The sequence below is a fragment of the Festucalex cinctus genome, chromosome 9, assembly GCF_051991245.1.
Source record: "Festucalex cinctus isolate MCC-2025b chromosome 9, RoL_Fcin_1.0, whole genome shotgun sequence".
NCBI lineage: Eukaryota > Metazoa > Chordata > Actinopteri > Syngnathiformes > Syngnathidae > Festucalex > Festucalex cinctus.
This window is the reverse complement of record NC_135419.1, coordinates 6,556,734-6,678,629: the sequence shown is the minus strand read 5'-3', so window position 1 is coordinate 6,678,629 and position 121,896 is coordinate 6,556,734. Positions and strand designations below refer to the sequence as shown.

At 39.7% G+C, this 121,896-nt stretch overlaps 12 protein-coding genes across 27 annotated transcripts; 9 read left to right on the top strand and 3 right to left on the bottom strand.

Annotated features, from left to right (window-relative positions):
* The first annotated feature begins 2,318 nt into the window (after positions 1-2,318).
* p2rx3a (purinergic receptor P2X, ligand-gated ion channel, 3a) lies at positions 2,319-8,274 on the top strand. The gene is made up of 13 exons (XM_077532842.1): positions 2,319-2,362; positions 3,100-3,258; positions 4,396-4,531; positions 4,620-4,691; positions 5,098-5,167; positions 5,741-5,837; positions 5,916-5,993; positions 6,054-6,195; positions 6,280-6,416; positions 6,486-6,579; positions 7,605-7,670; positions 7,750-7,827; positions 7,891-8,274. Exons 1-13 carry the CDS (start codon positions 2,319-2,321, stop codon positions 8,035-8,037), a joined length of 1,320 nt encoding a protein of 439 aa, XP_077388968.1. The 3' UTR covers positions 8,038-8,274.
* A 2,318-nt stretch (positions 8,275-10,592) lies between these two features.
* Positions 10,593-15,878, bottom strand: LOC144025584 (uncharacterized). Its single transcript, XM_077531796.1, has 6 exons — positions 14,617-15,878; positions 14,429-14,553; positions 12,960-13,377; positions 11,790-11,907; positions 11,510-11,673; positions 10,593-11,248 (listed from the first exon to the last, which is right to left on the bottom strand). The coding sequence occupies exons 1-6, from the start codon at positions 15,382-15,384 to the stop codon at positions 11,000-11,002; spliced, it is 1,842 nt and encodes a 613-aa protein (XP_077387922.1). The 5' UTR covers positions 15,385-15,878; the 3' UTR covers positions 10,593-10,999.
* Positions 15,879-16,174: 296 nt separating this feature from the next.
* rad9a (RAD9 checkpoint clamp component A) lies at positions 16,175-19,747 on the top strand. Its single transcript, XM_077531797.1, has 12 exons — positions 16,175-16,767; positions 16,861-16,931; positions 17,033-17,106; positions 17,192-17,240; positions 17,403-17,517; positions 17,649-17,748; positions 17,905-18,011; positions 18,109-18,215; positions 18,298-18,362; positions 18,446-18,535; positions 18,893-19,121; positions 19,387-19,747. The coding sequence occupies exons 1-12, from the start codon at positions 16,734-16,736 to the stop codon at positions 19,501-19,503; spliced, it is 1,158 nt and encodes a 385-aa protein (XP_077387923.1). The 5' UTR covers positions 16,175-16,733; the 3' UTR covers positions 19,504-19,747.
* On the bottom strand, positions 19,739-26,092 carry tbc1d10c (TBC1 domain family, member 10C). 2 transcript variants are annotated; one of them, XM_077531794.1, is made up of 10 exons: positions 25,627-26,092; positions 25,320-25,451; positions 23,944-24,043; positions 23,755-23,862; positions 22,874-22,980; positions 22,676-22,790; positions 22,535-22,600; positions 22,186-22,375; positions 21,673-21,830; positions 19,739-21,261 (listed from the first exon to the last, which is right to left on the bottom strand). In XM_077531794.1, exons 1-10 carry the CDS (start codon positions 25,650-25,652, stop codon positions 19,819-19,821), a joined length of 2,445 nt encoding a protein of 814 aa, XP_077387920.1. In that variant the 5' UTR covers positions 25,653-26,092; the 3' UTR covers positions 19,739-19,818. The 2 variants fall into 2 exon arrangements, with proteins under 2 accessions (XP_077387920.1, XP_077387921.1); XM_077531795.1 differs by having other exon boundaries at positions 25,320-25,502; positions 25,627-26,091.
* ndufs8b (NADH:ubiquinone oxidoreductase core subunit S8b) lies at positions 26,001-29,219 on the top strand. Of its 2 annotated transcripts, none has more exons than XM_077531799.1 (7): positions 26,001-26,088; positions 26,712-26,760; positions 26,841-26,900; positions 26,983-27,072; positions 28,166-28,338; positions 28,419-28,547; positions 28,818-29,219. In XM_077531799.1, exons 2-7 carry the CDS (start codon positions 26,712-26,714, stop codon positions 28,947-28,949), a joined length of 633 nt encoding a protein of 210 aa, XP_077387925.1. In that variant the 5' UTR covers positions 26,001-26,088; the 3' UTR covers positions 28,950-29,219. The 2 variants fall into 2 exon arrangements, with proteins under 2 accessions (XP_077387925.1, XP_077387924.1); XM_077531798.1 differs by lacking the exon at positions 26,001-26,088 and adding an exon at positions 26,097-26,425.
* Positions 29,220-30,341: 1,122 nt separating this feature from the next.
* On the top strand, positions 30,342-34,127 carry ran (RAN, member RAS oncogene family). 2 transcript variants are annotated; one of them, XM_077532522.1, is made up of 7 exons: positions 30,342-30,463; positions 31,242-31,288; positions 31,388-31,472; positions 32,804-32,929; positions 33,021-33,208; positions 33,289-33,459; positions 33,535-34,127. In XM_077532522.1, the coding sequence occupies exons 2-7, from the start codon at positions 31,253-31,255 to the stop codon at positions 33,583-33,585; spliced, it is 657 nt and encodes a 218-aa protein (XP_077388648.1). In that variant the 5' UTR covers positions 30,342-30,463; positions 31,242-31,252; the 3' UTR covers positions 33,586-34,127. The 2 variants fall into 2 exon arrangements, with proteins under 2 accessions (XP_077388648.1, XP_077388647.1); XM_077532521.1 differs by lacking the exon at positions 30,342-30,463 and adding an exon at positions 30,539-30,602.
* A 517-nt stretch (positions 34,128-34,644) lies between these two features.
* Positions 34,645-49,254, top strand: stx3b (syntaxin 3b). Of its 8 annotated transcripts, none has more exons than XM_077532546.1 (11): positions 34,645-35,058; positions 40,287-40,361; positions 40,446-40,545; positions 41,374-41,448; positions 41,638-41,708; positions 41,795-41,903; positions 42,004-42,077; positions 43,229-43,363; positions 44,726-44,836; positions 45,045-45,155; positions 48,571-49,254. In XM_077532546.1, exons 1-11 carry the CDS (start codon positions 35,029-35,031, stop codon positions 48,646-48,648), a joined length of 969 nt encoding a protein of 322 aa, XP_077388672.1. In that variant the 5' UTR covers positions 34,645-35,028; the 3' UTR covers positions 48,649-49,254. The 8 variants fall into 8 exon arrangements, 7 of the variants coding, with proteins under 7 accessions (XP_077388672.1, XP_077388671.1, XP_077388670.1 ...); XM_077532545.1 differs by lacking the exon at positions 44,726-44,836 and having other exon boundaries at positions 34,646-35,058; positions 48,571-48,651; positions 48,737-49,254; XM_077532541.1 differs by lacking the exons at positions 45,045-45,155; positions 48,571-49,254 and adding exons at positions 46,801-46,920; positions 47,171-47,971 and having other exon boundaries at positions 34,649-35,058.
* Positions 49,255-49,587: 333 nt separating this feature from the next.
* kdm2ab (lysine (K)-specific demethylase 2Ab) lies at positions 49,588-61,291 on the top strand. The gene is made up of 23 exons (XM_077532533.1): positions 49,588-50,215; positions 50,622-50,662; positions 51,758-51,896; positions 52,725-52,803; positions 52,891-52,937; positions 53,071-53,249; positions 53,357-53,463; positions 53,579-53,672; positions 55,000-55,153; positions 55,225-55,340; positions 55,477-55,603; positions 55,690-55,964; positions 56,081-56,158; positions 56,318-56,578; positions 56,699-56,827; positions 56,929-57,015; positions 57,097-57,333; positions 57,450-57,479; positions 57,558-58,522; positions 58,646-58,809; positions 59,239-59,385; positions 59,842-60,057; positions 60,139-61,291. The coding sequence occupies exons 2-23, from the start codon at positions 50,627-50,629 to the stop codon at positions 60,318-60,320; spliced, it is 3,849 nt and encodes a 1,282-aa protein (XP_077388659.1). The 5' UTR covers positions 49,588-50,215; positions 50,622-50,626; the 3' UTR covers positions 60,321-61,291.
* A 162-nt stretch (positions 61,292-61,453) lies between these two features.
* Positions 61,454-71,816, top strand: ankrd13d (ankyrin repeat domain 13 family, member D). Of its 2 annotated transcripts, XM_077532535.1 has the most exons (17): positions 61,454-61,515; positions 62,263-62,298; positions 62,376-62,514; positions 62,591-62,715; positions 63,163-63,208; positions 63,988-64,131; positions 64,209-64,398; positions 64,601-64,667; positions 65,901-65,982; positions 66,109-66,170; positions 67,626-67,756; positions 67,844-68,001; positions 68,102-68,215; positions 69,080-69,252; positions 70,709-70,788; positions 71,023-71,259; positions 71,370-71,816. In XM_077532535.1, exons 2-17 carry the CDS (start codon positions 62,284-62,286, stop codon positions 71,431-71,433), a joined length of 1,827 nt encoding a protein of 608 aa, XP_077388661.1. In that variant the 5' UTR covers positions 61,454-61,515; positions 62,263-62,283; the 3' UTR covers positions 71,434-71,816. The 2 variants fall into 2 exon arrangements, with proteins under 2 accessions (XP_077388661.1, XP_077388660.1); XM_077532534.1 differs by having other exon boundaries at positions 61,458-62,298.
* LOC144026048 (signal-transducing adaptor protein 1-like) lies at positions 71,634-75,276 on the bottom strand. 3 transcript variants are annotated; one of them, XM_077532536.1, is made up of 10 exons: positions 75,012-75,276; positions 74,857-74,928; positions 74,580-74,696; positions 74,444-74,500; positions 73,380-73,573; positions 73,174-73,305; positions 72,984-73,053; positions 72,762-72,864; positions 72,285-72,420; positions 71,634-72,203 (listed from the first exon to the last, which is right to left on the bottom strand). In XM_077532536.1, the coding sequence occupies exons 1-10, from the start codon at positions 75,111-75,113 to the stop codon at positions 72,092-72,094; spliced, it is 1,095 nt and encodes a 364-aa protein (XP_077388662.1). In that variant the 5' UTR covers positions 75,114-75,276; the 3' UTR covers positions 71,634-72,091. The 3 variants fall into 3 exon arrangements, with proteins under 3 accessions (XP_077388662.1, XP_077388664.1, XP_077388663.1); XM_077532538.1 differs by having other exon boundaries at positions 71,634-72,198; positions 75,012-75,274; XM_077532537.1 differs by lacking the exon at positions 71,634-72,203 and having other exon boundaries at positions 72,251-72,420.
* A 1,677-nt stretch (positions 75,277-76,953) lies between these two features.
* LOC144025998 (E3 ubiquitin-protein ligase RNF38-like) lies at positions 76,954-88,635 on the top strand. 3 transcript variants are annotated; one of them, XM_077532449.1, is made up of 13 exons: positions 76,954-77,295; positions 77,713-78,108; positions 82,580-82,629; positions 82,764-82,945; positions 83,870-84,299; positions 84,655-84,795; positions 84,906-85,097; positions 85,911-86,072; positions 86,153-86,256; positions 86,371-86,452; positions 86,535-86,656; positions 87,264-87,363; positions 87,775-88,635. In XM_077532449.1, the coding sequence occupies exons 2-13, from the start codon at positions 77,817-77,819 to the stop codon at positions 87,835-87,837; spliced, it is 1,920 nt and encodes a 639-aa protein (XP_077388575.1). In that variant the 5' UTR covers positions 76,954-77,295; positions 77,713-77,816; the 3' UTR covers positions 87,838-88,635. The 3 variants fall into 3 exon arrangements, with proteins under 3 accessions (XP_077388575.1, XP_077388574.1, XP_077388576.1); XM_077532448.1 differs by having other exon boundaries at positions 82,577-82,629; XM_077532450.1 differs by lacking the exons at positions 76,954-77,295; positions 77,713-78,108 and adding an exon at positions 78,877-80,901.
* A 7,017-nt stretch (positions 88,636-95,652) lies between these two features.
* On the top strand, positions 95,653-114,981 carry chrnb5b (cholinergic receptor, nicotinic, beta 5b). Its single transcript, XM_077532455.1, has 6 exons — positions 95,653-96,333; positions 107,979-108,124; positions 108,729-108,773; positions 109,076-109,185; positions 112,748-113,735; positions 114,129-114,981. The coding sequence occupies exons 1-6, from the start codon at positions 96,279-96,281 to the stop codon at positions 114,282-114,284; spliced, it is 1,500 nt and encodes a 499-aa protein (XP_077388581.1). The 5' UTR covers positions 95,653-96,278; the 3' UTR covers positions 114,285-114,981.
* The last annotated feature ends 6,915 nt before the right edge of the window (positions 114,982-121,896 follow it).

Here is a 121,896-nt window from a genome sequence, read left to right as displayed (position 1 = left end):
TAAAACTTCCATTTTTGCACTGATCCAATTTCTTGTGCAACCCTAAAATACAAAAATAATAGTGCTGTCAATTTTCAGTATTTTTGTCAAATCAAGATTTAAAAAAAAATCAACCCCGCCCCCACCTCGATTTGTGGCTTTTCCAATATTCCTTGACCTGTAATTGCTGTTTTCAGCCACTTCAATATTTGAGTTTTTGCACCTTATGCAGTGGGAAAAAATTAACCACCTCAAGTTCAATTCTTCTCCATTTTTGAGTCGCAGTAAAAATAGATGTCCGTGTGTGAAATGTTACTTCACTGGCCCAAAAATTTGAACATTTTTTAGTTTTTATTTTCTATTTTTCTGAGGTAGATACACATTTTTCTCATATCACATCTTTTTTTTCCATAGCATAACTTTATTTTTGTAATATACGTTTTTTTCTGTCTACAGTATGACTAGGGGTGTTAAAAAAAAAAAATCGATTCGGCGATATATCGCGATACTACATCGCGCGATTCTCTAATCGATTCAATAATCGGCAGAATCGATTTTTTATTTTTTATTTTTTTTTATTTTTATTTTTTTTTTTTTTTTTTTTTTAGGATTCACACCTTGAGCATGGAAGAATGTTATATGAACGGCACATTAAGCCTTAATATTTTTATTTTAATGGCTGTTCAAACATGAAACAGATTACAACCTCTATAAGACTGAAATTTCAGATAAATAAATAATACATTTTCATATAAATCTTACACTCTACAAGCTTACTGATTAGTATTTTCTAAATATGAATGAAAAAAAATCGCAACAATCGACTTATAAATTCGTATCGGGATTAATCGGTATCGAATCGTGACCATTCGTATCGGGATTAATCGGTATCGAATCGAATCGTGACCTGTGAATCGTGATACGAATCGAATTGTCAGGTACTAGGCAATTCACACCCCTAAGTATGACTATGTTCATATTATAGCTATAGTCTCATAATGACATTATTGTAGCATTAACATGTTTTTATTGTCATATTGCTATTTAGTCATCTAAAATTACAAGTTCAAATTTGTAATTCAGGCCCTAATTCGATCTCACTTGTATTGTCCCGACTGCATCAAGACTTGAGCCATTTTATTATGTTGTTTCACTGATGTCCATTCAGTCTTTCCATCACGTGATCGTGTACGCATGAAGATGGTTCTATGATGGATCTGAAGTTAAACGAGGACAAGTGCTCGCCTCATTACTAACGAAAACATATTTCACCGTCATTTGCATAAAAACAAATGGCGTCTTATTTGCATCAATGTAATCGGTTTCACCGGGTCTATAACAGGAAGTCTAATCTCGACCGCACCTTCTATATGCTTGAACGTGTGTTTGGTCATGGATTGCATTACAATGAAATGACCACAAACATAATGGATGCACTTAAGAAATGACACACTCCAAATGAACACACACACACACACACATATACACGCAGTACACTGTCATTGCGTCACTACATTATCTCAAACATTAATGCTGCCGAAGTGGTCGTATCATATGTCGCTATTATTGTCAATAATGCTACACTTTGTAATGCATTACAATGCATTTAGAATGAAGCCTTGTGAGGACCGGCACACTTGGAATCCAATTAATTTTATTTGTACTTGCGCATTACTGTACTCTTCTTGAAGTGCTACAAGTGATGTTTAATGATGACATTTTGAGCGTTTGGTTTTCACCGCAGTGATCCATCCGAAATTTGTATTTCATTCGGTTCAGGTTGCAACTCACGCATAGCTCACTGTTCATGTTTTTGGTTAGGTGACTTTTTTTATTTTATTTTTTTGTTTTTTTTGTTTTTGTTTTGTTTTGTTTTGCTTGGAGACATTTCTGGCGACAGCCATTTTGAATTCTCTTTCAAATTTGGTCTCATTTTTATCCTTTTTTAGCGTTCACATTTTGAAGAATTCCTCTTAGAGATTTTATCCGATTATCTGAAGATGTTGAAGATGAAAATTAAAAGGCAAGCTTTTTCTTTCATCAAACTCGCTCAACTCATCGCTACATCCATCCCTATTAGGAAGTCCGCCATTTTGAATTTTCTTTTCAAGTCAAGTCAAGTCATTTTTCTAAAGGTCACACTGTGGGTGTTTCATCTGAAGATGATCAACAGGAAAAACAAAAGCAAGAAACTTGCCCAGGCAAAAATAAACAAATAATTGAATGAATGAATGAATAAATAAATAAATGAATAAATAAATAACATATGGGGTCTCTTGTGCCATTTTCGGGGGGGAATCCAATTCCAAAGTGCCAGTACCCGACAGTGACCTGCTGCAATGGCCCCTCAAGCACAGTTGCTTGAAATTATCATAGATGGAGAGTAAATGAATATGAATACTGAACAAAAATATAGAGACTTTTGTTTTTTGTCTCCCATTTTTCATAAGCTAAACTCAGAGATCTAAGATCATTTCTATGAACACTAAAGGCCCGTTCCTCTCAAATATTGTTTAAAATTCTATTAAATTTTGTCTTGGTGAGTACTCCTCCTTTTTCAATAAAATCTAGTTATGTGATAATCCACATGGATAATTTTGAAATGCTGTTCAGACAGTATGATGATGATGGCACAGGTGCACCCTAGGCTGCCCACAATAAACACTATATGGTCAGTTTTTATTTGATTTGGGTTTACATTCTGAAATTGTAATTTTATCGTGTTAAATTATTTATTATTCATCCATCAATTTTCTATACTGCTTACATAGGTTGTTTTTTTTAATTATTATTTTTTCTTTTTTTTTTTATAGTTCATTCCAAGTTATTTATTGTTTATTTATGTATATGTAGCGATTAAAAAACCCATTGAAGAATGTCTGTGTGCAAATGCACACGCTGTCACTGGAGGTTTGTGGTGAATGGAAAATGAGAATGAGGACAAAGAGGGAGGGACACTTTCTACTCCTCATTTGCACAGAGGAAGGGGAGGTCCAGTGATGGAGTGGCAGCAGAAGAAGGACAACCATCATCCGCATCTTCAATAAATCTCAGCTGAGCCCGGGTCACGTCCCATTGTAGCAAGCCATCTTCTTCATCTATTCCACCGAAATCTTCCAGTGAGAAGCGAGTGTTGGTTTCCAGCCTGTCCACCATGGTGTGGGGCTGGGTCACAGACTTCTTCACCTACGAGACCACCAAATCGGTGGTGGTCAAGAGCTGGTCGGTGGGCATCATCAACAGGATCGTGCAAGTCCTCATCATCGCTTATTTCGTTGGGTGAGTAATTGCGTTTGTGGTGACTGAAAATATAGCATTTCATGTTTAAAATTTCAATAGCGAGAAGTGCAAACGATTCATGCTATCAATTTTAATTATGATAAAGTTGCTTTTAGTATTGACAAAAAGTGATGGAATGGGCATTGAAAATATATGTTCAGATTTATTGTCATTTGGATGGCATTGGACTTTTAATGATGTTTAAAAAAAATAGGAACACATGAAGGAGATTTATTAATTTCACAATATGCAGTGCACTACAGAATACTTAATTTTTTAGCATGCACATTGTTATTGTCATTGTTATTATTATTATTATTATTATTATTATTATTATTATTATTGAGACTATGTTAAAAATGACTTGAGCAATTGTGCCAACATTATCATAATGAAAAATATTTCTAAATACTTTTTTGACAGTGTAAATCAAAGCAAGTTATATCCTATTTACCAGTAGTTACATTTAAAAAGCATAGGGGGGGGAAATCTCATATTTTAATTTGATTCATTTTTGAATGACCTTTTTCATTGACATTTTGCTATTATTATTATTATTATTATTATTATTGTTGAGACATTGAGATATTGTATATTAAAAATGGTGAACAGTTGTGCTACTAGGCCAACATTATCATAATGAAAGAAATTTCTAAATACTTTTTTGACAGTATAAATCAATGCAAGTTATATCCTATTTAGTCACATTTAAAAGCAAAACATATATATAAAAAAATATATAATATAAAAATATTTTAATTTGATTCATTTTCAAATGACTTTTTTCATTGACATTTTGATCTGTGTATAATTGACAGCCAAAAAAGAAAGACACTGATATGCGTTTTAAAAAAAATACTAATCTAAAAATATTGAAAAAAATAAATAAAATGAATAGGTGAATCCGCAGGTGCTGAATCACGAGTATGTCCAGTATATGCCCTGTGATTGGCTAGCGACCAGTCCAGGCTGTACGCAGCCTCCCACCCAATGTCAGTTGGGATCAGGTCCATGCAGCTCACCTGCAACCCTAATGAGGAGTTTGGATAGATGGCTTGATGACGTTAACAAGATTGTGACATAAGCGTGCTACTTCCATTTCTTGTATTTAAGCATTGATTGAAACTTTCTGTGCAGCTGGGTGTTCATCCACGAAAAAGCCTACCAGGTGTCCGACACTGGCATAGAGTCATCCGTCATGACTAAAGTGAAAGGCTTCGGCTACCATCAAAACCGGCTGATGGATGTGGCCGACTACGTCTTCCCCCAACAGGTGCAAATGGCAAAATGGAAAAAGCAAAATGTTTGATACAGCTTCAAATTTTTGCAGGTGTGCCAATATGTTTGTTTGTATGTTGCAGGGTGCAGCTGTGTTCTGCATCATGACTAAACTCATCATCACTGAGAATCAGTTCCAAGGAAAATGTAGAGAGGTGAGGCAACATTTTGTTTGCACCCTGTCACGTATTGAATTTTATTTTATTTTATTTTATTTTATTTTATTTTATTTTATTTTATTTTATTTTTATTTTATTTTATTTTATTTTATTTTATTTTATTTTTATTTTATTTTATTTTATTTTATTTTATTTTATTTTATTTTATTTTATTTTATTTTATTTTATTTAAATTGATTTCTCAATTAATAAAGTAATCTGGAGTTCACTTAATTTGCACGTCTACAAGCATGTATATCTTTCAAAAAAAAAAAAGTACGTTTTTTTTTTGTCACACTATTTTTGTTGAATAAATGTACTTGGTTTAACTTCTATAAAAGTGGGTGGCTGTGTAAAATGATTTAAAGTAACTGTAACACAAATGTGTCTTTGCATGTTTCAGCATGGGAAGCGGTATAGCTGCGACACAGACGACAACTGTGAGCGGCATCTTGGTTCCATCCTTACAAACGGTAAAAGAACCTTTCTTCTAGTGGGAGTACTGACAACCGTGGAACCTCCAAAGTCAAGCGCAATCGATTCTGTAATGCTGGTTGGCTTCAAAGTTGTTCTAATTTAAAAAACAAAACAAAAAAACCTATGAAAATATGGGATTTAAAAGGAATTAGTCTGTTCCAGGCTCTAATTCTTGTCGCCATAAAACCTTTTTCTTTATTATTTTTAAAGGGGATGTTTAAACAGCTAGCAATATTTGAATGTAGCAGTCAACCCCCCCACCGCCCCCACGCTAACTGGTCAGCGCAAGGCTGCGGGGGTTTGCTCGCTATGCGTGTGTCAGAGAATACATGGCAAATGTCGCACTTTCTGTCTCTGACTGGTGCTTTTTGCTTGTGCCAGTGGTTTCTTAAAAGTCTTCTTAGCGGTCCAAGATGGCACCAGAGAGAGATTATTTATTTTCCATAGGATACTGTCATGTCGGACTGATACAAATATGAAGTGATTTTTTGCAAAATTGCAAACTCCCCCGTTAAGATCAAGAATTAAGACTAAAACAAAAGCAGTTCTCACACCCTCTGATGCACCAGGGAAGATTACTGGTGTTTGTCTTCACGGCGACAACAAGTCCAAAGGTCAGTGTGAGGTGGCGGGCTGGTGTCCGGTCGAGAACGACAGCATCGAGATGTGAGACACGTCGCTCAAATCGTCGAACATGATGTTCCACGCCGTCCTCATCTCACTTCTGTCTGCGTGCTCCCGCAGTGAGCCGATGGTGGACGTGGAAAACTTCACAATCTTCATCAAGAACAGCATCCGCTTCCCTCTTTTCAACATCACCAGGTAGGTCGCGCATGTTATGGATTTGTCGCATCATAACCGATTGGAATATTTGTCCCCCAGAGGAAATTTTCCATCCAACATGACATCTGATGACATAAAGAGGTGTAAATACAACCCTGACACCAACCCCTTCTGCCCAATCTTTGCTGTGGGCGACATACTGAAGTACACTGGACAGAATGTGGCCAGCCTGGCTAAACAGGTCTTCTTCAGATTCTCCACTTCATGATTCCAGTTAATGCACTTACAGATCCTCAATATTTATCACCAACCTCTTTTTTTCCAGGGTGGCGAAGTCGGAATAAACATCGAATGGAAGTGTAATCTAGACCTGGACATTGAGTATTGTGTACCCAAGTACTCATTCACCCGACTCGATGCGCCTTTCGCCAAGAACGCCGTCTCCAAAGGGTTCAACTTCAGGTTGTTTGCCAACTTGCTCGTTCTCTCGCGTCACGCTCACCGCCTCATCTTGTCTTTCTCTTTACGTAGGTTTGCCAAATATTTTAAGATGCAGAATGGTACTGAATATCGGACACTGCACAAAGCTTTTGCCATCCGCTTTGATGTCATGGTGACCGGCAAAGTGAGTTTGAAGGGTGGCCTTTCTTGTTTTACGCACATTTGATCTACATTGCTGAAGTAGGACTGTATGCAAATATATTTGCATTTAAAAACGTTTAAAGTAGATATAAACACAAGGGAAATGCATTATTTGTATTTACAGTATGTGTTTTAATTATTTTACTGTTTATTTTAGTTTATTAAAGGGATTCTTGACTAATTGAGCCATTTTCAACAGTAAGAAGATCATATTTTGTCGATAACTTCGTTATTTTTCATGAACAATTAATACCTTTAAAAACTAGCTTTGCCACTTGTCAATGGCTCAATTGGCTGACCAAACCCAGAAAGCAGGTGATCCATGATTGGTAATTACCTATTTCCTCAGCACAGGTGATGTCATCTTCAGTCGACAGCAAATGGAAAAATTTGATTGTAAAGGTATTAATTGTACATGAAAAATAATGGAGTTATCAAATTAATTCTGGACAAAATATTAACTTCTTACTGCTGAAAATGACTCAATGCGTCAAATGTCCCGTTAAGAAAATGAAAGCTTAAATTATATTGTTTGAATAAATATTATACAGTAGTGCCTTGTGATAGGATTGACCCCACTTATGAGTTTTTCAACATATGAGCTGTAGTTTGGATTTTTTTTTTCTTTTGTACTGAGCAGCTCACGTGTGATTGGTTGTTACCTGTCCTGAGCAACTGTGATGTTATTTTCAGTTGACAGGAAGTGGCAAAATGGCCGCCCTCTGTGATGGATGATAATGGGTGGATTTTGCTGCTTAACTCATATTCCACAAATGCAGTATTAATCAGAATGCCATATTTAGACTAATGGGGCAATAAAACATTATTTTTAAGATTTATTTATTTTTTATTTTTTTAAATGCCATTTCTAGTTGAAGTTAACTGTTGAACTAAACCTAAAACAAAGAGAATTATACTTTATTATTATTATTATTATTATCGTTGTTTTGTAGAAGATTATTTGTGCACTATTCAGAATCCCTTGAATTCATTACTTTCTTATTTTAGGCGGGAAAGTTCAACACAATCCCAACATTAATCAACCTGGTCGCTGCCTTCACTTCCATTGGACTTGTAAGATTCCAAATCATGAACATTAATATTTTCCATACAACTTTGCCACCATCTTCATTTCATTTTCTGTTTATGGCAGGGTACGGTTCTTTGTGACCTCATCCTACTGAACTTCCTAAAAGGAGCAGACCAATACAAAGCCAAGAAATTTGAAGAGGTAAAATTGACTTTGACTTCACAATGTGCTGTGACCAACTACCGTTTTCGCTTGCATCTTTAGGTGTCAGAAGCTCAGATAGAGGCTCAGATGGAAGCCGAAGCCTCCCTTGCTGCGAGCCCCAGCAGCCAGATGTCCATCAAAGAAGGCATGAAGAGATCCTGCGACTCTGGAGCTCATTCTCTGGCCACTGCTGACCAGTCTGTGTGACACGGAGTTGACCTCTCGATGTTCTCGCCAGTCATTAAGCCTTTTCGTGACTGTGAATACTGCAGTTTTTGGTTCAACGAGCTTAAGGCATTGTATAAAGATGGACTGCACTGCAGAGCAACTTCAAGGAGTATTTATAATAAGCAAATCAAGTAGTAAACATTCAAGAGCGACGCCCACCAGAAGGATTTTGCCCTTTTGGTTGGAGCTTTTGTTAGAGTTATGTCTATTAATGAAACAGCGTATATGCCATGGAAGAGGCGGGACTTCCGACTTCCGTGATTTTGCACATGAGCTTTGATTCCGGTCCGGGTTGCGAACGCGCAACCGAAGGGCACAAAGTCGGAAGGGCAAATATTGGGACGCAGCCCACACGTCGCAAACCGAACCGGAACCAAAGCTGATGTGCACAAACAGTCCCGCCTCTTCCGTGGCTTATACCCCACTCAAGGGGGAAATGTGAATTAATAACTTATTATTTTACTCACAAGAACAACAAAATCTTATACATTGATTCTCACTCAATGAGCAAGCCACTTGAAACACATCACTTGCACCCCACAAAATCAGTTGTGCAACCAAGTTCGAAAATGTAGTATAAGCCAATTAAGCTGCAAACTAGTGTACAATAAAGCGGAACTCAAGTCAAACATTTTCTTTGGAATATGTTCCATGTGCCACCACTCGTCTAAACACAGTTTTCTGATTAATATTGTGTAGGTGGAATAAGAATTAAGCAGATTAATCCACCTGTTTTCATCCATCTCATGGGGGCTGCCATTTTGAAATTATACCGCCCTCTGCTGTCCACAACACTTGACGTCAAAACACCCTAAAGCCTCGTATTACATACGTGACGTCACACAACCAACCCCAGAAAACAGGTAAGCTGTACAAAAACAAGTCACAAACCTATGACAAGGAAAGAAAAAAACGTAAATAAGTATTAAAGTGTCATTAATAGGTATTGATCTCATTATTTTCTAATCTAAAGGAAACCTACTCTAACGTTTGCCCTTTTGGTTAGAGGTTTGTTAGAGAGCTGCCTATTATTGAAATTCAGAGGGGAAGTATTAATGAATAATTAAAGCTATAACTTAATTGCAAGCGGTTCCGTTTGACATGATTGTTTCTACAGTTAACAACGAACCCACGCAAACTCCTTCATATTACAGCTGTCTCTTGTTTGCTTTGCTTACATGAGCCAGAATGAGAAGAAATGTATCACACTTACTTGCAGTAATTCCTCTCCCTGGCACAAAAATAAATATTATGTGTCTTTGTCCTTCTCTTTATTGTGTGGACAATGTGGCTGATACACACAAGAATGAACCCCTTCTACTTCTTTAGACTGCGCTTGTGCGTGTGGCCGCATTAGGATCCGTGTGTCTCGCTTGAGATTTCCAAATGGGCCATTATTAGTTGCGTTTCTGGTCAATCGTGGTCAGCAGAGCTCTAATGGACTAATATGTGAGTTTCCTATTTTGTTCAGTGCAAAATTGCATTACCGCGCAGAGAATTTCTGTTTATTTCGCACATCCACAATTTCATTTCAAATTCTAACATGATTGTCTGCTATCAACACACACCAAACGTGGAAATGAAGCTCTCCTCCTTTCACCAAGTGGCTATTAGATCAGCTAAGAGGCTCTTTACGGCTAGTGACTGTGAAGGAAGGCCTCGAAGGAATTGATAGCCGTTAGCCACAAGGTTTGATGCACTAATTTGATCATAGCAATCAATATGCATGTAATGGAAATGGCTGTGCTATAAAAGTACTCTAACTCGCTCGATGCTTTCTGATCTGAAGCCAAGCGGAGATGCCTAAATACTAACATATAAAATCTATTTGTAATTTCAGGTTTACTTGGTAACTTGTAATGTAGATCTGAAACAATGCAGATTTCCACATTGTGGGAGTAATATAATCCAATTTTATGTAATATAATAAAATATATTCATTTAATAATTGGCCAGATCTGGCAGGTGTTAAAAGGTTTAGTAGGTTGTTCATTGCATTATGAGGTGTGGCTCAAATTGGTTCCATTCTGGCTATGACTGACAGCTACATCATGATTAAACTCTAAGGAGGAGATAAAAGTCAGGCTGCTTGTCTTACCGTCACAGTATATGCTGGACACGTAAAAATCTGTACTTACTGTCAGACTGTGCAAGCTACTTGCTGCTACTCGTCCACCTGTCTATTTTTGCGGGCGGGCTGCATGGAGCCTCTCCCAACTTTGAGCAAGAAGCGCCGCATACCCTGAACTGGTTGCAAAGCAATCACAGGGCACATATAAAATAACAACCATTCATGCTCACATTCACACCCATGGAGAATTTAAAGTCTTTGTTTAATCTACCATGAAGGTATTTGGAATGCCAGGAAGCCAGAGAACCTATTAAACCTACAACATTTTGACTGCGAATGTGAACTAGACGTGCTAACTAGTAGGCTACTATATTTCCTCAGTTTCAGTTACTGTTACAATAAAAAAAAGATATATATGTATATTGTATATGGAAACCAATCTATAATTTCACTTTAAACGGTCTTTAATTGAACAATGTTTATTGAAGTAGTTTGCAGTGATGCAAAATCAATTGTGCTGCATCATTTAGATAGATAGATAGATAGATAGATAGATAGATAGATAGATAGATAGATAGATAGATAGATAGAGATAGGTACTTTATAAATCCATAATTAATTCATTAATGATGAGGTAGCCGAAATACTGTACTAGAAACATCTCTCACTATAATGCAGAATTGCAGATCTACAACCATAATAATAAACATTGCTCAGCCAAATCATTGTTGTGTCTATCAAAACTGTGCATTAATAGCTTTGCAAAGGCACAATTTTTGATAGCTATATTGTATTGGATCTCATAGGTAAGTGTGTCAAAGTGTAATGTGTAAACAAGTGAGCAAAAGACTGGTTTCACTGGCATAATGACTATCGGTGCTTCCTGCCAGTGTTCTTTTTCTTCAGGGCCCGCATCCAGGCAGGAAGAACAAGTCGGCGTGCCGGCACTTCCTTCTCTTCCTCAGCTGCCCGGTGCTCGTCGTCCTCTTCCTCGGATCCAAAGCTCAGTTCTGTCCCATATTCCTCTTCTGAGTCCCAAGTATCCAGATCCACTTCAAGCGGCGGTATCTCCTGAACTGCCTCTGCAAAATGAACCCGCCGGTTGGGCTCCACTCGTCTCTGAAGCAAAGAAAGAGGTATCCAGTTCAACAAATAATGATTCACTGATTTGTCAGTGCGTTCTGTCACGTACAGAAGAGCAACACAATGAAGCCAGAACCTGAATAGGGTGTGGAGATACAGCACATACTAGTCACCATGAACCTTGTTATCTTTTTAATAGTTTCAGTAATCGTAAGGTTAAGTTTGGTGATTGTACTGCAGTTGTTGGTAATGAGGCTTGGCATGGGATAGTCCACCTCAGAATTCCATAAGATTTACCCTTTTGCTCTCCCATGATGAATCTGAATTCTGGGATTGGGAGTGCCTGAGGACACCCCGGGGTGCAGGACCACAAGGAGAATGGGAGGGGACAACAGGTACGGAAGACCCATTCGTTTTATTCTCCTCTGCGTCGTCCATTTCATGGCTGTTTGGCAACTTTTCTGAAATCAACAAAAGAATGCAGTTTCCATTCCACCTATTACCTGTATCCTTCATATCCTCTAACCTCTATTCTTTGTGTTCATTGTTTTTTTTGTTTTATCTTTTGAGTTCTGACCTTCTTGAACTTCTTGTCCCTCTCGTCTCCATCCCATTTGAGATGTCTCCGCTGACTGATGTTGTCGCTTCCTGTTGACTCTGCTGGTCGGGGGTGAGTCATCCAGAATGTCTGCACGCTGGAAACAAGATAAGAATATTAGAATGCAAAATTTTATTCTTGCCTTTGTTCATCAATGCAGTGATTACCAACCAATGTGCTCATAATGATGTGAGAAATTATCCAATTTCATTTTAATTCATCTGAAAATTATTATTTACTTGTTATTTTACAGAATATCTTTTAGTTTATCTGTCTATATATATATACATATAATTACTTTATTCAAAAATTGTCAGAGTCCAAATTGGTAAGTTGTTAGAAAAAGAGAGCCAAAAGGTAGATGAAAAAGTTTGTTTGTTTGTTTTAATTACCGAAAACTGTTCTAAAGTGACCATGATGTCCAAAAGGAAAGAGGAAAATCCATGAAATATATTTTTATTGCCAAAAAAGTTAAAAAATAAAAATAAAAAAAAGATTTTAAAAAAAGGCAGAAAAGAAAACATTCAAAAACTAGCCATAAAATGTCCAAAAACAAAAGAAAAAAAATCCCGAAAATTACTATAAAATGTACACAAAATTGCCAAATAAAAGTTAGATAATTGATTTACGAAAAGCCAGGAATTGCCAAAAATGTCAGAAAATTGATAGCAAGAAAAGTCAAAATGTCCAAAAAAAAAGGAAGAAGAGAGGCAGAATCTATGTCCATAAAATTGCCAAAAATGTCAGAAAGACAGAAAAGTCTAAAAATGTATGAAAAATGATGTATGACAAATTAAAAAACAAAACAAAACAGAAGACAAAAGGTAGATAGATAAAAACGAATCTCAAAATGTTTGTTATGGTGCAGCTCTATTTAGCTCTTGGGCCCTCAGTACATTAGACTACCACTAACACACTGTTTCGTTTTGTGGCTCCAGACAGATTTTTTTTGTTGTCTAATAGATAAGAAAAAAAATCTGTCTGGATATGATGGATAATATCTATTTGGACTAAAATGGCTCCTTTGACAGTACAGGTTGCTGACCCCTGGTCTATGCCAGCAAGGTATAGTGACAGGTAAATACAGGTTGAGAAACACTGTGTTCAGATATGTTAACATTCATTCTTGTTAATTAAGTGGTATCTAACCTCTACATAGGAAGTCTTTGGTTGCACGATTCCACTCTGCTTTGTACGCTCTTGTGGTTGACTTTGACCTTGTTCCATTGGCTCTGACTGATCAGCCTCACTGGGTGCTGTGCTGTTTTGTGTATGCGCTTCCGGAAAGTTGGCAGCGACAGGAATTTTAGAAACTGGCAATGACTCGCTACCCCTAAAGCTCCACTGCCTGTTCCAACCTCCTGACTGGTCAGTATCAAAAGCGGATTGACCATTATCATTTGGTTTAGGTGCGATGCCCGGGCTGCTTAGTGTCTTCTCGGGTGTTTTCTGGTTGGTTGAGGATTCTGAGGAGGTAGTGTTCAGGAACGTGGCCCACTCTTGGCCTGAGACAATCTCCTCCAGCAAGCTGACTGAGCTGAAGCCAAACTGAAAGTCATCGCTTGATCTGAATGAAAAGGAAATCAAAATTCAGGTCAAAGTAGTGGCAAATAAATGACAACGGCCGTTTTTTAAAAATGGTAGAAGAAGCTTCATTGATAAGCTTGGTGATAGTAAGCATTAAAAACAAAGCAAAACAACACATGCCAATAATTGACATTCCATCAGATGTGGGCACTTCCGTATCTCCTGTCATTGACGGATGCCCACATTTTTGGTGAATGCTTTGTGACGCAAAACCTTGAAAAAAAAATGGTTGAATGGTTCTTCTCAGTCATCTATCAATCGATTCAATGCGATGAGAAAGTTCCTTCATTGCTTCGGTATTATCCATCCATTCATCCATCCGTTTCTACAGTGCTTCTCCTCTGGGTTATTTGTGATTTGGAGCTTATCCCAGCTAAATTTAGGCAAGAAGCAGGATACACTCTGGAGTGGTTGAGTCAAACAACCATTCACACCCAAATTTACACCTACCAACCATTTTAAGTTATCAATTCATCAAACATCCACATTATTGGAAATGTGGGAGGAAGTCAGAATACCCGGAGAAAGCCCATGCAAGCATGGAGGACTACAGCCAAGAAACTCTCGAATGTGAAGCAGACTTGCTAACCGCTAATCCACTGTACTGACCGCAAATGTACTAATTAACATAATTGTTAGTATGGTTGTTAAGTTTGTAGTGGTGTAGAACTATGTGATACTCACTTGCACATGTGATTGCCCCAAAGAATACCATAACTTTATTCAGAATACAGGACACCGATAATTCTCATTTGTAGTATACTGGAGAATCTCTGTGAGACAAGTATCTAAACAAGTATTTGAAATACAGCTCATGAGAGGCTGTAAGTGAGAGGGGTGTGTTACACAACAATCACAGTGGTGGAAGAAAATAGCCCAACTACCGTCACAGTGATTATTTGGAAACATCACAGAAACATCTTACATGTTTTACTTGAGTGTTCCGTATCTACAAGAACTTTCAGACAGTTTTCTGCAGACTTCTGCAATGGTTTCAGCTCAATTCAAGTACAGTACTGCAGATTGATTACCTGATAAATGCGTCAGTCGTGTCGTCCTCTGATTGCGCAGTAGCATTTTCACCGCTGCCTGGGGATGGGAGGGTACTTTCTGCGTCTTGATGTAATGTCTCGATAAGATGACTTTGCGCTGAACTCTGGGAATCACGAAAAGGATTTTAGTCTCCTGAATGGAAATGAATTAACTTTGCCAAACTCACCATGTTCGTCCCATCTCCCTTGGACTCATCTTTTCCTTTCTTGCCAGGCCTTTCCATCCATCTCTCCTTGAGTTTTTGAGTCCATCTCCGTGCTTTGTTTTCAGACGATCGTTGCTTTCTCTTGATCATGCTGTCTTTGTGAGGGACCATTTGCATGTCTCTCCATTTAGACAAATCTCCAAATCCTCCATTTTCAGCATGGGAGGATTTATTCCGTTGATTGTCCACAGTAAAATCAGTGCTTCCCCATGACCAGTCATTGATATTGTGTTTAAACCGGTCTTTATTTCCAGATATGTTGTCACGTTGGACCCCAGTATCAGCCCTCTCTACGGAAGGAAGAGCTGTTGCTGAGTGTTGCCCTGTTGAAGCATTGGAGATGTGAGGCAACGTGACATTCTCCGACACCATGTTAACACCCATGTGATTGTTGTCTCTCTGGGGTGAGAAGGAAAAGTGACCTCTATATTCATAGCCATGACCCGACTGAGGTCTCTCTCCCTCTTTGGGGCTAAAAGTACTATCCACAAGAGATACCCCAAATCCTTTTGCAGGAACACCAAATACATAACCATTTGTAAGTCCATCTTGTTCTTTCTTGTGGTTTGGGATTGATTCTACTCCATCTGCCTCCCATGTGGAGACAGGTGGGAGCGGTTCATCTGAATGTGCGTGTGCATGCCTCTCTCTTCCAGGCTGGAGTTTCAGTCTCTCCAACATGGACTGCAGTAACGCCTGACTGTCAGGTGGATTGCTCAACTCAGACATCTAATTACAAAACTGTAAGACTCCAAAAGAGATGGGAGAGTACATGGGACAAAACGTGCCTACAAAGATATTTAAGGAAAGTGGTTGAAAACAGAGTTTGTTTGACACATGCTGTTAAAAAGAATCTCAGAATGGTTGTTATCCACTTTGGACATGTTCCACTTAGTTCCCATGATTTCTTCACCTTTTTCTCATCGTGTGTTCAGTATATCCTCCTCTTCAGCTAGAATAGTAATTCCACATTTCCACAAGTGAGAGCTTCTTGTCCAACTTGATGTTATCTTGTGCATATTTATTTCTTCCTGATTCGCAGCAGTTTTTGAAGAAATAGTTCAACCAAACTCCAGTTTCCCAAGATTCTTCACTTTTTTGCCTTTTCTTGTCGTTCCAACTGTCTAGCTTATGCCCAGTGGCTCAACTTCACTCATGCAGACGTTTATGTCAGCTGAGCTGTGATGGGTGGAGAGACTGTGTTCAACAACGTTCCTGGTGCTCGGTGGAACGTCAAAGCCGACTGACAAGAAAGACCAGTGAGGTGAGATAATTGTGCTCTGACAGCAACTCCCGAGCTCTCTCACTTTATTTTCTTTATTGTTGTATCCGAAGTTCCACTTGAGTGGCACCTGGGGAAGCATCTGCTACCTAATAATTGCTGTGTGAGTTATTTATATTAATAACAAAATGCCAACAGCGGTGTGTTAATTAAAAATATTTTTTCTTTGAGGAACTAAAAATATAATAAATAGCCTCTTGATGGAGTTGATTATGAGGGTTGATCCAGTCTCTGTGCTGTGAGAGATCATCAGGTGCGCAGAGGGAATTTATTTGATGTCAGTTATTTTGACCAAAAATAATAATATTGGAATTTTTTTGGTGGAAAAAGTGTGTCGTGAGATTTTTTTTTCCTAATGTGAAATATGTGTTCTCAATAAAGGTTGAGAAAAAGAGCCCTATTTCCTCATAGTGGACTGATGTAAACCTTACTCAATTAAACTTGTGTTTGCTGTTTACAACAGGATAAAAAGAAAGGAGTTTCATTTTGCATCTTAAAAATATCAATCTATTCTATTCTAGTCCATTTAAATGCGCATGCGTGTGTCAAAAACACGCCCCTCTTTATATTCTGTTGCTCCGATTGGTCCACGGTGCGGAAGTGATTTCTGGCGGCGTAAACAACAATGATGCATAGTGTTATTTTTCCAACCGGTTAACTTCACTTACAAAACTAAATATTTACCGAAAAGGACTATGACGACGGCGTATGGAATACAATCTCCTGCTGTGCAAAACTCTGCTGATGCTCCTTAGCAGGTCGCTGCTCGTTTAGTTGCTTTACTGTAGCTACAAAAATGGACTGCGTTGTGACGGGTGGAAACGTGAAAGGTAGACGCTTACTTTTTATGCTTTCGTTCATTTGCCTTGCTGTTGCTCTTTTGAAAGTTATAAATGTATTCTCTGTGCGTATGAATGGTACAGTGTTGGCCAAAGCTATCCACTCCTTGTCCAGAATCGGCGATGAGCTCTACGTCGAGCCTCAGGAAGATGGGGTAAATTTCTCGGAATGATTGACACTTCCCATAAGAGGGTCACTTGGTTTTATTTATTATGAGTGTTGCTGTTGTTGTCGACCCCCTCCCCTGTGTTGTAGCTTGCCCTGCGGTCTGTGAACTCCTCTCGGTCGGCTTATGGTTGTTTCCTGTTTGCGCCTCTCTTCTTCAGCAGGTGCAGACTGATTGAGTGTGCATGTTGTCCACGTTTGCACGGTATATTTTGATAGCAAGTTTCCCTCTCTCTGTGTTTTGTGCAGGTACATTGTCCCCAATGGGCATGTCTTCCGCTGCAGGATGTCAGTTAAGGTGTGTTAGGAGAAAATAATTCCATATATCTATAAAAAGGGAAAAATTGAAGTTACTTTAGAAATGCAAGTCAGTGGATCTTATTGTTGCAGTCCACAATACAGTTACCTAAACTGAATGTCGTTTTGTGTGCGTGTGTATTTTTCATATGCAAATGTCCAGAGTGTGCAGTCAGTGTTCAAATCCCTGACATCTCTGGAGAAGACGGTGGAAAAGTGTCACATCCATCTGGACAGGCAAAAGGATCGCCTCACCTTCACGCTGCATTGCAAATACGGTATGGCCACATCAGCTCCTCCTCCCCGTCAGCTGACATTTCGTCACAGAGGGATTTCAAACATGTCTAATCTAATTTCACTCACGCATTCTTTGTTTATTTGCATCCCATCACTGTTTTGTTATCTGCAGGCCTCTTGAAGACTCACAACCTGTCTTTCCAGGACAGTGAGAGCTTACAGGCAGTGTTTGACAAGAACAGCTGCAAAAATGTATTTCAAGCCATTCCAAGGTTTGTTGTTGTTAATACCACTTTTTTAGACCCATTACAGGTACTTATTTGAGTACTCAACATCATATAAATTTGAGTACTCATAACCATTAGAAATAAAAGAATTATACAAAAAGAAATTCATGAACTGTTGACATGCCTTTGTATTGTTCTAAGGTTGCTGGTGGAAACGGTTGCACATTTCCCGCCATCTCTAGAAGAAGTGACTCTTTCAGTCAGCGATGAACGAATGTGGTTCAGGAATCATGTGGAGGAGGAATTAGGTGATTCCTGAGTGTTTCGTTCTTAAAAGCGAAGAGCTGATCCAGAAAATTATGTCAAAATTGATTAGTCTTTTCGCGGGGTTTCTTTTCCTCTCAGCACAGTCCAAGGCCATGCTGACTGAACTGTGTCTGGCCTCGGATGAGTTTGACCATTTTGCTGTCCAAGCTCACATCAGCATTACCTTCTGCCTAAAGGAGCTACGGGTGAGAACGAAAGCAATTTTTAAATGAGACTCATTTGAAGGAGAAATAATTGAGGAGTTGATTGTTTTTGTCCCTCCTGCAGGGTATGCTATTTTTTGCTGACAATACCGGTTTCCCTATTTCTATGTACTTTGATGAGCCGGGCAGGTATGCATGTTTTCTCAAGAAGCAGTGTTAAGTGAATGGACTTCACTGCCATTTTTTTTTACATGTGCTTGTGTATTTTTCAGCCCTCTTGTGCTCTCTGTATCAGACAGCGTCCTGGAAGGCAACTTTGTGCTGGCCACACTTTCGGATAATAGCAGAAATGACACAAGAAGGTAACAAACAATAGCAATGCATGTTAGAAATGGTTAAATTATTGAGTTAGCTCATCTCGGGTTGTGGTTTGGTATATTTCCAACTTTGTGGGCACGCATGACCTGGCCCAGTGCACACAGCAAGGTCCTTATAGGCATACTTGGATGTAATTCACATTAGTTCTTGCATGTACTAGCTCCATTCTTCATAAGTGCACAAGCCGCTAATCACACTTGAGCGTTCAGGCCAACTGGTGACGTCACTGGCTCAGCTCAGGCACAATGTACTAACTTTTGGGAAAAGTCTGTATATTCGCAAACGTTTTTGTCCCCCAAGCCATTTTTATAACATCCTCATTCTTATCATACTTCCTAAAGCCACTCCTCCAGTGGGCACACGTCCACAGCGCCCCCTCCCGATGACTTCATGAACGACGACATGGACTCCTACCTCATCGCCATGGATACCACTATTGCGCCGGGACCATCAACAGCGGATTGCACGAGTTCAAAGCGGCTGGCGGTAGCTAATCGCAGGACAAGGCTGCACAATGAAGAAGAGGAGAAAGAGGAAACAGCAGTAGAAGATGGGCCACCAAATAAGAAGGTTCATTTGCCCTCTATCCATAGAAACAAATGTAGTGAGGCCTTGAGATAAGTTTAATCTGTTCAGTGATTGCACTCTTAACTCAAAACATATCATACAAGTTTGACAGTAAACGTAAAAAGTCTCTTTTTTTCGAAGAATTGTTTGTTGTGTATTTCAAAGCACCACTTGAAATTGATAATATTGACTAGTTATAAAAAATGATCTGCAAGTAAGTGTGATGAAATTCTGACAGTTTTTCTTTTCCTGTTGTGTACTGTCACAGTTCTGTTCCTTGCTGTTTGGATCGGTGCTTCCTCTGTCGTCTCAGATGAGCACTCAGCCGGTGAGCAACCAGGAAGTGCTCGCCAGTGACAGTGAGGACGACACGCAAATAGACTGATTGATTGATTTTCCATTTCTTGATTGATAAACTGAGATTTTCTTCTCATAACTATGAGAGGATAATGGAGAGAACAACTGCCAGTGTAAAATATCAACTTTTTTTTATTATTATTATTATTAATATTATTGGGTTACAAGTGAACTTGATGAATCATGTTGAAATTAAACATGAAGCACTGCAGTTTATTTTGTATACAAGATGCCAATATTCTTCTCTGAATAAACAAACAAAATTAGAGAAAACATAATTGTGTTTATTTCCAGTAGGCGACTCAAAGAGCATTTGAATGCTTCAAAGCCACTTGAAGATGTATTAAAAGTAAGCTTCAGCATAAGTAGGGGAACATTTTATTGTCTCTCTTTGCAGCTGAAAACTTTTTCCTCTCGTTTCTGGTTTCCTCCTCTCTTTTTCCTTCTCATTTACCTCTTTCTCTCTCTTCTTCTTCATCTTTTGCTCCTTTTTCTCCCTTCGTTCTTGCTCCCGCCGCCACCAACTCCTCTTCTCCCTGGATCTCGCTTCCTCCTCCTCAACCACTTTTCCCATCTCATCACTAAAATCCTGGATCAAGATGGTGGGGACTTGGATTTTGGCTGTCTCCTTCTCGGGGTACTTTTTGGGCTGCCTGCGGAAAAGACTGAAATGTTTAGCAGGCTCGGGATACTCTGTCTGATGGGCAGTCTGCTTTGGAGGATCGGATTTTGTAACGCTTTGACTGGGGTCGGTGAAGAGATCTTCCGACAGGTGACGTGTTAAATTTGAGCCACGGGAGCTGGAGGACTTACGGATGCAAACGTTACCAGAAAAGTGGGGGGTCCCGTTCACGGAGGTTTGCTTCAGACAGGGAATTATTTCCTGATGTGCCGGTTTTTGTGCAGTTGTGTTGATGCTTTCTGTCTGGCAAGAAATAGAACACGCGTCCCTCGTTCTTCCTACCTGATGCATGCATTGAAGCGAAGCTGTTAATGATTTAGTCTTGTGGTATTTTTCTCCAGAAGCTCCTCCATGTGACAAGTTCCTGTCAGTCACCGTGGAGACATTAAGTTGCCTTGTGACGGCTTCAATAGACTTCTGATCCAATTCTGGACTTGTTCGGAGATCAGACGTTGCAATTTCATCAACTGTGTCTGACTTAGCCACACTTTTCACTTCTGATTTTGTGGTATTCTTGTTTAAAGTTACCCCCACTTGACTTCTTGCCTCATCTATAGAGTCTTCACACTTGATGTCTATGTGGTCATTTAAAAACTCCTCTTCCGGGTCCTGGTGAGAGGCGTCTTCAACCGCCAAAGGAATATTTTGACCAACTCTACGTTGGTTCATTTCTCTCATCGCAGTCTGCTTCTTTTCAGAGTCGTATTTCTGTGTTTTCAAATCGTTATCCTCCATTGTCACCTGCACATTCAGCTCATTGCAGCTTCTCCAATCCTTTGCTCCCATTGAGCGATGCCTGGAAACTCCAGCCCCGCCCTTATGTACGCTGACGTTCCCCCCTCTCCTCCACCTCTTGTGAAGTAGCGAAGGCGACAGGGACAGGCAGGAGGCCGAGCGGGTAAGAGGCACAGACAGGTTTCCCGTCTCTCTCTCTTTCCTGTCCAGCTCCGCCTGGTTGAGTTGAGCCCTCTCCCACGCCACACGGTATCCATGGCAGCGACCTCGGGGGTCAAAGGTGGACGAAGGTCTGTCTTTTCTCCATTTTGCCAGCTCCTTCTCTGTGTGTTTCTCAAGATCACTGGAGGAAAGTGGCACAGCACACACCTGCAATATAAACATATTCATATATAGTTTAGATCATTTGTAAGGGTAAAAATTAGGGGTGTCAAAATTAGTGTTAATTTTTAGTTAATTTATAGTTCCTTTAACGCTACAATTTTTTTTTAACGCACTATTAATGAACCCCCGTACTCGCAACACAGCGGACACGTCCATGTCAAAATTTAGCAGAAATAAATGTAACAATAATGTATATATTTGTCGAGACTGGGGTCAGGTTGTATTTTATAATTTAAAAAATGTGCAGGATTTCACAAGTTACTTCATATTAAAGATTTAGGATGTCCCCTCAGAGGACTTTGCAAAACTGTAATAGCAACATCTCGATAGGAAAAAGATTCTCTGGCAGCCTTCCAAAATGTACAGTAAATGCCTTCTACTGTATATTGATCATACCTCTGCTATGAATGCGTCATCCTCTTGTTGGACCTCACACTTGACGTCCCTCAGCCTCTGCAGAGTCTCCATCTGGCCCTGGCACTGCTTCCTCTGCTCGGCCCGACCCAACGCGCGACGCACCAGCACCGCCGCCACCTGCAGCAGCACTTTCACCCCTTGTACAGTGACAGGTGGCCACAGAAAGTCAGCGTTTGTGTAACACTTTTTTATTTAAAACATTTTTATAACATTAAATCATTTAACCTGTTATTTCTTCGGCAAAATTTTGTTTGGAATTTAATGTTTATGGAGCTTTTATCATGTCCTTAATATTTAAGAAGACTTCATGTTCCATAATTAATCAATTGAATCGAATCAGAAAAAAATGTAAATCGAACTGAACTCTGAACCCTTGTGAATCGAAATCGAATCATTGAGGAAATTAGAATCGATACCCAGCCTGACTTTTCTTCTTCTTTTTCTTTTTTTTTTTTTTTTAAAGTATTTTGTCAACGCGAGTCAGGGATTTACCATTGCAGAAAAACAGGTCCCATACTCGGAGGAGAGCGTTGAAGGGCAGGTGACGCGTGAACAAACACATCAGCCAATCTGTGGCAAACATGAGGGGCTCCACTTGGTGGCGCTGCAGGTGTTTGTACGCCGACGGACACGTCTTTTTCAAAACCCAGGTCAGCACGGTTGCATCGAACAAGACTCCCTCCTGCACCGCACATGCAGAACAAATTAAGTGATGCACTTCTATTACCACCACACGTTATCATTATTTCAAGATCTATTCATATTTTTTGTGACATTTTTCAAATGTAAAATATGTGCAAATTGGCTCAATAGTGGTTAGAAAACGCTGCTAAACACTCACCAATAGAGGACTGTAGTAGCCAGGTAGGTAATGTTCACTAATCTGGACCAAACACCAAAAGGCCTCCTGCCAAATTTAGCCGCCAAAAGATGACATCAAACCACTTTAGTGAGTGAATTTGACAAATAGAATTGCAACTACCTCCGCAGGCATATTCATCAGGAGAACGGCAGCCACTGGCCCTTGCGCCTGGCAGTAGCCTTCCTCTGGCTGGTACTGAGTGTATGCTTTTAGCACTCGGAACAAACCTTGCTGCCTGCACACATATACGTTCTGATAAAAGTTTCTTTTGCAACCTTCATGCATTAATATCTTTTCTGTGTCAAGGGCCACGCGTACCCATGTCCGTCCTTGGAGAGGAACATCTCGTGGAAAGGAAATTGTCGGTCCAAATCCCTGTCGATAATGTCCACCCACTTCTGCAGAGCGGCCTGTGAGTCCAGAGACTGACACAGAAAGAAGTGTGACTTGCAATGTTAAGGGAATTTAAGATTTTTTTTTTTTTTTGTCTAATACATATTTCTGGCTCATGAACCAGGTTTGTGTTTTCCAAAGCGTGTCATGGTGAGCGAAGGGTTAGATGACTAAATATTTTTGGGGTAATTGAGTATAATGTTGTGACCGTTGAGTCAAAGTCGAATAATCAATTTGTGCTACAGTCTGGTTTGTCATAAAGACATAGTTTGACAGACGAGCAAAACAGCAAATTAAAAATAAATTAAAAGCAAGTTGAAAGTCCTCTGTAAATTGGCCATTTGAAAGTCAAGATCCCCAAAAAACATGATTAGCAGTTAATCGATTTCAAGCTTTAAACGATGCTGAGTAGCCAAATCGACTAGTTGACTAATCGGTTCACTTCCTACTGTGAAAATTCATTTTTTTATTTTAAGGATCTCAAATATGACTCATAAAACTCACTCAGTCAGAAATAAAAAATAGCCTCTAGTAAACATAACGTGAAATTTATGGAAAATGTCCTCTAATAACAGGACACACAAATGAAAGAAAGACTGCAGCCATTTTTCCGTAGCTTGACAAACTCCTCCAAGGGAAATTGAACTCCAATTGAGAGCAGGTATTCGAGAAATGGGCGATGCTACATCACCAAGCTAATGTAGGTGGAGCATGGCAAACAAGTTTCAAAATCATTTTGAGGATTCACAATGAAAATCGTTCGTTTCTGAATGCAGCTTTAATTTTGTTTTACATGATTTTTATACCTGGAAAAGTTGTTTGTTGTGGTTCATCCTGCTGGTGGCGCCACACAGCAGAGGCCAACACTTGGCTCGGAGCGAAGTCGGGATGCCTTTTTGACACTGCACTTTGACCTGCGGAAAGGTCACGTGTCGATATTGTTGACATTTTAACTTTATATATTAATATTTGGTGCATTTAATCACACCACACACCGTGTTAGTCTTCTTTAACAAGATGCTTTGCCACTGGTCCATGATGTTGATCCACTTGGCTTCCCTTTGCCTGACTAGTTGAGGATGTGGGCCCACAATCCTGATGATGAACAAGCAAGTGGAAATTGCACTTCCCTCAGAAATAGTAGAAACAGCCATCATGTTATTAATACACTTAACACATAATCACAAAATATTACAGCAAAATACCACATTGTTCCGCTATTGTGTGCAGTCGAGGAGCTGTGAGTGCTATGAGGGTACATTAGTTTGTTTTTTTGTCCATTATCTCAGCTTGTTGCAAAAGATACAGTGATGCCTACTACTACTAAATTTGTATACTGTATTGACTTAAGTGAAATTGGAGAATTTCCCGCTGTACGGTATGATCTCTCAGAGCACAGATAGTAACCCAAGTCACACTGCTTTCGAATCACGGCATCAAATTAAGGAAGTGTCATGCACAATATAGGTAGAGCAATTAGGCAGTTATGCAGAGTTGCTGCATGCAGGACTTGTGCGCGATCTACGCTTTCAGTACTGAGCGCTCCAGAAGCAGGACAGGAAACAGGAAAACCACATGACGGCGGTGTGATGGCTCCATGGTAACAGGTTAGGGTGTAATCACTGAGGAGTATGAAAACATACAAAATACATAGACTGCGTTCAAGTTCAACTTCGGCTTGGTTGACCTTTAATTTTGTAACGTCCATAAAAGGTTTCAACGGTTCACGGTGTGTGTTCAGCTCATAAAAATGTAAAGAAAACAGTTTTCTGCTAATCATGTTCTTTACTGAAGAAAACAACATGAAATTTAAAATCCATCTATCAATTTTCAAAACTGCCTGCAAGGTCAAGGTTGAGCTGGAGTCCGACCCAGCTGACTTTGGTCACCAGCTGGTCGCAGGGTATTAGGACCCACAAATCCACTTCCTGAGTTTTCCCACATTTTTCCCCAACATCCTTGTTATTTATGGAAACATTTATTGGCAGTATATCTAAAAGTTTGGGCGTTTAGAATATCTAAAATATCTATACATGGTTATGAAATCTATTAAGAACACATTTTGCACCGTATGCATGTAATTGTCTATATTTGAAATGACATTTTTGACGTACATCTGGTTCGGTTTGTGGTCCTTTGTAGCCCCCCAGTAGCACTGATGAATGATTGTGGACCCCTCCATCCTTTTAGTTGCACATCCCTGATATAGACAAACAACCATTCACCCTTACATTTAAATTTAACACTATGGACAATTTGTAATCTTCAGTTGATCTAACACATGTTTTTGTAAAGTGTGCGGAAGCCGGAGTACCTCAAGAAAACCCACACAAACACATGGAGAACATGCAGCTGAGATTTGAACTCTTACCGAGTCTCAGATCCATTCGACAATATGAAGCCAAAGCGGTCTGTCTGAAGTTCAGGACTGACCTCTGACCCCACATCAGATCCGGAACTGTCCTCGTCACTGGACATCTTTGGACCTGCACCACTCGATGTCCTCAGCATTTAATTGGAAGATGCGATGAGAGATGATGAAACTGATTTTAAACTGCATTAAAAAAAAATAAAAATAAAAATCATTCAACCATCTCCACGTAATCTTAGATAACTTCTCATCTTGTAACTAAACAACACACATCGTGGCCATTCGACATACATTTAAAAGGAATTACCTTCTCGCATGTCCGTCCTGTTTCATCACTGAACTGAAGATGTGTGAGGTTTCGTGGTGGTGGAAAATGAACAACTTCCTCTTCTCTCTGCTGCCGTCTCCCACTGTCTACGCACGGTGTTGCCTCAAATCTATTTCTCTGTAACTAAACCACGTGGGCTTTTATGGAAAATAAACTTGTCTGAGGCATATTTATTGCTGGAAGATGACACATTCATCATGACATCAGTGTGAGTAACAATGAACTTCCTCCTTTAAATTAACAAAAAAATAAAAATAAAGCTGATTGTGCATACAACAATTCTTTCTGAACAAGAATATAAACTGGGGAAAAGATCAAAATACCTTAATAAATTGTGTGCGTTTGTTATACAGATGACCGAGAGCCTGTAAATGCATCTTGGCCTTCTCTGCGCATGACAGTCAGCGGTGTCTTCCGGTAGGAGCTCGACAGACAGCAGAGGTAAGACTCTTCAAAGGTCAACATAAGCAACATATGAGTTAGCGTTTGATCAGTCGGAGGTCAACATAATCAACTCTCCGGGGACTTATGACTACCCTTTTCAGCTACGACAACGAAGGGGACGTCTCGTGCTTTGAGCGTGTTCTCTGTTTTTGCTAAATTAGCTTTTGTGTTAGCCTGTGAGAGAACAAATTGGCGAAAGATTTGTGCAAGTGTAATTAAACGTCAGATGTGCACTCGTATCAATAAATGGCTATCATTTCGCTGGAATGTATCCTAATATTAGTTTTATTCGACGAGGATGAGCTCACTGCGTGCAGGATTACTTAACTCGCAAGTACGTTCGTATAATCAAGTCGATATGACATTTTGTAATCATGCCTCGATGAGTAGTTTAGCCATGGTGGAGCACGTAATGTATCGTAAGGTATCCGTGATAAGTGTTGTGGCTTATCGGGGTCTTGAAATAACAGGTGAACGTTCTGCTCCACATTTTATCCCCTTCTTTCGAATTGCCTTGAATGTGGCGCAGTTTTGGCGTACAATCAAGGATTACCTGCAGGTGGCGCCACAATTGTGGCCAAAGTGTGATTGAATGACACATCCTAGAAACTGCCTTTCAGATGTCTGCTTCACTGGGGCTACGCCTTCTCTACTGCTACTCCAAGACAGGTACTACCGACTCAACAGATATTTTCCAAAAATAAGGTCATTATAGATTTGACAAAGAAATCAATTTTTATGTTTTGCAGGCACGTTGGGATGCACTAGTGTACGTCCCTTCAGCGTCGGTGTACAGCGTAGTGGCTTCAGTGGGTCCTTCAACCAGATAACTGATTCATGTATTGCATCTGCATTCAATGCGTGTTTTTAAATGTCTCCCTCTAATTACAGAGTACGTTAATGCTGTGGAGCAGCAGACAGATCTCAGGTCCATCACTGACCGTGCTGCAACGACTCTCCTATGGACAGAACTCTTCAGAGGTCTTGCATCACATGATGCTAACATTAAAATATATCTATTTTTAATAGTATTTAGAAAGCTAGATGTTGACAATAAGAGAAAAATATTATTGTTTGCCTACCAAGGGTGGACTTAAAAAGCTATATAGTGTGGGATAGGAAGAAGGAAACTGATCTTGATGATCTCGTATATTTCTACACAGTCCAATGAAATCACAACTCATTGGCTTTCCGTGTCCAAAACAAATACTGCAAAATTACAACCTAACTTCAGTGCACCAATTTATGAGTTTGTTGTACTTCTGTGTTGCTGGAGGCCACAACTCAAAGCCAGATAATCACACTAAATTATAATCAGCCATCCTGACTCCATTTTATGATGGAGGTGTGGAAATTAATCCCACTGTAATGTCACAATCTAGTGAAACCTTGACTTTCAGAAACAGGCAGCCAACAAATAAACATTACAAACTATTTACCTGGTTGTTTAATTGCATACTTGATGGGTGGACAGGCAGTTTAGAGACCCAACTATATGTATACAAGCAATGAAAAATTAAATTTTTCATAATATGCCCCATTTAAAATCAACACCATTTTTTTTGACAATATGTTCTATGCAGCCCCACTAGTCTAAATATGGCATTCTAGTTAATATTGCGTTAGCGGAATGCTAGTTAAGCAGCAAAATCCAGCCGTTTTTACCCATCTCAGGGGGGACAGCCACTTGCTGTCGACTGAAGAAGACATCAGTATTGCTCAGGTCTCGGATAACAACCAATCAGCGCAGCGTCAGAAGACAGGTCAGCTGTGATTGGTCGTTGCCTGAGCCCAGAGCAGCACTGTCATCTTCCGTCGACAGCAAGTGGCAAAATGGCCGCCCCCTGAGATGGATACATTTTGCTTCATAACTCATATTCCACAAATGTAATATTAATCAGAATGTCATGTTTTCACGAGTGAGGTCACATACATATTGTCAAGAAATGTTCAAGGTTGACTTCCACTTTAAAACTATTTTGACTTGGAAACAGCATTTCTTAGCAATTTTTGAAAGCCTCTTTACACTTAATGGTAAAATACACTGAGTGTTGGGTGTCCCTCCTTCTCTCAGGATTGGGAATGACCCTGAGTTACCTTTTCCGTGAACCAGCAACCATCAACTACCCCTTTGAGAAGGGTCCCCTCTCACCTCGCTTCCGTGGGGAGCACGCGCTCCGTCGCTACCCAAGCGGGGAGGAGCGCTGCATCGCTTGCAAGCTCTGTGAGGCCATCTGCCCCGCTCAGGTAAATATGCTCATACAGTTTTCTGTTTTTCTTCCTATTAATTTGAAATCGGTCATGGAAATGTTTTCTTGTCGAACAAGGCCATCACCATTGAGGCCGAGACTCGAGCTGACGGCAGCAGGAGGACCACGCGCTATGACATTGATATGACCAAGTGCATCTACTGTGGGTTCTGCCAGGAAGCCTGCCCTGTGGATGCCATTGTTGAGGTGGGCGTGTTTGAAATAGGCACTCTCATGAGGTACATTTGCACAATCGAGCAAGCTTTAGTATGAAAAATAAAAAATGTTTAGTTTGGGTAGGACGTATTGACTATCTTCATAGAGCCAGTGCCAAAAGACAAAGCTTGCTATTGTAACCTGTTTGCTTTGTTGAACAACTTTTAGGGTACAGTATCTTTTCTTAGTGGAATGTTAATTCCTCGAGTCCAAATGTGGAAAGCGGTTTTATGACTTGTGGTTGTTCTGTTCTTCCCCCAGGGTCCGAACTTTGAGTTTTCAACAGAAACACATGAGGAGCTGCTGTACAACAAAGAGAAACTGCTCAACAATGGAGACAAATGGGAGGCTGAGATTGCAGCCAACATCCAAGCAGACTACCTGTACAGGTAGACTGATAGGGCGTAGCTGCCTGGTCAAGCTGTCTAAATGTCCACCATGAAAATGTCATTTATCCTCCAGTGCATCAGAGACAATTACATCACAAATATTTGTCACAAAGGAGGACACTAAAGTCCAGCTATAGCATATAGTCTCTGCACATGCTTCCAGCTACATAAATAACTTATTTTGTTTTACAGCCAGGACTTTGAGGCAGTGTTTTGTTTGTATTTTTGCGGATTTCATGAAAATCTTGAAATAAAGTAAGTTTTAAAAATTTGACTAGAGTATTTGTTTTTATGTTTTGTTAGTGATCTACAGTAGACTGAGTGTCACTATTTTTAAAATTGTTATTCATTTTATGATTTATGGACTACGGAGCACTGGGGGAGGTTGTTGCAAGATGTAGGAATTGGGACAAAAACGTTGATACCGCCATGGGACACACAGCCCTATGAGGTGGTAGACCAGGGGGCTACGGCATCCCGGAGAAACTCCCCTGGGACCTGAGGTGACTGATGGTAAACCAGTTCAGCATGGGGGCAGAGTGAGTCCCAGCATGACCCGTATACGTCCAGCTGCTGCTAAGAGCTTTGAGAAACTCCAGTACAAGCAATTCAGATGTTGTGTCTGCATATTTACCCCGTCCGCTGCTCTTCGTTATTTGATGTTTAGATTTAATTGCAGGGCCAGAAAATAACGTAAGATCTGTGTGAAGTTGTCAGATTTTGTAACAGGCAATTTAACCACTGGCAAACATGTCTAGATGTTGGACGTTGATCTGGAAGGCTTATTATTCTTGTTTTTTTGTTTTGTTTTTTGTTGTTGTTCAACACAATGACAAGTGATTGTCTGAAATAAAGAAACTAAAATATTCCAAGTCTTAAGTCTCACATTCTGCATTTCAACAATTGACAATTCCGAGCTTATGTCACAAATCAAAATGGCGGTCTTCCTCAGTGAAAGGACGCTCTCCACCCATTGAAAAGTATTGGACTTTTGATTGTTGTAATTTGATTTGTGGGAGTTAGTTTGGTTTTAAAAAGTTATGAAATGTTGTTTGATTGAGTACTATAGCAATCTGCCTGGTTTGTATGATCACAGGTAAAAGCAATACAATCACGCAATTTGTATTTTTCAGTATTCACGCTCGCTCTATTGAATAGAGCGAGCGTGAATCTATTCTGTCTGGATCCCCCCGAAATAAAAACTTTTTTTTTTTTTTTTTTTTTAAAGCGTCCTGATTTGGAATAAACTGAACGGTCCCACAAACGTTGTTTTTGTCTCCCAAAACATTACAAACGAACGTGTTAAAACGTTACATGAAACGGCGTACACCTTATTATGAAGTCATAGGCGAGATGGATGAAGGGTGGTGACGTCACAAGAACTGGCGTAAACTGCCTTTGGATGGAGATTTTACCGCTGCGTTGGTCACATGATAAGGGCGGAAACTGACTCATAGTCCACGCCGAATCTCCCGCGTACGCAGCCATTTACTCTTTCCTTGCTTCGCAGCACCACTGGTAAGTCTGCCTTCTCATTCCCTCGCGGGCCTATCCTCGTTTTAACTGTAAACACAAATTAAGTAGGTCTTAACCACCCGCCAAGCATAAATGTGCCTGATAACAAATTTTTGGCGTTTTCTGTCGTCCTTCCGTGCTGGTAAATGGAACAATTTTAGTCGGCCTTTTGTGTAACTGCTAGCCGGGTTAGAGCATTAGCATAGCGTAAAGAAAGAATGGCGCCCATGCTGCCTGCTAACGGGCTAGCAACTTACTTTTGCCGTTTTACCGCTGCTTTTTTTGCTTACACTTATCGAATATATGGAAAAATACTGGCGTTACGGTCCAATCATCTATGGTGTAGATTGTGGTGTGAGCTGTTTTTCGTCGTAGTTTTGCTCCGGCCTGTGACTTCTTAGTTTGTTCCAGTTCGATTGTTCAGCAAAAGTGCACTTAGCGTTTGGATGGCTCATGGTAAAGCTACATGTGTGTTAACTAGATGCCTCTCGATTGTGTTCATTTTCCTGATGCACGTTATCATAGCATAATATTTAATTTGATAAAGTGCGCATGTCGAAAGTTGAGCTAGGCCATCATGGAACATACCAGAACTGGGCGATGTAGCTTGAACGGACGCCATTTCGAAAATATCATCGTTTGAAAAATGATTTTAGCCTTTTTAAAACGAGATGCATTTGGCTCAAGTCCATCGCTAGGTTAACGTTGCTCATTCCTGACGATCTCAGCATGAAAGAGGATGGCGTAGAAACGTGCTAATAATCCCGCATTGTTTTCCTAGTTTTCGCAGACATGTCCCAGTGTGAAATTCCAGTGGCTATATTTAAGGTATGCGCTTTTTTTGTTGTACACGTATATATATTTTTTTGTACATGTGATGTAAAGATGAATGAATCCAGTTTGAACTGCTTTGGTTTCTTTTAACAGCTTGTGCTGGTGGGTGACGGAGGCACAGGCAAAACAACTTTTGTGAAGAGACATCTTACAGGAGAGTTTGAAAAGAAGTATGTTGGTGAGTGTTATTGAAGAAAACCACCACCTACATTTAGGCAAATATAAACTGTGTGAATTCATTCATTCATCTATAGCGTTTCAAGTTGGCAATACAAAAAGGATGACGTTGGTTTTTTTTTGTTTAACATGGCACTGAAACATGGAATATATTGTGTTTAAGCGACCATCAGTCATCCGAGACACATACACACAGTTCCTCATATCAGAACACAGTGGCTAAAAGAATAATACAATTGTCAGTAATTTGGTCTGACACTAGCTGTAAACACCTTCAGGGCTTCTACATTTGCGAAATTCTCCTTCCACTATCTAGCAGAAAGCTGGTATAATACACACAAAAATACTGTACTACATCCAGCATGAAAAGTAGAACTTATTAATGCACTGAATTATAACATTCAATTTTTCTCAGTTGATGAAAGCAGTTAAATGAGTAAGATAAGTCGATAGAGATGGGAAAAAGTCATTGTACCCCCCATTATTGGGATGGACATGATTAAATTCAAAGGGGGGGGGGGGGGGAGTTGTCAGCATATACTTTCATAAATTCTGCCTTTATGGACAAATGTGAGAGTATGACCTTGGATACAGTTCACTTAGAAAAGCAGGTTCACTACCATTGGTATCGGCTACCATCAAGTTCTGAGAGCTTTTAAAATTAGGCTGGTATTGGTACTCGCCCATCCCTAATCATAAAAAACAAAAACAAATCATACCTATTCTTTACATTGTTGTCTGAGGTGGCTACAAATGGGAGAGTTTTGACATCCCCTTTCCCACTGGATCAGAGACACAAAGTGTGTATCTCATTCATATTTGCTGCCCATGAAAGTAAACGAACAACTGTAAGTGTCCTTTAGCAAGTAGCGCGTGCAGTACATACAGAAACTATTGACTGCAATTAAATTCTTTGTTCATTTAATGTTGGGCAGACCAATTAAATGCACTTATACTAGATGACAGGAGATATGTAATTAAAACCCCTTATCGTGTGGCTGTTCCTCCTGTGGCAAAATTTCAGTGTTATCTTAAAAAAAAAATGCTGGTACACCAAATGGTCCAATAACTTCAAATTTACTTTAGGTGCACTCTCTCTTTTTTATTTATGTATTTATTTATTTATTTTTTAGGCGTTTTTGCCAAAATTTCCCGAAAATTGAATTTATTGCCCCCCCCCCCCCCCCCCCAAAAAAAAAAAAATAATTCGCCAATTGAAAGTGCAAATAGCCCATGGAAAAACGATTACATATTGATGCTTGCCAAGCCCTAAACTTCCATTCAGTGATCAACTGATGATGATGACATACATTTATTATATTGTATGTGTAGCTACTCTGGGAGTGGAGGTGCACCCTCTGACTTTTCACACCAATAGAGGAGCCATCAAGTTTAATGTGTGGGACACAGCTGGGCAGGAGAAGTTTGGAGGCCTGAGAGATGGCTACTACATTCAAGGTGACCGTTGTACTCTACATGGCATTCAAATGAATAAAAACCAAACTGGAGATTTGCTTTCGAGCAAAAATGACTGTCTCCTCCCCTACAGCCCAGTGTGCCATCATCATGTTTGACGTCACTTCGCGAGTCACCTACAAGAACGTGCCCAATTGGCATCGTGACCTGGTGCGTGTGTGTGAAAACATTCCCATCGTGCTTTGCGGTAACAAGGTTGACATCAAAGATAGAAAAGTCAAAGCCAAAAGCATCGTCTTTCACCGCAAGAAGAACCTGCAGGTTATACTCTCAAACAACTTCACATCATACGTAAACCACATGAATCCCAAAAGTGACATTTTTGACTGCTCTCTTTCCAGTACTACGACATTTCTGCCAAGAGTAACTACAACTTTGAGAAGCCTTTCCTGTGGCTAGCAAAGAAATTAGCCGGGGATCCCAACATGGAGTTTGTGGCAATGCCTGCTCTCGCTCCCCCAGAGGTTGCAATGGACCCAGCCATGGCTGCCAAGTATGAGGAGGAGCTTCAGGTAAGTGGAATATACTGCGGATTTCGACTTCAAACCTCACAAGATATTGACTTAATGTAATTGTTTCTTGTCCAGGTTGCATCACAAACAGCACTCCCAGATGATGATGATGACCATGACCTCTAACATGTTGCCGAGTCTCCTTTCCTCCCCCCCTCATGTGTGGAAATCAAGTTGTTGGAATTTTGCCCCATAACTGTAAAACCCGTTTTATTTTTACGTTTTTGTTTTGTTTTAAAACTCAGTTAAAAATCACATTCTGGTGGAAAAAGTTGCTGTTTACTTTCACTGTATAGACACCATACACCTTAGTGTTATGAGCTTAACATGCTTTTCCTCGTTGAGCACCATCCACTGCACTTAGCCAGCTTGAAATGCTGATGTACGGTGTGTTGGAAACGCTAAGGAAGGGAAGTTTCAATAAAGACGTTCTCAATACATGTTCAGATTTTTGTTTTTTGGGGCCTATTATTGACACCATAGGTTTTCAATGCTGTGAAGAAACCCAGCATTGCCACAAGGAGTTTTATATTGAAATAATTTAAATACACGTTCTGGTTCTGGTAAATAAAGGCAAGGAGGATACTCTGTGTTCGTCAGCTTGGCTCACAAACGTTCACTAGCCTATTCACCTGCCCTCCTGTACAATAAAGAAAAGAAAAACCGTACAGTTTAATGTGTGCTCATTTTTATGTCCACAAGGGGTCAGTCGTGTATAGTCAAGTTTTGGGTACAGTATTTTAGGATTTTGTTACGTAAGTATGAATGCCCGTTATGGTGGTAAGATACCAGCAACCCAGATTTGCATTTAGAAAAGCATTTTGCATGTCTGCTCAACAATATGTTGAGTTTTTTCAGACTAGCACTTTTATTGGTTTACTTTGCGTTTATTTTACTGGCTACGTCTTTTAGTGTAATTTTGTCAACATGATCCAAAAATTTAATTGTCACAATTTTAAGCAAGTTCTTATCTGGAGCCAGGTCCAAAATCTACATGAGTATTTAATTCTCTCGGTATTCGAAAATTAATTAAACCTTATCTTTTTTTTTTCTTTTTTTTTTTTTAAATAAATGAATTGGTGCAAGGTGTCACGCGACCACGTTAGACTATGGTTCGTCTCATTACACCTGAATGCACCGGCAGCGCAGGTGCCTGTGGGCGTGGCTTCATCCTTGTGCTAGTGCATTTGTTTGCGCATGCCCGAGTCAGAAAAGTGCGTTTTAGAATGATTACCAACGGAGAGGCAGATTATAGGGCTCTACACAACTGTTGTTTTAATCCCCCGAGCGAGGAGATTTAGACTGAGAAAACACTGGCTTCGGACTCAGCAGCCATATTGTATGGAAATACGAAGAGAGGACACCGGTTTTCAGAAAAAAAGTACTTTGCTCCAACCCTGACAGGACTTTTGAGGAGTTTAAATTCGCCTTCAAGGCCACTGGCGGTGGGTTCATGTCGGACAGCTAGCTTCGCCAGCTGGCTGAGGTGCAAAGAGACCGAGGCGAGGGTTCTTCAAACATTTCTGCCAATTTATTTGGATTCGAGGCGTTTATTGATCACACTGAAATATGAAGGACCGATTGGAGCAACTGAGAGCGGTGAGTCCGGAGAATGCAACGTTTTTCTTTTACGTATCTCCTTTATTACTTCACTTTGATAAACCTACGACCGACGTTCTAAAAATCATCGTACATGGGTTGTTTAAATATTTGAAGATGGAAAGCGAATTTTCACGTAACATTTATTTCTGGAAAGCAACTGATGTATGACCTACAGTGTCATTGTGTTAAGAAAACAACATAATTGAAATACGGTTATTTATTATATTCCTTCTCATCAATTAGTATGTTACCTGATCTTTATGGTATGTAACCGTTAATCTTCCGTGTTCATGATATCTGATTGCCTCATGCCATTAGTGAGTCATCAAAGGAAATATATGTATAATGTGTAATTGGTTGGCCTCCATAGTTAATGCTTTACATTACAGACATTTGGACTGTGAATATCAATTAAAGAGGTCACATACAGACAGTATATGTTCGGAAATGTTCCTTCCTGGTAGTGACTATTAAGTCAGGAAGAAGAGACTTATACCATAGAACACCTGCTAAGAGAGAATACAAAATGTGCTTTCACAGCAAATGTTGTTTGAATGTGGATCACAGCATTTAAAAAAACATTCCCATTACTTATATCAGTGAAAGAATCATATAAGACAATATAACACTGGGTGAGGCCACTTTTTATTGAATCTTTACTGTACCAAATCGGGATGTGTTACTATAGCTACATCCAAGTCCTGGCCAAATATTTGTTGTGTTTGAAGTAGTTCAACTGTGGTATCGCCCCGGGCTTCTGTGTCTCCGACAGCTGGCCTGTTTTTCAGGGAAATGAAGAACAAATAGCAGCTGATGCATGCTCGGAAGATAATAGGTTTGAATTTATTGGAGCACATATAGCTATTCTAATTACATACTGCAGCTCTTTTTTTTTTTCTTTCTTTCTTTTTTTTTCTCCATCTTCTGAACTTAGATTATGGTTGTTTTACCAGGGCAATGTTCCCTTCTTAATATGTTTACTTTCTAGCTCTATATCGCTCATGTGATCTGCTTTCTGAAGTCACCTGACATTTACCTGTTCTGTGTTTTGCCCCTTTTCCACGACTTGTGAATAAAACATTTATTGTCAAAACCATGTACCTGTTTCAAGTGATAACCGTGACATAAAACACTACTGGTCACTCATTCTTCACACAGGATAGGGACACCATCACTATAATTGCCTATATTAATAGTTTTAAATTGTATTTGATCAACCATGATCCTAAAACACAATACCATTTTAGATGCTTAAAAAACAAACATCGGTTTAAGCCCTTAAAGTTACTGAACGCAGAAAATAGAATTTTAAATCGCTACAGCCACCTGTAGCTGAAAAATGAAACTGTCATACATGACGTCACATCCGCAGAGGGTGGGAAATTCGAACCTGAATCCAGTCTGACGACTATTGGCCACAGGCTTGCAGGAGTTTCCATTATGAACAGCCAAGGTGTTAATCTACTAATTAAAAAAATGTTTCTGTCATAAATGGTCAAATAAAAAGGATATTTTAAAGATATATTGGGGGACATTTTTGCAAAGTGCAGTAAGCAGTTTTGAGCTCAGCATACATAATGTACACTACCAGTGTGTGCGTATAAAAAATTCTGATGACAGTGATGATGAAGAATTATTGTAATGGTGCAGTATGGTGTAAAACAATGAATATTTGACTGCACAGCAAAGTGCAGGAGTTTCATCAATGGCGCAGATGCTCCTGGGCAGCCTGTGCTGGTAGCAAAGTCCACTGCTTCCTAGTCCTTTTGGCCGGCGGAGCAGTTGGTGCATCTGTGTTTACTGACCTGAAGCTGCTAGGTGACCACACAAACTGGGCGGTCGGATATCGGTTTAGCGATGCTCCGTTGAACTGTTTTTTGGATTCACTGGCTTTGATGATGTGTTTAGTCCTTATAGTTTTTGGGAACTATTTTAAGCAAAAGCAGACATGGGATGTGACATCTCCATTATGATATCCCTTTCACGCTGAATGTCATTAATCACAAATGTAGCACGACTGTTGTTAGATTGAAGTCACCTGACATTTCCCTGTGGCTGTAACAAAGACACAGTTTAGAAAATAGAGGGATGGGCTACTGATGGAAAACTGATGGGTGCATGGATGGAATTGTTTTTTTTCAAGCAGTTATGCATCAATAATTGTCTAAATTGAGTCCTTACATGAGCAAGACTTCTCCTCAGTTGTACTTATCTACCACTGACCTGCATTTGCTGTGCACTGTAAGTCATCTGCTTCCTGACTTCATTTTGCTGAGTGAATGGTAGTGGAAGGAAGTTACCACTTCTCTTATCAGGCTTGTTCATGCCTCAGAATGTTCTCCTATGCTTTTCATATTCTGGGAATGACTTGCTGAAGCATCAAGAAAATTAAAAAAACATCACTACGCCGGAATGTTTCCACAGCTGTCACAGCGGGTACAAAGTCAAATATCGAAAGCAGCAATTTTGAAATCCAAATTAGAGTTCATGTGAAAGGTGTAAAAATATAAACATCTGATTAGGGATGTAACGATAACGGGAATATTGTGATACTGCGATATTAAAACTGCCACAATATATCGTCGTCGTCATGTCACAATATTAAAAGCAGCACATCTGTTTAATTTTCGCAAGGCATGTTTTGGCCCTTCTATGTTTAAAAATCCACGCTAATGGTCAGATGATGGGATGTAATATGCTTGTGAACCGAGTCAATATGTGTAGGAACTCAATGTGTGCTTGAAGTAAGTGCCTCAATATTTTTATATATATTATATTTCTATATAATTTTTTTATATTTTGTAATTTTTTTATAAACAATATTATGACCTTTTTTGTATTGCCAACCTTACCACAATATCGTGATAATTATCATAAAGTGACCTTCATATCGTGATAATATTGTATTGTGATGTTTGGATATCGTTACATCCCTACATCTGATAAGGATGGGCTTCATTTTACAAAGCAACCACAGAAAGTAAAAGGAGACAGGTCAGCGCTATTTAAAAGTCATAGTCCATATTTTTTTTTGTTCCATCTTTTCATGTACTCGATGACATTACAAAAACGAACGTTACTTCTAATGTTAACGGAACACATTTGTGAAATGACACCCTTGTGCATAAAACAAAATCACATGGCACGTGTATACAGAAGTAAATATGCTCAGCCTTGTGCGGGCTCACCTCATTTCTCTATTTGCAACTTCCTAAATCCTCATTCCTCGCTCCTCTTTTTAAATGTTAGCCCCTCCCACCAGAAATCCCATGAAGGTGACATATGTTAGAAGAGTGAGGCGGGAGGATGGACTCAGCAGAAATGAGAGGATTGTACCTCGTTGACATCATTTTCTGACTGCAACTAATGATGTCAAGAAACAACTGTCTCTGCAGTTTAGATTTTACTCTTGTCCACTTTATGCTATGCTATGGCAGTGTTGACTGGTTGTTAAAATGGGTTGAGCCCCACCACTTTGGCCGTGCAATTCATCAACGTTGCAGAGAGCTCAGCTGTGTGTTCAACCTGCTGTGCCATCTGTGTTTACTGACCTTGTGACTATTTTTTATTTTTTTTTAAGCTTGCAAAATGTTTGGTGTGATCAGGGTCAGACTGTCACTGGTGTGTCTGCTGCAAGGCTTCGAATGAGGAGGCAGCTCCTTCCATATCGCCTCAGTAAAGTCATGATTTGAAAGGTGCTGTAAATCGAGCCACTCCTGTGGTCGGAGCCCCCTTAAGAATTTGTAGGGCTCTGCTTTCCAAGGCAAAGGTGAATTATACGGCTCCCTCCTAATTGTCTAACTAGCCATTAAAATGTGATGCCAACTGCACCTGGATGAAGTACATTTCTGGAGGCTCCTCCGTTGGCGTGAGGCAGATCTTGTACTACATGTGGTGGCACGATATGGCCACTTTTGACACTAATGTAACTTATGCTTTTCAATCGCTCTATTCACCTGTGCGGCAACAGAATGCAAATTCATTCAAGAGCTACTATTGGCCGCAACTCACGCCCAGTTGCCTTCACACACTGACCCCCCTGACTTGAGCTAACGCTTTTTCTCCTTTCATCTGAAATGGTCCCTTTTATGTCTTTGTGTCTCGACTCCTTCAAATTTGAAGATCACAGTCACACTTACAAGTAGGGCCTTGGCCCTTGGTCCTCGTGAGCAAAACATTATAAATCTCTTGTCTTTGTTCTTATATATGTTATTTATTAAATGTTCTAGGTTGGCTGAACCTGACACTGCTCTTCTTCTATGGTATTAAAGTTCTTAAGATTTTTTTTGCTTATTGTGTTTAAGTTAATTTTCAATAGCACTTTTTGTTAAAATAAAATAATTGTAGTGAACAGGAAATACATTTCTGTAAGGTTCTGTTATTTGTATTACTGCACCTCATTGTTTAAAAACATCTGGTATGGTTCCTCAGCACCCAGTAGTAGGAAATACATTTTCCAACTTCCTCCTCATTTTCTCAAGTAATTTACAGGCCTGTTTGTGTACATAGGAGTTGTTTGCAGCTACTTTGGCCTCAGGTTAGTTTACTCAACACGATGTCTCGAACAGCGCTGGGTGTTTTACTTAAGTGGGTGGATTGTTTTCTGCTTATCGCTAAAGGTAAGGTGTCTAACTACGACTGCATTGAAACTTTTAGAAAGTATTTAAGAAAAATCGTGTGCCACAAAAATGCATTACAGAATGTATGCACATGACAAATTAAACTGAAGAAATGGGTTTATACAATGTTGCTTCTGGGATGCCGGCGGTCAATGTATAATGAAGTTTTGAATTGCTTCTATTCAAATACTTGGTCTCTGAAATGCTGAGCCGCCCATCAAATGTGAAATTTCACAACGAAGAATTTTTTTATTTTTTTTTGTATGAGCTGCCTGTTTCCAAAAATTATGGCTGTCAATTTAGAAAATACTATCCTCAGGTTAGTCCACCAAAGGTGTTGTGTACAAGGTAAATCTAAGCTATTGTTGACTTGGCAGCTAAACTGTGCAAAAATAGATTATCTTAGGATGTGACGGCTGTGTTACACAGAAACTATCAAATTAAGATTAACATTAGCAAACACTGTTAGTGTCTGATGAATGTCTCATACTGTATTATGTCTATGGCGACGGGAAGAGATTTGGGGGAATTTTATTAGTGACGTAATCGCCACACACTTACTTTGGCTTTTAAATGCTGACACTTGTTCTGCTTTTGTGGATTCAGACATGCAATCAAGATGACGATGAAGTTGAGATTGCGATGGACAACGCAGCCTTTATGGATGAATTCTTCTCCCAGGTGAGCTTTTGAAAGGGTGAATTTTACTGCAAGTTAGCGCTTTCAGGCATTATCGTAACAGCTAGCTTGACTTACATGTTTCAGATTGAAGACATCAGGAACAGCATCGACAAAATTGACGAGAATGTCGCTGAGGTCAAAAAGCTTTTCTCCATCATTCTGTCTGCTCCCACGTCAGATCAAAGTAAGATATCTCAACACCTAAATTTCATGTTAATGCCATTTGTTTTTCTGTCTTTCCTACTTGTGCAAGGTTAAATGTTTTTTTTTCAGATGTTCTTGTCGCTATAAACAAATTCACTCAACGGTTTCTTTTAGAGGTGCAGTGATTATATACCTAATAGATTATCAAATTTCTGAGAATCATTTTTGCTAATCGATTAATCATTTAGAGACCACGCTAAACTTAAAATGGTCAAAACTTTCAGAATTTCAGCCTCTCAACAGTAAATATTCTCAGCTTTCTGTAGTCCTCCACGAAGGCAAACCAATTATTTTTGCCTTTTTTCAAAATGGGAAGTTTGCAAACATACACTTTTACCTTGGAAAACTGAATCATATTTAATTTACATTTATGCATTTTCTGCACTGCCAATTTGAAATAATGTCCTGTTTCTGAATGAAGGGATGAAAATTAAAACATCTTTCAAAAAATTGATTAATTGATGATCAAAATAGTCGTTAGTTGCAGCTTCAGTGTCTTTATTAGGCACAACTATATAGTAAGAGTTGAGATCTGATATAGCAACTTTATAAAAATTAAATACTACAGTTTGATTGTAAATTAACATCCTTGAAATGTTTCTTTTATATGCGTAGTTATGCGTAGCTCATTAATGAAATAAAACAAATATGCCCAGTACAGTATACAGTGATGGACTGTTGTTCTACTCCACTACAAATTATTAAATACTTTATTAGTTTAACAATTCAATAACAAAAGCGAGTTTTAAAGGTAAAGACATTTGAATGAAATGTATATTTACCTGAGAAATATGTCTGTTCCTTCCAGAAACCCAGGATGACTTGGAAGCAATCACCAATGACATCAAGAAAATGGCAAACAACGCTAGAAACAAACTTAAGAGTGAGCCTGGACTTTAATATTCATTCACACACATTCAATGGCATTAAAGTGATGACTCAGTTTGAGGTTTTGTACTTCTTATATAGTCAGAACTGGATTTAATTCATTTTATAGTTCTACTAACTAATTGATAATACATTTGAATGCTTTGAAGTCCAACTTGTTTGAGAACTCTGAATTTCTCTGCAGCCATTGAGAGGAATCTGGAGTCAGAAGAGCAGGAGAGAGTGTCAGCTGACATGCGGATACGGAAATCACAGGTTTAAAAAAAAAAATATATTTTGGATTATAATTTATTTATTTTTTTACCACCCCCACACAAACATTTTATGTTCCTGTTTCCCAGCATGCAGTGTTGTCAAGGAAGTTTGTGGAGGTCATGACAAAGTATAATGAAGCTCAGGTGGACTTCAGGGAGAGAAGTAAAGGACGTATTCAGAGACAACTTGAGATCAGTGAGTGACACCTGTCTGTCGATAAAGAATCCAGTCAGATGTGTGACAGTTGTATGGTTGACTTTGTCTTAACAAACAATTCAATTGCTGTTTATTTCAGCTGGCAAGGCGACAACGGATGAGGAACTTGAGGAGATGTTGGAGAGCGGCAACGCCGCCGTGTTTACTGCCGGGGTAAGCGTGCTACTGTTATGTTGCACTTTGCTTTGCTCATTAACACACGTCCATCCCCTCATTAAAACACGACTGGTTAATGTTTAGCTTGGGATGTGGTCCAGTGAGCTCAAAAGTCATTTCTCATTGGTGAGCCTTGAATCCAGCCAGAAGTGAGGAAGTCACGAATACACTGATGCACATATTGATATCAACATGTGAAGACATTTATTTTATTTATTTATTTATTTATTTATTGCATTTCCGTTTGTAAATTGGACATTCTACTCAAAACAAGGCTGCTTAACTGCAATTATGCACTGGAAACAGTGCGCCTATGCACACTAATCTCATATAAGAGCTGTCAGACGGGTGTTTTTTTTATTAAATTCATAAACCAGACAAGAATAATGTCCGACAGGATACATCCTGGCCTTGACCTGAACTTTTTTGCTTACCAGACACTGTTGCTAGTGGTTACCGAGAGATACAGTACTCGCCACTCAGCATTTTCACTAGCCACAATTTTGTTGTTAGATAATAAGGGTTATGGAGAAGTTACCGACTTCCATATTTGGTAAAATAGATCGATGCTCTTGTAGTAATGTTATTCTTCTTTCTCGTTGTCTCAACTTTATAGAGCACTTTAAAAACAACCAAAGTGAAAAAAACACATATATAAAAACAAAGACAGTTTTAAGATAATAATAAAGTTAGTAAATACAATAAAACAGTTGAAAGAATAAAAAATGTGTTCTCAGACGAAAACACTACTACAAGCTCCACTTGAGGCTGAGACGGAAAAGGGATAACAATAAATAAATGCATTTGGACAAATCTGTGGCTTTTTAATACAATTCTCTCTTTGTGTATATGTTTGTACAGTTGTATTGGTACATGGGTGTGGCTTTCTAAAAGAGAAGGGCAAAAAAGGACCAATAGGCAAATGCACCACACTTAGGTACACTTGACACGGCAGTTATATTTCGTCCCTGTTGACCACCAGAGGCGCTGTTTAAAGCACTGAATGTTCCCTGTGCATGCACTGCACTTCTGGTTGTTGTACTTATTTTGAAAGTCATAATCACACTACTTTATTTTTTGTATGTTTTTGTGGGGGGTGGGGTGTGTTGTGATGGCTTGTGTGTTTATTATTTTTGTACCGACTGCAGATTGTGGACTCTGGCATTTCCAAACAAGCCTTGAGTGAGATTGAAGCCCGGCACAAAGACATTGTTCGTCTGGAAAGTAGCATCAAGGAGCTGCATGACATGTTCGTAGACATCGCCATGCTGGTGGAGAACCAGGTGACAATCCACCTGTCCATCACGCCATTCTTCATTTTTTTCAGACTTTCTATTCATTGACTTATTTCCATCAGATTTGTGTGCATCCTCGCTGCATTCAGCTCGTTTGTGCTTTTCACGTCGCTTGTGTCGGTGACTGACTGTCTTCCTTCTGTCTTTTCCAGCGCCATGACATTTTCAACTTTCCCTTTACTATCTTGCACCATTTCCATCTCATCATCACTTGTCATTTATGGGTCAACATGAAAGCATTTTGTAAGACACAAAGTATAATAGTAGCTCTCATAAATAGCCTTTTTTGCATATAAATAACACACACGTGGTATAATTGCTTATATTTGCTTGCATCATGCTTTCTGAGGGGAAGTCTCTAATGAGGTAAGGGACACTTGGTGTACTGTATATGTTTCTAATTGTACTGTTTCTTTACAAACTTATTTCTCTCTGACTTCAGTACAGTATAGTTGTGCCTTGTGGTGGAAGTGATTTGGCTTTGCGAGATTTTTGATTTATGAACCATTGTTTGGAGGATTTTTTTGTTTTGATTTTCAAGCATAAATTTGGGTTATGAGCACTGTATGGTGGCAGTAAACGCAACTCACTTCAATGGGAGATGGTTAACGATTCCTTATTAAAAAAATGTGCTGTAGGTTTCAAGAAATTTTCTCTCCATACCAGCCGTCATTTAGAAATGATGTGGCACAAAATGTAATACCTGAGGTATCATAGTGCAATAAATCCCAAGATTTGAGATCACCACTCCCAGTTGAAGTTTACTGTCAAGCTAAACATAAACTGAGAATTATAAATTGAAAACAAGCACATAGCTTTGAAACAGCTTAGCTTAGTGCTAACAAACAATGCTAAACAGCATACATGGGCTCATGAATAGCAACTGTGTTGTTATAACCCTTCAAACAACAGATATTTTAACATAAATAGTGACACATTGCAATAGTTATAGCAATGTTAATATTCACAGGCTTATATTATTTATCTTCTGCAGGGATTGACTAATATTACAATGGTTTACTAAGGAGATTTCATACAGCCATATATATCTGTATTGTACTGCCCACAGGTGGCAAAGGTCCGGATGCCAAAAGTAGCACAGTGTCCATTGAATTGAAGCAAAAACGTGGCTTGTTATTTTATAATTAAAAGTCATAGTACAAATATTTTTTTGTTGTTTTTGTGGGGGCTCAAATGGATTGTCATTTCAATAGGGAAGGATGCTTTGATATACGAATATTTTTAGTAGCATGGTCACCAAATGAATTTAACTCGTATCTTAAGGTATCACTGTATTTCTTTTGCTTGTTAATTGAGCTTTAGCTAAGTGACTCACTTGTATTTTTCCAGGGTGACATAGTAGACAACATAGAGCAGAATGTTTCTAAGTCAGTGGACCACATCATGGTTGCTAAAGAGCAGACCAAAAAGGCTCTAAGGTACCAGACCAAAGCACGCAAGGTAATGTTATCACGCCAAATGATTATCAGTTTGACCTCATGTTTTTTTTCTTTCTTATTTATTCTGACTTCCCTCTCTTTGAGGCTCTACACACGCACACAGGCCTAGCCACATTCAACAGTTACAATCCATTCATCTCAACATTCCCCCTCCTTATATTATGTGTTTATTAATTCACAATTGCTCTGGGCACTATGCACCACGAAAGGGGGGAATGATTGACAGGATTGAGAGCAACATGGACCAATCGGTGGGCTTCGTGGAGCGAGCAGTTGCAGACACTAAGAAAGCCGCAAAGTTTCAGCAAGAGGCCCGACGTGTGAGTTTCCACCGTGGGAAATCAGTGGTTCTGTTTCCCAAAAGCATAGAAATCATTTTATTTTGTCATGTCAAATAGTGACACGGTGAGACCTGATTTTCTGTTGTCGGCTGATAACGATTATAAAATAATGAAAATGAAAGCGGCCACATGTTAAGGCGTAAGAATAAAAATACATTTCATTTGCATTGTTTTAATTCATGGTAATGGATTACAATCAATTGTACCCCCATAAAAAGAATATTATTTGTATTTATTTATTTATTTATTTATTTATTTATTTATTGGGGGGGGGGGGGGGGGCAACAATGTGGGAACCAAACCACTAGTAGTCACTACGTCTTGAAGCATGCTTTTGGGAGATCAGTACCCTTCCCCGGACCCTCACTGTGATCCTGCCTGTTCCTCTGTGATCCCACCACCCAACCCCAGAAAAACAAAACCACACTCATCCAAATCACATAAACACACACACATGGACATACTCTGTTCTATACTTTCGATTCTCTCTTTGATTTGTCAACTTGTCTGTTTAAAGAGTTTGTATTGAACTGTCAAGGTAAGTCAGCATTGTTCCGAAAAATGATTGCTTGCATTTTGACAAGTGAAATGTGACTTTGTAAGAAGCTGTGATGTGAGTTTTAATATGGACAGTGTAGTTGTTTTAGAATGTAGAGCAACAAACCTAAAGTTCATCTTGTGGAACTGACCCACTTCCATCTATTGTTATGTGTGTAATATTTAAGACCGTATTTCCTCAAATTGTTGCCAGGGGTGTCTATTTGCTGCAGAAGTGATGAGGCTATGAATTAGATGGCTATTATGTTTACAGGAGAATATCATGCATTTATATCATAGGTAGATACATTATTGTCGCAGCAATATTCACACCTCTACACTCACAATAATATTATAGAGACAACCAAAAAGTTAAACAACATTGAAGATTTTAATTGAAATGTAACCTATGCAAGACACTGAAACAGATTAAGATGTAAAATGTTTGATTGTCGCAAGTAGGCATGGGTAGACTGGAATCAGAGTCAGACTGGAGTAGATCATGACAATTATTTGCTCATCTATAAAATGAAGCAGAAATCATTGTCATTTTGAATCGAAAATCGATTCTGAATCAAATCGCAGACCCAAAAATCGGAATTGAATTGTGATAGTCAGATTCCCACCCAACAAATAAATAAATAGATAAAAACAGCACTTCATAACATTGTGCTTTAGAAGAACGTACAGTAATGACAACTGTTTTTTGTCACACTTCATCAATTGAACGGCCATTGTGCAGCTCCATCTGGTGTGCCCACCTTGGCCAGTTGCGCATGCATAAATAAATAAACTGTTAATTGAGACGTCTCCCATTCTAAGTTAATTGGTGGAACATTAATATTAGACATTCTACACAGGGGCTAAAGAATGTACGACTGAGTAGTGTTATATCGCCAAGTGTCATATATGAATAATATTGTAAAGCACCATAAAATATTCGAATAAATGCCACTATCTGAGGAAATACTGTATGTCATTGTCTACTGGACTGTACAGTCGCCAAAAAACAAACAGTGATGTACACAAAGAACATGCTGGATGGTGGAAAGTTGTCTTGAAGGGTCCCATCTGTACTTCCCAACAGAGAGTGGTGCATGTAGTGCTGATTGTTCTGGTCTTGCTAGCCGTGCTAGCTCTCATAATCGGGTTGTCAGTGGGCCTGACGCGCAGCTGACTGCATGTTTGAGTAAGACGATTGCTAAGGGTGAGTAACTCAGGAGTAAATAACCTCTCACAAAGGGTGGAGGTGTTCAGCATTACTTTTGAAAAGGCTTTGCATGCGTTTGCTCTCCAACTAATGCTTTGTGTGTAGATGTACTGTATGTGTTTGTGGTGTGACGGTTGTGGGCGGATGGGTGTTTTCTCTTACTTAGCCGAGCAAACAAACAAAGCGGTGCCTCCTGGACAAATGGAGACTTTGACCTTGCGCTAATTGTTGTTCTCCCTCTTTGTAGAAGATGATCATTATCGGTGTCATCTGTGCGGTGATTGTTGTCATCGTTGTCGCCATCATCCTCTCACAGACTCTATAGCAGGAGCTCATGCATCATGATCATCTCCACTCCATCCATCACCCACTTGCAAACCAAAGAAGAGACTTTTAGTGTGTCATACCTCGTTTACTTTGCATTCATTATCTGGTGGAACATCTGGAGGAAGATCAAGGAGGCTTGTGGTACAGCATGATTATGAGCTTAATTCTCTGAAGCTAAAAACAGTTTGTTCTGCCTCAAATGAAGAAGCAAGACTGAACCTGACATGAGGCAGGAACACTGATGATGGGCCACAATGCAGCGCTACTCCATTAACCCCCCTACCCCCATTTCGTCATTCAAGTGGTGGAAAATGACTTAGAAAGAAGCACATCATCTCCCTCCTTATTTTACCGACTTGCCTTCTATGATGAGCCTTTGACACATTTCACAATGTACTAGGAATTGTAAGGTTATTGGGAGTTTTGGCACTTTCACGTTGTTGCTATAATTGAGCTCAGTTGTAAATAAGACATTATTATAAATAGTCACGTTAGTGCTTTGTTTGTTGCCAGCCTTGAGCCCTAAATATGCCTGTTTAACTGAAAAGTGCACATATGAAGTCCTCATTATTCATTGTAGGTGGTGAACAAACAAGCGTTACATTAAAAACATGTTTTTAATGAAAGATTTTAATGTCAAGGGGGTGCCCAACATGTTTGTGAATTTATACTTGTTGATGGATGTGTTGCTAATAAAGTTGCACCAACACAATGGACACCATTCAAAGCTGTAATTATTTTCCCAAAGTGTTATTTTATACAAATTACCTAAGCAAGTAATTGCAAAATAAATAAAATCCCACATGAAATATTTCCACCATCATACCTAACACAAAGGTCACTACATATTGGCAGAAATGCTGTTTGACTTTTGACCACTTCCATTGAAATACAGATATAATTTGTATGTGGACTATAACCTGAATGGTGCCTTTATTTACACCTTTCCGTCACCTGTAACAAGGGAACAAAAATAATTGTACAACATTTTGAGTTCACAAGTCCATTATTTTAATACAAATTAAAGTTGTTTTGTGTGTATATCTGCTTGGGTTGGTGCTTCCTTGTAATCCGGTGCCATCCGGTTCATTTGTGGCAAATTGTTATGGAAATGTCAATGAATAGGTAAATTGTTTCCCCCCCTTACTTGGGTAATTCTGTTTCATATACTGTATAGACCCACCTTAATCCGGGCCTGCATATACACACAGACACAAACACTTACATACTCTTTCCCATGGTTTTCCTTATCTCCACTCAGTGTGCCCCATGCATTTTGAGTTAACACCTAAATAATTGCTTTATGTCCCGTATTAACAGAAAAAGATGATGATAACTTTGTGCTGTGCCATCATTGGAATCGTGGTGTTCTCCTATCTCTACAGCTTCTTCTCATAAAAGGTATCATTCATTAACATTATATGGTTAAAGAGAAAAAAGTCAGACTAAATATAAAATGTTTTTGTTTTTTTTGTGTTTGCTTCAGAGGATTTCATAAAGTAAAACATTTTACTCACCCTGGTTGAATTGAGTGAATGTAATTAATGTGCCCCTGTCGGTTTCTATCCTTCAACCTTGATATATTGTTTGATTGAATTTGTAATTGTTTAATTTCCGTATGAATCATAATACAGTGGTATGATTTTGCCATATCGTGTTCTGGCACGTTACACCACCCTACCCCCTAGTGGGGATTTTAAAAGTGTGAAATCGTATGCAATATTTTCCAAGCGTTCCAAAATTGTATTGGAGATTAGGTTTGGCCCTTTGTCGGATTTAAAAAACAGAGATTACAAGCGTTCAAATGACTACTCTGGTCTAAGTATTACTTTACGACTTGTTTGATGTCACAAATCTCGTGATTTGTGTGTGATTGTGCTGTGCGTGCGTGCTCTCAAAAATGCTTGTAATTGTTTTTTCGTTTTGCGTTGTCACACACTCCCTGGCTGCCTGTCAACCCAGAAAAGCATGTTACGTAATAAACGATAGCTGTGCGTTCTACCAGCTGGTGTACGTGTCGTTTCTTCGGCTAACACGTTATCACTGGACACTATTTATACTGCAAAACAATTTATAAACAATATTGGCTTGTTTTTCCGGATCCAAATCGATGTCATTCAAGCGTTTGATAAATACTGTATCTGTCTTCGTTTTAATCCCTCATTTTCCGACATGCAAGAACAAACCCGGTCGTCATCATAGAGGGGCGGGGTTAGAGAATGGTGTGCTCGATTTAAGTCTATGTGGACCCAACTTTTAAGGCGGTGTGCCGCTCAGGTCTCGTTTCCCTAGTTCCATTATAGCTACTTTAAAATATATATTTTTGTTATTATTATTATTATTATTATGTTGCTCTTTATTTGCTTTGTTGAGTGTGTCTTTATGCATTTGATGCTGACAAATAGTAGCGGGTGACTCATAAATAATTTTAATAAATAATGCCTTTAAGTATGTGTTTAAAATTTACAAATTTATTAACAATTGAATCTTACTTAATTTGCTTTTGGTCCCAAAACAACCTTTGGGGAGTTTGAAGTGTCATCGACATGTGAACTGAATGGCGGAGCGTAATCAACGGTACAAGTCGAAGTGCAAATCAAACGCTTCTGTAGTTTAGCGTATTCTAATCTTGTTTAAGTAGCACAAGCTGTGTCCAATGGGAGGGCTTCTATGCAAATACATCCGAACACAGTTGTCAGTAGGGGGTGTGGTAAATCTGTTTTGGGTTTTTTTTTTTTCTCTCTCTCCCCTTCCTTGGTTCGTGTGTATGTGTGTTGTTTGACCAGCTGAAAATGGCGGCTTGGAGCGTCGAATCCGTCTAACTTTATGGCATAATAATAAACACAACGATACACCACAGCTTCATCGTCGTAACATGGAGACAAACTTATCCGAGTAGCTTCCTACGCACATCTTGTGAAACGTCATACGGGCTGCTGCGACTGAACTGCGTCTGAACGTAGAGGTAAATGCTTTGGAAAGCTTACAACTGCCGATGCTAACATCGGCTAGGTAGCTGGCGACCAGTTATCAAAGACATTGGAACTCGGCTAGCCCACAGCGCTGTGTAATTTAATTAACGACCACCTAGACACTATCGCTCATTCGGAATATCACTTTTTAAAAATAACCGCCTTTTTGTCGACACTCGCCGATATTTACAGACGCGACTACATTGTATTTTTAATACATTATGACGAGATGCTAGCTTTAGCTTCCTGGCTGAATCAACACTGTTGGCTAACGCTGGCTGTTTTGTGTAGCTAGCTTCGCCACCGAGAAGAACTTAACTGTCAAAACGGAGCAAAAACATTGGAGTATACAGGATTTTTTACTTTTACGCTTCTCATGAGACTTTGCCTGTCGTTTAGAGACTATGGAGGATCCTCATACGCGATACAGCAAACGCCTGGTAAGTAAACTGATTCCCGACTGTCTCGTTTCGCGTAACCAAAAGCAGCTGATTGCGATTCGTGATGGACATTAACAAGTTTGGGTTCGCGTTATGGGATTCATAGAATTCGTTTCATGGGTTGGGCACCTGATGCTGCGGCTGTGGTCTTGTTTGTTTTGGTTTGGGTCGTAAAACGGGAGGAGTGAACGTGTCTAAACGACACTAGGTTCAAGAGGGGGTCAAGTTCATTGTCTTGACCTGGCAGTGTTATGAGCTGCTTCACACCCACTTGAATCTTATTTTCTGATTTTTGCACTGAACTTATTGATATTATACTGAATTATCATTTGGGTGTATGGAACCAATTTTGAAGATTTTTTTTTAATTTTTTTTTTGTTTTTGTTTTGTTTTTAAATATATATTAAAGTAAAAGCTGCTTTTATTGAACCGCTACAGCTTTTTGATGATAACGTTCTCCATTGTTACCACTTTATTTCCACTATATTTAATATTCGAGAATATAATCTCACCTAATACTACAAAAAATGTAAATAAAATTTTATTGTGCCGTTTAGAAACAATAACACATTTTTATTTGTGTACACCTTCTGAAGCCTATGATTTAAATTAATAGTACAGTTTCCATAAAGAAAGGAGTGGGGGTGGGGATGTCTTGATAGCATATTTAGAGCCTGATCCATCTGTCTAGCCAAACAGTAAATGTGTTGAATGGCAGAAAAGAAGGAGGAGGAGGAGGGGGGGAATTCAAGGAGGGGCAATGTATGGTGGCAGAGTAATCCCTGCTCTATTGTCGTGCTGTATTGTTTGGAGGCGTGACCCTCATTCTAATTCAGTCTATCTTTCTGATTCTGGCACTGTGTGGTTAACTAATTGTTTTATAACATTGTAGCGCTACAATTTTAGACGTATGTATCAGTGCAGGTGCACTCATGTTTCTTTGGCAAAGTGGTCTCTTTGGGAAAACGGTCAGACGGTCAGTCTTAGTCTTCATTATTCATTAATTTTAATTCGCTATAATAATGCCTATCATGATTAGGGTTTTTTAATAGTTAATACAATTAAAATGCTAAGAAATTTCTTCTTTGTCACCAGCGTACTGGTACACGTCGGCGATACCAGGATGATGGAATCTCTGATGATGAAATCGAAGGAAGACGTATGTTCGACCTGGATGAAAAGTTGCAGTGCAGCAGGTTTACCTCTGACTTGATCAAACACATGCAGGGGAAAGGTGGGCTCCCAATGTTTACATTTATACTAATTGTTGAAGTTTACAGTAATACTGTGAAGTTGGAGTAGAAAAGATTATTTGCATTTGTGTTCTGTACTTTATATCATATTGCACAAATGTACAGTTTAAGCAAGATTCCGCTAAGAAACGCTGGTCAACCTGAGTTGTTTGTATTTCAGTTCAACCCCTTCCCAAAGGAAATAATTACTTCTGCAGTCAAACTGTCCTAAAACCTGTAAAGTCAATGTTTTAACTTTACTCAACAAATATTTATTCTTATTGCATCGCTTGCACTTCTTTTGTGTTGTGTAAAACAAATACAGTACTGTATTCTAAATGTGAAACACTGTTTAAAAAAAATCCCAAACTAACAGTATTAACAAGTTTAGACAAACATGCTGAAGTTGGATTCTAAATTTCATTTCAAGTTGTACAACTTCAGTAAGTTTTGAATTGTGGTGAAGAAATGAATATTTAAAACTGTTATGAAGGAAAGTGTCATTTTCATGCCACACGGGAACTATCGGAATAAAATTTGTGATTTTTCTATACTTAACTTATTATTTTTAGCCGGAGGACCATAGAAAGAACTGATCACAGTTGACATTCCAGCAGACTCTTAGCCATTAAATCTTCCAAACAAACAGGCAAGCGCTCATAAAGAGCAGCCACACAAAAATGCTCCACAACAGATGGCACCAAGGCACACATTGAGTTTGCGAGCACCTTAATCAAGTTTGCAAGACAAGACTCTTCAAGTACACTTTCTATCCTGTTCAAAGGTGATTAAGACTAATTTATTCTGTTTTTGTTTATATTTTTGTAAAGATTTCACATTTGAATACATCCAAAGAGAAGGTCTGAGGGATCCCATCATCTTTGAGAAAGATGAAGGCCTTGGAATACAGTTAGTTTCCTCATTACGTCACATTTAAGCAGATGTTAATCATTTACAAGTGGATTAAAAACGGCTTCATTTACATTACTCTTGCAGAATGCCAGACTCTGATTTCAGCGTGAGTGATGTGAAGGTGTTTGTAGGTAAGCTTCTGTCCATTCTCCATCACGAAACACATTCCACTGAATATTAAACTCATCAAACATACCGGTATACCTGATCTAACTTGTCTCCTTACTAAATGAACTCATGATTTTTTTCCCCCCCTCCTTATAGGCAGCAGACGCATTGTTGATGTGATGGATGTGAACACCCAGAAGGGAATTGAGATGTCAATGGCACAGTGGCGGCGCTACTATGAAACGCCGCCATCTGAAAGAGAGAAACTTTACAATGTTATCAGCCTGGAGTTTAGCCACACTAAATTGGAGAATCTGGTCCAACGTCCGGCTTCAGTAAGAACACGCTGACTCTTCTGCCGAATAGTTTTACAATGCATAGAGGACGCACGCTTGCGGAGAAAGTATTACATATTGATATTATTTGGAAATGCTTATTTCAGGTGGACCTGATTGACTGGGTGGACAACATGTGGCCCCGCCATCTGAAGGAGAGGCAGAGGGACTCTACCAACGCCATCATTGACATGCACTATCCCAAAGTACAGAAGTAAGTTGATCCAAAACATCAAGAAGAAAAAAAACAGTAGCTTGGATCTAGTCCAACAACATTTGCAATTTAGATTTAAGTATTTATTTTATTACCACTGTCTCATTTGTCATAGGTACTGTCTAATGAGTGTGCAGGGATGCTTCACAGATTTCCATATTGACTTTGGAGGCACTTCGGTCTGGTACCACATACTCCGAGGAGGAAAGGTTAGTTCGTAGGGATGAAGCGATTAATCAAATGACAATATTACAAAAAGATATAAAAAAAAAAAAAAAAATCTATGCCTCGAAGATTCACAGGGATAATTTTCCACACTGTTGCTGATGTGTGCTACACAATGTGTAAAAATAAGTTGTCGTTATGGTGACTAGACAGCTCAACTCAACTCAAGTTTATTCATATAGCGCTTTCAAACAGCCTGAGCTCTCACAAAGCGCTTTGCAGAAACACAAAAAACAAACATATAGCATAAAACATTAACACCAATACAATACAATCACAGCAAATCAACATTCTTCCATTCTTACATACGTTATGATGTTTGAAGCAGTTCTAGATGAAAGAGGACAGAATCTGAAAGAGGACAGAATCGGTCTCCTTTCAGCAGTTGATCAGAGACATGATCTCAACATGACGTCACACAAGTTTGCACAAGCTAAGTTTGCTTATAAGCTAGCTCATAAACAAGCAGCTGCTGCGTTCATGATGAGCACCATACACACAAAAAGAATGGTCCAATTTTCCAGTCCCATCCAAACTGCCTCTCCCCAAGCGCCGAACCTCCATCTAGTCCACACGCTGCGCACGCTACCACTCTTAGCGGCGATGTTCACGTACTTGGCTCCACCGCCATCCATTTTAGCTCACCAGCGTAGACTGTCCAGCAGCGCCGATCTCTCCGCCGAGCAAAAAGGGGCTGTGAAAAATGCTGCCTGTTTCCTGGCGCAAAAAACGCAAGACAGGAGGAAAGAGTCTGCGAAAGACAGCGACTGTCCAAAGTTTGGCAATCATTTCCTATTCAAAAAGGGTGAAGATAAAGTAATGTTTCTTCTGCAAACCACTGCAACAGCATGTCAAAGTTTGGCAACACGAGGCAAATGCATTGTTGTTATTGCCTGTTAGCTAGTTAGAAAGTGTTGAAATGCTTCGCAAGTGGCCATAGAGGCGCAGCTGCCAATGTGCTTTCAATGATTATATTGAATAAACAGTAATGAGAAAGAAATACTTCACATTTATACACAAGATGCTCTATGGCCACAACTGACACAGGCACTTAGCATGCTGACCTGAGCTCACAACCAACTACACTCTTTTAACGGCCACACATAAGTGGATGAAATTAATACCCTCACCTCAATTGCGCATTTTGTGTTGGTATTGTTAATTATGCAGGATCACTTTTTGTCCAATTTTCGAGACAAAAGTACAATACTTGATTATAAAAACAATGAACATCTGCTGTTAGTGCATGCCTTTTTGCCTCACCAATGATCCATACCTGTTATGATACCCTGTCACCAATGTCTGCTGTAGGTGTTCTGGTTGATTCCACCCTCCCCGCAAAATCTGGAGATGTATGAGAACTGGGTTCTATCGGGAAAGCAGGGAGATATCTTTTTGGGTGACAAGTGTCATGACTGCCAGAGGATAGAGCTGAAGCAGGGCAATACCTTCATGATTCCCTCAGGTCTGTCACCAATAAATACACTGACTTGGTAATGCAGTGCAGAGACACATATCTCGTTTGTGTCATTGCAGGTTGGATCCATGCTGTGTACACACCTGAAGACACCCTGGTGTTTGGGGGGAATTTCCTTCACAGCTTTAATATTCCCATGCAGCTCAATATTTACAGCATTGAAGATCGCACTCGGGTGAGCAGCATGACCTAAAACTCTTAGATCATTTTTGCAACACATTGTCACTCTTTAGAAAATCCAAGTTGGAGTTTCCATTTGCTTGCTTGAAAGTAGATATTTTTTCTTATTTGGTTTGTTCTGTTGCTTTTAGGTCCCAGCCAAGTTTCGCTATCCATTTTACTATGAGATGTGTTGGTATGTCCTGGAGAGATACCTCTACTGCCTGACAAACATCTCCCACCTCACCCCTGAGTTCCAAAAATACTCCCTTGGCATAGGTTAGGACTCTTAACACAAGCTTTGAAATATGAACATTGCTACTCCACTAGTGTTCAATATTTACAGGAAGAACTGTCTCTTGCAGGCCTGACTCGAGCAGACCTTGGGATTGACAACAGCACGGGCAACGGTACCTCCAATGGCGTTGACAGTGATGTTGAAATAAAGCCGAAGGAATCTGAAGATGAAGAAGTCCAAATAGAAGAAAACAATCAAGTTATCAGGCCTCGGCATATATTGACTCCCTTTGAGCTTGAGGGACTGTGGAACCTTGTGGGGAAGCTTGAGGAATTGCCTGAGAGCAAAAAGTGCGTCCCTTCTGGGATCGAGAATGCCACAGCCTTATTAGAAGACATGAGGGTGGGTAATTAGCTAAGGTCACCTGATAATGACATCCAAAACTGTAGAAGAGTCTCAATAGGTTTGTGTTAAGCCACATCAGATTTATTGTTTCCTCTAACCTTGTTCATGTGTAGGCTGTTCTGAAAGAGCATGCTACAGATATCCCTAAGCTGTCCTACACTGGAGAACCCATTGTCAAGTGGCCCAAAAGAGTAAGTAGAATGTTTTAATTACAAAGTTATACAAAATAATTTCAAAATTCCATTCCGGTAATATGATGCACCTTGGACTATAATGCAATAATGTGCCTGAAATCAAAATTGTACTGACCTCAATCAATGCAATGGTTTTTTTTTCTTTCTTTTATATAGCCATCATGGTACCGACCACCATCCCCTCCACCAGCGCCAATTTACCGGCCCCGCTTGGCCCCTCCCCTCCACAAACCTTTGGGCCAGACATCCCACAAACGATCGCGCATGTCTGCTTTGAGGCGCCGGCGAGTGCGGTGTAAGATTTGTGCTGGCTGCTGCAGGAAAGAGTGCGGCGACTGCCAGTTCTGTCTTGACATGAGGAAGTTTGGCGGGCCTGGAAGAATGAAGAAGGGCTGCATCATGAGACAGTGTCTCATGGTGAGTTTTTTTTTTTTTTTTTTAATTGAAATGAATATACAATAATATGTTAGTTTTTGTTTTTTATTTTTTTTGTCAAAGTGTACATGAGCTTAAACTGCACATTTCTTGTCTCTTTAGCCTGCTTTGCCAAATACAGCCCGATGTGCCATCTGTGAAGAAGGGGAAGAAGAAGAATCTCACCCAAGCACTCACGCACTCATGGAGTGCTCTGTTTGTTCACGGATCACCCATCGGCGTTGCATTAAGGTAAATGCTTTAAATGAAATAAATCATATAGTAATGTTTGATTTTTTTATTTATTTTTTTTTCCCGTTGGCTACTTGCATCTATCAATGGCTTTTTCTCAGGATCCTGGCGAGGGGAAAATTAATACAGATTTGCCGAGTTGTTGGGAATGTCCTAGGTGTTATAACAGTAAAGGCTCAGCGTCCGAGGTATGTTTTTCTTTCTAACCAATAACCCCCACCCCATATTGTCTTTACAATAACGTGATCCATCTCTTCCTGACACAACAGTCTTCCAGTGAGGGGGAAAGTGAAGCGTCAGAGGGCTCAACATCCTTGCCTCCGTCCAAACTTGCCTATCGGGAAGGTATCGGCGTGGGTGAAAAGGTGAGGCGGGGCCGACGTGGCAGACCCACATTACGGCCTACAGCTCGACCCACAGCCCCGCCGCCCTCTCAGAAGTTGCTACTGCAGCATCGACAGAACCGCAAAAGAGCAAGTCTACTGGAGCTTCGACTAAAGAAAAGGGTGAACAATCAGCAGACCTTAAAAAGATGCTGTGTTTAGAATCCATGATTGATTCTTGTAACATGGCAGGAATGTATTGTGAGAATAAGCCAATCTTATTGGTATTTTTATTGCAGATAAAACTAGAGCGCAGCAAAATTCTTGCAGTAAGTTCAACACATACTTCTGCAAGAAATCTGTATGTAAATCCTTGTGTGCTGAATAATATTTCTCTTCGTTTGTAGCAAAGACAAGCAATGGAGCGTGCCAAGTTACAGTCCCGCATGCGCTCCCCAGTGAGCACACTATCTCAGGGAAGAGGTCGGGGCACCTCTTGGCCCAGTGGCTCCTCACACAACAGCTCTTCCAGAGTGACTGGATCCCTCCAGCGACAGTCTTCTTCTGGTCTGACCTTTGAACCCAAGGGAGAGCCCCGCAGAGGGCGGGGGAGAGGGGTGAGGTTGCGTGGAGGAGGAGCAGGTCGAGGAATGACAGGTGGTCGGTACCATCAGGGGTTAGACGTCGAGAGTGAAGACAGTAGCAGCAGCAGCACTAACAGCAGCAGCACTGATGACGACGAAGAGGCGAGGGTGCAAAATGGCAGGCGGGCAGGCAATAAAGAGAACCAGCCACAGTCGCAGCGAGGAGGACGAGCAGCCAAAGACCGAGAAGAGGAAGAGCGGCGAGATGCCAACCAAAATGGTGCAGAGGATGATGGCGATGAGACGGAGCGGGACACTGATGGCTCATTTGTTAAAGTGACACTCCAAAGGCCAACCAATGACAAGCAAGAGGCTTCAGCAATTGTCCCCAAACTAGAGGCAATCACCCCTCAATTGGCTGCTTCGGCAAAACACAACCATAACAAAACCCTCATTAGGCCACCTATCAGAAACCCAAATAAACATTCCAACAGTCATGTGCCAGCAATCACCAACAGTGGACACGCACGCACATCCCACCACACAGAGGGGCACGACCGTGCCAAGCAAAAAAAGATGAGCAACGGCGCCTCCTCGTCTTGTTCCTCGGAGCTTCCACACCATCGCACCCCTTTGTCGGCCCTGCAAGAGGGAGGCAGTGAAGCTGACAGGGAGGGCAGTGGGAGTGGGCCGTACTGTGAGAGGGAAGTGTGGGTGTCTGTCTTCCGCTACTTAAGTCGAGCAGATCTCTGTGTGTGTATGGCAGTCTGCAAGAACTGGTACAAATGGTAAGTGTTTGACATTTTATTTCACTGTATGTAAGAATAATATTCACCCTCTGCCGACTGTGTTGGTATACGAAAGGAGTTAAGCTTTTTGCTCATAATCTGTTTGTGTTTGCTAATGTGCAGGTGCCTCGACAAGCGACTTTGGGCGCAGATCGACCTGAGCGTCAAACGCACCATCACGCCTCAAGCGCTAACGGGCATCATAAAGAGACAACCTGCTTCGCTTGATCTTTCCTGGACCAACATCTCCAAAAAACAACTCAGCTGGCTTGTTGGTCGCCTTCCAGGTAAACCTTTTTTTTTTTTTTTTTTTTAATATATATATATATATATATATATATATATATATATATATATATATATATATATATATAAAACCTATTGAACAGGGACAGGCTCACATATCAGCAACATGGCATCCCACAATCTGTTGCTGTGACCTATATACCTATATCAGTATTTCAAAACACAAAATTAGCTACTATGAAAAATATTATAAAAAAACAAGTTTATTTTTAGAGATCCATGCATCAAATTGGGAGGGGGGGCACAGTCTTATTGGTGAGCGGGCACAGACCCATGGCGATCACATGCTCCTGGCCTTAATGGGTGAAGTGTTAGAATGAGGTTGTTTTTATTTATTGTCACATAGCTATATTTGTGTGTTGTCATTACATAAAAAAAAAAAAAAAAAATCATCCACTCTTGTTTTTCAGGTCTGAAGGATCTGATGTTGGCAGGTTGTTCCTGGATGTCCATTTCAGCGCTTTGCTCATCTGCTTGCCCTCTCCTCCGCACTCTGGATGTGCGGTATGCAGACGGGGTCAAAGATGCTCAAATCAGGGACTTGGTTACTCCTCCAGGTGCCTTTTTCGCTTACCTTGACTTCCGAGAGGCCCAACTTGCGTGTTTTTGAGTTATGAGCCACCACTAGGTATTTTTCTTTTTTAATTGCTTTGTGATGAAAACTTGGAATTGGAGCAAGCTTCAGATATGCTGCTGTTTGAGCAATGTCAAAACAAAAAGGAGCGTGAAAGTTGATCGCTGATAAACTTTAAGCTGTTTGAGCAGGATTCAATCAAACATACAACTACAAAAAGTAAAACACTTGCAAGGAGCATGGAAAAGATGCTAACACTGAACTAATCATGCGGTAAATTGCCCATCTGAGCTGGGGTCAGAACTCTTGAGAACACTCAATAAGATAAATGAACTCCTTGTTCCATTTGTTGATCTGATACTACATTCGCTATATCTGCGTGACATTTTTAACTCAGAAGCATTCAAATTGCCATATTTCCTTCCTGGTGGTGTCCTAGGCTGTGACAACCGGAGTCAGTTGAGGACCGTGCAGTGTTTGCGACTTGCCGGCTTGGACATCAGCGACTCTACCCTGCGCCTGGTGATCCGCCACATGCCCCACTTGACGAAGCTGGATCTTTCTCACTGCAACAGCCTCACAGACCACTCCATTAACCTGCTGACTGCGGTGGGTTCGTCCACCCGGAACACACTAACAGAACTCAACTTGGGAGGTGAGAGATGGACACAGCACAGCTACTTAGTTTTATTTCACCAGTCCTAATGATGACTTGTGTGTCTTGTTTCTGTTTCAGGGAGCAGTAAACTCACAGACACGTGTCTGAAGTATCTCCGCCGCCTTTCCTGCATATCACTACTCGACCTGCGAGGCTGTAAAGGTGTCTCCCGCAAAGCGTGCGAGTCCTTTATCTCAGAGCTATCAGTCAACACGCTCTACTGCCTGTCAGATGAAAAACTGATCCAGAGGATATCCTAAAGCTGGATTGTTAAGTGGCAAAGCGAGGACACTCATGTACACCGGTAACACAGCGACACAGTGGTGAGGACCTTACCAAGAGTGCTCACTCATCTGCTGTTGGTGAAAGGGACAATTTACCTTACAAGAGACTCAGGAGTCCTTATTTTTGTTTTTGTCTTACTTTTGAGGGGCGGGGAGAAAGTCGGTCATTATTTAGCTGTTGTAGACTACATTTCCCATTGAAATTCAGCCCCTTCAAGTTGAATCTGCGACTTTTTGCTTCCATTTTGGTGACTCCTTTTTTTTTCTTCTTCTTCATGCACAGCACCTTTGAGTTGATACTCTTTTAAACTAAAGTCAAATTCTGAAATAGAATCTCTAAGTTGTAAATTTGTTTAACTGGCAAGTATGCATGAACATAACGAGTAATCGACATGGCAACTAGATCCTACCCCATTGAGGTGGAAGGGGGCAGTGTTCCTTAAGTGTTCAATGCCAAGCCACGGAGCAGGTGTCACATCAATGGTGCATTTTATACCACCATTAGACATCAGGTGCTATTATTTCCAAACTTATTTGTTTTTGTACAGAGACTGTTCAAAGAAATATAGGTATACCCTTCCTCCACACCTCTGATATATTTTTCTGGGATTACATTTTTTTTACAGAACATGACACAGTTCATTGTAGAGATGTATAATTTGTTTATTTGGAGGGGGGGTGGCAAAAAGTGGGATAGGATTGTCGGTTTCTTTGCACCCAATTAGTACAACTTTTCCCTGATATGAAACTCCTGGCAGTGACTGCTCAGTGGCCTCATGTCTATAATGAATATACAATATATATACTTTTGTGTAAATGTTTTTTTTCCTCTTTTCGGTGTTCAAAAATGGGGATTCTTGGAGCATTATTATCAGATTTTTTCTTTTTTTTTTTACTTTGTTTTATGTATTTTTCAAAAAACAATAATAAAAAAAAAAACAATCTCATTGGGTACTGGTGTTTTTCGCCTATACATTAATCTAGTAAATAAATGTATCAACCAAAAGTAGTTAACCCTCATGTCGCAATTACTCCACATTGGAACGATAATACAGTGCAGCTAGTCATTTTCAGTGAAAAGGACACAATCGATAACCGAGTGACCTGCAGCCAGTCAGCTGATGGGCGGCTCCACCCTCCACAACCAGGAAGAGAAGCGACGCCTCTACGGGTAAATAAACTAGCATCTGCCGTCAAGTTACGTTTCAGCCAAGATGGCATCACATCATGCATGTTCTTTAAGAAGTGATGCACTTGGATTTCAAGTGGACAAGAGTTGAGCGTGGTCGTCATCAACACCGGACGCCGGCGTATTCGCGGATGTTCAGCTCGAAGAAAGGCCGTGTATTTGAACAAAGTCCTGCGAATACACTGGGGATGTGGGTGGCGAGCTTCCACATTGGCCGGATTCCACTCATTTAAACGAAGATAATGAACGCACTTGGATGTAAGGTGTTCGCCGCCTGATTTTTTTTTCCCCTTCATAATGGAAAGGTGGAGCAAGAAACACAGTTATACTGTACGACAGTTAATCACGTTAGCTTAGCTCACTAGCTCGTAGTTCCTCACCGCTACATCAAATTAGTGGGCTGAGTTCGCCAGGCAACTCAGCCCACTAATTTAAAAAGGTACACACGAAATTCAGGTCCGTCGACTTCCTCATGTTAGCAACGCGAATGCATTTGTTTCGTAACAGGTTTTTACCAGCGAAGCGCTCTTTTTCATTTCGTCTTTGGTTTATGTATTTTGCTGCTGTTTTGCCAGAGCTAGCCTGTTAGCTAACCAACTAGCTAGCCACCAGAAGTCGCTAAATCCCATCGCATTGAAATTTTTTTTACATACGAATTTGACTGTCAAACGAGCGACAAACATGGCCCAAGAAGAGTTTCCTTTGCATTTACTGGTGTGGAACAATCAGTATCAGCAGCTCGACCAGGAGATGCAAAAAGCAGAGGTAGGCTTGTTCGGCATCTTCTGCCTGGTGTCTTACTGCATTGCGCTGAAGCTGCTTGTTGCTTGTGCGTGCTACAGCAGCAGGACCTGGAGCGAGTGGATCCGAGGGGGCGCACCCCATTGGAGCTCGCAGTGTCCCTGGGCCACCTGGAGTCCACCCGAGTGCTGCTCAGATACACGGCAGACCCGACACACTGCAACGCACAAGGCTGGACGAGTGGGTGCTGTGTTGTGGTCTCACGTGGGGACTTGCAGGTGTAAACAAAGAATCAATGATGATGTTCGGGTTTCAGTTTTGCAGGAGGCAGTGAGCACTGGGGACCCTGAGCTGGTTCAACTGGTGCTTCAGTACAGAGACTTCAAACGGGCAACTGAGCGGCTGGCGGGCATCCCAGAGCTGCTAAGTAAACTAAGACAGGTAAAAAATAAATAAATTAAATGCTGAAATACATCACACTGATGTCTAACGTTAACCATTTAGCTCATTGGACAGTCTGTCAGTCCTAGCCAAGCCTTATTCCTTTGACGCCTTTTCGGATATGAGACACTCAATGCCCTTTTACGAAACTGCCTGGATGAATGCGAACAAGCAATAGATCATTAGGTAGGCTGTGGGATGATAATCTATTTTGAATACAAATAATGTCTTCGTTTAGATCTCTCTTTGCCAGCAAAGTAGAGTGAGAGCCAGTCAGAACAATTGATTGCACCGCCACTAAATTGCATTTAACTTGTGAGTCCACTTTTTGTAAAAATTTGTGTGTGACTCAAGATTTTTTTCTGATGTAAAATATGGGTAGTGGCTCAGTAAAATGTGGGACACACCGAGTCATCTGATCTTTCTCTTTTTGTCTGTCTGTTCTAGGCGCGGGACTTCTATGTGGAGATGAAGTGGGAGTTCACCAGTTGGGGTGACTTTTTTGTTTTTGTTTTTTTTTAAGTAAACTTTTCAGCACTAAGGATGGCCCTCATTGTTAGTGGAACCTCAACGTTCCAACACAATAAGCTTCTGATTGTGTTGGATTTCAAAACAAATGTCCCCATAGGAAATCATGGAAGTAGAAATAATCAATTCCAGGGGCAATCATAACATTTATGACTAGGGCTGGGCAATTAATTGAAATTCAATTGCAATTTCAATTACACTCCACAATTATAAAATCAGCATAATCGTAAAAAGAGATTAAAACTTATTTTTACATTTAAATTTATACATTTGCGCCTTTTTTTTTTTTTACTTTTTTTTTTTTTTTAAATAACTAATACATTTTGTTTAATCCAAAAGAAACTTGCATAATTATAGTGGTCCAAAAAATTTTGTTTTAATATATTTTATGTTTAAACATTTTCTTGTTTTGTACCAAAAATATATGATCGTCCTAACCATGAGTTCAATTATTATAAAAAAATAATCATGATTAATATTTTCTTTATAGTAGCAGCCCAATTTTTAACTAACATACAGTGAATGTTGCAAATTTGTAAAAAAACAAAAAACACCGTCTTAACTATAACTGCAAATGCTCATTACAAGGGGCACTTGTTCTCATGATGCATTTCGCACATCCCAATGTTAACCATTTCCCCATCCTCAAATGTTAAATAATACTCCAGGTGTTTGCAATGTTATGTTTACTTCACATATCTTGTCTTCTACGTTCAATTTCAACATCTACCCATTCCCCCCCAGTGCCTTTGGTGTCCAAAGTGTGCCCCAGTGACGTGTACCGGGTTTGGAAGAGTGGCTCGTGTCTCCGCGTAGACACAACCCTCCTGGGCTTTGAACACATGACCTGGCTGAAAGGACGACGGAGCTACATTTTCAAGGGTGGAGGTTGGTCTGGGAAAAGTCTGACAATCACCCGTATAACTTCCTGTCCTTCAACGTCCGCCCTCTCTCCTCCTATGTAGACAACGGCGCTGTGGTCATGGAGGTGGACCACGAGAAGCAGGTGGTGTACACGGAGCCGCTCGTCTTGTCTCCACGCGATGCGCCGTCCCTGCTGGCCGCCATGCAGCCGTCGCAAGAGAACACGGCGCAGAGGCTCACATCGCCCATCGTCTCCACACATCTCAACACGCGCAACATTGCCTTTGAGCGGTAAGGAGCATGTGCTGTCGAAAATAAAACCCCTCTGTTGTGCCGTGTAAGCCACCAGAAGATATTCACGTTAGTAATTTAAATCAATGATCCTTCAGTCTCTGAAATGATGAAAGGTTGTTCATTGTAAACTTAATGGTGGGTAAAAGTTGAATTGAAATACATAAAATTTTATACAGTGTATGTACCTTTTTCGTTTTAGGAACAAGTCTGGGATTTGGGGCTGGCGTTCTGAGAAGAGTGAAATGGTCAGTGGATATGAAGCCAAGGTGAGACTTACGACTTCGTTTTTGATAAATAATTTTATCCATATGCTGTAGTGTATTTTGGTTTCCAAAATATGACCTACTGGACTGATTTTGTCTTGTTGGTCTCCATCCAGCGATAACTTCGTGGATGAAAAATCTTTGTCATGATTTTTTTTTTTTCTTCAGATGAAAATTAAACAAAAACTAAAATAGAAGCCATTCATTGAGACGATAACTACATTGACGATTTTGTCAATGATGAACACAACAAAGTGCCAAAAATTCACAAAATCCAATCAAAAGAATTGAAACGCGGGTGGGAGCCGCTCAGAAAATGTTCACTGCACTTTATTTAATGTTCAAACATGTTTACATTTATTTGTTATTTGCGTAAGATTAACCTCAGGCAATAATGCATTTTTTTCTTTTTTTAAATTTAGGTGAAAACTAAGTTTTAAGTTTGCGTATAATTGTCAGTTCAACGTCTTTAATTGAAACAAAGTTTAATAAAAACACTGTTCAATATCTTGCGTGTTAAACTTGTTATAGTTATAATTTTCTGTCTAAAAGTTTAAATGTATGCTGAAGGAAAACATTGACTAAATTGTCAATTTAGTCAACTAAAGTTGCTCTTTATTTTGTCGATTTAAAACTGATCTTTATTTTTGTCGACTAAAATTGGATTAAAACGAAAATACAATCCGATGGCTAAATTATGACTAAAACTTAAAGGATCATTGTGTAGTTTCACTTTTTTACTCACAACTGCCACCTCTGGCCCAAAGTGTAACTGCAGCATCTGTGTTAGGCTCGTTCATTGTGCGAGTACGTGCACGATTTTAGTGACAGCCACAGTTGACAAACGAAGACATGACTTCAAATGAGGTAAGAAAATCTCCGCCCCTCCCCTCACCAAAGAAACTGTGGAGTGTGCGGGGGTCCGCACACTCTACTATACAGGGAAGATAAAAGCTGGTAGATGCAGTCAGTGCGAAACAGGCAGGGCTCTTTGTACTCATCTGGGCACTGGTGGAGCATTATGATGTCGAAAAAGCTTTAACGTTACCTTTTTAAACAGCACAATGAACCTTTTAAATTTTATTCAAAAGAATTAAAATTCCTGTCAAAATTAACACTGTCTCCAAATGTATAATACATATACAAAGTCAGGATAGACTGCTTATTGTGGATTTTTTTTTTTTTTTAAATTTAATTTTTTTTTTTAATTTATAAATAATTTGTGTTGGTGTTCAGGTTTACAGTGCGACCAATGTGGAGCTGGTAACTCGGTCAAGAACGGAGCATCTATCAGACCAGGACAAGTCCCGGAGCAAAGGTCAGCTCACAGAGCAATTTAATGTCAGGCCAAAACCAAAAGTAAATGATCAAACCCTTAAACTGTAAAACACATGATGTCAATTTGACTTGATGTAATTTGCTTTTCTCAATATATCCCATTCAGGCTCCAAAACTCCTCTGCAGTCCTTCCTGGGAATTGCTGAACAGCACACAGCTCACAATGGGGTAAGCACCACTCAATCAAATTATCCCACCCACACTGCATGCCACCTCCTTGAAGATAACAACAGTTTATTAGGCCCTGAGAGGGAATGAAAAATTTTTTTTACCCTCTATTATATTGAACATATTTAATGTGAACACATGATCCAATATATAACACTTAGCTTCATACCTACAGGTGGGTTTTATGTGACGTCAAGACAAACGCCCAACCCCAGATGGGTGACAGGAAGTAATTTCTCCATAGGAAAATGCTGAGAAAATGCCGAAGTTTGGTGCTGTTTATGGCTGTACCAACCTGTCTAATCGAGGAAAAAAATAAATAAAAGCTACTTTAGTAGTAACCCATAAAGGCGAAAATGTAAAAAAAATAAAAAATTACTGAATGAAGACGGCAGACCTGAATTAAAAACCTTCGTCTGAAATCTGGAGGAGCTGAGTCAGACAATGCTCGTACTGTATATGCAGTGAGCGCTTCGTACAGTAATGAAACTGCTTACATAGCTGAATAAAACTTAACAGGCCAGTGTGATGTTACCGGAAACGTAGCTAACCGTGATATAACTGTGGAGTTTGTTCTACAGCTTGTGTGTCCATGCTAGGTGGCTGTCTGTTTTTAGCAATGCTAGCTACGTTAGCTATCACGACGACTGGTTCTTAAATTGAGGTGCTTCTTCCAGGAAGGCCACAACATACTGATGGAAATATATATTTATAACATAGACTACGAGACTAAGACGGTGAATCACGATGTTTACATGTTGATTTGGTGTTAATTTAGTATGACATACCCAGCCATGCAATTGCACGATCCACAGTTTTAACAGTGTCTCGTTACACCTCTGAGAATGATTAACCTAGCAACGCGTAGAAAATAGCAAGTAAAGTAACAGTTAGCCAGCTAGCTTGTAGCCTGACGCCAGTGGTACGTTTGTGTACATTTGAGTTGAAAAGAAAATGATTCTAAATCACATTTACTCACTTGAGCAAAAGCAAGATGGCAGTCGATTTGGTGCTTCTTTCGATCTGAGATCACTGTCCCAATCACACGAAATAGTTACGCCTTCATTTGGCTAGCGGTGTAGTACGATGTCTGAAGGACGGTGATGTCGAGTGCCTCCTCACCAGGCAAATCTGCCAGGAGTTCGGAAAAATCTCTTTTCCTCAGAGTGTAGGGATGATAGCCGACATATTTTACTATTTTTAGAGCCTATCGGCTACGTCCAGGCTCACCCAACGCTTTTCACCCAACGCTACTTCCTGACCCCCAGTTGAATTTCGCGCACCTCCAGAATCACATGATTGCAACCCTCCTATAGACAAATGTAACTTCCTTGATTAAGCTTAAATCTGTTTTTGACTACGTTATAGAACCAACACGAGCACCCAAGCAGATGGCACCTTGTTCCATATTTTTGCACAAGTTCACATTTCAGTGTTTCTCTTGGATTCATGTAGAGTAACGTGTCCCAGTGCGCCAGTCCACACAACCCCACGGCCATCACGGCTGAAGAATACTTCAATCCGGAGTTCAACCTGAACGGCCGGGACATTGGACGTCCCATCGAGCTCACCAGCAAAGTGCAGAGGTAAAGTGCAAACTGAGCCAAGGCAGGCAAGACATGATCATACCAGGGAGAACTTCAACATTTTGCTTCTGTTTGCGTCGTCTCCAGGTTCAAGGCCAATCTGTGGTTGAGCGAGACTCACCCTCTGTCACTGGCCGAACAGGTGACGCCAATCATCGACCTCATGGCCATCTCCAACGCTCACTTTGCGAAGTTGCGTGACTTCATCACTTTACGCTTGCCGCCAGGTTTTCCAGTCAAAATAGGTGAACGTGAAGACTCATTTGGGGGCTGGTCATCTTTTTTTCTTTTTTTTTTTTTTTTTTTTTTTTTTTTTTGATTGAATTGCCTGTGTCCTTCCTTCAGAGATTCCGCTGTTTCACGTGCTGAATGCCAGAGTGACCTTCAGTAACCTGTGCGGCTGTGACGAGCCCGTCAGCTCAGTGACGGTTCACAAACCGGAGAGCTCAGAAGAAGCGGGTAAACTTTTAATTCATACTGTCAATGTTGAAATGCGTAACTCAGCTACGTGACCCCAACAAAACAAGTTTTTGCCATTATTTTCAGTGGGTCGTAAATTCATTTTATATTGATACATATTGTTTACAAACATTATTAAAAAAAAAAAAAAAAAAGTCTATTGAGTTATTTCAAACTCATGGTTCATGTGCATTGCTTGATGTGCCCTGCTCTACTTCTTGTGTATTGATTAATGTGGCGGGCTACCAGTTTGATAAACATTTCTGAAATAACAAATTTGCTCAAATTGGTTTTAATAATGTTATGAATAATTAATGATATTCATTTATGTGAAGACACTGATCATGCTAATGATTTATCACAATATTTAAGAAACGTACACATCGACATGCAATACTTTTTTGTATACATTTAGTTGTTTTTTTTCAAATTATCACTTGTATAACATTCCTAGGAAATCACAATACTCCATCACTGATTTCAAGATGTTGGTACTCGTGCCAGCTGCCATCCCGTGGCCATTTTTCGATCAGGAACTAGAAAAAAGAAGAATAGAAATTTGACATTTCATACAATATTAATGAAAAATGTTATATTGGGATATGTAGGTTGTTTAAAATTCTGTCAGTTTTTTTTTTTTTTGTGTAAATTTTACGTATCGAAAATACCAGTGGTATCGGTGACTAATAAAGAGTTGATTACTCATACTGGTATCGTTCTGAAATAAAAGGGGAGTGTTCAGTCATGTGGTCAAGTAGTGGCGCCATGTTGGACAAATGACATTTGAAGTTTATTTACTGAATTATAATTAATGAAAGGTGGATATAGTAGCCATCTCCATTTTCTTGTGAAACATCTTCACAGGGCAGTCGGCAGCTCCCTTCCACTGCGAGGTGGACCCGTCGGTGTTTGAGCCCCCGGCGGACTACACCACCCTTGGACCGGGCCGCAGCGAGCCAATGAGAGACGAGGATGACAACCTGCTGCAGTTCGCCATCCAGCAGAGCCTTTTGGACGCCGGCACAGAGAGCGACCAGGTTAGCACGCAAACTTCAGTTACTGCTTTAGTTTAGCGGCTCATTCGTTCTCGCAGTGACATCCTCATGCAGTTGACTAGAAAGACAGTTTGAGAAGTTGCGGAGGAATTTGTTGTTGGGTTTGCTGTTTGTCCAGATTTTCAGTGTTTGGATGTAATTCCATTCCAGGTTGTTGGTTTTTTTTTTTTTTTTTTTTTTTTAAATCAACATACCTGCTATGATTCAAAAATTCATTTGAGTTGAATTTTTTATGGCATCTTGATCTTCATACTGTGCTCAACATAAAAGAAATAGACAGCAAATGTGTTAGAAAACTTTTCAGTTTCTGTTCAAAATTAGTATTCTATATACAAAATTATTTTACAAAATACAACTACAAATGTGGGCCATTGGTTTTGTGCCCATACAAGTCTCTGTTGTTGTTATTGTAACAAAAAAAAAATAATATTTTAATGCCACAAAATTTAGGACATACCAAATGAACGTCCAACATTTTCGATTAAAAATACATAGTGTCATAAAAGATTGCTAGGAATAGTATGATGTTGTTAATGTAAGAACTATATTAGGGTGGTCGCTCCTAATGTGGGCTAAAGCGTGGTTAACACAAGACATGTACTTAGCCTAGCAGAGTACAAGTCACCCGGATGTTTACCGTCCACTTTTACTCGCCGGCGGCTGGATCTGCCAGTTTTATCCGGCTTTCGGTTGGAAACAAAATCTTTGGCGTGTCCTCCGTGGCTGTACTGTTTTGAAGAAGTGCTTCTTTGTTGTAAGGCGTTAATTCCACCTTTGATGTCCTCCATGGGATGCGAAAATTCCTCGTGAGTGTCGTTGTTGTCATTCATTCCATGTAATTCAGTGTATTTTGCGCACGAGCTGCGTCAAGATGATCACGTGACTGTCAAAAATGCCCGATACCGTACTTAACGCAAAAATATTCATAAAAAGTGCTATAAAATCATAATTGCTCAACATAAATTGGCAATTTTTTCAGGGAAGAGTTTAAATTAACCATTTCAAAGAATAGCTGGTTAGTTTTTCATTTTGTCATAAGTCTTGTGTTTCTTTAAAATTCGAAGAAAAAAGACTGGCACTGCCACCTGCTGTAGTGGATTTGTAATTGCAGCCAAAAAAAAAAAAAGCACATTCCCTTTTCGTCTCACAGTGCCTCCCACCAGGGAAGAACTGGGTTAACTGAAGTCTTCAAATTGTTAGTTTTTAATGTGTGTGAATAGTTTGTCACTATGATTAACTAGCGACCAGTCCAAGGTTTACCCTGCCTCTTATATCACCTGTTCTTGGATCCAGCTCAATCACCACTCTGAGGTCAAGCAATGGATGGAGGAAATCCTGCTAATTCTTGACCAAAGCAATGTAGCAAGAGGTTGCCTTGCATAATTGACATTTTTTTTTATTTTTTTAATGGATAAATATCTCAAATGAATGCCTATAGGTGACCATCTGGGAAGCCCTGACCAACAGCCGTCCAGGACCTCAGTCGCCCCTGTATGAGGAAGACACTCAGCTGGAGAGGTGAGATGACCTTTTTGTCAGTGTGAGGAAGTCCGTTCTCTCCGATCATGATGGTATCAGTCTCATTTGGTGGAAGAAAGGCTCTCGTATGTAATTAAGCATCTGTGAATAGAAACTCTGTGATTAGCGCTTCCTTTCAAGCCACTCGGGGAGCAGCCGCGACTCCCAGTCATCCTCTACCGAGGCCCAACAGTGATGCGTTTCTCTTTCCTCCCTATTTCGACCTCCTAACAGGGCCATTCAGGAGTCTTTGTCCATCTCGTTGGCTAGCAGAGGAGGGGCAGATGACGCGCAGGATCCCAGCCAGCCCCCGCCGGACTCCCCGTCGGACCCAGCCGCCAATTACCCTCTCTCCTACAGCACAGCGACCGAGCCGCCGTTATCGGGACACTTTGGGGGGGCGAGCAGCTTTGACGAGCAGCTGCGCATCGCCATGGAGCTGTCGTGCCGTGAGCAGGAGGAGATAGACAGGTGAGCTTGTCCTCGAGGGAGAGTTTATTAGATTTTAGACAGTTATAAATGCCCCCCGGCATATTGGGTTGATATTTTACTGGGTCTGATGACTTGCTAACATTTGACAGGAAGCGGAAAGAGGAAGAGGAGGAGCTCGAGAGGATCCTGCAGCTGTCACTCACCGAGAAGTAATGTCACTTGAGTGGGGAGGCGGGTCTTCATTGGACATAAACTCCTAAGTTTTTCTGGTTTTGTTTTTAAACACAGAGATGCTAAGTTATTACAGGTGTTTTATTTATTCGTTTATCTGGTTAATGTCCCTAAAAGTGTGAAGAACAAGAATGAGTGACAATGAAGGAGACAAAAGGGATTTTTTTTTTTTTATTATTATATATTTTGCTGAGTCTTGCTGTCTTTAAAGAATGATGAAGGGTCCTAATTCTTTAAAACTATAACATGGTACTGGTACTGATGAAGAAAAGAATAATAAAACAACATACATATAGACTCTTTGAAACATTTGTTGACTTGCCCGTGTTTGTGTGAAAAAAATAAAAGAAATAATTAAAAAATGATCACCCCTGCAATGTTTTTATTTACTCCTTTGTGCATAAGAATCACCATTAGTAATGTGCTCTGACCAACACAATAATTAAAAAAAAAACTATTAAGGGTCCACTTTAGCTAGTTTCATCTTACTAATGAAATGAAGCGACCGACGACAATGTCTGCATATATATGATAGATTGATTTCATTGCAGTATCCTGTACACCTTTATAGCTCCAAGCAAGATATTAAGGAATACATTCACTTAATTATAAAATTAATTTAAACAAAATCATAAATGTCTCACATGGATGTACTTTGCATGTGAAATGATGCCGGGCCAGTGAGAATTTTCATGGCTGTTGGTGCGGTTCCTCCATAATCATATCTGGCCGAAGTTCTGCATCCAGCTGAACTATCAGAAAGTAATTTAGGCTCTCAGTTCATTCAAACACAAAACATTTACGGCAGTACTTGGGCACATTTTAATTCACACCTTTTTTTCAAGTTGTGTTCATCCGGGTCCACATATTCACCTTCACCAGGTTTGGTCTGTGAACGCACCACAGGCGGCACTTGTGCCTTGAGTACGTTTTTCTGTGTCGAGGAAGTGCACTCGGAAGGTGTCACCTCTGTAATGATGAGATGTAGTTAAGGTCATAATTAAGGATTACCTCTCACACTTTAAATGCTCTCACATTCACAACTGTTTTTTTTTTTTTTTGCACACACAGGTGATGTTTTTCATGACACAACTGAAATCCTTTCACACATCATACTGAAATGCTCTCACATAACATAAATTTGTTAAAATACGTGTTTCAGGAAATTTACATGAGAGTAATTCACCAGTGCCAGCTTTTCACTAGTATGTAAAAGTGCTTCACTTCTGTATGTGAGACCAAAAAACAAAAAAAACTGTTTTGTGTAGCTGTGTAGTTTAAGACTGTCACTGATCTCATGCAGTGCTCACCGATGCGAGTGTCGTAGATGTCACCCGGCGTGTAAGGATGAAGGCTGTATTCTGTCCTCTCTAAAAAATATTCCAGTACCTCCTGCAGGGAGGAGACTGTCACCTGAAGCGAAACATACTGTGTGAGGCACATCAAAAATGTCATTGACCAACATGCTGTGGTTCAATTTGTATTATTAATAAAAAAATGAGCGTAATCATGTGAGAGCCGGAAGAACATACTGCTGTTTCCAATTGGATGATAAATCCTGACTTGCTGCAGATCAGCCTGTAGTTCTTCATGACAGGACCCCTAAAACACAAGTCATCATTATTAATTATTATTAGTTATAATCTTTTTTTCTATCTCTCCATCTATCTATGAAATGGAAAATGAACATACAAATATTAATAATAAGCATCAGTGACCTACTTGGCTGTGACCTGTCTGAGGGTGAGGGCATAGTTGTTGGCCATGGTGGACGGGCGGAGGATGATGCCGCCATACTCTGGATTCTGCCTCAACATCTGCTCAGCTTCCTGTCGAGTCACATTGAAGAAACACCTGAAAGAAACAGAGAGAAGATTTAATGGCAGGAAAATGAATAAAAACAATAGAAATCAAGAAATGGTAGTCACGGTAACGTCTCTGGGCTGCTGTGGTCGGGCGTGTCGGGCAGAGGGACGGATTCGCGGGCCCCAAGAAGGTAGGCTGGTCGAGGAGGGAGGGGGGGCTTCTCCACTTGAGAGCTTCTCATCTTCTCCTGGGCGAGAGCATCTTCAAGCAGCAACCTTTGGCCCGGCAGCAGCTGCAGCTGACTGGGAATCTCTTTCTACAGGGTGACATAACAGTACTTTACATGTAACAGGATACAAAATGGATGGAAGTCAATTATCACACCAAATCCTTCAACCTGTTTATCCCAAAGAAAGTACTTACAGGGAACAATAGTCTCATTGATAACTGAAATCACCCGCACAATAAAACCAAAGCTCAAAGCAGGTTTGTGTTGAATTAGGGTTAGTTAATTGTTGACAAGATGTACGAATGCTTCCTGGTGCGGCTGCACTGTGTTTTTCCCCTGACATGCTGCCAGTGATTACTTCAATAAAAGACTCAAAAAGTCTGTCTGTCTGTCCATCCATCCATCCATCCATCAATCCATCCATCTTTCTGTCTATCTTTCTGTCTGTCTGTCTATCATCATAATTATAACATCCCAATTTTCTTTCTCTAATAACGTAATTTGGATCTTTTTTTTTGTTTTTTTTGTTTTTGGTCTGGCGTGGCAGCAATTACACTTCCGTAGTAATTCTTCCAATGTTGGATATACAATTTCCCCTTAAGGAGATGGTACCATGCATGTATGTACAATATTTTTTTTTCCTTTTTGCTATGCAGTGCTGTTTTCCTGTCTGTATCACAATGACACGGTCTGTCAATAAATTACAGCGCAGAGTAAAAGCGAAATCTTGCCCATTCTCTTGCAATCAATCTTCACCATGTACTAAGGTCTAACCTATAATTTTGAATAAAAAGCTGTTATATTGACATCATGACTAAGAAATTTGTCTGTCTTGTCAATGACACAAAGACTTGTCCTTTTAATGGCACTGACATGTTTGTTGACAAAAACATTTACTTTTGAGTGATTAAGGATTTTTAGAAAGAAAATGTTTGTTTTTTTTTGCGTGTGACTCACTTTGACCATGGTCATGATGTAACCCCGCCACTCTTCTCCTGTGTCAGGATTGTCCATCTACACAACAACAACAACAAAAATGTTACTCTCCCAGAATAAATTGCAGTTATCGCACCGCAGCCTAGTTTTTGAACACCTTCAAGTGGACCTCCTCTGTGTGCATTTTGAGCGTGAAGATGGTGGGCATCTTCATCTGATAAGGAGTAGCTAAGTGCATGGACCTCAGATGCAGCAGATTCAGCATCTCTGTGTACTGATAGAGGAAGAACGTCATTCAAATCACTTTTGGTCTACAGTTAGACATAAGGCAAAAGTATTCATCAATCCGTGTATCTTACTGAATGAATACAAACAAAGCATGTTATGACCTTATGGCTAATCATCAAAAAAGCAAATGCAAGATTTGTCCTCACTGTATCCTGTGTTTCATCTTTATACAGAAACAATGTGTCTCCACGCAGCTCTGCGAAGTACTTCTTGAAATCCTGAAGATGATAGATGTCATTAGGATAGCTCAGCTTCACGCGGAATTCCAATTCCCAAATTAGTTCTTTTCATTGACACTGACCGTCTCGTAGGAGTGTTTCTTGAGCAGGTGTCCCGAGTAGTAGAGAGGCAGAGCTGTGATGTGGGCCCTCCGCTTGTGGACCACTCTGGGGGGCACAGACATGATCCTGAACCTTTTGGTTTAATCCAAGTCGGCCTCAATTCACTCCTCAGTGTGCCCACATAGTTTGTCCTCCGTCTTTTCCTTGTGCTGCTCCTGAAAATACTGATGGACTCGACACTCGAGCGCAATCACACCCCCTTTTTCATCCAGTCGTCATGTGGTCACGTTGGTGAGAATGAGGAAACAATTTGGTGATTTATAAATGAGGAAGTAGTCAATATAATTTATCCCTCCTCTCCCCCGCCCCATATAAACAAGTTTATCACAGAATCCATGTGAAACCTTCAAATGTAAGCCAGGTTAATTATTGAACGAGATCATGGCAAATATGTACCTGTGAGATTTCACACCAACACTTGCAAACACATAAAATATCAAAATATCATCCTGTGCCACCTGGACTGTAAATCATTGGTAAGGTATAATTGCCCGAGATATTCATGGAATCCCAAACATATCATAAAACTGCTGAATATATTTTCTTCAATTAAAAGCAATTCTTTTTGTTTTAGTTTAAAAAAAAACAACAACAAAAAAAAACATTATGCTTCATCTATCATAATTGCTGTGACTGATCTATCCTGCATTTTTATGCAATGGGCTTTTGCGCCTACTTGCTTCACATGTGCAGACTTGATTCAGGAAGACGGAAGAAAGCAAACATGTTGGCACAATTGTGAGGAAAATGAAGCGCAGTGGAGGAGAGGTGAAAAGGTGAGAGGAAAACAGTTTTAAAAAAAAAATAAAAGCTACCAAACATTTCAAGCTTTTTCACACTAGTCACACCAAATGTGAGTGTCCTTCAGCAATAGTCAGAAAATCTTGTCAGTGGCTGTTGAGATGAAGTGGAGGGTGACAAAGGGGTTTCTTTTCATCACAAATATGTGACTGGAATACTGCAGCCGAAATGGTAAAATATGATGGTTATCTTATGAAATACAGTAAGAGTGTTGTGATGATTCACTTGTTTGAAAAATAATTCCTCAAGAAGAATTTTAAGTTCATCAGTGAAGACCTTGTGTTGAGGTGGGGGGGGAAAAAAATGCCTGTGCACTTAGTTCATGGAAGTGGAGCACCTCATGACTGGGTTTACCTTGGGTCACCAAATGAATAAATGCAGTATTAATAAACACAGCTCTGGGTATCAGAAACTCCATGTAAAATAAAGCATATGCCACTGGAATTAAAATATCTGCAAATCAGTGAAAACTGATTTATAGTGCTTGATGTAAATTTTATTATACTAACTTTAGTGTTGGGGGGAAAAAAACCTCCTAATTGGTGCTACTTTTAAGGCTGATATAGTAAGTAGACCTATAACATTTTTAATTGACGTCTACTGTATCAATATTTAGACGTCTGGACTACATTCATTTGCTATTTTGTGAAATATGGAGACAAAGGCAGTCACGTGGAATCGCAAGCAGTTGATTGAGATAGCCTTTAGGTGTCACAATACAGTGCAAGGTTATTTTTATTTATGTATTTATTTTTATATTCTTTTCAGCTCGAAATGTCAACGCTAAACCCATCGCGTTCATAAGCGTTTACTAGTACAGTTACTGTAGTACAGTATTTTCTGGTTTGAAGCTGCTGAATTATTAATGAGCTGGGCGACTGCCTGCAAGAGTCTTGCTAGGCATTAGTAATCAAAACTGGAAACAAGATTACGCTTGAAATCAACCATTGTACTACTTTGTCGCATTTATTGCATCTTCGTGCACACTTTAAAAATCTTACTTCCGCGTAAACGCTACATATGGGCGATTTACCCCAAAACGAGGCAAATATGATTTGTATAGTTTTTCAGTGATTGATTTAGAGTGCCTGGACATAGTGTGAAACTCCCATTGATTGATCTCCACTACACTCCCTGCTGACCGGAGAAAACATTTGATATCGAACCCAAGAAGGGGTTTTAATTGACGCGAAAAAAACCTTCTTATTTTCCGTCTACAGTGCCCGTGGAAGAACGCGGTCTGAAGCAACCCACCCGTAAGCACCGCTTACCGGTCTTACGTCGAAATAGTAGGACGTTTTGTCCCCGCTTAACGTCGCCACAGTTGGACTTGTTTTTCCTGCCGGAGCTCGCTTCCTGTTAGCTTGTGCTAGCTGACATTATGCTAATGAACGAACCAGTGTAGTTTGCCATCGCAAAAGGGTGGAACTGCACCATTTTCGGGTAGGTTTCTAGATTCGTGCTATTAAAAATAGAAAAGTTTATGCGACAATAGTGTCACAGTTTGCTCTCGATGGTTCTCATGTTTGTCGCTCCCGCCCGGTAGCTTAGCCATGTTGCTTCTGTGAGGGCTTTAACTCGTCCAGTGAAGAGCGCTGAGATGTGCACCAGCAAGTGAGCTCATATCGATCATTATTTAATTCGTAATAAACCGAATTAATTTTGTATCAATTTAAGTGGTCGTAGTCGACTTCAGTGCTTATCTTGAACAAAAGGACAATAGAGGGGAAACGTTTTTTGTTTTTTTTGTGTCAAATTTTGCGTTGCTGTTCATCACTTTTGGTGTCGAAAAGTGTCAAATTTCCTGTTAAAATAAAAAGTTCGAATGCATTAAGTAGCACTATCTTCCTACTTAACTAGATTTACTGGGAAGCAGCTGACTGACTAGGGAGGTTCCTCTCTTCTGTTGAGTCTCTCGCCTACTTTTCCACCACCACCGCCCTCCTCGTCCGCTCCAGCCAACCATGGACCCCCCGAGGACACGCTCTCGGTCTCGGTCCGGCTTCTATCATTTCGCCGTGAACAACCCCGCTGGAGCCAATAGCGGCGGCAACGCGCTCGGTAACGGGAGCATGATGAGCGCCGCTGGAGGAGGAGGTGGAGGAGGGGGGATGAGCTTCCCGCAGCAGAGCAACGCCGGTTGGGCACCGCATCACGGCGGCCGAGGCGGCTACCCGGAGAACCTGCCGCAGCAGCCGGGTGCTTACATGGCCGCAGGGGCGCAACGCCACGGAGCTCACCGGCACCCCGGAAATGGTAAGTGGCGCGGGCCTGCGAGATGCACCATTGCATGCGTTCGGGAGAGATTAGAGGAAAACGGTGATTATCAGGTAACCTCGGCTCCTCGTCTATCAGCTGTGGTTCGAAAAAAAAACCTTTGTGTTGTAGTGGAGAGTCAGATTTAGATTTGTTTGGGCATTTGTTCAATGTTAGCACTCAACTCCACATCCTCGTAGCATACAGTGCGGTGGTCCTATATCACACAATCTGTTCTTATGATTATTATATTGATTTGTTTACTATGTTAGCAGTCATTTTCATGTTTGTAGGACTGCACCATGTCAAACATGAGGAATTTGCGACTCTCAGCTGATTAAACATAAGAAACTGGTCTTACCATGATTTAGCTCACTTCAATGCAAGTTCATCACATTTGCAAGATATCATTTGAACCTATGTTAAAGGGGAAGTCAAGTTAAAATAAATAAATATATAAATGTGTATATATATATATATATATATATATATATATATATATCCCGCATGGTGCCACACCACAACTCACCCGTCGCCTTTCCATTACAACTGGCGCACGGCGGGAAGGTTTGAACTGTCCAAGCCAAGCTTGCACTCCCGCAGTGCATGCGGGTCTGCCATAACATTTCACGATTGGCAAGTCGCGCCAACATTAAACCCTATTTACAATTTAATATGGACCACCATGCATGAAATATTGCGATTCACGACCGGCTCGCAAAGCTATTTTGAATGGAGAGCTCTGCCACTGGAGCTCTCATTCAAGTGAATGGGAACACACTACCAGCGAGCGTTGTGTACTCGCGATTCTTATATAACAGACAAACATTCAAATCCATCCACAAGTACCTTTTAAATTGTAATTATAGTTCAGCGTTGTTGTAAAACATTATTATATTTATTGTATATGCTGTATTTTTATGACTTTGGCGAAGACCGGCGGGCGCCTTTGCCTCTCTCGCATAAAACAAGGAAATTGGCGTGTGACACGGCGTTGCTTGCTGCGTTGCTGTCGGCCAATCAGATGACAGGTGACGTCATGGCCCCGCTAGTCCCCTGAAGACCGGCGCTGCAGAACCACTGCTGAAAGAGTTCTAAATAGCGGTTACAACGGAACCGCTCGACCCCGAAAAAGTCCCATGGAGACACTAACATCCGGTGACAAAAAATGCCGCTTCGGTGTAGAACCAGTCCGGTGGAAAAGCGCCATAACATTAGCGTGGCTTACTAAAGAGTGACTTGTGGGCACCATGTGTAGCAATATGGCTGTATTTTACTGCCCCCAGGTAGTCAAGGCACTCTTAACAAAAGGGGAAGTACAGTGTCCATTGAATTCAAGAAAAATGTGACAAAACCCAAATTATTTACATTCTATTTAATTACATATGTATGTTATGTATTGGGGGAGGGGCTAGAACAGGGTTGCGGAGTGACTTGTGTTCGTATTTCTCTTATTGTGGCCAGTGAGAGTATCTTTACAAAAACAAATGGGAGCTGAACATGGTGGGAGCTGTATGTTGCCAGTCTCTGCAGACCTTACTTGATTTCCTTTCACCACATTTGCCACAAGCAAAATTTTGCAAACGTTAACATAAGATCTAAGGGATTGTGATATGTCATTGTCTACATACATAAGCTATTTACTTCATTTTAGTCAGAGGAAGGTTAGCAGTTTTACTGATGTAAAAGGAACCCGGATTAATTTCCTCTTTTATTTTTATTTTTTTTAACAAATGAGAAACTAATGTTATTTTTCATGGTATATCAGACCGAATGTGATCCACATCTGATTCATCTCAAAGGCAGAGAATGACATGAATAAATGATTTAGACTAGACTCTTGTGTTGCCAGAAACACCAAAATAACCCTTATTGAGTAGCCATTAAGAAATTTGTCATCCAGATTGATAGTATACACTAATTATGTTTGCCCAAAACAAAAGGTTCTGCAATCTTTTTGCAATTTTTTTTTTGGTTTTGTTATTCAAATAATTTTCAGTTATTGCAACTTTGTAGCTCCTTTGAACTTGTTTACGCAATACCGCCTTAAAAACAACCACCCCTATTCTACTGTTTTGTGGCTACACTGACTCAAAGAAAACCGTCCTCATGCTCCCCCCAGTGTGGAATATTAGATCGTGAGCCAACGTTCCACAGTCAGAGGCGTGACATGTCACTTAATAGTGTCGGCGTGCGCTATTCCGACTGTCCCTATTACAGTACACACATTTGCTGCCGCTGCTGCAGGCTTCACAGTGCCTTGTTCTGTCTCCGTTTTGCCTTTTTGTTTGAATTTCGCTAACATTGTAAGGCAATATTTAAGTAGCAACTTGTCAGTTAAGACTTTAAATTAAGATCTCTTCGTTGTCGCATTGCAGCTCAAAACCAACCAAGCCCAAAACTGGCTGTGGGAATCAAATAGTGTCAACATTCTTAAACACTCATCCACTGCAGACCCACCTGTCTTTTAAACATTTACCGTAATTTTCGATGATTGAGTCACAGAATGTTGTCAACTGTAGAGAGTACCAGACATTTAAAAGCAGGTTCAATGCAAAATTTAGGAAGGAAAATAAATAAATAAATGAATAATGTTGTTCTTCAATAGCACCACTATGGGGACGAATTAAGGTTTGTTTTCTCTCCAGCAGAGCCCCATCAGTGTCCCCCTTTTTGGGCCCCAGGTTGAAAAGATCTAGTTCTCCACAAAACGCACGAGGGACAAGGACCGAGCGAGGTTTAGAAGTTGATGGAGAAAGATATAAGACAGCGTGTTGCCTCCAGTGTCAGCTGGTCAGTGAAGCCGTCTTTGCGTCTGTTCTTCACAGTCGCTAGTGGGGTGTCTTTGAGCCGCCACTATCGCAGACTTCACATGGCCCGAGAGTGGCTGTGCAAAGGACAACAAAGGGATGGGGTTTGCTTTCAGATCTGTTGTTTCTGAGGAGCCTCGTTGGATGAGGGAGACATGGAATGGAGGGAAGAGAGGAGGGGGAGATTTTTTTTTTATTATTATTTTGGCTTTTTAGTGATGAAATATATTTTGGGCCCAGCTTAAGACAAAGTCTGGTGATCTGAAGGACGTCTTTTCATGCTGCATAAAAGTATGTGTGCATGTCCTGCATCCAGATTGCACATGTGCCCTGTCAGATAAGCAGCTGGCCTTGCATTATTTTTTCTCCACTGCATATTTATTACATTACTGCACTTTATAGCACTGCAACTATGAATTATTTTAATAATTAATTAATCTGATATTTTGTCAGATTAATCAAAAAATCGGATTAAAAATATGTTTCAGTTTCACTTGATTCAAAAACAGGATATTATTTGAAATTAATGGTGCAGACATGAGCAAATGTTATATACTTATACTCATTCACTCGCATTGATTTTTGTTTCCACATAAGCACAATTCAACTGATTAGCTGTAGTAAGACCAGGGCTTGACTGTCACACCAAAAAAAAAAACAAAAAAAAAAACAAAACAAAAAACTGCCCTGACATTTTGACATGCCTCACGTAGTTCTGCCATTGATGTTTTTTGATAATGTTTCAGTTTGCTATCGATATTCAAAAATTGATTAATGGTCTGTCCCTTCTAAATTGGGCCAGTCTCTTGTGGTAACATGTAGGAAAATAATCATGAAAAGGCACTGCAGGGGGCCCAAAAGAAGCCAGCCCACCGGGCATCTGCCCTGTAAGCTAGATGGCCAGTCCAGCCCTGAGTAAGACCATATGGATGTAGTCAGAAGAGCTGTTTGCAACTAGACTCTGGCTTTTCGCTTAACCTTGTTACCATGGTCATACCATTGTAAGTTCTATTTCATTTTATGCAGTGTTTTTAGTTTTCAAAGCTTGTTCATTACATCTTACTGTTTTATACATGCATAAACATTATTTCATATTATTTTAGAAAAAGGGCATGATGGAGAATTCTTCTTTGTTTAGTTAACAGGATTTGTCAAAATTCTGATTAGATTTTGATGCATTGTTTTGGAGACATCGAGAGCACTTTGGTTTGATAATTGATAGTAGATAATGGCGTAAAAACTAACAGTGTTAGCATGTGGCTATCTAGCGCTGAGGAGTCGAGAGGCCCTTGAAGAAGAAAAAGCCTGCAATAGCAGCTGTTTTTGGTACATCAGAGGGAATGAAAGATCCAGTGTGGCTTTTTCCACAGAGCGCTTCCTCTGCTTTGTGTCAAGCAGCTGTTGGAAAAGCCTGTCAGACTAGAGAAGCGCAACACTGATTGATTAGGTCAATGTCTGACGCCCATTTGTATATGGAGTAACAGACCAATCACTGTTTCATATCCTTTGTGATCCCGCACAGGGAAATCAGATTGAGGCGACCAGTTTGTCGTGCTGGCTTAGCAGGCGTACGCTTGTGTCTTGTGATGTTGTTTTTCCTCAGCACCGTCTTATCTGATTATGTTTTCCCCCTCTCTCCCCTTCTCTTTTGCCTGCAGCAGGAGTGCTACACTTTCATCCAGATAATGTGTTCAGTGAGGATCGAGACAAAGTAAGCCATGATACGTGGCCTCAGTTTACTCCTGGTTGTTATTTAGTTTTGTTACATTGATTTCTTCCATCTATGTTGTTTAGGACCCTGAACAAGCACCCAACCACTAACCCTTCTTTGTCCACTGTGTACAGATGGAAGACAGCCCAAGCCCAAAAAGGCAGCGCCTTTCCCAGCAGTCCATTTTAGATCTGAGCTCCGCCCCTCCCTCTAACCCATCCTCTCCAATTCGCCCCTGGGAGCTCGCCCCCAGTCGCAGGCCGCATGCCCACTACGCACCAGAAAGATGTCACACACCTGTGCGAAATCGAAGAAGGTAAGCGCATGCATTATTTTTTTGCAGGTGTAGCCTGTGGATAGATTTACTTTATAAATCCTATACAAAAATTTTTAAAAAAAAATCAAGTAATGAATGAATTGTAGTGATATCTGAGTGTAAATGACTTTTCACACTGCACTTAGTATAGAGCAATGTACCCTGGTGGCACGTGAAATGGGCACCTGCCATCTCAGCAGACACACTATGATGGCAGTAGTCCTGTCACTATCGGATATTATTAGAATCGATTAATCTATTGATTATTCAATTGATTAATCAATTAATCGGATTCAATTTAATTTTGCATTAAAATATATTACATAAGCATTTTTATCCCTATTACTCTTTATTAACTGGTGATTGGTGGTTATTTCGTACTTTGTATTTGCATAGTGATTAAAAAAAAAGAGAAGTAAAAACAGGTGTTTGTCTTATTTTGATTAAACGCAGAAGATAATCAGTCTTCTTTCATTAAGGACTACAGAAATCAGTGAACAATTACTGTTGATATGCTGAATATCAGAGGCTTTGGACAATTTTAAATAAAAAAAATAGCTCCAAATGATTACTCGATTATTAATATAGTTGTTGATTAATTTGATAATCGATTACTTGTCGATTAATCAATTAATTTGACAGTTCTAGATGGCACCTCGGTGCATCCAGTGGGAGAGATGGCGGCGGAGCGATTTCAGAGAGTCAAATGGACAAAGTTGTACATTTTTTGTTTCATGACCTGTCCTATCTGTCAATTTTAAAAAATCAGAAGTTTCAAAACTAAAATAAAAATTTGCCCGTTCCTGCATTGAAGACTCAATTTAATCAGCAAACTAAATGCTCGGTGAATTTGATAAACATTTTTGTGCTCCATATTTATGTGCAACATACCTGATACAGCAACCTCATCTCTTCCCTCCTCAGCCCTCCCATGCGACGCCCGCGTGGCCGCAGAGACCGCCTGGCGCGTCACCCCCACACACACAATCACCACCACCATTACAACAGCAACAACAACAACAACCACCACCACCACCCCATCCCTCACCCTCACCCTCACCACCACCATCACCACGTGCACTCCCACCACGGGCTGTCGCCAGGCCATCAAGATGAGAACTACCGTCACTCAGCCCCCCCTCAGGGCTACCCGCCCTATGGCCAGCAACCACTTAGAGGGCCGCCGGGGCCCGGGATGGAAGAGCGTCAAGTTTACCATCCGCCAAACCCTTCCCCGAGGCCCCTTCACCCATCTTTGAACCTGTCTCCCCGACTGCTGCACCCTGCGGCACATCCGCAGCACCCGCACCCGTCGCAGCAACAAACCAACGGGGTGTTGGACCTCCAGGAACAGGTGAGTTGTAATGATGTCTATGTTTCCGTTTTGCAGCAATTAGCATTAGAATATAGCTAAGTTTCAGCAATATTCACAAATCTATTTAGAACTGTGGGGAAATCAGCTGGTTTGCTTGGTTGATCTCTTATACTCTCCTGCCACCTGCTGGCCGTTTTTTAAATAGCTACCATTGCTTCAACTGTTCTCTGCAGTTCAGAGGCTGCATCAAGGCCTTCTATATGCTCTAGCAAAAAAAAGAAAAGAAAAAAGAAATACAAGTTACACTTAAAATGGAACACTTAAAACATTTCAAAGAGAACATATTAAAAATGGCTGTCAGACCGAACACAGTTTACAATTTCTCTATGTTTAGGGTTCAGCTGCAGTATCGTATACTGTGTCGCCCCCGGGGGCTCCACCCGGTCTGCCGCCTCGCTCGGCCCCACAACAAATCCCAGCATGCTCGGTAGTCTTCAGTGGACAGCACTATCCCGTCTGCAGCGTCGCCCCTCCTGTAAGTTTTGTGTTGAAGTTTACATTGAAGGCATCATCAGACTTCGCTTGGGTATTGTTGCCCAGCTACTGTTTGCACCAGCTCATTTCTGTTCTCATAATCCTCGTCAGGTCCTGCAGACTTGTTCCGTGCAGCACCTACCCATGCCCTACCCATTCCCTTCTCTGCTGTCCAGTGACCCAGCCTTTCTCCTCCCCCCACCTCCTCACCTCCCGCATCCCCCCACACACATTTCCCATCATCCTCCTCACCTGCCGCAGCCTGGACAGTTTGGACCCTACACGACACAACAGGCCCGTTCAGTGAGTAGCAAAGGACTGTTTGTTTGGGGGTGATAAGATTTCAGTAGTCGCAGCCTATTTGAACTTGAGATAAAGAAAGTCATGATTTTTTTGGCGGGGGTTGTACTCAATTTCTTGTCTTTTGTGCTTACATACTCCTGCGTAGTGGAACCCATGACAAAATGTCTGGTGGTCGTCTGTGACCATGCCCTTTTTACTTACAACCACATGCAATTATAATGTGGAATTCAATTAATTCAAAAATGTATTTCATACTTTAAAAGAAGAAAAGAAAAGAAAGGGAGCAGAAAGAAGTAAAACTTGTGATATCTGCCCCTAATCAACACACACGCAAAAAAATCAACACAGAATAAATGACAGCAAACTGTTAAGACGCTTTCAAAGTAACAATTAAACAAAATAATTCAATAGCATGACCTTGTGCTAAATATTTTTTCAATAGTTGTGCTTTTATACATTTAAAAAAAAAAAATTGACTGAGATGATTTGGTTTTACAATGCAGATTGTTCCACAAACTGACATCTTGAGTCATCGTTCCTTTTGTTTTGTTTTGATCTCATGTATCATTTTCATCTTAAATAAGAAAGATGAAGAAATTGCCTTCACTCTTCCTCTCCTTTTTCAGGAGATAGTATATATTGTCATATAATCCCTAAGATCTGTATCTGTGATAGTTTCGGTACCATGAAGGGAAAGCAACACATGAGCAGGCCTCATCAGTCTCAGTTTGTGTTTATGATATTAATCCAGAGTGTATCTTGTCAGTGCCGTGATTACACAATTCCGGTATCGCCCCAATTACCTCCTCACAGCCTTTACAGAGGATAGAGAATGACGTGGAGCTGTTGGGAGAGCATCTGTCTTTGGGTGCGGGACTCCACTACCCCCCCGCCACCCACCCGGCCCTCACCCCACACTCCACACAGCTCCACTTCCTTTCCCATGAGCCCCTTCCCCAGGAGTTCTTTGGAGTGGTGAGTGCCGAGACCAGCTCCAATTTGTTGTTGAAAGAAAGTGCACCAAGCTGATGTGCGTATTGTCAATTGTCTCGCAGTCCTACCCGAACTTCATCCCCCGTCGCCTCGCGGGCCGAAGGTACCGCTCGCAACAGCCGCTACCGCCTTCGCCTTACCACCCCAGCCTCCTGCCTTACTTCCTGTGAGTTTATCTCGAGTGATCTTCTTGGAATTGCAATCTAATTGACTTTCAATGGACATTTATTCAATTGAAATGAATTTGTCACATTAACAGTTCACAATGTTCTCTTTTTAGATCAATGCTGCCAGTCCAGCCGACTGGCCCTGCAATCAGTCTCGAGCTGGATGTTGATGATGGAGAAGTGGAAAATTACGAGGTTTGTTGATTTGACAGTTAAAAACAAAACAAAAAAACTTTGTAATGAAATGAACCTGGGTACTAATTATTTTGTATTGCAGGCCCTCCTCAATCTTGCTGAGCGTCTCGGTGAGGCCAAACTCAGAGGACTTACTAAGGGAGACATCGAGCAGCTTCCTTCCTATCGCTTCAACCCAAATAACCACCAGTCTGAGCAAACACTGTAAGTGTTTATTATTATTATTAGGGCTGTCAAAGTTAAGCATTAACTCATTAATTTATCACAAAATATTATAGCATTCATCATGTATTAACATAGATTAATCACGCTATTAATTTTGACCGCAGATAATCCTTTATCTTGACAGCAGCACATTTAATGTAGCACAGGTTGTGTTTGAGCAATATGCATAACTACATGTATTAAAATAAAGCATTTAATAAATGTTTGGGTATGAGATTCAGAATATTTGTTGTAGTCAAAATATTGGGGTCAATTTTGTTTTTTCATTTTAAATTAATGCAAGTAATTAACTGATTAGAAAAAGAAGGATGAGAGCATGCAGTGGATCAAAACTGTGGAAGATGTCATCATAACATTAAATGTAGAAGGAATTAACGCATAACAGGTGTTCTTCAGATTTGGCGGGCAAAAAAATGTTGATTAAATAGCATAGTGATTAATTATGATTAATCAAAATCCTAAAATGCGATTAATCTGATTAAAAAGAAAAAAAATCTGACATCTTTTACTATTATTATTATTTCCATCAGCAGACATACATCCTTTGTCACACCAATTTTGTTGTTCTTTTGTTGTTATCTCGCAGGTGTGTGGTGTGTATGAGTGATTTTGAGTCCCGACAACTGCTGCGAGTTCTACCCTGCAGCCATGAGTTCCACGGCAAGTGTGTCGACAAGTGGCTGAGGGTAAGTAGCCGCCCCGTGGAGCAGGCTGACTCACACTGTTTGGAACGTAGTACAATTCATTGAAACAACATCCTCCCTGCTAACTGGGGATTATATTGTATGCTACCTACCATTATGTATGCCAGCCTGGGTGAATTTGCTCGACAGCCAAAAAACAAAAACATAGTCATGCATCTTTTTTTTTTTTTTTTAAATATATATATATAATTTTCAGAAGTTCCCTAGTGACTTTAATGATCTGATACTCTGGCACAGGGAGCTGCGATGTACTCAGTTTCACAGACATATGTTCTTGAAATATTCTAATATTTCTGGAGATTAGGTGGAGCCTTCTCCTCTCCAGTCCTTTAGGTGGCAGTAATGTGCTTTTTTTGTAATGTGATGAAGTAAATCCGGCCTGTGTTTCCATAGGCCAATCGGACGTGTCCCATTTGCCGGGCTGATGCTTCCGAGGTTCACAGAGACTCTGAGTGATCACAAGACGCACTACAATATAAATTTCTGTTACATGTTCACTGCCTGCTCTGCATCTGTCTCATTTGTTATATACATGTACATGATTGTAAACACATGGACAAACAGACACCATTTCCCTTCATTATTTCTATTTAAATTGTGTGTGCCTGCGATATATATATATTTTTGGCATACTTAATTTCCATGTGTGTGTCTGTTTTGGTGTGTGCACCATAAGAGTTAACATGTATTTTGGTCAGCTTTATTATGCAAGCCTCAAATGGGATTGTGTGTGAGATTTTTCTAGACATTTGAGCATGAGCGTGTGGGTGTGCACGTGTGCGTGCGTCTGTGTCAAAGTGAAGACATGACAACTTCTCATGAATGATTGGTGATAACACATTTGTACGTTCCAACACTGTGTGTCTTTATGTACAGTATATAACAATGTGTACGGTATTAAGATTTTTGTTTTTTTTTCTCTAGTTTGACTTCAAGGGTCCATGCCACTATTTAATCATTGTTTTCCTTTGCATTAAGTTGACACTTGTTCATGAAATTAGTCTTTATTTTGACCATAATGAGTGACTGTCCTGCTTGGCATTTACCTCATTCCTGTCTCCACTTATTACAAGCGTTTCAACAGCACTAAAACTAAGCACATTATGCATTTTGGGTTCCTCTTCTAAGTTTGAATGTTTTTGATTTTGCAGTGGCACGTTATATAGATATCTCTCTATATAAATATGTATACTGTATAAATGTATGAATATCTGTATACCAAATAAAAGGCTTGATATGAACTTTTCAAAGTTGGCCCATTGGATTTTGTTTTTTTGTTGTTTTTTTTTCCCACCCCTGTGCTATTTTGATTTAGGACAGTCGAATCAGGGATGATTTAAAGGTAAGCATTCAAGGTTTAGGTTTTTCATCCTGTTTACATTCCATTTAAATTGCTATTTTTTCCCCATTTTTTTCCCTCACTGATTTTGTCTTAGTTGTGCGCTTCCTTGAAACTACCACAAGATGGTGTTGGTGTTTTCCTGGATTACCATCGGTCAAAATCTATTAACATTTCGAGCTTTCTTATTTTCGCTTTTTAGAGAACTGTTTCTTTAATATTCAGGTTTATATAGATTATAAATGTCATACATACAGGTTTATATAGATAATCCACGTCATCCCCCACAGTGGAGTATCAGTGCATGTTATGAACAAGTACACAACTGTTTGGCAGGCAGCCCACACTTGCAGTCATGTATTGACAAAACACAGTACACACGCAACATCTTATTTAATGGTGCCCATTAGGCCTATATTAATATGTATCCTCTCGGTCAAACAGCAGATGTAACCTTGAAGCTATTTCCCCACAAGGGAAAATGCACAAATCCCAATGCGCCAACAAAGTAACTATTTGTCACGCAAACATGCAACCTTCAGGGCTTCACATGGCTGGTTTAAGACTTAATGGGTTATAGAGTAAGGTAGGGTTTTGAAATAGAGAGCACTCAAATACCGGATTATGTAGTTGAGTAAATAAACGTTTGAGGGAATCCTATATCTTTGAACCAGAGCATTTTTGTCCGAGTGAGAAATGTAATCAAAGTGAGTAATTTCACCTGCTGTCCCAGATTTTTGTTCTGTGTTTTCCTTTTGTCTGCTTTTAGTATTCACAACTGCGCTGTCTATGACATGAACACTTTTGTTGAGGCCCATCTTGATACTTGTCTGGAGACCCAGAATTGATTCTCTGTCCTCCTCGACAAGAACAAATATTGCACTACAGGAACGTCCTTCTCCTGTAATCGTAGCTCTGAAAACCCCACTGTGTGGAATAGGCTTGTTGTTGAATGCTCTCAGGTTCACCTTTTTTTGGTCTCACTTTTGGTTTTGGATTCAATCTCTTGAAATATTTTTGTGGTAACACATTTATCTGTGCACTGGTGTCTATCTTCAGAAGTACGTCGGCTCCACTAACGTTTAAGTGAACAATCCATTCCTCTTCATTGCCATCCACTGTTGTTAGTGCGACTGTATCCAGGTACAGCGGATCATCTTCATCACTGACACTATTTGTTGTGTCCTGTCCAACTGCTTGCATTTTCTTTCTTTGATAAACAACATTTGGCAAAATGATTTTTTTCCTCCACACTTCCTGTAGTCCTTGCTATATGCTGGGTATTGCTCAGGGCCATGGTCGTTTCCACATCTCCCACATTTTTTCTTTGGCTTGTTTTTATCATCCTTGAAACGTCCTTTCTCCGTCCTTTCAGCTCTTTTCTTTACAGCATCTACCACAACTGCCTCACCATCATTGTCAAATGACTTTAACTGAAGCCTTAATTGTGCTTTCAGATGCCTGGCATATACTTCTGGCTTTTTCCAAGGTAAGGTCAGTTTCTTTTAGCAACAGCATCTTCACTCTTTTATTATGTACTCCAATCACTATTTGATCGTGTATCATGGAATTACAGAGAGTGCCAAAATTACAGGACTTGCTTTTGAGTCGTAGATCGGTAACATACTGTTCAATTGACTCATTTTCCGTTTGCAACCTGTTCCTGAAAACATATCTTTCGTATGTTTCATTTTTTTTTTCTTGGCGTGCAGTATAGTTCAAACTTTTCCAAAACTTCAGCAAGTTTCACATCCGCCCTAGGAAAGACAAAGGTGTTTTAGACGTCCAACGCAGAACGGCCTGCTATCGTTAGCAACAATGCTACTTTCCGGTCGTCGCCATTGTCGTTCAGTCCAGCTGCAAGCAAATACAGCTCAACTTTGCGTGAAAGATTTCCAGTTTTCGTGGACATTCCCAGAAAGTTTCAACTCCTCAGGAGGTCTAAGATTGCTCATTTTACTGCTATAGTTACTCCTGGTACCATGTATTAACTTCACTCGCACACAGTGCTGTGTGTGAAGACGTGTTTTATCTATATGACGCAGCAGCAAATCAACAGTGATACATTACCACCACCTAGTGGATGGATGGAACAACTGCAATGCATACACTATCAATACAATATAAATGTCTAGGTCTAGTGCCTTTGCATGTGTGTGTTTTTCCAGTAATAAGACCACTCTGGCTTAAGTACTCATTTTACTCAATAGGTGGCAGTCCAAGGAAATTTTCTCAAAGCAAAACATTTTCTAAAATAACATTTTCAGATGTCTTTCAGGTAAATATATTTGTTGTTTGGTGCTGTATTTGGGTACCTGTAACAGACGCCTTGCTTTCAATACTGAGCACAACTTAACGTGATAGCCGTTCACTTAATATACACGATAGGCTATACATTATGGAGACAGTATCAAGAACATTTATCATAAAATGTTGAATTTAGTATTCCACAGTATTGATATATAGTCACCATTGCCAAAAGGAGGGGTGACAAATGGCAAGGCATTTGGTGGAGGTGGTTGCTGCCACCCATTTCCACTATATCCAATATTAAAAAATAAATACAAAATATCAAAGAGATAACATAAATAACATGACTGTGCTGAGATTTAACCTGCTGGACTTCCTTTGTCTTACAGATCGGTCTGAATGTTGCAATTTACTGTGGACTATGTGACTTTTGGAATATTCTTTCTCTTTTTTTTTTTTTTTTTTAAAGACAAATTAGACAAAGAATTTAAGGACAAAAATGTTAAATTCCAAGCTTAAATAAATAAATAAATAAATAAATAAATAAATAAATAAATCAGCGATAACGGAAGACTATGACATCCACTTTGGCTTTCTACTTCTGTCCTGGTGCACTCTAACATGCAAGGCTGTGTGTGTGCGTGTGTCTTTGTGTGTGTATTATCCCAAGCTGACAGGCGACATGGAATCTCCATCGTGCTCTTATGTATATATAAAAAGAAAGTGAGGTAATGAAGCTGTGCCTGCTTCCTTTAGGGTCACACTCACACATGCAAGTACTCTTTCTTCCATCACAATGCATACACCTGCACGCAGCAGCCTGTTCATTAAAGAAAGAAAGAAGAGAGAGAGAGAGAGAGAGAGAGAGAGAGAGAGAGAGAGAGAGAGAGAGAGAGAGAGAGAGAGAGAGAGAGAGAGAGAGAGAGAGAGAGAGAGAGAGAGAGAGAGAGAGAGAGAGAGAGAGAGAGAGAGAACATATTCATTTGAAGGGGATTTCCCTTGTTGCATGGCAGGTGGCCTTGCTGTCAGACTCTATCATTCGCTATGACGTCACACACTTGTGCGAGAAAGTGAGCCGAGTAGAAGGAGGACGCAAACACAAGATCCAAACAGACAGACAGACTCTAGTGGAATGTGAACACTAACACAGAAGCAGCGAGGACATCAGTGGGAACGCTAGGTGGGGAAAAAAAAAAAAATCAATTTATCAGTGTAGCATTTTCGTTAAAAGTGCATGAAATAAATGGAAATGTTTCTATTAGCCATTTATTCATAAAATACATATTTTGTACCGAATACAAACTAAAATTAATTTAAATAAACCAACCAACCAACCAACCAACAAACAAAATAAATAAATAAATACAAATAATCAATTGGCCAGAAAAAGACCCAATCAAAATGTGGTTGAACAGCTTCTTTCAACCGATATTTGTATCAGCCACAGTTGTGCATATCCAATGTCTTGAAATATGACTGGCATCGACCCGATACTGATACCTGTACCGGTACTTACTCATACCTAATATTAATAACCTGTCTGACATTGATAAGTGTAAATTTAATGATAAATTAATGTTCCAGAGAAAACGGAACGTTAATAAAAATGTCTCATTAAATTTGTTATGACAGAAAAAAACCAAGTATTTTATTATTATTATTATTACTTATTATCTTTATTACTCCTTTAGTCAACACATTTCCTTCTACTTTATGTAACATGTTCTCATGTTTGGATGAAGTTATGCCCTCATACCCTTTCATGCAGCCACACGTCGGATATGAGCGTGACTCTGTCATGGGAAACATAGTTTATGCTGTAAATGTCACATTTCCTCCCCACTACACGTGTTTGGTATCCCAGCCTGTCAGATTGCTGCTGGCTTTGGATTATATGTTGCAGTGTTCTGGGTGCTTCCTCCCCTCAAGTGAAGATTACGTGAGAAGCTTTACGTGTCGAAGGGATGCCATGGAAGATCAGTTTGTAAATTCCTATGTTACAAGTTACAAGCATGTTCTTATTTATTTTAGTTTTGGAGTTTTCTCCATTGGAACCTCAGTAAGAAGGACGTAATTTTACAAAATGGAGCATAGGTACATGAGTGGAATGAATGGACTCAATGGTCACCAATAGTCCAAATACTGTGAAAATGAAATAAATCCATCTGTTGGCATCTATCTGTACCATCAATAACAACATTAAAAATAATAAAACTATTACATAAAATAACATTAACAGGGCCAAATGATACCAAGCTAAAACAGTTCAATATGTAAACAGGTCGTTGTATGAGATGACTCAGTTATTGCAAACATTATTACGCCATACACATGCCATGCTGCTATTTAGACTTCACAATGAGCTCTTAGTGACTGACTACATTTGGTCTCCCTCTGCTCCTCTCACTTGCTTTTAGGCTGCGTAGATAATATTAATTAGACGAGACAGGTGGGGGACCGCAGGGGAGTGTCCGTAATGGAAGGAGATGGTAGGTTAATACAATTGGCTCGCTTGTGACGGCCTTCATTTTGTGTTTTGTGCATGAGTGTGTCAGCCATGAAATCACTTGTTCGCGTGTAGCTGAGTACAGATGAGACTCGATGTTGCATACCGTACGGTACGCTCTCATGACTGCACTTGTCCAAAGAAGATTGTATGACTCAATGGGCAGTCCGCTGCATGTGCAAATAAACAATTAGCGTTGACACAGCTAGCGTCTATTAGCGTCTATATCGAGATAATGACGCCATTTTTGGATTGAGACTGTGTCGATGGAGATGAAGATGGATGGATACATTCACACTAGAACTTTCTCATTCATTTTTCTCCACCTCACATATTTATGCTAGCCTCAGCTGACTCCTGATTTTTTTTATTTTTTTTTTAAACTTTTCCCTTTCTTCTGCGTGTACACTTTGAGTGACGCACATTTAAATTCGTGTCCTCCCCTTTCACCACCACAAGAGCCTTCAGGGGAGGCCAAGAATTCTGCAGACTGAGGAAGCCTTGAGCCTTTGCACTCATGCATAGACTCTCACGCCCCTCTGAAAAAGGCCGATCAGACCTCTGACCCACCAGCTGTGACTGCATCGCCATGACATGAATGTGTAATAAAAAAATGATGCCTGATTCATCTACACAGTAGCACGTGATGATCTGTGAATGATAAAAACATATATAAATATATCTGCTTAAAGCCGCTGGTGGCTTGGAATATATCCCTTTAAGTCATTTTGGTGCTTTATGTGTTAGCCACCAGCTAGCTAATGAGCTAACAGGCTATAAGAAGCTCGACGGAGCTGACATTACTTTGCGTCACTTCCTTGTTTGGTGTTGTACTGACGATTATGCTATATACAAGGAAGACAAATTCAATGCATAACTTTGATTTTCAGGTTTCAGAGCCCTTTTCTTCTTTCATTATTTTGCTTTTCACATTCAGCTTTTTTGTCTTCTCTTTCTTTGTGAGCCTTCTCCAACTCAGTCTTCTCAGGTGTGTCAGTCACAATTCTTTTTTTCACTTAAAAAAAAAATCTTTCTTTCTGTGGATTTTGGCAAGGGTAAAATAACTTCTGAAGTAATTTACTAAAGCACTAAAATATGTCTGAACTGTTTTCAAAGTTGTCTGTAATTTGTTCAAACACAGCCCCCCCCCCCCCCCCCAAAAAAAAAAAAAACCTTAATCATGGAAATTTTACTTCAGAGGGAAAAAATAAATAAATGTTTTTTGAACTTATATGTGTGTATGTACCTCTCAAGCCATGTCTCTCCCGTTTTTACTGAATGAGCAAAATGGATGTCTCTTCAAAAATATGTGGTCACATTACCAACTTCTTCTATGGTTTTCTAAGGTGGAACTACTTGCCCCTTGGCACAAATTACCCCACTCTCCCTTATTAGGGTTAAAGCATGTAGTTTTCAATCTGTATTTAAAATCATTTACGCTTGGGGCAGACTTCACTTATGTTGTCAGCTTATTGTATTTGCCGCATAACAGCTAAATACTGATTCACCATGTTTGCTTTGAACTAGTAATGGGGAAATGAAGCTTCATGAAGCACTTGCGGTATATTTCGACTCCTTTAGAAGGTGCTCTTGTTTTAAATAATGCCATCTAGAGGAATCAAAAAATATGACAAGTGCTTCATGAAGCTTCATTTGTTCAGCACTATACTTTCAACTCTGGACTCCACTAAATAACCAATCCACTAATTGACCCGAGCCCACAGAGCCCCACTAGGTTAACTTTCCATTAGAAGTCTAAAACCTCCATTTCAAAGAAATGTTAATAAAACTCAGAAAACTTGATTTGATTGTTAAAAATCCACTCACAGTCCAACTTAGTGTTTTTTGTTTTTGTTTTGTTTTTTTAGATATTGCTGTAGTGTCACTTCTGCAGATCTTAGATTTCTTCTTATGACCACATGCTTGTTGTGATGGAGTGTCCATGTTTTCTGGACCTCTGACCTCCCTCACAACACATCATTGTGCTTTTTTTAAATATTTATTTGTATTTTTAAATCACCTTCACTTATTTCTGTTTCACATGTGAGCCCTATATTGGATTTTGTGCTTCTTGTAGCGGACTTACTGGCAGAGTTCCCTCACCAGACCCAGCCTCTCTGAGGGAAGGTCTTCTTGACACCAAACTTCTTGCTGCTGATGAGGCCTTGTCTTTCTAATTATTATTTTTAATCTTGGTCCAGACTCTATTCAGAAACTTAACTTAATGGATCATTCCAATGATACTTCTTTTTTTCACTGCAGCTGAGGTTGATTTTAAATGCTAACCCCTGGGAGAATATATAAGTTTCTTCTCACAGATGTCCTCTGCCCATTAAGAGCGTGTTGGCGTGCAAGTGGAGCCCGGCTGGGGAGCGCAATGGGCGGGTTGCAGAACCATGCGGAGACCGGGGAGCCTGAATCTTTTATCGCAGGAATGACCACCTTGCAGAAAGAACGATTGTGACACTGCTGCTTGCTCCTGCATGGCCGCACATTTCTCCACTCAACTCCCCATTTGCAATCGGCCCAGAGGACGTCAAACAAGGGGGGACACTGCGCTCATTTTAGCCGGGTGCCGCTGCGCACAACCGGTGCGCTCCTGCAGACTGACTGCACCCAGGCAGCAGTCAGTGGAGGCTCTCCATGCCTCCGAGCCTCAGATAGACACTCTCCCAGGGCGGGATCCGACGCACCGACGCCCTTTATAATCCATTATTGTCCCACTCCGAGTGTGCAGTGGAAGAGCACAAAAAGAGCGTCATCTGCAGGTTTACGCACGTTTTCGCATGCAGCCTCTGGACGATGGCGGTCCTGGCGAAAGCTGCGCTGCTTCTCCTGGTTGTCACCGTGTCACAAAGTGAGTACAGTAATCTTCTTTTTCAAAATCCTTCCAAATCGGGACCGAGGGGCTTGTAGGTTACTTCGGGGCGTCTGTCAAAGAGGATCAAGCATGTTTTGGCTGTTCCGTTGCCAAATCGTCACTTGTCACATGTGCAGCGCCGGGTTGACTCTTTCGGGGAAGCTTAATTTTCTTTACCTCTGATAAATCTAAAGTATACATATTTGAAATAAATCAGCAACCGAAGGCCACAGCGTTACACGTCTCAATTCCTAAAGTGCTACTTTCTACGAGAGGGATTGTGCTGGCCACTTCATTAGGTACACGTGTGCAATAATAGCAATTAAGAGCTGTATCAAAATGGTCTATCTATCTATCTATCTATCTATCTATCTATCTATCTATCTATCTATCTATCTATCTATCTATCTATCTATCTATCTATCTATCTATCTATCTATCTATCTATCTATCTATCTATCTATCTATCTATCTATCTATCTATCTATCTATCTATCTATCTATCTCAAGTTATCAAAGAGGTTTAGAATCTTGTTTTGCTTCTCTTAAAAGTATATGAAGTTTGTACTGGGGTGTTAATAATAATAATAATAATAATAATAATAATAATAATAATGTAACTCAAATAAAAGCATATTAAATAACAAGAGATTTTGATGCAGCTCTTGTATTGGCTCTAATAGTACAGTTAAATTGCAGAAATAGCAATAACATGAACTACATTTTACAGTATATGACAAAGTTGTCTATAGTGATTTAACAAAGGGATGCACACACAGGCACACGCACACACTGCATTTCCTGAAATGTTTATCTCATGTTGTGATCTTGTGGGCCTCTTTGTGCTTTAATGGTTTTCCGTCAATGCCAAGGCCATCTAGAGATAATAGTGTTGGAATCGGATTCTTTTGGGAAAGTTACTAAAATACCCTGAAACCCTCATTAAAAATACATAACGGTGAACTGATGTTAAGTCGATTTGTTGTCAGTGGATGAGCTGCTGCATAACTCAGCAGGCCTCAACCAACACTTTGAATGTGAATTCAAAGCTTGGATGAGTTGTAAATATTTTTGTAACTGCAGAAAACTGTTTGTCTCCAATGGAAACGAAAACGAGTTAATCAAAATTGAATATAACTTATGTTTAACAATTAAGTACAGAACCACTTTTTCACACGTTTTCACACCATTTCTGCAAAGCTCGGGTTCGAAGCTCTGGCCCCAGGTCCTACCACATATGTGGATGGGCAGAAATATGCCACCTTTCATCCCAGTGTTGTTCTCGGGCCAACAGCTGTTGCTTGACATGTTGCAAATGAGCTCGCTAGCAAGAGCTGACGAAGATGACTCACTAAGTTGGCACCTATTTGTATGTTGTTGCTCTCTGAGTACCACATCTACTCTCACTGCTGCACGCTAACGCTAAGTGTTGAAAAGGAAGGGATGAGCAGGAGGCGGCAGCAACCACCCGTCCCTGCTTGTCATCCACTACAAGAGGGGTTCTCAAAGTTTTTGGGTCCAGCGATCCCTCACAGGGGAGGACAGGGGAGGAGACATTTTTCCTAGGGCTTCTTTTCTTCATGTGTGCCCTTAAATGCCACAAAAAAAAAAGCCTATTTTTAATAAAAAAAAAAAAAAAAGGTAATTGTGCAATAATAAAATCACATTATTTAGGGAAAAAAGTTTTGTTGTGAGAATAAAGTTGTATTTTTTCATGAAGTAAAACTTTACAAGAGCAAAGACTACGGTTTATATAAAAACTCTAGACACCTCTGTTTAAAAGTCAGACTTTTATGTGATGCAAAAAAAAAAAAAAAAAAATACACCAAATAAATAATTTCACGACTTTTGTCAAGCAATGTGAATTTATAACCTGCTTATGACTCCCATTTAACATGATTTTGAATATGCTTGGTGTATTTTGAACACTGCAACATCTCAGTTACAAGAGGGTGTGAACACTTGTGAAACCACATTATCTGAAATTTAATAATAATAAAAAAAAATAGCAATAAAGCTTTTTTTTTCACTTGGGCGTTTAGATTATAGGTCACATTAAAGGTTGACATATTTATTTCTTTATTTATTTAATCACAAAAAAACGCCTCTTGCTATAGCCACTGTATTTAGAATTTGGTTTGTATTATTATTATTATTATTATTTTTATTTCATATTGTATTGTAAGTTTTCTTTGGTCTTTCAACAGTGTGGCTCGGTCCAAAGTGGCCCCGGTGTTTGGGGGACCACTGTTCTTAAGATTACGCCTTCTCTATAAGACAAGATAAATTCTCAAAATAAATAAATAAATAAATAAATAAATAAATAATGTTTTATCGCAAATGATTTAGCTGACCCCCAAACTGCGGCTCTCGGATCCTCCAGGACCCGAGTTTGAGAACCACTTTTCTGCAAGCTTGCAAGATACTTTTAATCAAAAATGAAAATATCACCATGCAGTTGATAAAAGTAAACACACCCTTTAAAGTACCATATTATCCCCAGGAAAACATGACAATCTCACAACTTTTTTTTTTTTCACAACCCCACAAAATAATGTGACTTATAACTAATACAATGTAAAATTAAACTTCTTCGGGTCTGAGATAGGGTGAGGGTTATAGTGTCACTGAATAATTGACATCATTACATAGCTACACTAAAAGTAGGAAATAAAATTTTGAACAGCAGCAGCCTCTTTAGCTTTTTTTTCTCTCTCTCTCTCTCTCTTTCTCTCAACTTTCGTTGATCACAAATTGATTTGGTGCGCGCGTCTTGGTGAATAACCTTTGATTGTGTTGCAGTCTTAGCGCATGTGAGATGATGGCATTCTTATTTTTAGAGGCATTCAATTATTGAGGAGTTGAGAGTGCAGCAAGGCAGACGCTAGTGTATGTGAGTGTCTTCATACATGTGTGATGAGACCTCCTGGTATTTTCCCCAAAGTCTTCGTTCGTGTCCCATCCACTCGTTTTGCCTTTTTTCTGGCAGCTCAAGACATCTCGACATACAGTATGTTTCAAAGTGCTGCTTCAGTAGTGCCACGTATCTTCTGAGTCACGGTGACCTGTCAGAATAGAATCATTGTTTAATGGTCTACCCTTCAAAAGATGATTTTTCAGGAGATTCCTCGCACTTGCTTTATTTAGGAACTCTAAAATGAATGCTGCTAATGTTTATGTAACTTCAGACCAAATTTTAAATGCATCATATGTAAATTCATTTCGAAAAATCACAATGACACAAAATTATAAATATTGCTCTTTTACTTATATTTGTTCTTGCTGGCATTATGAATGTGTTACATAAGGGATGTATGATACCACTTTTTTTTTTTTTTTCCCCAAGACTGATGCTAGTACTGATACAATACCGCTACCTGGTATTGTACCTGGTACTCGCCTATCTCTGTTCAAAATTGGTATGTATGTGAATTTTATTTTATGATTGTGGATCGGATGATAAACAATCACTTCTCATTTTTACTGGCTATGATGTGAAAATGATTTTGACATTGACTGTGAGAATCAAATTACCTTTACCAAAGACATATTGATTGAGAGTTTGCCCAAGTTTGTTCTTTAAATATGTAGTTCATATTTATTTAATATTTAGTATTGTAGTAGAATATCAGGTGATCTATGAAAACTGCATCTATGTGAAAATGTCAGAAAAGTCAAAGGTATCAAAACTTGCCCCTAGATTTGGGGTGGCCACAGGGCTGGTCAGAGAACAGTCCACAATGTAGCTCCGCCCCTGAGCTCAGAATCAGAATTATCTTTCCTGGCCAAACAATTTTTCTGCAATAATTGGAGTCATTTCTAGTATAAATAAATATACTTTAATAAAATCTACAATGCAAATTGACAAACATGTTTAACTATTTAAAAAGCTTAAATGGCAAGTGGAAAGAAGCTCTTGGAGTATCTGATGGTTTTGTGTACATTGTTCAATAGTGCCTACGAGAGGCAGAAGCTGGAAAAGATACTGTCCAAAGCAATTTTGCCAACCTGGAGACCAGATTTACAAGCGTCAAACTCTGACAACTTATTCGCACAACTGTTGTTTTGAATTAAAGCTGAACAGATTGAAGCAACTTTTATAGAAAACGAATGATTTTGTGTTTGGCTCTCATCCCGTCAGGATGAAACATGATATTCCAAGTGTATGTAATCTAGCTATCATAACATGATATCAATTTACTTTCTCATGTGATTATACGACCTTGACAGTGTTTTTATTGTAGGTGCTTGTCTCTGTATCGTCTTGACAGACGACTTGTTGTCCCCAGAGATTTTTAAGCCTTGCCATTGACTGTCATGATGCTCCAAGTAAACACTTGTCCTCCTCACTCAGATATCTGTGGCAGCGTAATATGGAGTGATGTGTGTACAATGTACCTCTGCTTTCTGGCAGGGCACCTCTTGTTTGCAGTCATCCTGACGTCCCGTGGCAGGCGTGACGAATGTGACAGCCTTCAGTGCGTCCGCAAATACAAAACCTCGTGATTCTGTCATCCAAAGTTGCTAACTCGCACACTTTGAGATGTCAGGAGACGTGTATCTTGCTGATGTCAGATCACAAGTGTTTGCACTACTGGTTCAGGCTGAATGCTTAACCACGCACATATTCCTCTGCTGATTTTTGGCATGGGTGACGTCGACATGGAATCGGGCCATGCAGCTGTCATACTTGGGTTTGCTGCCCTGTCAAACACGACAGCTCCAAGACGCCCCAGGCGCTCTCGGGCAAGCAAACCAGCGAAATCAAATGTGCAGTGGGTTTTTACACTCAAACAAATGGCAGCTATCGTTCAACCAAATTACATTTGATGTCTTTTCTCACAAATATGACAAGACTTAGACTTAGACTTGACTTTATTGATCCCTTTGGGATGGCTCCCTCTGGGAAATTTACATGTCCAGCAGCAATGAGAACAGATAATAAAATAAAAAATAATTCAATCAATCAATAAATAACGTTATTACACCAGAGATGTAATTAATAATAATAATAATAATAATAATAATAATAATAATAATAATAATAATAATAATAATAATAATAATAATAATAAAAAATAAGAATTCAATCAATCAATAAATAAGGTTATTACACCAGAGATGTAATTAATAATAATAATAATAATAATAATAACAATAATAATAATAATAATAATAAGAAGAAAAATACAATAGAAATTCAATCAATCAATAAATAAGGTTATTACACTGAAGATTGAATTAAATAAATTAAAGTACAGTAAACAAAAAGTCTACACACCCTCATTCAAATGCCAGGTTTTTGTGATATCAAAAAATCTGACTAAAATATATCATTTCAAAACTTTTTCAATCATTAATGTTCCCTTCAACCTATTTAGCACTTGAAAAAAATGGAGACATACAAACAAGTGAAATGATATGGTTGCACAAGTGTGCACACCCGTTTGGGATATGGTTTTATTCAGAATGAACCAATCACATTCAAGCTCATGTTAAATGGGAATCACACTGACTTGGGTTCAGTTTAAAAGTGAATATAAACCTGAGTATGAATGGTTGCTATTCTATTCGTCTGTCTTTTGCCCTTAGTTAGCTCACAATCACACATCCCTAAATTGGACCAATGGCTTCTTCTGCCCTCCCCCTTGTTACGATGCAGAAACGACTAACATGGCATTGAACTTGCTTCATTTCCTGCATGGTCATCACGACGTGTTTGAATCATCTGTACTCAGACAAAACACGTTAAATTAAATACTCTGAATAGCAAATGAACCGTCACTGAACAGTCTTCTAAACTACTCAGACGTTTGCATATTTAGAGGGCGCTACAGGCACATCTACAATTCTAAAGTGCAAAAAGCCATTTGGATCAACAGCAGTGTCATCCTTGAGATGACTTGGAGAGGAATACTTTTGTTTTGAATCGAATTTGTCGGTTGTTGCTGATTATTGTTGTGACAGTACTGCAATATGGACTTAGTTGTGCTCTAGTGCTTCTGAACATGTGTTCTTGTTACTGCCTCGGATGTTATTATGGTCTTTGGAATGAATAACTAAATCTATCCATTTTCTATACTGCTTGCCCTCATCAGGGTCGCAGGTGGGCTGCAACGTATCCCAGCTTACTTGAGACGAGAGGCACAATACAATGCAATCTTTCAAGCATGAGGCAGACATACTAACCACTGTTTTGAATAACTCAGTTCATTTTGAATAGTATCTGAGATCATCAGTATTCATATTTCCACATGGAATGATTTGCACCACAGGGCCTCAAATTTGTGACTATTCACATGAAAGCAAAACGAATCCTTGCTCCTACTTAAGAAAGATCAGCAAGTGACATATTAAGCAACATATTTTTTACTGTTCCAGGCGGATGTGTTTGTCCCTTTTGGCTGTAAAAACAACCATTGACCTCTTGCCTCGTCTACATTCGCTTTGTGCTGTTTTGCCTCGCGGTTTCGACTGTCCTGTCAAGCAAACATGAATCATGAATAGCAAACCTGGCTGTCGCAAAGGCTCTAAATAACACTCAATAACGAGTGGAATAACAACACGAGGTTATCAGGACATTTGTAATATTGTAAACAGTAAACTACATCACTATAAACCAGGGGTGTCCAAACTTTTTCATTTGAGGGCCACATACAGAAAATGAGAAGGACGCAAGGGCCACATAATATTATGAAGAGAAATTGTGTTTAGTCCTAAAAATTGTACAAATAATTTATTTGTGCTTTTGCATATTTAGAAAAATGCTACAGTATATAAACCAATTTATTTGTAATATGGCAGTAGGGTTATTATAGTTTTGGATTTTTTCATTTTAGTTTTTATTTGGTTTGGAGTTTTGTTTTTTTTTATTTAGTTTTAATTGGGTTTCAGGGTGGTTCTGTTAGTTTTTTTCATTAGTTTTAGTTCTTTAATAAATGCTTAGTTTTAGTTTAGTTAGTTTCAGTATTAGTTTTAGTTTTTTTTATGTGTAGTATTGTGCGCAATATTTAAAAAACACCATGGGCGCGACGTCATTATTCCGGTTTATATCAAAATAAATCTACTAAAAATCACATTTAAAATCATCCCCAAAGGCTCATGTATTAAATCAATTACCAAAGACTAAAACGAAGGACATTTTTGCTATAATTATAGTTAGTTTTATTTTAGTTAGTTTTGTAAACCTATAATGTAGTTTCAGTTAGTTTTCTTTTTTTAAAAAGCATCTTTGTTTTTATTTTATTTCGTTAATGAAATTGTTTTTTGAATTTCATTTTTTTCCGGTCGTTTTGTTAGTTCTGTCACCTTCGTTTTGCAAAATCAGCCATTTCGTGCACCGATAATATATTGATTATTAGAATGTACCATCACATTGTAAACAATTTCCAGATCTACCGTGCTATATGCAGTATATGTGTTTGCATTTAAAGTAAAGGTGCTCAGGGGTTAGTAATGTACAAAACTCTGAAAATCTGGCAGCGTGCTTGAAACCAGCAACTGCCACTGAAGCTCTGTGACCCAGTCAGACTGTGCTCTGTGTTGATTACATGGATGAAAACAGCCCTGCGGTGACTGTGTGCGTTTGTGTGTGTGTGTCAAATCTGCCTCTTTGCTGTCGTACGAGCTGCACATTGCGAGCGCTGCTGACATGCAGTGTACGGCATGTGTAGGAAATAGAAACAGAGATTATATGATATATATGTGTAGATGATTCTTGACTATGGGTAGGTAGGTAGGTAGGTTAGTGTGGATGCTCAAATAAATCTGTTCAGAGCTCATACACACACACACATACACACACAATTATTCCATTGCCCGTCCAATCAAGCAGCATGCCATTTTGCTGGAGCACCAAATTGGTGAGGCCTTGCAGCACGACATTTAAACATCGCTTCACCAACTATTGCCGTTGGCGTGTGCGTGAGTGTACGTGCGTTTCTCATTGTGCGCTTTTAAATCTACACTGGTAATCAAGAAAAGGTCATCAAATACCAAAAAGAACACTTTGAATATCAACTTGACTTTTGTGTTTTGTCTTTTAATAATGGTCAAGAAATCACTCAGAATTGGTTGCATTTTTTTTTTATATGTGAGAAGGTTGTACAAGGTCAGAATGTCCTCCTTGCATCAGATTCATATGGAGCTCAAGAATATGACATGGGGGAAAAACATTTCACGAATGAAATTGTGTCCACAAAATAGTTTTTTTGTTTTTCATTAAAATATGTATAATGTGCACACAAAGTGCTAATTTATGACCACAAAAAATCAATTTGTGGCCATCAAATAATAATCTGTTTTCACAAAATAGGTGTAATGTACTAACAAAATAATTTGTTGCCACAAAACAAGTGTTTATGACACGACAAGGAGAGGTAGGACTCAGATGCAGGATTGAGGTAGGCCACCAAGGCAACAGGTTTATTTCCGGCTAACAGCTGTCTCCTCTCAAACTGAGAGGAGAACGGGGAGTCAAAAAGGTGGAGAACAAAAAGCGCTCCACTAGGGAGGAAAAAACAGGCAAAAGGTACTGGGGACAACAAAAGGCGCTCCGCTAGGGAGGAAAAAGGGCTCAAGGGGTAACTAAAGGCGCTCCGCTGGGGAGGAAAAGGCACAAAAACAAGGCAAAAAGACAAGGCACCGTGAACAAGGTCATGAGGACTGTAGGACGCATCCATGCACTGAACTGTGACACTTCGGCACGGAGGGGAGAATGCAGATGGCTTTTATTGTGTATCTCGATTGGTGGCAGGTGGTGGTAATCATGGGCGGGGACCGGTAATTAGGGAGCGGCAGGAAGGGCAAGTGACCTGGGGTGAGAGGAGAGTTAGAATTTTCAAAATAAAACGGGAAACATGGACACAAAATAAAAGCATGGGCCGTCACGCCGGTGGCGGCGTGACAGTTTAACTTGCACACAAGATACTAATTGGTGGCTGCAAAGTATATCATGCGCATAAAATACTCGTTTGTGGCCACAAAATATGTAAAACATGGACACAAATTATTCATTGGTGGACACAAAGTAAATATAACATGCACACAAAATATTAATTTATGGGCACAAAATAAGTATAACGTATACAAAATACTAATTTGTGGCCACAAAATAAGTTCAACATGCATACAAAATACTCAGTTGTGGCCACAAAATAAATATAATATGCACACAAAATAGTAATTTTTGGCCAAAAATGAAGTATAACGTGCACAAAATACTGATCTTTGGCCACAGAGTAAGTACAACATGCGCAAAAATAGTAATTTGTGGTCACAGAATAAATATAATGTGTAAAAAAAAAAAATGTATGGCTATGAGATGCACAAAAAAAAAGCAAATTTGTGCCCCCAAAATAACTTTATTTGTACCAACAAAATACAAAATTGTGCCCCCCAAAAATTTAAAAATTGGGAAAGAAAAATACATTTTTAGGCACTGGTGCGCAACGGAGTGCACCCTGGCTTCCATCTAACTTTTAGACATAGACGTGTAGTCTAAAAAAAGTTGGACAGGAATGGTATTGAATTTTTATTCTGAAAAATGGACAATTGACAAGAACAAAATAAGAGTAAAAGACACTTGCCTTACGGACGTCGGGTATCGCAGTTTCGAGCAAAGGTGCACACCGTTTGCTTACACAGATGTCCAACTTGTTTAGAATTAGAATGCCATTAAACCCTCAAGTTAGTATTTTGTACATACATTATACATACTGTATATCGTGGTCACATTAAACATATATCATGGTCACAGGTTTGTCTTTTTTGGCCACAATTACACTTATTTCCACTATGGCATGTTGGAGCTCCCTAGCTTCACATAAAAACTGTTTATGTTTGTGGTGACTTTAACCTGTTTTTGTTCACCCGCAGCGCCAAATAATATCATACGTGACACACTCAGATGTGACGCACCCTATCAGAAGGATCACAAACATCTACCTGCGCGCGGCGGCAGGATCAAACCGAACGTGTTTACATGTGGCCCGGGGTAACTCGTCAGCATGGCTAATCGCTTCAGACACACACATTATGCAACGCCGAGCCCCCTCGACACCCCACGTTAGCCTGATACGAATGCATCGTCCCGATAAGCACTCGGCTGAGATGATGAAATTAGGGAAGTCAAAATCAGAGAAGTGGAATGTTTATTTAGAGGCAGTTGCACTCTGTGCTTTGACATTTTTGGCATGGCGTCCGACGGATTAGGATTGCATAACAGCCAGAGGATATTTTGGCTTTAAAATTAGTCGGGATGCTTGAGCTTGCTCTTCCTAGGATTTTGTTGTAAGTGTAAAAGAAAAGACATTTTATCTACCTGTGTAACCTGTAAAGCCTTCCTAACGTGACTGTTCGGCATAATGCATAGATGTGACTCACTAATTTGTAATTTTTACACACAAGGTAATAGGAAGCAAAAAACAAAAAAACGATAAAACCATCTACCTTAAATTTGATAATGTATTAACATATAGACATTTGGATCATCGGTGCAATTCACCCCTTGCAGTCAAAGTCAGCAAAATTGTGTGTGTGTGCGTGTGTGGGGGCGTGTGTGCGTAAGTGTGCTCGCGTGTGAATTTGTGTAAATTTGTACTCATTAGTTCACCTAAAACCTAATAAAAATCCCATGACCCTTCACCTTAACCGGATACTTCAGAGTCTCGCCAGAGTCGTGAAGTTCAGAAGGTCGGGAGACCAGAGGAAAGATCAAAGGAAATAAAGATGAATCAAAGTGATATCCAGCACCAACTAAACACCACCTGCCACCCACAGGGTTACAAAACCACAATCTTACGCCAACCTCAGAAACTTCTGAATTCCAAGATTAGGGAGATCTCAAGAGACCAGAGGAAAAACCAGAGGAAGGAGGGAAGGATAGATGAAGCAGAGTGAGATCCACAGACAGCAGCATCCACTGATTCAGCGAGCAGCGGGAGGGAGAATCGAATTCTGTTTGAATTTCAGTAAAGGCTGATGTTGTGTATGGTTCTGATGCTCCTCATACAATATGTTGTACCGTATCACCTATTTTTTAATCCATAAAAAGATGGAGTCTCAGTCAAGGAAGACGAAGGTCGCTACACAAAGAGGACATTGGTGTGAATAAATAGGATCATTCAAATGTTGAATCGCCGTAAAACCAGTGTTGAGAAAACCTGTGTGACTGCTTATGACTGGACTCATATTTGAAGCTGGTTCATCAATGGAAAAGCAAATGAGTGTTGATCAGCTGTTGCCCAGCAACCATTATTTTCTTTTGGGAACATGCTTTTTGCACCAGACTTTAATTATGTAGCGTAGGTATTGTCCATTGATGTACAAAAATAAAAATATGCTGACTGGATGCACACACGTTTGGCGTGTCAGATGAAATTATCTTGTCAGAATGTAACCATTGAGCCACATGAAAGATATGCTCTACTAAATTGTTTTCAAGCATTTGAACCATGTTGTCACATCTGGATAAGTGGTGTTCAACAAAATACATCGCAGACATTTATATGCAGCCGTATTATTTCAATCTATGTATTAATATATGTTCATTCATGGTGATATAGGTTGGTGACAGACAGATGAATTTTTAAAAATTTATTTAAGGACAGTCCTGAATTACCCTTGACATTGTGTGCTTGCAGCTACCTTATGTGCAGAGGTGGAGGAACGTCTGGTGGGTCACCTGTTGTCGGCAGACCGCTACAACAAACTGATCAGACCGGCCGTCAACAACAGCCAACAAGTCACCATTTACATCCAAGTGTCTCTCGCTCAACTCATCAATGTGGTGAGGAAGCTCAGCCGTGCCAGTCCTTCAAATCTGATGATTGATGGTTATGATGATGATGAATACGATTATTCCTATTAACTCATTTGCTCCCAATAATGTATAAATACGTTTTTTTATGTTTTAAGTGTCCCAAAGACGTATTTATATGGTTTTTTTTTTTTTTTTTTTTTTTTTTTTTAATGCTAGAGCATACAGAATGCTTTGATACAGCCTCTCAACCGCAAAGAACGGTTGCAGAAATGGTAGTTATTGCACAAACGGCCAGTCGGTGGCAGCAGAGCAAAGGAGATCAACCAGGGCCATGTAGAAAAAAAGCTAAATCACTTACAATTTTAAATAGATTTGTGAAAACTGATGAAACTTCTTCTAATGCTAATTGCTGCAAAACGGGAACAGATAGAAACGTACTTTTTTTTCCTGATGAAAGAAGAGCATTTGCATTTATAGCAATAGAACACAATATTCTGTGGGCCTTGCAAAATCAGTCAAAATCCAGTAAAACAGCGATTGCGAACAGGATTGCTTCTGTGAAAATTGCTGGGACTGAATGAGTCAAGAGGCATCATGATGTGTATGAGCCTTCAGTCTGTGTGTGTTTCAGAATGAGAGGGAACAGATCATGACCACCAACTGTTGGCTTACTCAGGTTTGTCTTCTTTTTTGTCTTTTATATTAACTTACGCTGTATGAGCTTACTCAGAAGCATCATAACGAAACCACAGGCTTTTTTGTCATGGCTCTACCATGCAGTTACATGTAGACATAAAACCGACGCTAGGCAAGTCCATTTTTCCAGGTTGTAGCTGTGATATTTGATTGACAGTTGATGCCCAATATTTCAATAAAAAGTAATCATTACATCTTCAAAGTATCTCTAGTTGTGTGTTTGAGAATGAAAATACACGAAACGTTTGTCGTCTCAGTGTCTTTTGTCTACACAATCACCAGGTGTGGAACGACTACAGATTAATGTGGGACCCCGATGAGTATGATGGCATCAAGAAAATCCGCCTCCCGACGCAACACATTTGGCTGCCAGACATCGTCCTCTACAACAAGTACGCTTGCATCTTACTGTGAAATTAAATAACACACATGGCGAGACACACATTGGAAAAAGATCTTTTTTTCACGAGTAAACAATTTTTTCGAAAAAGTTTTTCATATCCTCTTAGTTCATATCCTCTTTTAGAATAATGAACACATGGCAGCGTGTCAAAATGAAAATAGTATTTCAAGGGATAAGAGATTATTGAGACCTTGGCAGAGTTTAAATCCTAAAGGTCATTTATTTTGTTAAAGTTAGGGATTAGCTACCACTCATTTAATCAGGTACTTCCTCAAAATTCTCATCGGTACTTTTTTAATTTGGAAAAACACCAAAACAAAGAGAATATTTACAGAGATTTAATATTTTATTTTAATATTTAACCATAAATTTGTACATTTTAATAGTTTACATTAACTTGTCTTGCAACTGTAGAAATGTTAAAAAAATAATAATAAAATAATAAAAATAATTAATGGTTTGAACAAATCATTATTATAGAGGGCAAAATAACGTTCATACAGGCTCACTAAATCAAAATTTTATTTGACAAATTTCTCCAGGACCAGTAATGGGTAAAGTTTATCGATATTTATGTCTTTCATAATTCATCCCCAGGGCCAGTTTAGTATTTGGACTAACTCATCACGACTGCTGAGACATTTCGAGAGCAGAAAAAGTGTCCGTTTATTTGGAACATTTTCACATTTTCTGTGGTAACAACTGGTCCAAAAATAGTGATAATAAATTCTAATTCAATATGTTTATTATAGAATAGGCGAGTACCTGGTATCGGTATTGGGTTGAGACGATACCTTATTTTAAGGTACAGTATTGGTATTAGTGACAATGTGACTCTTGTGGCCATTTTAGCATCAGGAACTAGGAATTAAAGAAGAATAAAAGACTCAAAAATTGCCATTAATTCATGCAATTTTATGGAAAAATGTTATTTTGGAATACTGTATAAAGGTCTTTCACTGTTTTTTTTAATTAATTAATTTATTTTTTTATTTTATGTATGAAAAAGTACTAGTGGTTTCGGTACTTGGTATCAGTGAGTACTTAAGGTATCGGTCTGAAAAAAGTGAGATAGAATATCTCTAACTAAAATAAAATATGTGTTAACAAAATAACTGAAGAAAAACAAGAACTTGTAGATGTGTACAAAAGAGTTGATTTCATTGGACAGGACATTGGTAGTGAACCAGGCAGTGCTACCCTACCAATATTTGCTGGGAGGAGCTTGCAGTGCCAAACAGCCCTGGAAAGAATCTGTGTGCAAATGAGAACACACCCCAGGAAGATAACAAACATCAATCATGAACTGTGTAATGCAATTAGACAGGCGCGTGTCCGTGGACATGCCAGTGAATCAACACCACCAACACATGGATGTTAGCATCAGTGGTGTAGTAAATTATAAGACCACCGCCATGCTGCCTCATGTTGATACACATGATGATAAATCAATCAAGTGTAAATGTGAGATGGAAGTTGATCTGGTTGTGTTTATACTCGCCTCGGAGCCATGAAACTTTCATGAAGACAGATTGTCGGTCAACGTTAAGATCGCACAACAAGCAGAATGGATCCCGAGGCCAAATGATAGAAGATGATAGGCTGGAGATCCCAGAGTGAATAAGAAGAAGGCGCTCACTTCTCGTGACGTCTACATGTCTTCTCCATTCCTGAACCTCCCTCTTTTCCTAGCAATGGAAAGTGAATGCGATGCTGGCTTCCTGACCTACTTTATAATTGATAGTCTATGTATCTATAATGCAACGTCTGTAGCTTTAGTGAGATCAAGTGAAAAGGAAGGAAGGTCTCAGTGCAGGCAGGTCAAGGGGGAGATTGTTGCCTTGATGCGGCATTTTTTACGATACACAATTTTCCCTTAAAGATGATAACATTATGTTAACACTGAATTGGCACCTGTTAAAAGTTTCATTTAATGAGTGTGTAATATTCACAGAAACAGTTCTGAAAACAGCTAGCCAACATCCAGATGTCAGGTGGTTAGACGGGGCAAGATACTCACTTACTTGGTGTGGTTTTAAAGGGCAATTCAACCGATTATCATTTTTCAAGGAAACCAATATTGGAAGCCGATACTCACTTTCACTAAAAGGGAAAATATCGGTGAAAAAAAATCCAATAAAACAAACAAACAAACAAACAAACAAACAAACAAACAAACAAACAAACAAACAAACCCTCCAAACTATTGGCAATTATTATTGTTTAAATGTCTATAAGATTTATTTATTTATGTATATATTTATTTATTTAAAAATAGATATATTTGTTTTAAAATTCTAACAAAAGAATTCATGGAACTCCCTGTGTCATCATGTCTTAAAGAGTAAAATGAAAACTTAAAAAACAAAACCAAATTTAAATAGCTGTTGTTTTCTACAGTGAATAAAGTTTTCAAACATTTCAAAATATCTGAAATGTTGAATTTAATTTCAAATTAAAACAGAAGGTGCAGTAACATCTCTTTTTAATAAATAATTCCCCGATGTTAACAGTTTTAAATTGATTTATTATCGACTGCCACATTTTTTTTTTTTTTAAAGTTCGATGCCAAAATTTGTCAAAATCCTGAATATTGGCCCGCTTACAATAATATGTTGTATGTGCCCCCACGATTCTGAACACTGCATTTTGATTAATATTGTGTTTGTTGAATAATATGAATTAAGCATCAACATCCATCTGTTGATATCCATCCTAGGGGGCGGCCATTTTCCCACTTGCTGTTGGGTGAGTATGACATCACAGTTGGACATGGCCATGATTGGTCTGAGCAACTGTGATGTCATTTTCAGTCGATAGCAAGTGGCAAAATGGCCACCCCCTGAGATGGATAAAAACAGGTGGACTTTGATGCTTAATTCATATTTAACAAACACAATATTAATCAAAATGTAGTGTTTAGACTAGTGAAAGCGCATTGAACTTATTGTAAATATTTTTGGGTTGACTTCCCTTTTAAAGGGATACTTGACTTATTTAGCCATTTTTGACAGTCAAACATGAATATTTTGCCTATAATAAATTAGATATTTTCATTATTTTTCACGTACAATTAGTACCTTTCAAAACACATTTGCAACTTGCTGTTGACTGAAAATGACATCACAAGGGCTCAGGTAACCAATCACAGCTCACCTGTTTTCTTGGTTTGGTCATGTGACATTCACAAGCTGAGCTGGGATTGGTTATCTGAGCCCTTGTGATGTCATTTTCAGTCGATAGCAAGTTTCAAAATGTGTTTTTAAAGGTACTAATTGTATGTGAAAAATAATGAAAATATAAAATTAATTATAGACAAAATATTCACTTTTTAGTGCTATAATGGGCTAAATAAGTGAAGTATCTCTTTAACAGAATGCGTGCAGAAAAAAGTTCTTAGTCAAGATTGAAGCTTTACTTCCAACCTTTATGTACGTTTCAGTAGAGAGACAATCAAATGTGGCATATAAGGTGATATATTGAATATAGACGGGATTGTCGTGATACTTTTTTAAAATGTGTTTTTTTCTTCTTCCTCTTATGTCTCTCAGCGCTGACGGCACCTACGAAGTCTCCTTCTACTCCAACGCGGTGGTCTCCAACAACGGCGAGGTGGCTTGGCTCCCGCCCGCCATCTACAAGTCGGCCTGCAAGATCGAGGTCCGCGATTTCCCCTTCGACCAGCAGAACTGCACCCTCAAGTTCCGCTCGTGGACGTACGACCACACCGAGATCGACCTCATCCTCCTGAGCGACTTCGCCAGCCGCGACGATTTCAAACCCAGCGGCGAGTGGGATATCGTGTCTCTGCCGGGACGCAAGAACGAAGACCCCGATGACATCAGGTACCTGGACATCACTTACGACTTCATCATTAAGAGAAAACCTCTCTTCTACACCATCAACCTGATCATCCCTTGCATCCTGATCACATCTTTGGCCATTCTGGTCTTCTACCTGCCATCAGACTGTGGTGAGAAGATGACGCTGTGCATCTCCGTGCTCCTGGCCCTCACTGTGTTCTTACTCCTTATCTCCAAGATTGTGCCACCCACATCTTTAGCAGTGCCTCTGATCGGGAAGTACCTGATGTTTACCATGGTGCTTGTCACCTTTTCCATCGTCACCAGTGTTTGCGTGCTCAACGTGCACCATCGCTCCCCTAGTACGCACACCATGCCGCCTTGGGTCAAACGCGTCTTCATGTACCGACTTCCCTCCTACCTTTTCATGCGGAGACCCGGCAGATCCAACATACGCGAGAGGTTCCGGAAAAAACACCAACAGCGGTCGTTCTCGGAGAAGAAAACCGGGGCAGATGGAGGGACGGGTTCCCTGGGACTGGCCGACTCGTCGTCGTCCTTCTACGTCAACGAGGATTCGGCCAAACGCTACGGCTGGACGTTCAGCGACTTCGCCGACAACACCGAGTTCAGGAGGAGGACGGCGACACTGAAAAGCAGCATCGACGTGGAGGACGCCGTGGATGGCGTGCGCTATATTGCGGACAAGATGAAGAGTGAGGATGATGATGAAGGGGTAGGCTTTTTCAAAGAAGTGTGTCTGTAATTCTGTAGCGACTCCTTTGATTACGGCCACTTAACTCTTTAACTGCCACACGTTATCAAAAAAAACTTTGATATGACAAAGGTTTTGATCATTCACGTCATCCTTGAAAACATTCTATTTCATCAGATTCCGTCATGTTTCATTGTAATTTGGTATACCGGCAGCCCATTGAAAAGAGATAAAATTCTGCCATCTGCTGGCCATAGTTAGTGTTTTTGATTCCACAAACCATTGACCAGGCAGTTAAAAAAAAAAAAAAGTTGACGTCATTTTCATGTATTATTCATTTCTATGTATTAATTAATGAATTAAACAATGTTTTGAATTACTTTTTTCTTAACACTCAGCTCTGTGTGTTTACAGATCATAGAGGATTGGAAGTACGTGGCGATGGTGATCGACCGCCTCTTCCTGTGGATCTTTGTGTGTGTTTGTGTGGTGGGAACTGTGGGCCTCTTCATGCAACCACTGTTTCAGAGTTACAACACCCCCATTGTTGAAGATATGGACCAGAACTGAAGGATGTCACCTGAACTTGGACCCAAAAAAACAAAACGATCATACTTACAGTATGTCCACATCACCTGACACTCTGATGCACTTTAGCCGATTCCTCCAGCACCTGTTCTGCTCCCGAACTCACCTTTTGAATCCTCCGCTTGTTCTGCCATCTTCTGATCAAGCATGAAAACTGAGATTTATCTGGTTTGGATGAAGAAACTGTTGCTTTTGTTTGGTCAAAGTCACTAATGTATGTTATTGCTGAGATCGGGGACTATGTTATCATTGTTGGGTTTGTTTGATTGCAATCATAATTTAAATTGGAGTCAAGGAATAACTATTTGTCCTTATGCCGTTCACCCTAAAGTTCTTTGATGACATTTAGGTCAAGTTGTTCGGGACTTAACTCATTCAAGCTGCCATTAATGGACCTTGATTTATGCACTATGGGGCACAGTCATTGTAAAACACAAAAGTGTCTTCCCCAAACTCAAAGAATATCCAGTTATGATTAATAATTAAAGCTTAAGGGCAATTAAAGGGAGAAAAAGTGTGCCCAACTTAGACTTTATTCCTTACATTGGAGTGTATTGTAGATTTTCTTGGTTCGTCCCAAGATGTCAGCAATGACATTAGTGGAGAGAAATACAAAATCCAAATGTTAAGTAAAAAAAAAAAAAATTGACATTACTGAGACATGTTCTTTACTTGAAAACCCCCCCCCAAAAAAAACAACAACACATCTGTTCTCTGTACAAATTCAAGCATGAAACCAGTAAGATGTTTTTAAAAATCAACAAAAGCATAAAAAGTTAAATGTCATTGCCCTCTATGACCACATACATTTTACTTAAACCTGCACGGTTGTGCACTCAACATGGCACAACATACCCAGATGGCATTTTAAAGACATCTTAATGGCTGCAAACCGAATTATTAATGGCTCAGTACCTTGTTCTGCTTTGACTTCTTTTTGTATTCTTTTCTACTCTCCAGTTTCCACATGCATGAAGCAAAATCCCTAGTTTAGTTTCCCAAGAGCCCAAAGACGAAAACAAAAAACAAAGACATTAAAAAGCAAACACGTTGTGCCAAACGGGAACCAACAATGATGTGGATACACAGAAGAAGATCACCACCTCCATGTGTCCTCTCCCAGTAGCACACATGCTGCAATATTACTGAGCAGCGCAGAGAATGAAAGAGCAGTTTGTGAAATTTCACCATTTATGGACTCAGACTGGTGCGCAACAAGCTGAGGGGCAGCTTGTGAGACCTCACGTTATCTTATGAGAAATAATTTTATACAACTATCGTCAAGGAAATAACAGCAATAATATTCTATGCTAACAAATGGCCTCGCTTCTCTCTTGCTTTTCCTGTCTAAAGTTCCAATCTGTTCTCAGAGAAGCATTGAAGTGCTTATTTCTATCAAGCAGTATGCTACCTTCATTATATCTGTCACAGAGGCCAATGTGTTAAAAAAAAATAAAAAAAATTCTGAAATAGTGTTGCTTGTCTTGTGGATGGATGTAAGGTAACACGAGTCGATGTCAGCTAACTGGATCATTAAAGGAGAGTGAAAGCAAGGCGCTGATCTGATGAAACATTAATTGCTCATTCGCTTCTGCATTGCTTGACTCAGCAATATCAAGAGAGAGAGAGAGACGCCACACCATTTAACACTGCTAACAGCTTTTTGTTCTTGCGTTAAGGTTTCATGTTCATGGGTTGCAATTCTCTATCAATCTTCATCAAACTGCCTTGTACTCTTATTTGGTATCTAGTCATCGATTAAAAAAACAAAAACAAAAAAACTTTTATACTTCATCTGGTATCGCAGAAATAATTGATTTGGGATGGCGTCTGACACAGGAGACAGGCCCAATTGAGCTGTTAGCTACTCTCGTCTGATGAAGGATAACATTGATACGTTAAAACAGTTACAGTTGGTTCAAAATTCTACTGCTACTGTTCGCCTCTTATAACTCCACTGGAGCACGTAAGAGGGAGCACATAAATCCTATTCCAGCATCCGTCTGCTGTTTCCTGTGCACTTTAAAGCCCATTTTAAAATTGTGTTATTTGATTTCAAATGTCTAGATACTCATAACCTGCACACATTTTACAACCCCTCTCAGTATTTCAACCAATCAAAAAGTTCAAGATCTGCATCATGTAATTACTTTCAACTAACTTGGTTAGCTAACGAGAGGCTTCATTAGACAGTCCTGTAACCGCAGGGCGTTTAACTTCACCTCCTGTTAACTTATGTAAACAAGTATCAGTGCAAATGCCGACCACATGCGCACGATTACGAGGCTGGAAAATCTTGTGTTCTCTTGCTCTCGTTATCAGATAGAAGATGATTCCTAAAACTGTGACGCCGAGCCAAAAATGGAGCCTGAAGTCATCGTACAAATGTGGGTGTTTGTTGGCGTCATGCCGATCACGTCACGTTTACACAATTCCTTGTGCTGATGCTAATCCGTGACAGTGATGGCTACACATCAGCAATGGAAATGCACACACACAAATATGTGGCAAACAGCGACATAATCCCGAAACGTTGTGACAGCCGTGGAATTGGAGTCATATTCAGCAATTATAGCACAAAGTTATACTTGCACATTTTTTTTCTGTGTAGACACATGACTCTTAAATAAATAAGACTTTTGACATCTGCGTCAATTTCCATTAAAGGAATTATCGAATGACTTTCAGGAGGTGACAATTGCTCTGTGATGTTCTATTGTTTTTAAATATATTTTGTCCAGCATGCGTGTCAGTAAAACTTGACTGTATGTCGAGAGCACACTCGGGTCCTTCCGATGAATTAGTGTGTAACAAAAACTAAAATCCACGTAAAGGAATGACATTTTTATATTTAGCAATAAAAAGAAAATACTGACGACAATAATAATAATAATAATAATAATAATAATAATAATAATAATAATAGTAATAATAATTTATATAGTACCTTTGAAAAAAGTTGTTTAAAATGTGCTTTTACAGAAAGAAAAACAATTTGTCATATTTTTTTTTTTTTAATGTAAGCTGCGGTGTGAAAGTTATAAAGCTTGAATGCAGACCCATGTGTGCTTTAAAATTAGTCCTAAATCAAACTGGAAGCCAATTTAGCGATGCTAAAATTCGGATGATATGATGATTCAGTTAGCCTAGCTAATGTATTCTGAAGCGCTGCGGGCCTGAGAGTGATTTTTGATTGATATCAGAGAGGAGGGAATTGCAGGGATATCATCTTGAGAAAATTAGAGTTTGGATCAATTTTTCACAGTCAGATTTACTATTTATTCATTTTATGTTGGCTGCGATGCGTATGTGGAAGATCCATGACCAGGTGACTTTATTGATGTGGTGGTTGTGAAGATGAAATCTGAATAATAATAATAAAAAAAAAACTTGGGCCGTGTATGATGTATATAATGCTTCCAACGCTGGATTTAATGATGTAGGTGGAGTTTTGCATGCTGAGGAGAATTATTTCAGATTGTGGGGTGCGATAAAGTTTTGTTCCATCCATCAAGTGATGTCAAAAAGGCATCACAGTTAAAGAACACTTTGTGGTGCACAATTATTTGGGCAAGGAGCACCACACAGTACAAAAAAATGGAAAATAAATTCAGACCTAAAACCAAAGGCAAGAGTATTTTATTATTATTATTTTTTATCAGTGTACATTCATATGTGTATAGTTTGATGCTGTGATGCATCCTGGCAAGTGTCAACAGCTTGATGTGTTTCCTGTAGTGCATGATGCCGTCCATCTCGTCCATTATCTTCCGCAGGACCGTTACGATTTAACCCCGCCATTTCAGCACCCAGGTCGATATTTATGCACTACATAACTGCATTAGAGAAGGTGTGGTGGGCATGCAATTGCGTCAGGGGCTCATCCATCGTGCAGGCGCAGCTGTTGAATGTGGGGAGCAGACAAAGGTGGTGGAAACCTTACAGCAGGTTCAAAATGACCTCAGAGGTGACTCCTTAAAGTTGTTTTCCCTCCCTGAAGTTCTCCATGCTGCACACTAGTGGTTGTTTGTGTCATTGCAGCTTTCTCTCTTATTTTATTTTACTTTATTTAACCTTTATTCAACCAGGTACCAGAAGGCAGTCGAAACAAAAAGCAGACGTGGCAAAAGTTCTCACAGTCTGTACATATACAAAATAATATTTAGAAGATGTTAAATACAAATAGAAAAACAATACGGACACTGAAATGTACTTAAGCACAAAAGTAATAAGTACAATTTAATTTTACTCTTGATTATATACAATACAGTGCTGCCTTTAGATATGAGTTTAATTCATTATGTAACTGCACTCGGAATTCAATACAATGATATCCCAAATTAATGTTCCCCATTGAAATGAATGGAAATTACATAAAGACGTCCAGCCTTCAACCCAAAACAATAATGGTTGTGTTGTTCACATAATAAAGAAAAATAGTACTCCATGACATTGTCCTTGATAAAAAATGTAAAGATTTCAAGAGTTTGTGAATCACGAGTTTTATGCTGCAACCAAAAATTCATTGTGTTGTTCCTTCTGGTGTACCTGCCTTGGCCACCGGGAGGCAGTGCTGTATAATACAGTCGTGCAGACAGATGTAGAAGAAGAAGAATTCTACTAGTACTACTATAAGTGACTCAGTCAGAAGCTGTAATTTGCACATGATGAAGAATACAGTATATGCTTGTGAGTATTGTTATATTATTTGTTATTTGGCTATTATTAAATTCTTATTATCTTGTGGATTTATTTTCAAATATCTTGTTGCTTTTAAAACAGTGCCAATTGATGTCAAGTCTGCCTGCCTGTCTGTCTGTCTGTCTGTCTGCCTGCCTGCCTGCCTGCCTGCCTGCCTGTCTGTCTGTCTATCTATCTATCCACCCATCCATCCATCTAAACACAGTGCAATTTATACATTATTTCAAACAGTAAATTTTGCAGTTTTAGCGTACTTGTTCCAAAAGCCTTGTTGGCCCCAACATCACTTAATGACTGTGACAGCCTTGCCGTTCAAGCAGGTGTAAGTTTCCACCACTAGTGGCTGCAGGAGGCCACCAAATGGACGCACAGACAGCAGTTAGTCAGCACGAGATGGATGGAATAAATGAGGCAGCGCTGTTACTGCCACTGGAATGAGACGGAAGGGGGGAAGCAGTTAGGAGAGAGTAGGGAAGGGGGGGGCTTCCCTGAAGGCTGGAGGAGGTCAAGGGTCACAGGGGAACTGACAGAAAGGAGATACTGAGAGCATTTTTTAGAAATGGGTCATCAGAAAGTGGTGACAGCGGAGTGTTGGGATTAGAGCGAGCAGGCTGGAGAAGGTTTAGAGTGTGAGGTCATAGGTCAAGTCCCTCACATTGAAAGAAATAGCCATACATTTTATTTTATGACCAATAGCACTGTATATTGTAAAATTATATAAATATAAAGCAGTAAAAGAGAATGGCAAGAAATAAACTAATGGTTGTACTGTGCTTTGAAAGAGCCTAGCAAGTGACATCACCACGTAATCAATTCTCCTTGTGAGTGTTCATTTTGCATTTGTGTTCATTTGCATTTGTCCCATTCAATAAATGGCTTCTTAGTTTTTCAGTACTGAGTTTTGCAGCAGCACATATAATGATTCTCATTCAAAACAGGTAATAATACATCAAGTAAAGATGTGCATGAATGAGAGAGCCCTGGAGGTGGTCAGCACGAATGAGTGAAATAAAAAAACAATCGGAGCCATAGTGAGTGTCACGTTGAAGCAAATGGAAGAGGACATCCCCGTCTGACACTCATTGATGTAACTACTTGCCCTTTTCTGCTTCCTGTGGCCGCCTGCATCAGGGCCTCAAGGTCCTTCTGCTTCCTCTGACCTGTTCTATTATTTGGCTTTCATCACGCCTGCCATTGTGTGACCACATGACGACAAAGACGAGGACCAAAAAGACAGGAGAGAAAGGTTAAAGGGTCACAGCCCACCTGACTATTTCCTGCATTGCTGAGATTCTTCTCCTTTCTCACATTTGAGGATCTGGATGTGTTTATGTGTGCAGATGCTCACTTTATAATCCTATTTCTTTCACAAATCAGCATGACTGGCCAGTTGTTAAATGTTACGCTCATACAAACAGGAGATAGAGGCGCATGATAGGGAGCGAAGTGTACATAAGCAAGACTGTAGAATTTGACTCAAAATTGACAGTTTTTTTTTTAAGACACGGAAAAATCCACCAAGTATGGAGTCCAAGTGGTTCTCGTCACGAAGAATTTATTCTCAAAATGGTGTCATTTGGTCCAACCCCTCTTCTCTGATTGGTCCATCCTGGATGGCTGATTTGTGATTGTGTTATAAAAGTGACAAGACTTGGTTACTTAAAGGTGTCATAAATATGACTAATTGTTGTGTTGTTGTTTTTTAGTGTCTCGACTCTTTTTGATGTTTTTGAATTTCTTTAATGTCAGTGTTTCCCCTTAAATTGTGTCACATTTCCTTTAGTGTAATTGAGGTTCAATCATTTACACTATAGAATGTAGGATTCTTATATTATTTTTTTAAGTTCACTTTTGAGTTCATACAGTTAGAAGGCAAACTATTTACAAAAGGAACAGAAAAAAAAGACACCATAATAACACGACTAGACTTGAATAGTGAGCTGATTTGAAACTGCAAATGTATTACAACCACTGTTGTCGCTGAGCTTTGTTTAATAATAACTAACAGTGAGGGTGTCACAACTCCCTGAGTCAATCATGATTAATAATAACACCGATTTGTAATTTTCTTTAAAAACAAAAACAAAAAAACACAATAATGCTAAATAAAATATTATGAAAATAATTGCAGTGCAATTAATAAAAACAACAACAAATGGTCATCATGATCATCATCATCATCATCATCATCATCATCGTCATCATTTCTGTACCTAATCCCAACCAGCCTTTTTCTGCATCGTTATATTCTTCTAAAATGACTTTTGCCTTAATGGTCTGCCTTGTCAGCCATGAAATGTCCACCCCCATCCCATCACATTTGAAGGCAGCGTGGATTAAATGACAACAGGCAACAGCTTTACACTGAGGATGACGTGCAAAATGCCTTAAAAGCTATTTGCATGCAATTGCACGAGATCGCATCCATCATGCCCACTCTTGTACCTTCCTGCTTTTTACCCTCTTTTGGTTCCGCCGGGAGGCCTGGAACAGTAATCGGCGCAGCTTGCAACCTCCGGAACCCTGACAACAACCTTGACTGGCTCGCCTTCCCTACGACAAAACTAATTGAGCTTAAAATTGAGGACTGAGCGGTTCCACTGGTCGTCAGATTCTTGTCTGATAACCTTCCAGCTGGAAACGTGCGAGGCTCCTCCTTGCTGCCACAGAGATGCAGCAGCTTACACTGCCTCAGAACCACTGATCCAGTTGTCACATGGGACTAGTGTGACGTGAACATTTGTGTGACGAGGCGGAGCAGCAAAAGCTGTGTCAAACGTAATAAAAGTGCACCGCGTGCGCATATCCTCACATTGTTAGTGGATACAACATGTTGGCTTTCACCTCCGGGTTATCCAGAGTTAAAGTAGCTGCCAGTGATAGTGAATGTTAT

Excerpts from the sequence above, each read along its gene's own strand:
- ndufs8b (XM_077531798.1), top strand. The coding sequence starts at position 26,390 with ATGAGCTCACTGCGTGCAGGATTACTTAACTCGCAA. Across the intron at positions 26,426-26,711 it reads CAGGATTACTTAACTCGCAA|ATGTCTGCTTCACTGGGGCT; the intron begins GTACGTTCGTAT and ends ACTGCCTTTCAG. Across the intron at positions 26,761-26,840 it reads CTACTGCTACTCCAAGACAG|GCACGTTGGGATGCACTAGT; the intron begins GTACTACCGACT and ends TATGTTTTGCAG.
- p2rx3a (XM_077532842.1), top strand. The coding sequence starts at position 2,319 with ATGGCCCCTCAAGCACAGTTGCTTGAAATTATCATAGATGGAGA. Across the intron at positions 3,259-4,395 it reads ATCATCGCTTATTTCGTTGG|CTGGGTGTTCATCCACGAAA; the intron begins GTGAGTAATTGC and ends CTTTCTGTGCAG. Across the intron at positions 5,168-5,740 it reads TGGTTCCATCCTTACAAACG|GGAAGATTACTGGTGTTTGT; the intron begins GTAAAAGAACCT and ends CTGATGCACCAG.
- ankrd13d (XM_077532534.1), top strand. The coding sequence starts at position 62,215 with ATGGCCCAAGAAGAGTTTCCTTTGCATTTACTGGTGTGGAACAATCAG. Across the intron at positions 64,668-65,900 it reads TCAGTGGATATGAAGCCAAG|GTTTACAGTGCGACCAATGT; the intron begins GTGAGACTTACG and ends GTTGGTGTTCAG. Across the intron at positions 68,002-68,101 it reads AGGTTTTCCAGTCAAAATAG|AGATTCCGCTGTTTCACGTG; the intron begins GTGAACGTGAAG and ends TCCTTCCTTCAG.
- chrnb5b (XM_077532455.1), top strand. The coding sequence starts at position 96,279 with ATGGCGGTCCTGGCGAAAGCTGCGCTGCTTCTCCTGGTTGTCACCGTG. Across the intron at positions 96,334-107,978 it reads GGTTGTCACCGTGTCACAAA|CTACCTTATGTGCAGAGGTG; the intron begins GTGAGTACAGTA and ends GTGTGCTTGCAG. Across the intron at positions 113,736-114,128 it reads GTGAGGATGATGATGAAGGG|ATCATAGAGGATTGGAAGTA; the intron begins GTAGGCTTTTTC and ends GTGTGTTTACAG.
- LOC144025998 (XM_077532448.1), top strand. The coding sequence starts at position 77,817 with ATGGACCCCCCGAGGACACGCTCTCGGTCTCGGTCCGGCTTCTATCAT. Across the intron at positions 84,300-84,654 it reads TGTTGGACCTCCAGGAACAG|GGTTCAGCTGCAGTATCGTA; the intron begins GTGAGTTGTAAT and ends CTCTATGTTTAG. Across the intron at positions 86,657-87,263 it reads CACCAGTCTGAGCAAACACT|GTGTGTGGTGTGTATGAGTG; the intron begins GTAAGTGTTTAT and ends GTTATCTCGCAG.
- kdm2ab (XM_077532533.1), top strand. The coding sequence starts at position 50,627 with ATGGAGGATCCTCATACGCGATACAGCAAACGCCTG. Across the intron at positions 56,828-56,928 it reads CCCATCGGCGTTGCATTAAG|GATCCTGGCGAGGGGAAAAT; the intron begins GTAAATGCTTTA and ends GCTTTTTCTCAG. Across the intron at positions 58,523-58,645 it reads TGCAAGAACTGGTACAAATG|GTGCCTCGACAAGCGACTTT; the intron begins GTAAGTGTTTGA and ends GCTAATGTGCAG.
- rad9a (XM_077531797.1), top strand. The coding sequence starts at position 16,734 with ATGGACTGCGTTGTGACGGGTGGAAACGTGAAAG. Across the intron at positions 16,768-16,860 it reads GACGGGTGGAAACGTGAAAG|TGTTGGCCAAAGCTATCCAC; the intron begins GTAGACGCTTAC and ends TGAATGGTACAG. Across the intron at positions 16,932-17,032 it reads TCGAGCCTCAGGAAGATGGG|CTTGCCCTGCGGTCTGTGAA; the intron begins GTAAATTTCTCG and ends CCTGTGTTGTAG.
- LOC144025584 (XM_077531796.1), bottom strand. The coding sequence starts at position 15,384 with ATGTCTGAGTTGAGCAATCCACCTGACAGTCAGGCGTTACTGCAGTCC. Across the intron at positions 11,908-12,959 it reads CAAAGACTTCCTATGTAGAG|CGTGCAGACATTCTGGATGA; the intron begins GTTAGATACCAC and ends TCTTGTTTCCAG. Across the intron at positions 11,249-11,509 it reads CATCATGGGAGAGCAAAAGG|AGACGAGTGGAGCCCAACCG; the intron begins GTAAATCTTATG and ends TCTTTGCTTCAG.
- LOC144026048 (XM_077532536.1), bottom strand. The coding sequence starts at position 75,113 with ATGTCTGTGCCCCCCAGAGTGGTCCACAAGCGGAGGGCCCACATCACA. Across the intron at positions 73,054-73,173 it reads CTCAGACAGGTCACAGCCAA|GGGTCCTGTCATGAAGAACT; the intron begins GTAGGTCACTGA and ends CTTGTGTTTTAG. Across the intron at positions 72,204-72,284 it reads GAACACAACTTGAAAAAAAG|TTCAGCTGGATGCAGAACTT; the intron begins GTGTGAATTAAA and ends ACTTTCTGATAG.
- tbc1d10c (XM_077531794.1), bottom strand. The coding sequence starts at position 25,652 with ATGAAACAGGACGGACATGCGAGAAG. Across the intron at positions 22,791-22,873 it reads CTCTCCAAGGACGGACATGG|GCAGCAAGGTTTGTTCCGAG; the intron begins GTACGCGTGGCC and ends ATATGTGTGCAG. Across the intron at positions 21,831-22,185 it reads GGACCTGTTTTTCTGCAATG|GGGTGAAAGTGCTGCTGCAG; the intron begins GTAAATCCCTGA and ends TCACTGTACAAG.
- ran (XM_077532521.1), top strand. The coding sequence starts at position 30,554 with ATGTGCCTGATAACAAATTTTTGGCGTTTTCTGTCGTCCTTCCGTGCT. Across the intron at positions 30,603-31,241 it reads TCTGTCGTCCTTCCGTGCTG|TTTTCGCAGACATGTCCCAG; the intron begins GTAAATGGAACA and ends TTGTTTTCCTAG. Across the intron at positions 33,460-33,534 it reads AGTATGAGGAGGAGCTTCAG|GTTGCATCACAAACAGCACT; the intron begins GTAAGTGGAATA and ends TTTCTTGTCCAG.
- stx3b (XM_077532546.1), top strand. The coding sequence starts at position 35,029 with ATGAAGGACCGATTGGAGCAACTGAGAGCG. Across the intron at positions 41,709-41,794 it reads TGCGGATACGGAAATCACAG|CATGCAGTGTTGTCAAGGAA; the intron begins GTTTAAAAAAAA and ends CCTGTTTCCCAG. Across the intron at positions 42,078-43,228 it reads CCGCCGTGTTTACTGCCGGG|ATTGTGGACTCTGGCATTTC; the intron begins GTAAGCGTGCTA and ends TACCGACTGCAG.